This window comes from Mustela erminea, chromosome 4 (genome assembly GCF_009829155.1).
Source record: "Mustela erminea isolate mMusErm1 chromosome 4, mMusErm1.Pri, whole genome shotgun sequence".
Lineage (NCBI taxonomy): Eukaryota > Metazoa > Chordata > Mammalia > Carnivora > Mustelidae > Mustela > Mustela erminea.
This window is the reverse complement of record NC_045617.1, coordinates 90670990-90792885: the sequence shown is the minus strand read 5'-3', so window position 1 is coordinate 90792885 and position 121896 is coordinate 90670990. Positions and strand designations below refer to the sequence as shown.

At 51.6% G+C, this 121896-nt stretch overlaps 3 protein-coding genes and 1 long non-coding RNA gene across 14 annotated transcripts; 2 read left to right on the top strand and 2 right to left on the bottom strand.

Moving 5' to 3' along the window:
• Positions 1-232: 232 nt before the first annotated feature.
• Positions 233-17598, top strand: LOC116588685. 4 transcript variants are annotated; one of them, XR_004285047.1, is made up of 6 exons: positions 233-701; positions 6734-6835; positions 14906-14981; positions 15264-15432; positions 16464-16587; positions 17328-17598. It is a non-coding gene; the product is annotated as an uncharacterized LOC116588685 (long non-coding RNA). The 4 variants fall into 4 exon arrangements; XR_004285045.1 differs by lacking the exon at positions 17328-17598 and having other exon boundaries at positions 239-701; positions 15264-15389; positions 16464-16554; XR_004285046.1 differs by lacking the exon at positions 17328-17598 and having other exon boundaries at positions 246-701; positions 15264-15317; positions 16464-16554.
• Positions 17599-19265: 1667 nt separating this feature from the next.
• Positions 19266-37401, bottom strand: CAPN11 (calpain 11). 4 transcript variants are annotated; one of them, XM_032340106.1, is made up of 22 exons: positions 37328-37401; positions 30911-31161; positions 30485-30554; positions 28605-28723; positions 27541-27674; positions 27187-27355; positions 24804-24887; positions 24622-24707; positions 24341-24415; positions 24014-24174; positions 23714-23889; positions 22748-22759; positions 22231-22442; positions 21893-21932; positions 21726-21794; positions 21586-21643; positions 21384-21448; positions 21053-21121; positions 20350-20428; positions 20139-20255; positions 19634-19692; positions 19406-19532 (listed from the first exon to the last, which is right to left on the bottom strand). In XM_032340106.1, the coding sequence occupies exons 1-22, from the start codon at positions 37341-37343 to the stop codon at positions 19506-19508; spliced, it is 2148 nt and encodes a 715-aa protein (XP_032195997.1). In that variant the 5' UTR covers positions 37344-37401; the 3' UTR covers positions 19406-19505. The 4 variants fall into 4 exon arrangements, with proteins under 4 accessions (XP_032195994.1, XP_032195996.1, XP_032195995.1 ...); XM_032340103.1 differs by having other exon boundaries at positions 19266-19692; XM_032340105.1 differs by having other exon boundaries at positions 19266-19692; positions 21905-21932.
• A 5079-nt stretch (positions 37402-42480) lies between these two features.
• Positions 42481-65086, bottom strand: TMEM63B (transmembrane protein 63B). Of its 2 annotated transcripts, XM_032340101.1 has the most exons (25): positions 65065-65083; positions 64502-64624; positions 58212-58394; positions 57850-57929; positions 57576-57617; positions 56529-56619; positions 55045-55082; positions 53976-54118; positions 53818-53869; positions 53220-53328; positions 52546-52616; positions 50612-50692; positions 50115-50238; positions 49353-49486; positions 49102-49239; positions 48831-48984; positions 47726-47832; positions 47396-47482; positions 47122-47187; positions 45744-45906; positions 45037-45142; positions 43880-44047; positions 43490-43605; positions 43230-43310; positions 42481-43033 (listed from the first exon to the last, which is right to left on the bottom strand). In XM_032340101.1, the coding sequence occupies exons 3-25, from the start codon at positions 58368-58370 to the stop codon at positions 42842-42844; spliced, it is 2502 nt and encodes an 833-aa protein (XP_032195992.1). In that variant the 5' UTR covers positions 58371-58394; positions 64502-64624; positions 65065-65083; the 3' UTR covers positions 42481-42841. The 2 variants fall into 2 exon arrangements, with proteins under 2 accessions (XP_032195992.1, XP_032195993.1); XM_032340102.1 differs by lacking the exon at positions 57576-57617 and having other exon boundaries at positions 65065-65086.
• Positions 64717-78611, top strand: MRPL14 (mitochondrial ribosomal protein L14). 4 transcript variants are annotated; one of them, XM_032340107.1, is made up of 3 exons: positions 64717-64844; positions 75472-75550; positions 78131-78611. In XM_032340107.1, the coding sequence occupies exons 2-3, from the start codon at positions 75480-75482 to the stop codon at positions 78495-78497; spliced, it is 438 nt and encodes a 145-aa protein (XP_032195998.1). In that variant the 5' UTR covers positions 64717-64844; positions 75472-75479; the 3' UTR covers positions 78498-78611. The 4 variants fall into 4 exon arrangements, with proteins under 4 accessions (XP_032195998.1, XP_032196001.1, XP_032196000.1 ...); XM_032340109.1 differs by lacking the exon at positions 64717-64844 and adding an exon at positions 71458-71560; XM_032340108.1 differs by lacking the exon at positions 64717-64844 and adding an exon at positions 72606-73118.
• The last annotated feature ends 43285 nt before the right edge of the window (positions 78612-121896 follow it).

The following is a 121896-nucleotide window of genomic DNA, read 5'->3' as shown; positions in this document are numbered from 1 at the left end:
CTCAAAATGGAGAGTGATCATGTTGGCTGGGGAACCCATTCTTTCCTTAGTCAACAAACATAGTTAGTGTTCCTGCACTTGAAATACGTCAATGAAAGAGAGCCCTGCCCACCCCACCTCCAGGGTTTCAGTAGGGGAGACAAAGGATAAACAGGAAATCACAATAGGGATAGACAATTGTGTGCAAGGGAAAGTGCCTGGCACCTTAGGAGGCCAGGGCACCCAGCCAGCATGGGGCCTGGGGGTGGGGTGTGTGTGGAACTGCTCAGAGGCGGCCTCCTTCACATTCCACAGAACTTCAAGTTGAGGCCTGGAGGAGTGGCAGGTTTGGGGTAGGGTGTGGATTGGAGGTGGGGGTGGGGCTTCAGAGAGGGGTCAAGAGGAAGAGGAGGGGGGAACATTTGGTAAACTGGGCAGAGGACGGGCAGAGTGTGACACACAGTCATGGGAGGCCTGCAGGAGATAGCGGGAACAAAGTCCAGGTGAAGAAGAGCTTGAGCAGAGAGAGAGGCCAAAGAATGAGGTGACTTCAGCAAACGTTTGGTGTTTGCAGGGTGTGGGCTGGAAACAGTGCTTGGGCGAGTCTTGGCCCTCCTTACTGGAAAGTGGGATCTTTCTGGAGGATAGGCTGATGAGCCCAAGTTTCCAATAAGGTGAATGTGCTTCTGAAGACCCATGAGATGTAGAGTCTGACTTCTCTGGTAGGTGTGCCGGCAGCAGCCAAGCTTGGGCAGGGCAGGGCAATGTCGGGGAGGGAGGTCCAAGAGAGAGAGGTTTGCTGCAGTGAGCATGGGCAGGAGGGGCAGCCCTTACCCTATGGAGGTGGAATAAGCAGAAGAAACCCGAGAGGTGTGAAAGTGCAGGGATAATCAGTTCCCAGAGGGACTGGGTAGATTCTAGAAGTTTCTATCATGAATAAATACATACACAGAGGCCTTGAGAAGCAGGAAGTGGTTATCCTGGGAGGTAGACTCACAGGTGAATGTTGGTTTTCTTCTGTATGGTTTTCTCTATTTTCTGTGTTCTAGTGAGACTATATAAAAGTTATTAACACCCAAGAGGAGTCCTCTGTACGGAGCCAGACCTCACCAAGAGGTCAGATGTCACCAGAAAGAATGAGGAACTAGACGGGCTTTGGGATGTGGCTCTGAGAGGGAGCAGGTGGCCTGAGGAAAGCAGTTCCACTGGAGGGAAGGGGGAGGTGGGGTCCACGTGGCAGGCATGAAGAAATCCCAGGGAAAGACAAATGATAGGCAAAGGGGAATATTTGCAACCCCTATGGCAGGCAAAGGCAAATCTCCCTAAAATAGATATAGCTCCTAAACATTTTTTAAAAAGATTTTATTTATTTATTTGACAGACAGAGATCACTAGTAGGCAGAGAGGCAGGCAGAGAGAGGGGGAAGCAGGCTCCCTGCTGAGCAGAGAGCCCGATGTGGGGCTTGATCCCAGGACTCTGGGATCATGACCTGAGCTGAAGGAAGTCGCTTAACAGCAGAGCCACCCAGGCACCCCAAAATTAACTATTTTAGAATAATTTTAGATTTACAGAAAAATTATGGAGATAGTACAGAGAATTTCTGTATCCCCCACATCCAGCTTCCCCTATAAGTAACATCTTACCTGAGTAAGATGTTTATTACATCTTTACTTACAAATGTTTATTATAACTAAGGGCCAATATTGATACATTAGTATTGACTAAAACCCATACTTTGTTCAGATTTCCTTAGTTTTTACCAAATGTTCCTTTTCTGTGCCAGGATCCCGTCCAGGTTACCACATTACGCTTAGCTGTCTTTTTTCCTTAGACTTCCCTTGGCTGTGACTGTTTCTCAGACTTTCCTTGTTTTTGATGACCTTGATTGTTCTGAGGAATACTGGGCGGGTGTTTTGTAAAAAGTCCCTCAAGTGGGATTTGTCTGATGTTTTTCTCATAACTAGACTGGAGTTATTGGGTTTGGGGGAAAGAAAGCACGCAGTTAAAATGCCATTCTCATCACATCACATCAAGGGTACATGCTATCAACATGACTTATTATCGTTGATGTTGACCTTGATCAGCTGTCTGAAGCAGTGTTTGTCATGTTTCTTTTCTCTCACTTTTCATACTTCCCTTTTTTTTTTAAAGATTTTATTTATTTATTTGACACACAGAGACAGAAATCACAACTAGGCAGAAAGGCAGAAGAGAGGAGGGAGCAGGCTCCCTGCTGAGCAGAGAGCCCCCTGTGGGACTTGATCCCAGGACCCTGAGATCATGACCTAAGCCGAAGGCAGAGGCTTAACCCACTGAGCGACCCAGGCACCCCCATACTGTCTTTTTAAAGTAAATATTGTATTTATTTATTTGAGAGCAAGACACAGAGCATGGCTGTGGGGGAGGGGCAGAGGGAGAGGGTCTAGAGAGGGGATCCCAAGCAGGCTTCAACCCACCATGGAGCCTGGTGTGGGGTTCGATCTCATGATCTTGAGATCATGACCTGAGTCGAAATCAAGAGTCAGATGCTTAACTGACGGAGCCACTCAGGCGTCCCTAAAAATTGTATTTTTAAGTAATCTCTACATCCAACGTGGGGCTCAAACTCACAACCCCAAGACTGAGCATGTATGCTCTACAGACTGAGCCAGCCAGGCACCCCCATACTGTCCTCTTTGGAAGGAAGTCACCAGGTGCGACCCACTTGAGGTGTGGGGAATTATTTTTCACCTTTGACATATTTTCATCATTGTGGGTTTTTTGCTCTTGCTTTGAGGATTTCCTTACTTTCTGGCAAAAGATGCTCAGGGGTCATCTTACACCTCTCCTGCAGCAGCCCTAGAATCAGACATTTCTCCAACAAGCCCCAGTTCTGTTTATTGGAGCTTGGCATTACAGACCACGTGTTGGGTACTTGGTGTGTTCAGAGCTGCTGGAGAGTCATTGCTTTGGGTTTCCAGAGTGAGGAAATGCATTTATGTATACTGACCCTCATATGTACATATATCTATAAATACATTGTATGTAATCATCTGTACCTATATTAAGCTGAACATGAATTCATATTGCCAACTCCAAGTCTAGTTTATGGCCATATAGAAATATTTAGCTTCTTCTCCTGGGTTATCTGTAATATCCCAAAGATACCGATTTTTAAAAAAATATTTAATTTATTTGACAGACAGAGATCACAAGTAGGCAGAGAGGTAGGCAGAGAGAGAGAGGAGGAAGCAGGCTCCCCACTGAGCAGAGAGCCCGATGCCGGGTTCGATCCCAGGACCCTGGGATCAGGGCCTGAGCTGAAGGCAGAGGATTTAACCCACTGAGCCACCGAGGCACCCCAAAGATATAGATTTTTTAAGTGAAAAAAAAAGACAGTGCAGACTCATGAGTATAATTAGCTACCTTTGTGCAGAGGGTGGAGAAATAAGAATGTATTTGCATAGAGAAACTCCAAAAGGTTGTATAGAAATCTACTGAGAGAACAGAAAATGTACATTCACACGGGAGCTTGCACCCAAGTGTTCATAGCTGCATCGTTCATACTAGTGGGTTTGATGGTTTCACAACAATGTGAATGTATGTAATGTCAGTGGACTGAACGTAAAAACGGTTAAGATTGTCGGGGGGGGGGGTGGTTTTCCCTGGCTGGTGCAGTCCTTTAAACATCCAGCTGAGGTCATGACCTTAGGATTGTGGGATTAAACCCCTCATCAGGCTCCACACCAGGCAAGGAGCCTGCTTGGGATTCTCTCCCTTTCCCTCTGCCCCCTACCTGCCTCTCAAATAATAAACAAATAAAATCTTTAAAAAGATAGCTAAGATGGGAAATTTTACATTCTATTAAAACCATCATTTAAAAATGTACAAAAAAGCTATCGTGTTCATTTTGCTTTACTATTTTCCCCTCAGAATGTTTTCAGGATCTTCTAGCTGTTTCTGTGTGGCCTCCCATCCACTGCTTCTAACTGCTGCATATAATCCATGGTTTTTCTAGCACATTTTATTTTATTTCCTTTTAATTTTTAAAAAAATGTTAAAAGAGGGAGCCTGGGTGGCTCAGTGGTTTAAGCCTCTGCCTTCGGCTCAGGTCATGGTCTTGGGGTCCTGGGATTGAGCCCCGTGTCGGGCTCTATGCTCAGCGTGGGGGGAGCCTCCTTCTCCCTCTCTCTTCTGCCTGCCTCTCTGCCTACTTGTGATCTCTGTCAGGTAAATAAATAAAATCTTTAAAAAAAAATGTTAAAAGATTTTATTTATTTATTTATTTGACAGAGAGCGAGAGAGAGCGCGAGCACAAGCAGGGGGAGGGGTAGAGAGAGAAGCAGACTCTCTGACAAACAGGGAGTCTGATGCAGGGCTTATGTCCACGAATCCTGAGATCATGACCTGAGCAGAAGGCACAGGCTTAACCCACTGAGCCACCCAGTGCTCCACACATTTTATTTTTTTAATTGAGAAATCCTTGATATACATTATATTAGTTTTAGGTGTGCGACATAGTGATTTCATGTTTGTGTGTGTATGTGTATATATATATATATATAATGAAATGATCACCACAGTAAATCTACTTAGCATCCATCACCATACATAGTCACACAGTTTCCTTCTTGTGCTGAGAACTTTTAGGAACTGTTCTCCTTGCAGGGTGCCTGGCTGGCTCGGGCTATGGAGCATGCGACTCTTGATCTTGGGGTTGTGAGCTCGAGCCCCATGTTGGGTGTAGAGATTACTTAAAATCTTTTAGGGGTGCCTGGGTGGCTCAGTTGGTTGGGCAACTGCCTTCAGCTCGGGTCATGATCCTAGAGTCCCGGGATCGAGTCCCGAGTTGGGCTCCCTGCTCGGCGGGGAGTCTGCTTCTCCCGCTGACCTCTCTCTTCTAATGCTCTCTCTCTCTCTCAAATAAGTAAATTTTAAAAATCTTAAAAAATAAATAAATAAAATCTTTTAAAAAAAGAGCTATTCTCCTAGCAACTTTCAAACCTATGATACTCTATTAAAACTATGGTCATGATGTCGTACATAACAACCCCATGATGTATTCATTTTATAACTGGGCATTTGTACCTTTTAGACCCCCGTCACCAATTCTGCCCAACCCCCATCCCCACCTCTTATAACCACCAATTGGTTCTTTTTATCTTTGAGGTGAGGTTCGTTTTTTTTTTTTTTTTTTTTTTTGCCTTTTTGTTTTGTTTTTAGATTCTACATATTAGTGAGATCCCATAGTATTTGTCTGTTGTCGTCTGACTTGTCTCACTTAGCATCATGCCGTCAGAGTCCATCCACGTGGTTGCACATGGCACACTTGAGACCCCACTTTCTCAGAAACTGGAGGACGAAGCTATTGTGCTATTCTGAGGGACCTGAGAAGTTGGGCTAAGGGTTTGCCTCAGATGTGGCCTAATCTTTCCAGAAAAATGGGAGGCCGGGGAGGGAGTTCTGAAGGAAGTGGGGGCAGCAGCTGTGGAGAATGGCGGTTAGTCATCAAGGTGTGAGGTCTCGATTGTCGCACAGCCTCGGTTGAGACCACCCAGCATGAGCTGTGCGGGTTGCAGGCAGCAGGGGCCGGGGCTTCCCCAGCAGGACCCTAGTACCCTGTGCTCTGAAGAGAGGAAGCTACCCACACTGAAGGCCAGGAGAGAAGAGCAGGAAGTGTGGTGACATCCTCAAAAGACAGCGAGGACAGAGTGGGAACAGTGTTCTGGGGTGTTAGGCGGAGGGAGAAGGCAGATGAAGATGGAGTCTGAAGGGGCTGGAGAAAAGGTGAGAGCTGATGCTGATTTGGCAGGCAGGAGGAGGGAGCAGCTGGCCCCAGGTGTGGCTGCGGGGGGCACTTCTGTTTAGATTGTGGATGTGGAGGATGGTGACGTATGCAGGCTTGCATACGTGTTGGATGTGTATGTTCCTTAGATATATTTATTAAATGTTTTGTAATCCATCTCACTCCTTGCATACTGGGCAGCTGTCATATGGCAGAACTCTGGGTTTGGGGAGGGCTCACATGACAATCCAGGTGAGTGACACTCCCTTTCCAAATTACAATGGGGCTCCTTGGAATCTACATGTGGTGATGGTGAGTTTAGGCCTGGGGAGTGCTGACTGCATGCCAAGCACTGAGCACTCTTTCATCTCAGTTGTCTGCATGACATTCCCTGAGAGAGCCACTGTCGCCACTGTTAAAAAGAAAAACCACAGGGCACCTGGGTGGCTCAGTGGTTAAGCCTCTGCCTTCGGCTCAGGTCATGATCTCGGGGTCTTGGGATCGAGTCGTGCATCAGGCTCTCTGCTCAGTGGGGAACCTGCTTCCCCCCACTCTCTCTGCTTGCCTCTCTGCCTACTTGTGATCTCTGTCTGTCAAATAAATAAATAAAATCTTAAAAAAAAAAATGAAAAAGAAAAACCACAGGCCCAAAATGGAGTCACTTAGGTTAAGGCCCCACATCAGCAAATCCAGACCTGACACCTATCCTTACTGCAGTTTTGACCCCTCCCAGGAATGTGACCTCTAACTAGTCAACCTAGAATTTCCTGGGCAGCACTAGGAAATTTACAGATAGACCCATTCCATTTCCCTTGCCTAAAACAATACACTCTGGTAATTACTTCCTTTTCCGGCTTCCTCTCTGCCTTTTCAAACCTTTCATTTTCTATAGCTGGATGGAGCCTTTTTTTGTTTGTTAGGTGGGAAGCTGCCCGATTCATGAGTTGTTCAGTAAAGCCAATGTGATCACTTCAATTGCTGTTTAACAGATTTGGTGGCCGTTGCAGATTGAAGCAGACTGCTGATAGGCGTGGTACCTGCGAACCCTTTTTTGAGTTCACTGTCTTTCTCACCATTTCTGAAGGCCATGGGTAAGTCTCTCTCAGTTGGGAGCTGGGCTCTCTTGGCGATGAGCTCTGGATCTAATTGGTTTCCAGTCCAGGGCTTAGTGGGTCAGCTTGAGCTGACAGGCGGTTCCAACTGAAACCGGAGGCCCTAGCCCTTGGTTCGGTCTGCAGGTCCCTGGTTGTTTGGAACTTCTTGCCCCAGGTCCAATCTGAGATCCCCAAGTCTGCCTGTGGAGTTGCTGGTGGTGCACAGGGCCTTGCTACGGGCCTGTATGCAGTGTTGTCTAAACCCCAGCCCTTGCTTCTGTTCTCAGATGCCATGCTGGGAGCTGCTGGTGACCGCCATTGTCCATTTGTTTGGAAACCATCTGCATTCCCATTGTTTAAGGTCTGCAGGTCCAGTCCTCTGCCCAGTCCCTAGTTCTCTGGGTACTGCTGGTGTCCACAGTCTGTTTCTTCAGTTTCTCTTGGTTTCTGTTAATGGGCTCCTGGGGTCAAGGCTCATGCTTTGGGGGTCTTGGAGGCCAATAAGCCACAGAAATTGGTGGGCATGGGGTGAATGCTTCAGAGTTGTTAGAGCACATGCCACCTGATCCAAAGATCCCTTTGTCAGGACAAGTTGGTCACAGAATGGGTTAGATCGGCACTAACTGCCAACCTCAAGAGACTTCCTGTGCAATGAGGTGACACAGTGTGAACCACGACAGAACCCCAACTCCACGGGACATCTTTCTCAGGGACTAATCTGGCTTCGAGAAATCCAAAGGCTAAACTGAAAAACAAAACAAAACATCATAATAGAAAGAAGTAAATAAATAATGAAAGTGGACTCCTTTACTTCTTTCTTTCTTTTTTAAAAAGATTTTATTTATTTATTTGAAAGAGAGAAACACAGTGACAGAGAGAACACAAGCAGGGGGAGTGGGAGAGGGAGAAGCAGGCGGCCTAATGCAGGGCTGGATCCCAGGACCCTGGGATCCTGACCTGAGTCAAAGCAGACACTTAACGACTGCACCATCTGGGCGCCCTGGATCCTTCATTTCTAGAGAGTCCAGTGTACCACCTTCCAGGGAATCTGCTTACTTTTTGTCTAAGAACTACCGTTCCAGAAGCTATAAATATCTACAAAAATGGCAATCTTTCTAAGCATGATTTGTGTCCTGAAGAACTTGGCTTTGTAACTGCTGGGTAGGGGGCCCCCAAAATAAGGCTGGATGGAAATGCGAGTTGCACTTCATTTACCGCTTGGACATGGCTGGACAGAAACGTGGGCTAACCTCCATTTGTGGCTAGGGCCTTAGCAAACTGCTAGCAGCCCTCAGGGGAATTACGGCCGAGAATTACAGTGGCCATTATGAAGAACGTTCCAAACAGATAAGATCGTATGAGCACCGCACATAAAAACAAAGGCTTCAAAATTGCAAAAATAGATTAATTGAAAGTTTCGTTGCAAAAAAGCTGATAAAAAAATTAAAAAGACTCAGAAGTCATACAAGCAACTGGAAGACTGTCGTAATTCTATTTTTTTTTTTTTAAGGATTTTATTAATTTATTTGACAGAGATCACAAGTAGGCAGAGAGGCAGGCAGAGAGAGAAGAGGAAGCAGGGACCCTGAGATCATGACCTGAGCTGAAGGCAGAGGCTTTAACCAACTGAGCCACCCAGGCACCCCAGACTATCATAATTCTTATTTCTTCTGTCCTTTACTCGAATACTCATTCTAGTTATCCTCTGTCTGAACTGTCTTTACATGACTGTAGACAGAAGTCCACCAAGTTAATGACCTTACAGAGAGCCCCATATCTACCTTCAAGGAGCTCCCAACCCCCTACCCTGCCCCATGAGTCCCTTCCAGAACTGATGGGACTCAGGGATTTCCTGGTAAACTGCTACATTATTCTCTTAGGCAGCAAAGGGAAATCCAAAAAGCAAAACAAGACCAAACCTTGCCAAATTCTAGTAAATATTAAAATTACACTCCTTCCTCTTCAAACCCTAACTCATGCAACTGATGAATCCCTAAACTCTTCCTCTGAAACTAATAATACACTATATGTGAATTAATTGAATTAAAAAAGCAAAATAAAACTTGGGGCACCTGAGTGGCTCAGTGGTTTGGGCCTCTGCCTTCAGCTCAGGTCATGATCTCAGTGTCCTGGGATCGAGCCCTGCATCAGGCTTTCTGCTCCGCAGGGAGCCTGCTTTCCCCTCTCTCTGCCTGTCTCTCTGCCTACTTGTGATCTCTGTCAAGTAAATAAATAAAAAAAATTTTAAAAACAAACAAACAAAATAAAACCAATAAACCTGCTTAGAACCTTCAGGTGGGATCCTGGAAGAACTGATGGAAGGTGGCTAAAGACTTTTCTCTCAGCTAAATGTACCCAGAAACAAACAAATCTTCCAGTGTACGTGAATGGCTGTATCAGTCCTTCGCACCTAGCTACAACCCAATTCTTTAGAAGAGGGAGTAAAGGCGACTGTCCCTAATCTTACAAACCTTTACTAAACTGAACATGGAGTTCTATGGACAATTCAAAGTTCATCTATTTCTTTCTTTTCTTTTTTTTTTTTTTTTTTTAAGATTTTACTTTATTATTTATTTGACAGAGAGAGATCACAAGTAGGCAGAGAGTCAGGCAGAGGTGGGGGGGAAGCAGGCTCTCCTCTGAGCAGAGAGCTCGATGTGGGGCTTGATTCCAGTACCCTGAGATCATGACCTGAGCCGAAGGCAGAGGCTTTAACTGTGCCACCCAGGCGCCCCAAAGTTCATCTATTTCTTTACTGATCCCCAAACCTCCCCTATTTATCTCAAGAATCTTGTAAATTATTGATTTAGAAAAAAACCAAAGTCCTTCTTGGAGGGATTTGAACTCTCTCCCTGGGACCTGGGGATAAAAATATAAAGCATAGAAACCTCAGGGATGTCATTCTTTTTCTCTGCCCCCCCCTTTTTAAATTTATAACTGGAAGTCTGTAGTCTTAATTCCCCTTATCAGAAGTTCTTATCAGAAGTAGAACAAAAGGGAGAAAGGCCCTTTGAAATTTTGATGAATGAAGAGTCATGTGTTTTCTCCACAAATGTTAGTAGAAGCATCTTTAGCCATCCAAGCGGATGACCTTAACAGTCCATCTGCCAGAAAAACAGTTTGGATCCAACTGTTCTTTCATAAAGGAGGGCTTTGCATTTTTATACCGTATCATGGCTAAACAATTTAAAACAACAACGATAATGTCTGTTTATACGTCTATTATAGATGGGTGACATTTTCTGCCTCTGGATGGTATTACTAGAATTGATTTGTAAAGACTTCTATTTAACTGGCTTAAAAATAAACACTTATAAATTAAGTATTTCTAAATCTCAGAAATATAATAGAAATTAATCCAAATGTTTTTCAGGTTCATGCAGTCTGGGAAGATATTTGGTATTAAAGTTAAGTTGGCTTAATTAAAATAGACATATCTTTAAAGTTATTGGCATTAAATATAATACTTTTATCCTACCCGGGTTTACTAATCAAGTAAGATCATGCTATCTCTGTTCCAAAATTTGTCAACAAGAAGAATAGCTTGGGACAATGGTTGATTTTATCTGATGTTTCCTGAAGTTTCTGCGGATAATCTAAACATAATTGTTAAGAAAAAATAAATTGGATAGACGTAAATAAGATAAAAATTTTTTTAGATAAACTTTTAAAATAGTTTCCTCATGGGGCGCCAGGCTGGCTCGGTCGGAAGAGCATGTGACCCTTGATCTCAGGATTGTGAGTTCGAGCCTCACACTGGGAGGAGAGATTACTGAATTTAAAAAACAGTTTCCTCAAATCTTTTAAACATCTTCTTTGTCTTGTTTTTAAGTAGACTCACACCCAACATGGGCCTGGAACTCACGACCCTGAGAACAAGAGCCACATGCTCCACTGACTGAGCCAGCCAGGTGCCCCTTCCTCAGGTCTTCTTGGTAACCTGCTATCTTCAAGTTTTGCTCAGTGAAGTGATGAGTTAAGTTAAATTCACAGAATATCTAGATCATTTCCAAACAAGACAAAACACTGAAATGTTAATTATTGAATGCAGGCTTATCCTCTTTTGCTCCTTTTACAGAGGAACTAAAGATAATTGCATCTAGATTTGAGGAATTTGAGAAACAAAACAGAGCATCTTAGGGGAAGCGAGGGAAAAATGAAACAAGATGAAATCAGAGAGGGAGGCAAACCATACAAAACTCTTAATCTCAGGAAACAAACTGAGGGTTGCTGGAGGGGGCGGCTGGGTGATGGACATTGGGGAGGGTATGTGCTATGGTGAGCACTGCGAATTGGATAAGACTGATGCATCACAGACCTGTACCTGTACCTGTACCTGTACAGACCTGTACAGACCTGTACCTGTACCCCTGATAATACATTACCCCAAATAATACATTATATGTTAATTTAAAAAAAGATAACTGCATCTATTAGTAAACATTTTTTATGCCATGTTGAGAAATTTTCTATTTTAAAAAACCATGTTTCTAGGGGTGCCTAGGTGGCCCAGTTGGTCAGGCATCTGACCCTTGGTTTTGGCTCAGGTCATGATCTTGGGGCTGTGGGATCACGCCCCACCATGGGCTCCACGCTCAGCCCAGAGTCCGCTGGGGACTTTCTCTGCCCTTCCCCCTGCTCTCTCTCTCTCTAAAATAAATGAATACATCTTAAAAAAATTTTTTTAAAAGCATGTTTCTAGAAGTCATAATAAGTATTTATAAATCTGAAAATTCACAGCATTTTTTTAAAAGATTTTATTTTTATTTGTCAGAGAGAGAGAGGGAGAGCGAGCAAGCACAGGCAGACAGAATGGCAGGCAGAGACAAAGGGAGAAGCAGGCTCCCTGCCGAGCAAGGAGCCCGAGATGGGACTGGATCCCAGGATGCTGGGATCATGACCTGAGCCGAAGGCAGCTGCTTAACCAACTGAGCCACCCAGGCGTCCCATTCACAGCATTTTTTTTTTTTAAAGATTTTATTTATTTATTTGACAGAGAGAGATTACAAGTAGGCAGAGAGGCAGGCAGAGAGAGAGAGAGAGGAGGAAGCAGGCTCCCCGCTGAGCAGAGAGCCCGATGTGGGACTCGATCGCAGGACCCTGGGATCATGACCTGAGCCGAAGGCAGTGGCTTAACCCACTGAGCCACCCAGGCGCCCCTCATTCACAGCATTTTTAAAAAAGATTTTATTTACCTATTTGACAGATGGAGATCACAGGTAGGCAGAGAAGCAGGCTGAGAGAGAGGATGAAGCAGCCTCCCTGCTGAGCAGAGAGCCCGATATGGGGCTCGATCCCAGGACTCTGGGATCATGACCTGAGCCGAAGGCAGAGGCCTTAACCCACTGAGCCTCCCAGGCGCCCCTCACAGCATTTTTAAAAAGATTTTATTTATTTATTTGTCAGAGAGAGTGCACAAGCAGGAGGAGCAGCAGGCAGAAGGAGAAGCAGACTTCCTGCTGGGCAAGGAGCCCAAAGTGGGGCTCGATCGCCTGGACCATGACCTGAGCCAAAGGCAGATGCTTAACCGATGGAGCCACCAAAGCTCCAGACATTTCAGAGTATATGTTAATGTAAACAACAGTTCACAATCATTTACTTCTTAGTTAAGCTTCCTAGGGGTTAAGAATTCTAACCAATACATGTGATTATAGCTACAAGAAATAATAAGGAGCATCTCTGTATGCAAGAAAAGCAAGAAACAGGATGTGTGCTTTCAATAAAAGAAGTTATGAGGAATGGAAATGCATTTTTGTAGATGGAAATTATAGTAATTTTGTCCCAAAATGAGGGTATTTAAAGAGGGAAAATATAGGACAAAATCTGAATGTAAAACAGAAAGAAAAAGAAAGTTGTAGATCTGTGGAAAAGGAATTTTTGAAAAGGAATTTTAATGTGTGATCAAGCTGGCTAAGATGAAAATGAACTTATTTAAAGATAAGTTTAGGACTGGGTGGCTCAGTCAGTTGAGCGTCTGAATCTTGATTTCGGCTCAGGTCATGATCTCAGGGTTGTGAGATCAAAACCCACCTCTAGCTCCACGTTGAGCATGGAGCCTGCTTAAGATTCTCTCTCCCTCTCCCTCTGTCCCCCACCCCACCCCTGCACACGCTCTCTCTCTTTCTCTTAAAAAAAAAAAAAAATAGGGGCACCTGGGTGGCTCAGTGGGTTAAAGCCTCTGGCTTTGGCTCAGGTCATGATCCCAGGGTCATGGGATCGAGCCCCACATCGGGCTCTCTGCTCAGCAGGGAGCCTGCTTCCCTTCTTCTCTCTCTCTTCCTGCCTCTCTGTCTACTTGTGATCTCTGTCAAATAAATAAATAAAATCTTAAAAAAAATTATACGAATTCCTATTTGGATACTCTGGGCACATGTAAAAAAAATTAAAATGAGTTTTAATATCAAAAGTACACTGCTGCAAAATTAGCAGTTAGCTTTTCTCTCGGTTGAAAGTTTTCTCAGGGCACGGGGCAGGTTCAGTGGAAAGAGCATGTGATCCTTGATCTCAGGGTTGTGAGTTCAAGATCACAGGGTCATGGGCTTGAGCCCCACATTGGGTTTAGAGATTACTAAAACAAACAAACAAACAAAACAAAACAAAAAAAAAGTAAAAGAAAAGGATAGTTTTCAGGGTGCATGGCCCCTGGCTGGCTCAGTCATTAAGCATCTGCCTTCAGCTCAGGTCATGATCCCTGAGGTCCTGGGATGCAGACCCCACATCAGGCTCTCTGCTCAGTGGGAAGCCTGCTTCTCCCTCTCTCTCTCCCACTCCCTCTGCTTGTGTTCCCTCTCTTGCTGTGTCTCTCTCTGTCAAAGACATAAACAAAATCTTTTTTTTTTTTTAGATTATTTATTTATTTGATAGAGAGCACAAGTAGTCAGAGAGGCAGGCAGAGAGAGAGGAGGAGGCAGGCTCCCTGCTGAGCAGAGAGCCCCATGCAGGGGCTCAATCCCAGGACCCTGGGACAATGACCTGAGCTGAAGGCAGAGGCTTTAACCCACTGAGCCACCCAGGTGCCCGCATAAACAAAATCTAAAAAAAAAAAAAGGATAGGGGCTCCTGGGTGCCCCCATAAACAAAATCTTAAAAAAAAAAAAAAAAAAAAAAAAGGATAGGGGCTCAGGGTCCTGGGATTGAGCCCCGCGGGCTCTCTGCTCAGCAGGGAGCCTGCTTCCCTTCCTCTCTCTCTGCCTGCCTCTCTGCCTACTTGTGATCTCTGTCTGTCAAGTAAATAAATAAAATCTTTTAAAAAAAAAAGGATAGTTTTCTAGATTATTGATCTGCTCGCTCTTTCTTTTTAGATTACTGATCTGCTCTTGATAAGACATTGTAAATAGAGTTTTTTTCTTTACCTTTAATGTAATCTGCCTAGAAGCACAAAGGTTCTGTTTGCCTTTATTGGATCTTTGATTACAAAAAGAGAAAAAAACCTGAATCTTTTTAATGTTAAAAGAGCCAAAGTTTTTTTTTTTTAATAACTCTTTAACTTTCTGTATTTGCCTGCAGAGTCTTGTCACTTTGATAACTAGATAACTAAGTATTATGAAAGTGACCTATGATTCTGTTTGATCAAGTGCTTTAAACCTTTTGATATTTTTCGATGAACCTCCCCCAAATCAAATCCTAAATAGTTCTTTTGGCCTTGACCTAGCTTTGGGTTATTTCAGAAATTTTCCAGAACACCTCAAAGAATTTGTTCCCTCTCCTTTTAAAAAGGGAGATAGCAAATTAATTAGGTTTATTTGATATATTAAATTACATGGGGAGCATTGTCAAATAAGTAATACTAAGCCTTCTTTATATTATGTCTGCATACATGTTCCAGAAATTATGTAATATTCCTGGAAATCTGATGTGACCCAGTATAATGTCAGAGCTTGTAATTCTAATTACTATCTTAAAATGTATGTTCCAAAAATAACCACATGTCTTTGTCAATTGCATTATAATGAACTCTCATCAGTTCTTTACCCAGGTCATTTTTAAGTCTTTTATCATTTATCAGCAGTTATTGCTGTATTCAGACACTTCTACAAAATTTCCTGCAACTGTGCTTTATCTTCAGAGGAATTCGTGGAAGGGAATCTGACAAGCTCTCTCAAATACAGATTTCTGAAAATGTTCCAATCATACAACTGAACTGGTAAGAACAAAGACTGCCCTTGAATGTCTTTGGAAGGGTCTAAGGGCAGGTCCTCCTCACTAGCCAGATGACAGCCAAACTTCAAGGGCTTAAATCTTGGATGTGCATCTTGGAGCTGGAGAAGGCTCCACCTGACCTGGGTCCTACACAGCCCAGGAGACCGCCCATCCACGCGACAAGGAAGAGAAGTAGCCACATCGAGGTAGACTGCTTCCTCCAAGTGGCCTGATCGAGACCTCATGCTTTAACTGAATAGGAAACCTTTCTTTTTTTTCATTTCAGCACTGGCCTGGAAAGATGATATCATCAGTGTCTCTCCAGCCATTGCTGAGGGAGGTAACCTTGGCCTTTCAGACTGCTGGATTTGACATCCAAAACTCCTATCTGTCCATTCACCCCGTCACTTTGGTGAAAGTGGTTTGGGCCCTGTCGGGTTTGTCCTTTGTCTTTGGTAGTTATCACTGTCCGTGGGCCTATGAATGTTTAGACGGCTGGTACATAGCCAGGCAATGCCTCTCAGGGTTTCTCAACTCACTGGGCCCCCAGCTTTTTACAAGTGGAATTAGACATCTCATTGGTTGACTCCTCTGGATTTACATCTTCCAGTTAGAAAAGACCTACTAGGAGGCATTCACAACTCAGGACTTGCTCGCTTTGACAGAGCCATACTTTCCTGGTTAGGAGGAAACATAAATAAGAATATGATCAGGGTGTCTGGGGGGCTCAGTTGGTCAGGCGTCTGTCTTCGCCTTGGTCATGATCTCGGGGTCTTGGGATTGAGCTCCCCATTGGGCTCCTGGCTCAGTGGAGAGCCTGTTTCTCCAGCTCCCTCTGCTGCTCCCCTTGATTGTGCTCTCTCTCCCTTTCAAATAAATCAATAAAATCTGAAAAAAAAAAAAGAAAGAAAAAAGAATATGATCAGAAACCTCTCCTTAACTCTTAAAAGAAGAGTTAACTCTTTATTTATTTATTTATTTATTTATTTATTTATTTGACAGACAGAGAGCACAAGTAGGCAGAGAGGCAGGCAGAGAGAGAGGAGGAAGCAGGCTCCCCGCTGAGCAGAGAGCCCGATGCGGGGCTTGATCCCAGGGCGCTGGGATCATGACCTGAGCCGAAGGCAGAGGCTTTAACCCACTGAGCCACCCAGGCGCCCCAAAAGAGTTAACTCTTAACTCCTCAACTCTTACTCACTAAGACAATAGTGGCCTGACAAATCCTTCCAGCTCTCCAGATGAAACTATTCTTTACAATAGGATAGCCTCCGAGCAAAGAGGTGTCTGAGCTGTGGCCAACCCCACTTGCTGCACCGGGATTAACTCTTCTGGGGAAGTTGAAACTCAATGGCACAAGATCGCAGGGTGTCCTTTTGACTTATTTGATTCTCATTGGTTTGGGTCTGAAGTGCACTCCAGACCTTAGGGATTATCCTGTTTATAATAATCACAATAACCTCCCCGGTGCATTGTGCTCTCTCTAAAGCTTTAAATGGTGTTCCCAGCTGCTGACCACCCAGCATGTGATCTCCTGAAGACTGGACTGTCAGAAAAACAATGAAGAGGACAATGAGCTTTATGAACTTTGGGACACCTGTTGACTCGGTGGAGTATGCAACTTTTTTTTTTTTTTAAAGCATGAGATTCTTGGGGCGCCTGGGTGGCTCAGTGGGTTAAAGCCTCTGCCTTCAGCTCAGGTCATGATCCCAGGGTCTTGGGATCGAGCCCCACATCGGGCTCTCTGCTCCGTGGGGAGCCTTTTTCATCCTCTCTCTTTGCCTGCCTCTCTGCCTACTTGATCTCTGTCTGTCAAATAAATAAACAAAACCTTTCAAAAAAAAAAAAGAAAAAAAAGCATGAGATTCTTGATGTCTGGGTTCTGAGTTCAAGCCCCATGTTGGGTGTAGAGATTACTTAAAAACAACTGTGAAGAGAGCCTGGGTGGCTCAGTGGGCTAAAGCCTCTGCCTTTGGCTCAGGTCATGATCTCAGGGTCCTGGGATCGAGTCCCGCATTGGGCTCTCTGCTCAGCAGGGAACCTGCTTCCTCCTCTCTCTCTCTGCCTGCCTCTCTGCCTACTTGTGATCTCTCTCTGTCAAATAAATAAATAAAATCTTTAAAACAACAACAACAACAACAACTGTGAACCTGAAGTTGTAACCTATGACTAACCATAGTCATAGAATGCCTTACATTTTGATCACCTGTCTCAGTTAAGCTTAGAATCTAATCAAAAGGAGATGTTGCTAAAAAGAAAATCACAGGCCCCGCATGGAGTCACTTATGTTAAGTCCCCACATCAGCAAACCAAGACTTAATACCTAACCTCTTTGTCATTTCAATCCCCCCAGGAGTGACGTCTAACCAGCCAACCTGGAAGTCCCCTGGAAGTCCCGGGGGAGCACTAGGAAATTTACAGATAGGCGCCTCCTGTGCCCCTTAGAAGGGAGACCTTACCTAAAACAATACCCTCTTTGCTGGTATAATCCCCTCCTCTTCCCCTCCTCTCTACCTTAACAAACCTTTCTTTTCTACAGCTGCACAGAGCTTTTTTCTGTTTGCTAGGTGGGATGCTGTTGGATTCATGAACTGTTCATAAAGCCAATTTGATTTTTAAAATTACTCAGTGAAATTTTTATTAACTTCGCCAGTCCACAGTTGAGGAAAAGGAAACTGTCAGAGAAATAAAATAAGTTGCCGAAAATCACCTAGCCCAAAGTTGGCAGCATCTCGTGCTAGGGCAAGGAACAAGAGGTGGGGTCAGCATCTTGCCAGGCTTCCCAGAACCCGCTGGGACTCTCCAGAACCTCTCCAAACCTCAAAGGACCTGCTAGTTTCCAGGCCACCCCAAATGATCCCTGCCCTGCCCCCTTTCTTGGCTCCTTAGAGAGCAACTCTGGGGAGAAAAGGTGGGGCGCAGAAACCCAACTTTAAGAGGCTCCTTAAGAGAGCATGACCTCTCAGACAATATTTGTAGGGAGCAGAGGAAGGAAGACGGGGGTGGCCTGTGGAGATGATTTTTGGGAAGTGGTGGGAGCAGCAGGGGAGGGAGAGGGTGGCTGACTCGGTTTCATCTTTGAGGCCACAAAGGAGGCAGTGGGCAGGGCTGGTGCAGAGAAATCAATCACTGGATGGCTGGGGCCAAGGGTTGAGGGTGGGTGTTGGAATCCCAGCCCCCAGCTAAGCATAAGAGGGGTGGATGTCCATGCAAATGGTAAGAAGCCTCAGTGCAGGGCTGCAGGAGGGATTCGAAGCCAGCCCCTCACCCTCCCCCTGTCCAGGACAAAAGTGCACACAGACACAGGAAGGATCTAGTTGCATTTAAGGTCAACAGGTCCCCAAGCTAAGGGATCTGGGGGCAGTCTCTGTCCAAGAGACTAAAAAGCTTGCAAACACAGGACCGGGTGCCCAGGCCAGAGATACCAGAGGGGAAACCATGGAAAGATCTGGAAAGATAGGTGGGTGATGTGTAGTTGAGGGGGTGCTGTAGGTGGTCTGGGCTTCTCACTGCAGGGAGTGGCTGGAGGCTGGGGAAGGGGGGATCTGGGGTAGAGACTCCAAGGTCCTTGATCCTTCCTGCGAGGGCAGTAGTTTGGAAGGCAGCAAGTCTCTAAGCATAAAAATTATTTGAAACAGAACACCTTTCAGGCAGGAACGAACTCACATGTTGCCACAGTTCTCGACGCTATAGGCCTCACACCCAGGAGGGTTGGTTCATTTCTACCATCAGCTAGCTGGTGTGGGTGTTGGATTTTTGACCTTTGAGATGCCTACACTAACATCTTTGCAGGCCCCAAGAGAAGAGAAGAGGTTAGGGCCCTGTGGGTCCCTAACTTTGCCCAGTGCTATCTCCCCTGATGCTGCCCCTTGGTACCTTGCTCCATAGAGTCAGCTGGGAAGGCCTGCTGTGCTTTTAGCAACCCTGGGACCGCACATAAAGCCATCAACAGCGCCCTCTAGTTTTGTGACAGTCCTGCCTTCTTCCCTGGAAGTAGGGTGAAACCCTGAGAGCTCCTGGGGCCCCTCTTTGGGGCTGGGTAAGTGTTTTCCACCCCCGCCAGGAATTCTCTTGGCATAGATACACGGAGACATGGAAGCCAGTGGCATGGACTGTTTATTATAATAACGCCTTCCACGTGAAGCCGAGAAGAGGGGAGCTGTGCCAGGAGGGGTAGTCAGCGGGTAGGTGTGAGCAGGAAAGTGTGGAGAGCCTCCACAGCCACTAGAGAAGTGACAACCTTGGTAAAATATACTCAGAGAGAGAGAGAGAGAGAGGGAGAGAGGGAGATGGGGGAATCCAGCCACCAGAAGCAGGCTGGGGAGGAAGGGAAACACGATGGACTGGGAAGGTGGATGCTGGAGGGCTTGGAGCTGGAGAAAAGCTCGGCATCCGGGGCCACTAGCTGGAGCCCATTGCATCAGCAGAGACCGCAGAGCCCAGAGCAACAAGGAGGCCCCTGCTCTGGGGCCAGAAGCCCCACAGTGGTGGGGTGCTGGGGGTGGTGGGAGCCAGGCTCCTCGGGGATCCTCTATCCCCACATGGTGGTCTGCAGCCACTGTGGGGAGAAAAACAGATCCAAGGATGGGAGGGGGCATGGGCAGGATGGCTGGGGGAGCCGTGAGTGGGGGTGGGTGCCAGAAGATCCCTTCCATGTACCTGGTTCAGATTCAAGCGAATATAGCCAGTATTCTCGGGGTCCATGGATAGAAAGTATGCTGTTTTGGAAAGGAGGCAAGGGTAGGGGTTTGGGAGCTGAGTCTGTGGTTGGTAAGACCCATTTCCCAAGAGGCAGGATGAAAGGGAGGAAGAAGTTGTTCCTTGCTGCTTCCCAGGAAACCCTTTGCCAGGAAAGGGATTAAGGAGAACATCTCATGGCCTTGCCATGAGCCATATGCAAACCCTTATATTCAGGACCTCCACCCTAGGAGGGCAATACTATTGTTGCCCACATTTTATAGATGAGAACAGAGGACAGAAGCACAGAGACATAAATGATTTGCTCAAGGCACAGAGCCACCAAGAGGCAGAGCTGGGATTTGAATCCGTATCACCCATGCTCTTAAGATGGCGTGGTCTGGGAGCCCTGCTACTCGTGTGGGTGTGTAGGAGGCGGCCCCTGGTCCTTAGCCCAGGGTGGGGAGCGGGCAGAGGACTGACTCACTGAACATGGCCTTCAGCCTCAGGAAACAGCTGATGAAGCTGTCAAAATCCACGATCATGTCGTCGTTTGCGTACCTGGCCACCAGCACCTGCGTCACCTTGTTATTCAGCTTGATGCCTGGGAGGGAGGGGAGTGCGGAGGGGGAGTCCAGCCCTCTGGACACTGCTTCCTCCCTCCTTGCCCCCAAACCCTCTCCCGACTCCCTGCTAACCTGCCTTCTCGAGTGCCAAGCGCATCTCATAGGAGTTCAAGGTGCCCGAGTTGTCCTCGTCACACTCTCGGAAGATGTCCTGAAGGGACGCACAGGTGAGGTCGGTCGGGCCGTGTGCATGGAGGGGCGGTGGAAGTAATGAATTGCTTTAGAACAGGTAACCGACAAGGATTGCCCAAGACCCAAGGCTGCGTGCCTGGGCCCACTCCCTGAGTGCCCAATCTCGTGACTGTATGGGGACGTCTGGCAAGGAGAGGGGCTTGGAAACCAAGTCAGTGTTCTGAAAGACCCACTCCCAACTGGGCCCTGTGCATGTACCCTTTGAGCTAGCTGATTCCTGGGTTATACTGGTTGTTAAATATTCTGACTGGCCAGTACACCAACACTTCAACAGACCTTGTCCTGTTGCCCCACATCAGCTCCTTGCTCGATGGGGAGCCTCCTTTTCCCTCTCCCTCTGCCTGCCTGCCTGCCACTCCCCCTGCTTGTGCTCTCTCCCTCACTGTGGGCAGGATGGCTGGGGGAGCCGTGAGTGGGGCTTTTTTCTTTCTTAAAAAGAAAAAAGATCCTGTCCTGTCCTGTGTATGCGTGTGTCTAGTTGGGGGCTCCTGTTCTAGCATCATCCTTACTAATCCCATCGCTCTTGAGGACCTCCCTTTCTGCCCACCATAAACTGCCCTTGTAATTTTTTTTTTTTTTTTACCGTCCATTTCTTGATTTTTTTCCACAGGATCTGGAATTCGGGAAGCCCCAGCTTGCCAGAGCCATCTTTCTGGGGGGTGGTCAAGGATGCCAGCGGAGGGAGAAAAGAGGGAAACTTGGGGCTGGGGAAGCAGAGGGGCTCTCTGAGTGAAGGGCCGTGAGGCCAGGGGTTCCTGTGCAAGCACTAGCCAGAATGGGCTTCTTTTGCTACCTCAGAGCCAAATCCCCAGCAGGAAGGAGGGCATGGATGGCCAGAGAGGGGCCACCTCTGGGGGGTCAAGCTTGGGGGGGTCAGGGGGTCAGCGGTGGGAGACCCCTGGTTAAGAAGATACATCCATGAGGTTGACCATACAGCGGCACACGTCTAGGCCGAAGCCCTGGGTCCTGAAGTTTTTGACTGTGAGGGAGGAACGGGGCAGGAAGACAGAAGGAGTGAGCGGGGCATTGCAGGGGGATGCAGGGAGGGAGTGGTCGAGGTGAGGAGGAAGCTGCAGGGAAAAGTTGTGAGTGGGGTCTGGTGGTTGGAAGACTCACGTTTGGTGACCACCTTGTTGAGGAGCTTCTGTAGCTCATACATGCCTATCTCCTTGTCCTAGGGAGGGGGACAGTAAACCTCTACTCTGACACCTTCACCCTGGCCACCTCCTTTGGGCACCCAGCGCTCAGCCTCTCACCTCTCCTCCTGCCACTATCTCAAACAAACGTATGAAGTCCGGATCCATGTCCTTCTCAGAGAATTTCTCCTGCAGGGAAAGGAGTGGGAAAGGAACCCGTTCCAGAAAGTTCCTTCACACTCCCCAGGTGCTTCCTCTCCTCCCTCCACCCCACAGCATCCCCTCACCTCCTGGAGTACCTCAGCATAGTTGGTTTCATCCAGTTCCCTGAGCAAAAGTGAAAGAAGCCTTGGAAGTTATCCGGGATCAGGGAGACAGGGATTTTAGTGGGGGTGGTCATGAGGAGAGGTCATGTCATGTATCTGAAGCAATGTGGAACAGGCTGCATGGGATCCAGGTCCTGATTCTGGTTTGCTCCCAGCTGGGACTCCCCCATCGTTGTGCCTCAGTTTCCCTGACTTAAAATGGGGGTGGAGTTGGGCAGGACCTGATGGTTGCTCCCTAAGGGTGACATCCTGGAGCTCTTGGGCAGGTGGTCTTGGAGCACCAAGGTAGGGCTCCTCACCAGGACTCGCTGTGCTTCTCTGTGAAGACCCGAAGCAGGAAGTCAGCATCCTTGTGGGGCTCAAAGGTGGAGGGAATGATGACATATTCCCCTGGAGGCAGCCGAAGATGGCTGGTCACCTCCCGTGAGTTAGTGAAGATCTCTGAGAAGCCGTGGTCCTGATACTTGATGAAGAAGTCCTTCTTCAAGCGAAAATCCTGGATGTTCTGAAACTATATGAGCCTTGGAGGTGGGTACAGCGTTGGCATGGGAGGGTAAGGAGAGGCGGACCCCAAAAGTGAAGCTGCACTGGGCACAGTTTGTGGGAGGCGTCACCACAAACTGACCAGTCCTGGACACCACCCAACTGGCAAGCAATCCCAGGAAGATCTCCTGCCCCAACTCCCACCTGGGGCCCCAGGGCACTGGAATCCTAACCCAGAGGCCCCCAGCGGCCCTGAGAACCCTTGGCTGAATTCCACCCTTTGCCAGAGGTGGGGCAGCGCCTGCCCGGAATCAAGCCCCACGTCTTCTGTACCTCCTTTGGGACCTAGGAGAGGTCAGAAAGAGAGAGAGGTGAGAACCCCAGGATGGTGAAGGTGAAGGGGCTCAGGCCGTTAGAAGCCAGGAGGTGTGTGTGTGTGTGCGTGTGTGTGTGTTAGGGGAAGTTAAGGGCACTGGGACACTGGTGGTGGGGTGGGGCATGGGCTTGAATAGCTCAGAGTCCTAGTGTTGATACTGATAGTCCCTAAGTTTGGAAGAGCAAGGTACAGTTTATACAAAGGAAAAAGGAGAGCATTTTCCTGAACGCAGCATTTTCCACGGAACACTCCTACCCTGCAGGAAGCTCATAGGTGATTACTGAAATTGAGCATTGAACATACTTCTGTAAAGGTGGCTTAGATGAAAATAAATGGGTTGTTCTCCTATAGGGATGACCAGAGCCTTTAAGACGCTGATGCACTATAGATCTCTGGGTGGGAAGCAGAGAATATAGCTTTTCCCGAAGGACCACATCTAACCTTGGAAATATCTGGAGGAATGTCTGATGTCTGTTAACCTGGTGGGTTCACAGACTAGAAGGAGGGCAAGACTTGTGTCTACGTTTGTTCACTACTGCCCCAGTGGAGACTGGACTGGGGCCTGGCATATAGCGGGAGCTCCATAACTATTTGAACAAATGGTCATTTATAGGATTTTGTAAAGTATGATTTTGGAAACATTGTGAGGGATTTATCTTGGCTGCTGGAGTCAGTGCTCGGTGTGGGGTATCTGGGGGGAGACTCGAGGATGGTGCAGAAAAGGCTCAGAGGGTCTGGGAATTAGGACACAGGCTCTGGGGTGTCAGAACACAGCCTTGGGGGTGCAAACTTGGGCAAGTAGCCTCATCCCTGACGCTCCATCTCCTTCCTCATTCCTATTCGTAAGGGCTTTGGAAGGGTGTTGCAGGGGTGAGGCCAGGAGAAGGAGCAAGACTGGCTGGGAGAACCGCCGGAGTGCCCACCTCGTAGATGACAAAGCCAATGGTCTGGAGCTGGGCTCCCCGGGGCCGCGCCTGTCGCCAGTTCTTCTGCATAAGGGCCACCAGGCAGGTGCACACGGCTTGGTCGTCCTCTGGGTCATCCTCATCATCCTCCTCAGGGAGAGAGATCCTAAACTGGGGGTTGCTCCAGAATGTGTCTGTGAACGAAGCAGGTCAGCATGGCTCTGCCCTTCCCTGGGGTGGACGGGCTGCCCAATCCTGGGCCTGCCTCCTCGACAGGGCTGGGTGGGATCTGTGGGGCCCCTGTGTCCCCTCACACACCTGGGTGGTTCCTACAGCCCCCCGCGGTGCTGCCGCGCCGCCAGCTGCCCTCATAGAAGGTGGTGTGCCAACAGGTCTTGTAGTCCCCGGAGAGGGCATCGGGCGTCAGGTGACAGATCTCCAGCAGCGTGAAGTTGTCCAGGAAGTCTTTGTAGGACATCCTGTGGGGTGGGGGGACAGAGGGCAACGGCTGGAGCCTGCGGCATCCCCATACCCATAGCGCTTCCCCCCTGCCCCCCGCCCCCCGCCCAAGGAGCCTCTCCATCAAAGGCACAGGTGGGAGGGTGGCAGAGGAAAGGAAGGAAGCCCACCCCAAGCTGTACTGACCAGAACTCCCCGTCCTCCTTCCGGAGCAGGAGCTGGTTCTGGAGGTCCGGAGACACACTTTCCCACTCCCTGGCGCTGGAGCAGAGACAGGCAATGGAGGGACAGGGGCAGGGCTAAGGAGGCATTTGGTCCTCCCCAAGGGATTCCCCCACCCCGGAATGCCTGTCTTGTGGGGCTCCTGAGTTGAATGGAGAATCTCCTGGAGAGGGCTTGGCTAGTTTGTCAGTGGCACTGTCTCGCTTTGCCCCTCACCCCTGACAGTGCTGGTCAGGGACACTTACTTGTCACTCCAGGCTCCATTCCACTCGATCCGGCCCCAGGGATTCCGGACCCGAATCAGGGTTTCTGCCCGACCTTGGTACCAGACCTGGTGGGAGGATGTGGCCCAAGGTCAAGGACCTCAGGCAGGAGAGATTCTCTGCCTTCTCCTGGGTCTCCGGGAGGGTGTGGTTGGCAGACTCACATCCTGGATGCCGGTCACGGAATAAGCATGCCCTCTCACCAGCATCTTCTGGGTCAAGGTCTCCAACTCACTATTGCTGGTGACCTGCGGAACAGAGAAGGAGAGGAAGTCAGGATCCGGTCAGAGGCACTGGGGCCCGCAAAGAGATGTGAGCATTCTTGGGGTTCAGTTTTTTAAAAGATTTTATTTATTTGAGAGAGAGAGCATGAGCAGGGGGAGGAGCAGAGGGAGAGGGAGAAGCAGACTCACCACTGAGCAAGGAGCCTGATGCAGAACTTGATCCTAGGACCCCAGGATGATGACCTGAGCCGAAGGCAGATGCTTAACTGACTGAGCCATCCAGGTGCCCTGGGATTCAGTTTTTTTTTTTTTTTTTTAATTAAACCTGGTATTTGCAAAGAATTGTAGATTCCCAAGCAGTTGTAAGAAATAATCCAGGGAGGGGACCTGGCTGGCTCAGCCAGTACAGCAGGCGACTCTTGGTCTTGGGGTCATGAGTTCAAGCCCCGCACTGGGCAGGAAGCCTACCTTAAAAAAGAAACAATCCAGAGAGAGCCTGTGCATCCTGTATCCAGTCCCCCCTCCAAACCCCCATGGTAACATCTGGCAAACCTATAGTACAATATCAATACCGGGACGCTGAGGTTGATGTAATGTGTCAGTCTTCTACAAATGTCCCCACTCTCGCCAGTAGTCCTTTGTGTATGTTCTGTGTCATTGTACCACGTGGGTAGTACCCTGCCCCACAAGCAGGGTCCCACAGCAGGATCATCCCAGCACCGGACATGTCCTCTGTGCTGCCCTCTTATGACCATGCCAGCCTCTTCTGGCTACGCTCCTCCCTGCCCTCTCACAATGGCTCATCTGCTCTCCACTTCCAATTTATTTTTATTTTATTTTATATTTATTTATTTATTCAGTTCGAGATAGAGAGCGTGTAAGTGCGGGGGCAGGGAGGAGAGGAGCAGAGGGAGCGAATCTTCAAGTAGATCCCCAACCCCTGCTGAGCGTGAACCTGAGCCCGGCAGATCCTAGGATCTGAGATCTTGACCTGAGCCAAAATCCAGAGTCAGACACTTAAATGATGGAGCCACGAAGGCGCCTCTGTTCTCCATTTTAAAAACATTTTGTCATTTTGGGGCACCTGGCGGGCTCAGTTGGTGGAGTATGCCACTCTTGGCCTCTGGGTTGTGAGATTGAACTCCATGTTGGGTGCAGAGATTACTTAAAAATAATATCTTTTTAAAAAAATTTTATTTATTTATTTGACAGAGTGAGACACAGTGAGAAAGGGAACACAGGCAGGGAGAGTGAGAGAGGGAGAAGCAGGCTTGCCCCTGAGCAGGGAGCCTGACATAGGGCTCGATCCCAGGACACTGGGATCATGACCCAAGCTGAAGGCTTAATGACTGAGCCACCCAGGCACCCTAAAAAAAATCTTAAAAGGGGTGCCTGGGTGGTTCAGTTGGTTAAATGTCTGACTCTTGACTTCAGGTTCAGGTCATGATCTCAGGGTGGTGAGATCGAGCCCAAGTCGGGCTCTGTGATGAGTGTGGAGCCCACTTGGGATTCTCTCTCTCTCTCTTCTGTGTGTGTGTCTCTAAATAATAATAATAATAATAATAATAAATAAAATAAAATCTTTAAAAAATTTTGTCATTTCAAGACCATTAGGGAAATGGAATCATACAGCATGGAACTCTCTTGGCTTTTTTCATTCAGCATATTTCCCTTGGGATTCATCCACGTAGTTGCGTGTATCAATATTTCATTTCCTTTTATTGCTGAGTCATGGCCTATGGCATATGTGCACCACAGTTTAATGACTCACTCATCGAAGGACATCTAGACTGTTCCCAGTTTCTGACCACGATGAATAAAGTCACTGTGAGCATTTGTGTGCGGGATTTTGTGTGGACATAAGTCTTCATTTCTCTGGGATAAAAGCCCAAAAATGCCAACTGTGGAGTCATATGGCTGCAGTCTGGGTTCATTTATTTATTTGAATAAATATTTGCTGGGCGTGTATAGTATGCCAAGCAGCACCCTGAGTCCCGGCATACAGCAGTGAATGAGACAAGTCACTGCCCTCACTGACTGAAACAGCCAGGAGAAGATAGACTGTGAATAATGACATTGATAAGTAAGACCATGACAGAGCACCATAAATGTTAAGATGAAAATAAAAACAAAGTAGAGAGCATATGAGGTTAGGAGCAACTGATTTAAATTTGGAGGTGGAGAAGAGAAGCCAAAGTAGGGGCATTTGAACTGAAATGTAAATGAGAAGGAGCTAGTCATGCAGCTCTCTGGGGGAAAGACCCTTCTAGGTGAAAGCCACAGCAGGTGCAAAGGCCCTGAGGCAGGACCAGGAATGGCTTACTTCGATGGAGCAGCCCATGAGGGAGGATCGCTCGATGGCCTTCCTAAGCATCCTCAGCAGGTTCCGAGGGGGCTTCTGGAGTTGGAGGCTATAGGTCACACCCCCCGTGAAGTCCTCAAAGCCCTCCACGGTGTTGCCCCCTGACAGCGCTTCATAAGACCCGTTCAGCCTGTGGGCAAAGAGAGGGCACTTTTGTGCTCCAGGATAGAGAGGTCAGCTTGGGCATGGGAGGGTGAGGGGAGGGAAGGAAGGGATGCCCTGACCTCTGTTTGCTTTTTCCCCTGATTCCAGTTGCCCCCCTAGCTGCCAGCTCTCAGGGAAGGCTTGGAGGCATGCCCAGCTTGGGACACTCACTTGGCATATGCCTTCTCCAGCAGGGCGCTCCAGAACTCAGTGCGCTCGGCGGAATGCACGAACACCAACTTGCCATTCTTTGTGGGCAGCCGGTCGTCCACCACCACATCCACCCACTGCCCAAACTGCCAAATCTGTGGGCAGCAAGGTGGACCTCAGTGGGGCTTAGGGTATCTGTCTGCCCAGGCCTTCCTCCAAGCACAGGCGTGCACCCCTTCCCACACACCTCCACACCCCCACTCCCACTCCCCCCACGCACGCACCCACCCCCACATCCCCCACTTTTCCCCTGGGCGCGCGTGCGCGCGCGCGCACACACACACACACACACGCACACGCACACGCACACGCACACGCCTTGTATAAAAACTGTGTTACTCGAGCACCTCCTGGTGGCCAGGATCAGGGACACGCCTGAGGCGGACAGGCCACTCCCCAGAATGGCTGAGGGGTGTGGGAAAGGCAATGAAAAGCTTGAAGCTTGCCTCCAGCCTCATCTCCAGTTTCTGCCGGGCCTCCAGAGAGACACCAGCCGCATTTTGACCTTGGGCTTCAGGATTTCTGAGGTTTTAAAAAAACTCTTGTGATTCTCAGAAACATTTTTGTGATGTGAGGAATTTGTCCACATGTCACTAAACTGAAGGAGCAGATTACAAAAATTATGTGACCCTGAATGACTGTTGACTCCCAGTGTCATATACACAAAACACATAAACACACACACGCACATGCACACACACTTCTACCAAGAGGAAGAGACAGAGAGACAGAGAGGGAGAGAAAGAGAGAGAGACAGAGAAGCAGAAGGAGAGCCACAAACTGATAACAATTATTTTCTCTCTGGGCTTTAAAAAATCAGCTTACATGATTTCTTTAGTGAGCAGACATTTCTCTGATAATTAGACAAAAGCCCACCCTAATAAATGTCATTTTTCAAAAAGAAAAGAAAGGTAAATTCCAAGCACATGTCATTCTTCTTCTTCCTCCCTCCCCTTTTTTTTAATCTGTCTGTCTCTCTCATACACACACCGTAAAACAACTCCGGCTTTCAAATCATCCTTCACCTGAAAATGGAAAATGCCAGCATAGTTTTTCCTGAAGCTCTGCCCCCTGGGTACCACACGATACAGCAGTTTGGGGCATGTGGTAAGGGAGCCAATGGCAGCCAGCAGCCAGCAGTCCCCTGGAAAGACAGGAAGGGGGTTGGGTTGCCTCTCAAGCCCTCCCATAGGTGAGTGTGGGTCCCAGAATCCAAGCCCTAAAGGAGCAGGAACAGCCTCTGTGGCCCCTCCCCCACAGAGATGCGCCTCCTTTGACCCTCCCCCTGAGGAATGTTCAGGAAGGAATCTGTAGGGAGAAACTGGGCTGAAGCGAAAGGCTCTGGGGGCAGGGTGGGGGGTGTTGGGTGTGAGCCTCTTTACCTTTCCTATTAGGTAACAGATTCACAAATGAGAGCCACATACTTTGGTTTTTGGATTTGAGGAGGAGATATTTGGCCTTCGTCTTGCTCCTTACCCTGAGAACTGCTGTGGATATCTGCTTTGTGGAGACAGCCAGTATTCTCCCATCCCTTGAACAAATCCAGTCATCTTTCCCATACTGCCTGCCTTCTACTTCTACTCTATGATTACATTGGTGTAATAATCAAGAAACCACTCCCTGATGTCACCCACTTAATACTGGAGACCCAAGCAGCTTAGTCTGTACCCCAGCTGGGTCCCTGGGCCTAGGTGTTGATGGGGGCTAGCGGCAGTATCCCTAGGCCAAGGTCATCTATTGAACTCTCTCTCCTGGGTACCTCAGACTTTGCTGGGTGGGGCTGCGGGTGCGGTGGTACCCTGAGTGAGTATTCCAGGCCAGGCTGATGCCGCGGGTACTGGGAAAGCATCTGTGATTACCAATGCCCTCCTGGATGCCTTGGGGTACCCTTGCTGAGGGGAGGCAGAAGGTGGGGAGGGAAGGTTATGGATATTCCAATCCTCCATTGCCAAAAGGACACATAACCAGGAAGAAGCCGGTTCTCCTCCCACAGCCCAGTGAGCCACAGAGGCAGACATGGGGCCCAGGGTTTCCTTGGCTTCCTCCCTGCCCACAACCTGCCCTTTTCTCTGCCACAGATTCGACAGAACTCAGGCTCTAGTCTTATCCCTGGAGAAACAAGCAGGATTTGGAGGAACCCTTCCTGAGGGAGGAAGCTATCCCTTGGGGCTGTCATAGGAACCCGTGGGAGAGTGGGCTGAGGAAGCCAGTGCTCCTTTATTTGATACATCAGACTGAGGAACTCCTGGCACCTGCAGTGGCTTAGAAGTATGTCCACAAGCTCTTTGTCAATCCTCCCCTCAGGAAGCGGAGCCTAATTCCTTCCCCTCAGGTGAGGAGTGAGGGTCAGATTTCCAGCTTGCTTCGAACAAACAGGATATGGCGGAGGTGACCTGAGTGTTCTCCTGAAAGGAGGCTGCAAAAGGCATGATGGTTTCCTCTCTGTTCTCTCTCGGATCACTCTGTCTGGGGCAACAGCTATCAAGTCGTGCGGACACTCAGATGGTCCTAGGGGAAGCCTGATATCTTGACTGTAGCCTCATGAGAAACTCTGAGCCAGACCCTACCTGGTATGTTCCTCACAAATTATGAGGTGATAGATGTTTGTCATTGCTTTAAATCACTAAGTCTGGGGGCAACTGATTGTTTAGCAATGGGTAACTAACAGACCACCCAGCTTACTCCCAGACCCAGACAGCAACAGGAGGGACTGGAATCGCACCAGGCGGAACAGGAAAAATATTCCTGACAGTCTTGCTATCCTCTCCAGAGTGGAAGGGGAAGAGAGATCATCTGAATCTAGGGGTCCCAGCTCCTCAAAAGACACCCTGGCACACCTCCTACCTCAGCCATCTTCCTCATTTCACCCCCTCCTTCCACACTGGTTTTCTTGCTCCCCACTCACCAAGTACGCCTTGGCATACATCTGTTGGACTCAGCCCATTCACGATGAAGTGAGGAGTGCTTGTGATTTGCTGTGGTGAAGGAATAAAGATTTTAGGGGGTCCAAGACAAGCCCTCCCAACCTCCCTCTCACCATTCCTGGGGAACGACATTCACCTCCAAGTTCTAGGGGAAAACATGGCACCTGAGGGGGAAGGCCACAGGACTAGCTTGGCAGAGTTGTAGGACGTGATAGCAAAGGTTAGTGAGTGACTTTCCCAGGGGTTCTCTAAGAGGTTTGGCTTAAGCATAGCCAGAACGTCCCTAGGCCTGATCCAGGGTCGGGATAGAAGGTCGGGGGACCGGAAATATCAAAGTGATGGGGGGGTCGTGGCAAACAGTCTTCCCACTCTGCCGAGCGTTCCCTGCCTCCCCTCCCAGTACCCACACAAGGCCGCTGCCAGGAAATGTTCTGCACACTTTTGGAGCTGGGTCCCAGATCGTTGAAGCCCAGGGAACTGGGTTCGGCGGGGAAAAAGGAGTCCTCGAACAGTTCTCCCCTCCTCAGACAGGCTGCTTGCAGGTCCTCATAATTCTGGTTGTTGAAGTTCTCGGCATTGTGGTGTTGGCCTACGCCCTTGGCCCTGAGCCGGTTCTGGCTTATGTGGGCCGCCATTCCTTGATCCGTGAAAATGGACTCTGGTTCACAATGAAAAGACAGTTAGCTCAGTTCAAAAATGGACAAGGGGTCTGGATAGATAGTTTCTCTGAAGAAGATATAAAAAAATGCTCGACACCATTAGTCGCCAGGTGAAATACAAACGTATCACAATGTTCCTCCACTTTGCACCCTCTAGGATGCCTGTAATAAAAAGGACTGATAATAATGAGGGTCGGCGAGGGTGTGGAGAAACTGGAGCCTTCATCCATTGCTGGTGGGAATATAAAAGGGTGAAGCCATTTTGAAAAATAGCCTGGCCATCCCTCAAATAGTTAAACATAGGATCCTGACCCCAGGACCCAGCGATTCCTCCTCTAGGTATATACCCAAGAGAAAGGAGAATGTATGTCCCTATAAAACGCTTGTACACAGATGGTCGTGGCATTATTCGCAAGAGTCTTAAAAAGCGGGAAGGAGATTCCAAGCGTCCATCAGTTGATAAATGCCCCAGTAAGACAAGAAACACACATACAAAGGAATACCATTCATACAAGGATATAATTCAAAAAGAAATGAATTGCTGGGGTACCTGGGGGGCTCAGTCAGTTAGGGTCCGACTCTTGATTTTGGCTCAGGTCATGGTCTCAGGTCATGAGGGCTCTGCACTGAGCATGGAGCCTGCTTGAGCTTCTCTCTTTCCTTCTCCCTCAGGCCCTCACCCCACTTGCGCCTGAGTGTGTGTGTGCATGTGTGTGCGTGTGTGTGCCTGCGCATTCTCTCTCTCAAAAAGAAGAAAAGATCTGAAGTACTGATCCGCGCTACAACATACATGAATCTCAGAAACATGGTGCTAAGTGACAGAAGGCAGTGACAAAGAACCACATACTACATGATTCCATTTATGTAAACTGCTCCAAATAGGCCAGTCTATATAGAGGCAGAGAGTAGTGGAAGGATGGGGTCTAAGTTAAACAGAACCCAGTTGGTGCCGCAGTGTGGGAGGCATCCAGAGTGGGGAAAAGAAGGGGCAGCTCCAGGGAGGGGCGGGAGGGTTCTAGACTGTCTAGGGGGGAGACCCAGATTGAGCCCACAGAGGGCTGAGTTCCACAGAGGCAAGAGCAGGGGGTCTCCGTGATTTGCCATCCCTCGAGGTGGCAGACCAGGAGAAGAGTTACACTAGCAAAGCTAACAGCACTGGGCGCCTGCTCTGTGCAAGGCACACCTGCCTCCAGAAAGAGCCATGGAATATTCTCAGTGACCGGCAGAGGAAGCAGGGACCCGGAAGTCAAGAAGCATGCCCAAGCTCACGGGTGAGGGTTGCACATGGGACGCAGTCTTGAGTGCAGACCCCAGACCCCTGTGACCTTTCCCTGACAATCCCTCTGAAGGGAGGAGCCTCTCCTCAGCGGGAAGTCCCGTGGACTACCACCATCTTCCCGTCTTCATCAACTAAGGGGATTATGAGCCGGTGGCAAAACTTCTCTGATGCCCCTTGACTCTTCCCACGACCCCAAACAAGCACACCCTTTCTCCAGTCCCACAGCGGTGTCTCCTGGGGATTTGCCCCTGTGGTCTCCCATTGTGAGCCTGACAAACCCAAACCAGCCTGCCACCAAGAGGCCCAGCAACTTCAAGCTCAGGCAGCCGTTTCTCCACTGCCCTGAACCACTTCCGCCTCAGTGCCCTGCCTGGAATCATTTCTGCTTCCACGCACACACCTTGTCCACTGGGAAAGTTCTGCTGTGCCTTGCAGGCCCGGATCAATGCCACCTCCTCAGGGAATCCCTCCCCTAATCTGCCCACACAGAGTTTGGGGCTGCCCTCGCATCTAGCACTTTCCTTTCTTGGGACACCCATTGCTACCAGCTCTGAGTTGGCTTGTCTGTGACTCCCCAAGATGGAGGAGAGGGCTCCTCTGTCCACCACTGGGTTCCCTCTGTCTCATATAGTAGCTGGCCCCAGCAGGGGCGCAGACATACTTTCAGTGGATGGATGAATGAATGAGTGAATCAATGGGTGGATGCCTTGCATTGCCCTCTAGTGATTTTTCATCTGTGTTTGCAAGTCTGTTTTCTCTCTCCTGCCCTGCCCCCTACTCCCTGTTCCGCTCTGGTCCACGATGGAGTAGACGTTGGCAGACATATATTTATTATTATTTATTTATTTGTCTCCCTCTCTGGAATGAAAGCTTGTGAGGACAGGGATTTCTGTCTGTTTGCTGCTGCACCGAGCACATAGGAGGTGCTTAGTAGATGTTTTGAATGACGTGCCCCAGCACTCCTTGAAGGGAGGAGGGTCATGCATGTCAGTTTCTCCCTGTGAAGGGATAGATGGGTTCCTCCCTGGGACTCTCCGCTCCATTAGGGAGAGTCTCCTATCCCCCCAGATTCCCGGTAGATGGTGTGCTCTATAGACCTCAACTCAGCACTGCCCAGAGGCCATGACTGGGCTGGGGACCAAAAAGAGCTCACCTCAGCCCAGGGAAGCCGGAGCATTGGTGCAGGCCATGAGCAAAGGCCCTGGTCCCCACATAAGGGCTCCTTGGGGGTCCACTTGGGGTGGACTCCTGGTCCCCACTGAGAAAAGTTCACTGGCCTTCAGGATTAGGGTGAGTTTGCTGGACGGACTCGGGATCCTGTCCTTTGCTATGGTTTGTGACGAGACGGTAACAGGAGTCTCCCCCAGTTGTAGAAGGGACTAGCACTTACAGAGCTGTTATAAAAATACTAGGACTGCCTGCAAAACCTGGTTCTACATTATTTCCATGCATTAACTCTGGGAAGCCCCATGACAACAACCCCAAGGGCTGGGTTTGTTATTGTTCTGTCTCCATGCTAGTGGGGGAAGAACCAAGGCCCTGAGAAGTTGAACTTGTGCAGCAGTCAGGCAGGGGCAGACCTAGGCAGGCTGCTCCGAGCTCTTACCTGTCACTTGTGGCCTCGCCAGGAGGGAGCCACGGTGCAGGGGCCAAGGCTGGACTGGAAGGGATGGGGGGTCCCTCCCTTCCTCCTAGGTCTTTGTTCAGTCCCTTCCCCTCCCTCAGACTGGATAAGGTCTTGGAAAAGGGGTCTGGAAGGCACTGATTCCTCTTTAGCAGAGCTGGTGCCCTGGGCTGCCCTGAACTGGGGTGAGTAGCTGTGTGACCACGGGCGAGTTGCTTTATGTCTCGGAGCCTTGATTTCCTCATCTGCATACAGAGACTGCTGTGTTCTACCACGAAGGGTGTTTCCGGATGAAGTGATGCAAGCTACGTGAACGGGCCTTCAGCAGGTGCTCAGAAAAATGTTGGTTGCCTTTCCCCCAGGGACCTGGCTGGGGAACTAGTTATTTCTTGAGTTCCTACTGGGGTCATACAGCAGCCCCCCTCCCTCCTAGGCCTCAGTGATCGTAAGGAGGCAGGAACGTGTTGGGATCATCAGTGTGTGTCTGTCTCGGTGTGAGCTCCTTAGAGCAAACGGTAACTCATTGCAGCCACCTTTGAGGAGCATTTATTCTGTGCTGGGCCCTGAGGAGTCAGAAGTGAACACTCACTCGCGGGGAGTTCTGAGAGGACCCTTCCAGACTCTCCCCCTTCATGGTTATCTTCACAGCGGTCTGTAGAGGCAGGGAGGAGGGGCCGGGGAGAGAGGCCACTCAGATGGGTAGGATAACTGGGAGCTTCTTGGTGGTTAGTGATGGCCCCCTTTTTCCTGAAGGGCCCCTGAGGGTGGGGTGCACCAGAAATTCCTGGTTCTGGAAGAGTCAGGGTTGGGGGCAAGGAAGTGGTTGCGTACGGCTGGAATCCGGGCGTTCTTCCCCTTTCCTCTCCCGTTGTCCCACCCTCTCTCTCCCCACCCAGGCCCTCTGGTTTTCTTTCTTTCTTTTTTTTTTTTTTTTAAGATTTTATTTATTTATTTGACAGAGAGAGATCACAAGTAGGCAGAGAGGCAGGCAGAGAGAGAGAGAGAGGAGGAAGCAGGCTCCCTGCTGAGCAGAGAGCCCGATGCGGGACTCGATCCCAGGACCCTGAGATCACGACCTGAGCCAAAGGCAGCGGCTTAACCCACTGAGCTACCCAGGCGCCCTATTTCTTTTAAAAATAGTAGAGGAGCTACTTCCCCACTCCCTCAGGCCCGGGGGGGTGGGGAATGAATAAATGGGTGTGTTGGGGCAACAGGGGAATAAACGACTTATTTCTTTGCTCAAAGAACAGGGGGTACCTGGGTGGCTCAGGCGTTAAGCAGCTGCCTTGGGCTCAGGTCATGACCCCAGGGTCCTGGGATTGAGCTTCACATCCGGCTCCCTGCTCAGCGGGAAGCCTGCTTCTCCCTCTCCCATTCCCCCTGCTTGTGTTACCTCTCTTGCTGTGTCTCTCTCTGTCAAATTTAAAAAAAAAAAAAAAAAAAAAAAAAAGAACAGGGGAAGACTTGGAAGGAGGCCTGTGGGGGACAAAACTTGGAGCCCCCTTCAGGTGAAGCAGGTCTAGAGAGGCTCGCTGCAGAACATCTCAGAAGGGGGGTGAGGATCAGAACTGGTCTTGTTTCATCACCTGGTCCTTACCCCGTGTCGCCAGCAGGGCAGGGATGACTGTCCCACGTGACCTAGGCCTACCCCAGGACCTACCCAGAGGCATTAGGGCTAGAGATCCCCAACCTGGGAGATCACACCTCCATCGAAAGAACATTCGGCAGGGTCTAGAGACGCATTTGGTTGTCATAACCGGGGAAGAGGAGGTATTCCTGGCATCGGGTGGGTAGAGGCTGGCGAGGCCGCTACCCTGCTCAGGACAGCCCCATGACAGAGTTATACTGCCCCAAATGCCAGGTGCCCAGGTTGAGAGACCTGGGTTAAGTGAGGGGCCCAAGGGCACCCACGTAGTGAGATGAACCACTCTGTGCCCTTCCACCACCGGGGCCGCCTCAGGGAGGCCTCTGACTTGGCTGCCTCTGGGAGTGGCTGTGCTGGCCTCTGCTCAGGGTCTGGAAGGACCCCAGAGGGGCTGGTGTCCAAGAAAACTGGAGAACCTCAGAGGGCAGACCAAGGCTGTGAAGGTTAAATCTCAGCTTCCTCATCCCTCTGGAGCCCTCCGTCTCCTGTTCACCACTGACCCCGAGGAGTCATTTCTCACTGTCCTGCCTCCAAACTCTGCCTCTGCTGGCTGGGCCTGAATGCACTGCTCAGCTGGCTGATAGGGGGAGGGGAGGCACGTGTACCACACACACACACACACTCCACCACAGTCATCACCAACAATGTCTCCAGTGAGGGTCACAGACCTGAGCACTGTCAGGTGGTCTAGGGACGTGGGCAAGCTGAGACAGACAGACAAGGCTGGCTGTGGGAAGGACAGACAGATGGCCATGTGTGACAAGGAAGCTCTTTGTCCCAGTTGTGTATCATGTTTCCCCTGCAGGTGGGGAGTCGTCCCTGAGGGCAGGGGCTCTGCAGATTCCCTACCACTGGAGGCCAGCAGTTTTGGGGACAGCTGAGTTTCTAAAGCTGACTGGAAAGAAAGATATTGTCTAGACTTCTCAGGGGACTTCTGGAGAGCGAGGACTGCCTTTGGTCTTCTCTTTGGGCCAGGCCCACACTTCCAGGGCCTGGGAAAGATGGTCATGGCCCAAGAAGCCAGGACCTGAGTGCCCCTTAGCAGAGGCCAGCTGGCCCCACCACAGGCTGGGTGAGGTGCAGGGCTGGGCCCTTCTGTGGCTGGGACTGGCTGCCCCCCACCACTTAGCCCCCACCCCACAGAACAGTCCAACTCTGCCGAGGACCACATTCCCCAGTACTGTCTCCCTCAGGCCCTGAGGTCAGGTCCCCAGACCTGCCTCCAGAGTCCTGGTCCTGTGGCCTTCTTAGGGTCTGGTCTTTTTTGGACTAAGAGGCCCACTTTTCTGGGCCGGGGAGAGGTTCTTTCTGTTCTCTGAGTTTTAGTTTTTTCATGGCTGCTGGGGCTTCCCTCACACAAGCCTTTCTCCCAGGCCGCTATGAGAGTAGGGTGACTGGTCCCTCTCCTCTCCCTGACTCCAGCCTCTCAGTGGAGATAGGAGGAAGGGCTCCTGTGTGTCTGGCCACCAGCAGGGTGTCTGAGGAAGAGGCCCATCTGGTCCTAGGGAGCATCCAGTCCGATGGAGGAGTCACCCTCCAGGGAACACAGCCCCTTCCCCAGGGGGAGGCCCTTGTCTACAGAGGTACAGGAGGAGTACAAGGCCCATCAGCGCCTACCTGGGGAGTACAGCATGATGGTGGCTAGCGTAGGGCTTGACAGTTGAAGGTTCTAGAGGGAGGGGGAGGAGAACCCCTACCCCCACCCAGAACTCTCCAATTGCAGTGGGAGTCCTAGGGCAGTGGCATATTCTAATAGCTGCCTGCCTCTTCTGTCTTCCTTCTCCCTGTCCCCCACAGGCTGGCGAGGTCAGCAACCTAGCCTCTTTTGATCTGCCTGGTCCCCCCCCCACCAGTCCAAGGGCCCTCTTCCTGAGGGGACAGGAGTCCCAGCACCCCTATCCGGGGACACCTCTACCAGGCTGGCTGTCCTCACTGAACTCCATTCAGGACGAGTCTTAGGCCCCCTCTTTCAGTCCAAGGCTTCTAGGAAGGGATTGTCCCTGACATCCTAACTTGACCCTTTTATCCTAAGGGCTTGTTCATTTCCAAAAGGCACCTTCCCACTGACACGGCGCTCTCCCTGTGTGGCTCTATATCTTCACACGGCCTCCTCTGTGTCTTTCCTCTTCTCATACCGACACCAGCTGTATTCCAGCAGGACTTCATCTCAACTATTTACTTCTGCAGGGACCGCATTTCCAAATAAGGTCCCAAGCTGAGGTACTGGGAATTAGGATTTCAACGTATCTTTGTGTGTATGAGGGGCACAATTCAACCCGTAACACTCTTCTTGGTATGGCCAGGCCACTGGCTGGCTGTCACATCTGTCCAGGGGAAAGCGTGAACTGTCTGACCTGAGAAATCCGCCCTATAGTATAGTGTTTGGCCATTGAGGGTGGGGACCGTCAAGGTCATCCGGGTGACCTTCTGCCTTGGCGAAGCGATTGGCCACAGAGCAGATGCTCAGGCCACTGAATGGAGTCACCGAGTCTTGTCTCAAGCCAACTTTGGACAAGTCCTCTCCACCCCCCTTTCTGGGTCTCAACTTCCTCATCTCTAAGAACATTAATTACAGTTAATTAAGTTCTTATTATGTGCTGAACACTGGGCTAAGAACTTTCTGCTTATTTAATCCTTAAAACAGCTCCAGGACATGGTATCATTTATCCTCACATTACAGAGGAGAAAGATGAGGGCCAGAGGTGACATAATAAGAAATATGTCCTTGGTCTCTGCTCCTGGTTCCTGACACAGAGCTACTAAACCCTTGGAATTTCGTGAGAGATAACTGCATCTTTTGTTCTAATGAGGTTATTCCTGGAGGATTTCGGGCTAGCCTCGGGATGGGGCTGGTGGCCAGGGAGACCAAGCCATGATTAAAAGTCTAGAACTTTCAGCCTCACTCCTCTTTCTCCAGGGAGGGGAGAGGGGCTGGAGATGAAGTTAATAAGCAATCATGCCCATATAAGGAAGCCTCCAGAAGCATCCCTAAATATGGGGTCTAGAGAGCTTCTGGGTTGATGAACACATTTATGCACTGGGAGGGTGGTGTACCCCCACACCACAGGGACGAAAGTGACTGTGCTTGGGACCTTTCTGATCTTACTCTATGACTTTCCTCCTCTGGCTATTCATCGGTATCCTTTAACACATCCTTTTCCAAGAAACTCAGAGATGTGTTTCCCAGAGTTCTGTGTGTTGTCACAACCCGTTGCAAAACCTGACAGCGGGTCATGAGAGCCCTAATTTCGATCCAGGTGACAGTCTAGGACTCATGATGGGCATCTGCAGTGGGGGCAGTCTTGTGGGATGGAGCTCTTGTGGGATCTGATGCTGACTCCAGCTGGACAGTGTCAGAACTGATTGGAATCATCATACACCCAGCTGGTGCCTGGAGAGCTGGAGAACTGGTTGGTGTGGGAAAAGCCCCCTTTCCCTCATTTGGTGTTGGACTATTTTGTGTGTGAGGACAGTAGTTTTCCTGTTCAGAAGGTATGGTACAATTTGGCCAAAGTCACCCAGCTGGTAAGTGGCGGAGCTGGGATTTGAGCCTAAATCCTTAGCTCTTGTCCATTATCTTCTGTTGGCCTCAGCTGTAAAGGGAAGAAGAGAGATGGACTTTGGGGTTCCTTGCGGCCTCCCTCCTCCTTCCCCGATTCCACCGACACCCATTGAGATCCTTTTCAGCACTCAGCGTGGAACTGGACATTCAATCCTGGTTCAGGAAATGTGCATCAAATGAGCCTGCTGAAATTCCCCCTTCCCATTCTTTTTTTTTTTTTTTTTTTTAAGATTTTGTTTATTTATTTGACAGAGAGAGAAAGACACAGTGAGAGAGGGAACACCAGCAGGGGGAGTGGGAGAGGGAGTAGCAGGCTCCCCACTGAGCAGGGAGCCCGATGATGGGCTCCATCCCAGAACCCCGGCATCATGACCTGAGCCGAAGGCAGATGCTTAACGACCGAGCCACCCAGGTACCCCTAATTTCCCCTTTCTGACCTGGGTTCCGCCAGTGCCAGTTAGCCCTTACCTGGGCTCCCACCCTTCCCTGTCTGTTCGCTGCCCCTTAACCCAGTTCCCCAGGCTTATTTGCCCTTCTGAACTTTTCTATCTGACCTGGGGAAGGGTCACCTCACTGCGCACACCTTATTCCCTGCCTCAGAGCTGGTGATGGAATGTTTACGGTTTAATTCAAAGACCTTGGGGAAGGCCTTTGGTACCACGCTGGTCATTTTGGCCTTAATAATTGTGGGGTCTTGTCATTCCTCCCTCTTTGAATGTCAACTTCTGTGGCTGAACAGTTAGAAGTTTGAGTGGGTTTCATGGAGGGATCAAGGGCCAGATTGCTGTTTGCACCCTCTGGGACCTATTTGTTGTGTGTGCTCCCTGTTCCAAATTCACAGCCAGTTTCTGCCCACCCACCTGCTGGCACTCTGGGGACTCTGCCTGCAGGTCCATATCTCACAAGACTGTGGGTCTGTCCTGGGGGGCATGGGCGGCTCAGATGGTTAGGTATCTGCCTCTGGCTCAGGTCTTGTTCTTAGGGTCCTGGGATTGAGCCCTGTGTGGCCTCAGGGTTCCTGGCTCAGCCGGGGGTCTGCTCTCAACCGGAGAGGTCTTCTCTCTCCCTCTGCCCCTACTCCCTGCTCTTGCTCTCACTCTGTCTCAGATGAATAAATAAAATCTTAAATAAATAAATAAATAAAAGGTTGTGGCTCTGTCATACGTGTGAAAGCTGAGGCCTAGACCAAGCTGCCCACAGCTACCCACCAGGGAACACGGGCCTTCCAAGCCACGTGTGACGGGCAGAGGGCATCTCTCCGCAAGCTGGGGTGGGCGAACCCTGCACACCATGCACCTCCTGCCCCTTGTCGGTGCATGGGCGATCTTTGACAGGCTCTGTGCCATGTTTTGTTTTGTTTTTTTAAAGATTATTTATTTATTTATTTGACAGACAGAGATTACAAGTAGGCAGAGAGGCAGGCAAAGAGAGAGAGAAGCAGGCTCCCCGCCGAGCGGAGTGTCCAATTTGGGGCTTGATCCCAGGACCCTGAGATCATGATCTGAGCTGAAGGCAGAAGCTTTAACTCACTGAGCCACTCAGGCCCCCCCTGTGCCCGTGTTTGCTGTCCCTGCTGTTGGTCATTTCTGGTTGCCTGTCTGCAAATCTTTGTAATATCTGTTTTTTTCTCTTCCCCCTCCTATTCCTGCTCCTGGGGTCTCTCATTTTTCCTCCTCTAGGAGTTCCTTGACTCCCTTTCTTCTCTGGGTCCTGCTGATGGGTGGGCAGGGTGCTTCAGGGACTTTCGTGCCACTTGGTCTTCTTATTCCTTGGTTTTATTGATGAGCAGATGGGTGTGGACAGGAGGGGTGGCCTTTCCCGGGTTGCACAGTGCTGTAGTGGCAGAGCTGGGACTGGAGTTCCTGGCTCTCAGGAGACCCACTAGATATGCAGGAGACACTGTGTGTGGCCACGAGGCTGGGAGGGCCTTTGGGGGATGGGCTAGAATGGCCATAGAAAATTTCTTACAGAGGGTGGATTACATTTGGGTCTGGGACCGGGCAAGATTTGGCTGGGTAGGAGACTTGTCCAGCAGGAAGCTTCTCGAGGCCTCAGGCACTCCTGAGGGGGAAGGGACAGAAGGGTGGCGGGGCCTGGCTCACTGAGGTGCCCAGAAGGGCTTTTCCCGATACTCCTTCCAGGCCGGTAATCTTGGGCAAACCCCATAGCTGCCTGCCTGAGCCTCCATAAGAAGAGGGAAACCACACTCACTTTGTAGGTACTATTAATGATCATAGCATTAATTATAGTTGACATTTATTGGGTGTTTTCCATGGGCCAGGCACTGGGCCAAGTGGGCACTTGCATATCTTATCTCAAGTAATCCTCACAGCAAACCCACGCCTGACCCTAGAGCCAACTCCCTGAGGAGTAAATGCCTTAGAACACATAATACAGCCACTTAGCATAATTCCAGAAACATAACGCCTGCTCAAGAAGTCGTAGCAACAATGACAACGAATAATATTGTTTGGTGGATTACTGTTGCCCCATTTTCTTGCCTCTCCCCTTGGGAACCACCTGCCGAGTCTTCTAGAAGTAGCCCTCCTGGGATCTTTCTTCTCCAGGAAGCCATCTTCCTGGACCAGTGGAGAACCTGTGGTTTTGCCAGGCCTTTCTCCCTGAATGTCCATCCCATTTGTGTGGCTTTTGGGGATTCAGAAAGTGGGTTTATGTCCCTGTGAGCAGTCCTACCATTTCCTCAGGGAAGGGAGTAGCGATGGGGCTGAGGGCTGATACCGGATGGGGGTGCCAGTGTGACCGCAGCAGGCCCCTCCTGCCCAAGGCTCCCCTTAAGTCTCCTGGGCCTGTTCTCTCTTCTCCTTGGAGAAACTGAGGTCCCGCACCAGAAGTCTCTGCCCAGGCACTGGACAAGTCCTCCAGATATGGAGCGGGGTGCTCAGTCCCCAGCCCATGTGCCCAAGGCAGCAGCAAAATCAGACACCTGCCTCAGAGCTTTTCTTTTCATTTTTATTTTAAAGGAAAAAAAAAAAAAACAGTGCAAAAACCCATTTTCCAGTGTCAGCCATGCCCACCCCCCACCCCTAGGTCGCCTCCCTGACTGGGGTCCTGACTCTTCCTCCCACTCTGCAGCCCCTCCCCCTCATGCAACCCACACGGGGCTGGAGGCTCCACTTCCCTGGAGTGCCAGATCCCAGGGGGGGCTCAGGAGGGAGGAAAGAACTGGGAGGGGGCAGCCCCTGATATGCCTGGGCCACCCCCCAGGTCTCCAGCCACGGCACCAGGTACCCCTCTTGGCTCTCAATAACCCTTTCCTGACCACACTACTAGCGTGGGGGGCACCGATCTGGGGGAACCCTGTCTGCACCCCTCTTTGCCCCGGGTCCGGCTCGGGGCTCTTCTCACTGAGGTTGGGGGTTCCCTCCCTCCCTCCATGGTGGGGGAGAGTGGTGAGATCCCCATTTTAAATACCTTAATGAAAGCAGGGGATGGGGGGATGAAGGGGCTTTAGATCTAATAAATTATTAGCGGTTTTTGTTTTTTTTTAGTGTCCGTGGGGGGCGGGTGGGGTGGGGGCAGGGCGTGGCCTCCAGGGCCCCTCCCTCCCCTTACTGGTGAATCTCATTCTCTATGAGGCTGTCCTCATAAGACTGGAAGTCTGTGTCCGTGAGGCCATCAGGCGGCATCAGCAGCTCCTCATCTTGGGATGAGGACAATGGGGGCTCATCCCCTGAGCTCCCAGGACCCCCATCCCCATCCCCGTCCACCTCCGAGTCCTGCAGCACCTGAGCGATGTATTTCTGAAGGGGGAAACGAGTAGAGGGTGAGGTGGGCAGCCCCCTCAGTGAAGCCAGATCTCTCCCGACCCCGGGGGATGGAACAGGCTTCACTTCCTGGAGGACTAGTGGGACCCCTGGTCTTGGGCAGAGCCTCAGTCAGCAACTCCTCCCCCCACCCCCCTCACCCCCCTCAGCCACGATGAATCCCGGTACTCACCGCAGATTTGGGGACAGCAGCAGCAGTGGGGGGCCGTCCATTGCTTCTGGGGTCCACAGCATCTGTCTCCGTGTGCTCAATCTTGAGGGGTCCAGAATGAGTCAGGGAGTGGGGAGCTGTCCTTGCCCTCAGTCGCCATCATGACCTCATGCCTTCCTGAACCCTTGCTGCCCCACCCTCAGCTCCCACCCAGTCCCCTGCTCCCCTGTACCCCCTTGAGCTTCTGCCCTCAGCCATCCCCTGCCCCCCTCACCCCACACCTTGTAGTTGTGGGCACTGAGGTATTTGAAGTGTCCGAAGCAGACGTGGCAGAGACAGATGACGATGGTGATGACCAGGACCACGAATGTGAACATGGACGTGGGGGCTAGGAACCCTGGTGGGGGGTACGCAAAGGATGGGGCTGCTACCTCTCCTCTGGGCACCCCCTCCCAGGGGCCCACCACCCCACTTCGGCTACCTTCTGAATGCAGTCCTGTATTCCTACATGCCGTGCCATGGCCTGACCTGGCTTCTCCTGGGCTCCTTGTCTGCAGCCCTTGGCCACCACTGGCTCTCCCATGGCTTGCTCTGCCTCACTCTGGATGGCACCCTCCCCCACCGTGCCCTGCCGCCCCCCCGGGGCGGTGTGTGTGGGGGGCGGCCCTCACCGGTGCGCATGGTGGAGAAGAAGAGCAGCCAGAAGAGGCAGAGGATGGGTGCGGCCACCACCTGGTTCACAGCCCCTGAGTGGATCTTCTTGTCCAGCTTGGCCGGCAGGTAGGCGTAGTAGAGATTGTACCTGTCTACCAGGTGTTTCAGCAGCATGTACATGAGCCCTGGGGGAAGCCACATGGGCTCTGACCTCGGAACCAGTGCTGCGGGGCCTCTGTGTGTTCGTCCCAGCTCGTCCTAGTCCTTCCCAGACGGCTGACAGGCTGGCCTCCCTCCTCCTGTCCCAGCCCCAGTCTGGGAAGAGCCCCAAGCCCATCGCAGGAGCACACAGTGTCCCCTTCCTCAGGCTCCCCGCCTCCTTCCACGGCCCCTCACTGAAAATCCTACTGTTAGAAGTCTGTTCTTTTGGTCAATGAGCTTCTTCTTGAAACCCTTAATTTTTTTTTTTTTTCTTACCCTGTCCCTACACAGAGGAGTATAAATTAGGTGCTAAGTTCTGTTTTCCTGGGGCCTGAGGGAATGGGAGCTTTTGAAAGGATGAGGAGGTTAGTTTGGGAGTTTGGAGCCTTCGATAACCAGGGAGAGTGGTTAAGGGGTAGGGTATGATGAGGCAGACAGCGGAGGGAACTAGTAGGGTGACAGCTGCAGAGAAACTGCTAGATTTCAGAAGGAAGAGCTGCTTAGTCTGAGGTGCACAGCTCAGCTACCACGGGGTACCTCTGTGAGCAGCAAGAGCCCAGCCCCGCCCTGGACTCCAAAGGTCATTCCTGAGCTTATGGGACTGTTTCCAAGTGTAGCAGCGGACCCCGTGTGAGTGTGTGCATGTGTGGGAACACCACTGGGGACATGTAATATTTGTCTGAGTATGTCAGCTGAGTGAAGGCACTTGGTGTGGATGAGTGTGGCCATGTCAGGGTGACTCTGCCCAGGGGCCTGGCACACCAGCTGGGGCCAGCCTGAGCTGAGATGGCTTTCCCCCTCCACCCCCCCAGGCCGGGCCCCAGACTGAGGCAGGGACCAGGCGGGAGGCCCGAGGGGCCGGTCTCCCAGCCGGGGCCCTGTCTATTCGGGGTGGCCTGCCTTACTAGAGTGAAGCAGGTGAGGTCCTGGGTCCCCCCGAGCAGGGCCCAGGTCCCGGCGCGGCGGTGCCTACCGAAGGGCACGATGATGGGGCAGGTGATACTGTAGGTCATGACCACCGTGAAGACGCACATCATCCAGGCGTAGGCTGCGCCAAACTGGAACTCGTAGGCCTGATGCTGGGGGGGAGAGGGGCAGGAGGGTGGCTCAGGGAGGGAGGGACAGGCTAGAAGGGTGCAGGGAGGGAGGGAGGGACAGGCTAGAAGGGCGCAGGGCAGGTAGAAGGGGACAGGGGACTAGGAATGAAGCCATGGGGAAAAAGAACCCAATATCCAAGGTGCAGCAGGGTGAAGCGGATGGAAAGAGGGGCTGAGGCTGAGGGGGAGTTCAGGGCGGGTACAGTGATGGGCCATGGGTTGAGGGGCGGGAGACCTTTGAGAGATCAGGGGCTGGCAGGTAGCTAGGCCTGGGGGATGGGATGCCCAGGGCCCTTGTGTGGGGTTAGGGCGCAAAGACCCTAGGTCTAGGGACCCGGACCTCCCCCAACTCCCATCAGAACACTAGACTGTCAGGACTGGCTGGGTTATCTATGTTGATCCATCGCTGCACATATGGGAAAACTGAGGCTCCAGATAGGAAGGGGATATCCCAGGGCCACGGAACTGGATCCCCCAAGTTCCAGCACCCCTGTGCCCCCACACCCTAGCATGGCCGCCACTGTTTCAGACTGGGCCCACCAGGGGGCGCTGCGTGGGCCGCTTCGGCCCCAGGCGGCCGTACCCGCTTCACGTTGCGCCTCTCCGCAGCAGAGCGCGCCAGGCAGAGCCGGATCATGTACATGAGCAGGCCTGGGATGCGCAGCAGGTCCATGGCGTTGCCGATAAAGGCGGAGGCAATGACGTAGTTCACGAAGAAAGCGCCGTTGTCGGGCAGGAACACGCACCTGCGGGCACCAAGTGCTCCAGCGCTGCCCTCTCAGGCGACCCAGCGGCTGCCTGCCCACGGCCAGCATGCCAGCACGCCACACCTCCGCCCCCGATGCGCCTTCCTTCGTGGGGACACCCCAGCTGAGCCCGCAAGCACCCATGCCCTGGTGCCCCCTAGAGCATGAGCCCCAGGGCAGACGACAGACTGTCCACAGACAGGTCCAACACCCTCAGTGTGAGTGGATCCAACTCAAGGGTGTGAGCCCGGAGGTGCCCCAAGAACTTGTGCCCTATAAAGATCATGAAGAGCGCTCCGGACCCCTAAGACCATCAGTGATCAGGGTATGACTGCCTGAGATCCCCACAAAGGTCATGAGACCCTAAAAGACCCCAAGAGTGTGAGCCCTAAGAATACCCAGGATGTACCCCCTCAGACCTTAAATTAAGCCACAGTTACCCCCAGAGTATGAGCCTCAGATACCTCCAGAATGCAAGCTCCACAGACCCTTCCTCAGAGATCTCCAGGGTGGGGAGCCCCAGCACCTTTGTCAAAGCCTGTGACACCCCAAGTGTGAGCCCAAGATTTTTACAGATGGCTTATAGCAAGACCCCTAGACCTTGTGCCCATATATACAGTCATGGTACGTGGCCCTCCATCCCCTCACCCCCAAACAGCCTCCTAGGGCTTCCCAGAAAAGGTACCCCATAAGGAACTCCACAGTTCTGGATAAGAGCCTGAAACTACAGAGGTCTTCCCATGACTTGTGTCCCATAAACCCTGGAAGTATGAGCCCCATAGTTCCCCATAAATACTCTGGAGTTGTGAGCCCAAGATTTCCACAGATATTTATAGGTGTGGGCTCCAAGGACCTTCAGGGGTACCCCCAAGTCACTCCCAAATTATGACCAAGATCCCACTACAGATGTCTCCTGTGTGAAATTTGACTGCTAGAGTTAATCCGAGAATACAAGATCTTTAGGCTGTCACCGAAATCCCCCAGTGTGGGTTCCAGAGCCCCAAATATACCTTGAAGGTACCCTCTACATGGGTTCCCAGAGAATGAGCCCCAACACAGACCCCAGGGACATCTCCCATGTCTTATACCTGAACGCTGTGGTGTCATCTTGGGATGACTCTGCTCTGCCATTTGAGCTCCCTACCTCGCCCTCCGGTGTGTCTTAGGCATATACCCCACCCCCAGTCTTTTTCCCTGGGGGCCCAGGTCACTCACTCAAACCGAATAGCTGCCTCAGCCAAGAATTTCTTGTCAAAGAGCCAGCGGAAGAAGAGGTCCAGGCTGGAGAGGAAGAGCAGAGAGGTGTGGTGGGGGGCTGGAACAGCCCAGAACACCAGGGGAGATGGATTCTAGTCCATGAGCCTCTGGGGATGCCCCCTAGACATGGGTGCCCCAGCTCTGTGAGGGAAGTGGGAGCCTGAACTGCTCCCCTTGTTCATCCTGCCCCTCCCCATCATCCCCAGTTCCCATTCCGTCCTCTGCAACCCACCTGCTCAGTCCCAGCGAGGGCAGGAGCAGCACCATGAAGATGAGAAAGGTGTAGCACTTGTGCATGGTGGTCCTGTTCTCCCCAGAGCTGGGGCAGGGGGCACAAGGGCAGAGATCAAGTGAACCAGCACCCCCTGCCCCAGGCCTGCTCCCCCAGCCAGTATGGTATCTGCTGGGATGGGGGCCTCCCATTGTGAGATGCTAGCCAGCCTCTCTTCCCTGGCAGCTCTGGGACTGCCTGGGGCAGGGAGGCCACAGGGGAGAGGGCTTCCCAGCAGGGACAGCCAGATACCTAGGAGGCCCAGAGCACAGGGCATGTGCGGTGTCTCACCGTGTCCAGTGAGCTTCGAAGAAGGCTGAGTAGTAGACGATGGTGGGGAGCAGGGCCGAGAAGCACCACAGCAGCAGGGTGGGGAAGAACTGAGTGATGATGGGGTTCTGCGGTGGAGCACAGAGGGGCGTTTCAGATGGGGGCTGTCTAGCAGGCCCCTGTCTAGCGTGCTTGGCTTACCTGCCCCCTCCCCCTCGAAGCCCCAGGCCCCATGGCTCTTGGGGCCCTGTGGCAGAAATCCAGAACATTGCAGGGCCAGAGCAAGGGTGGGGGCTGGGCTCATGAATACCACTTCAGGGGGAGTTACTGTCATGGTTAGCATTGGCTGAGTACTTCCTAAGTGCTGGGCACTGATCACGGGCTTTATGTGTATGGATCTTCCCAACAATGCTATAGGCCCATTTTACAGATGAGCAAACTAAGGCAAAAAGAGATTCAGTAGGTTACCCAGCTAGGTGAGCAGTGGCGTGGGGATGGGAACCCAGGCCAACTGGGTCTGGTGTATTTTGCTCTTATCACTCAGGAATTTTCAAACTGTCTGACTTTGGACTTTGAGGCTCCAAGAAGGTATGCTGTGTGTGTGGCAGGAGGAGCAAGGGAGGAGCTGGTGGAAATAACCCCTCACTCTATGGCCATCTGAGCAGCCTTGCTTTCCACACTGGGGTTCACCCAAGAGACCTTTTGATAAAGGCATCAGAATCTAAGCTCGGAAGCCAGTGGAAGTCTGAACCTCTGTTTTTCTATTGGAGAGACGGGGTTGGCGGCAGGGGTTGGGGGGGATGAGGAGAAGGAGACTTGTCTGAGGTCACACTGTCTGTTAAAATTGGCCCGGGCTCACTCTCTTCTCTGGTATCTTTCTAGGGCTGTGCAAACCCAAGGGTGGTGTCTCTCGGAGGAAGGTGGCAAGGGCATTCTCAGAGGGCTCTGCAGCCTGTGGTCACAGGGAGCTCTTGATGGGGCTGGGCTGGCCAAGCAGAACCGGAGCTAGCCCGGGCCAGAGGGCATTCTGGCTTCCCCCTCCACCCCCCGCAAAGAAGGCTCCGAGGCCTGGTATCTGTGTCTCGGGACCTAGCACGGAGGGGGTGGTATGGGGCCTGGGTCTCACATTGAGGTACTCCACAGGCTTGGTGACATTGAACTTGTCCATCGTGGTAATGATGATGGCAGGGGTGGTGAGGAAGAAGAGGAGGATGAAGAGGACGACATTGATGACCAGGCAGCGCAGCCACCAGATGAAGCCTCGGATGGAGAGGTGCTCCCTGGAAGGCAGAGGTGAGGGTCATTCTAGGGATACCCCAGCCCTGCCTCCCTTCCCCATTCCCTGCTGCAACCACCAGGCCACATGAAGCCTGTCCCAGCCACCCCGCAGTGCTCACCAGTAGATGTTCTGGGGGTCGGGGGCGTAGGACACAGTCCAGTTGGAGATGTGCAGGGACTCACTGCAGGACGAGGCCCGCGGCTCCCCACGGCAGGTGCAGCCCTGGCACTTACACACGTTGAAGTCCTTGAGGATGCTGGGGGAGGGGTGCTGGTTACTGCCAAGGGCTGGCCATGAGCTCAGGGACCCAGGAGCCCTGCTACTCCCCAGGGCACCAGGATGGGGATGGGCCGCAGGACAGGGGCTCACATGGCGGTGATGGTCTCATTGTGGAAGGTGACGAAGGCCATGCCAAGAGGCTTCTCGTTCACCTTCTCCTTCTCCCGCTTGTAATCCTCCTTCAGCTTCTGCTCCAGCTTCGTGTAGTACTCGATGGCCTCCACCTGCCAAGGGCAAGTGAGGCGAGGTGGGTGGGGTGGGGGAGGCTCTGGTCAGAGAGCCAGGTCGCTCCCTGGCACGCTTGGTGGCACTGACCCGGGCCTTACTCCAGGCCAGGCGCTGCTCTAGCCTTTCTACACGTTAACTCATGTAACCTTCAGAGCAATCTGGAGGTGGGTAGCTCCATCTTACAGAGGAGGAGACTGAGGCACAGAGCAGTCGAGAAACTTTACGAAAGCCACAGAGTCAGTAAATATGCACAAGGCTGTTCTCTTGGCTGAGCCCTTCTGATTTGGGGTTTGTAAACCTGGGTCACTGCATGGATGGGGACGAACCCAATAGGGGAACCGGGGCTTCAAGGACTGTAGGGAAAGGTGGGGCCCTGAGGGCAGGGCTGCACTCTGCTCCCAGTCCCGGGCCCCCCAACCCTACCCCACCTCGGGGCCTAGCCTGCTCTGAGAGTCTGTTTACCTTTGGATGGTTATGTGCAAGGCCCGTTTGTGTGCGTGTTCCTGGGGTCAGGGGACCCAAGTCTGGAATGTGTCCATCTCTACTGTGGCTGGTTTTACTGGGATCTGTCCACCTCTTCCCCATACCCAGCTGGAACTCTGGGAGCCCAGGGTCACACTGTACCTGCTCACAGCCTCGTACCACGCAGCAGCAGAGGTGGCCGCAGGGTTTGGGGTTGATCATGGTGGGGACATTCTCCTTGCTCTGGAGGTTTGTGAAGTAGAGTTTCCCCCGCTCGGCCTTCTTCCTGTGAGACCCAGGTGCCCAGTCACCCACTGGTCCAACTGGGGCCATGAATGGCAGGGAGGGTGGGTAGGGAGCTCAGCTCAGGGGTCGTCTATGTCCACTCCCTAAGGACAGGGGTGAGCCTACAATTGGATCAGCTTAGAACACATGGTTCAGATGCGCCTCGATTCAAGGGTCTTCCTATCCATCCCTTAAGGGCCAGAAATTCTATGATTTGGTCTGAGTTTCTTATACTGCAGCTGAAGAAGGGTACGTCCTCAGATTAAAATCACATGCCCTGGGAAACACCTGGAAGGGAAGCTGGGTTCCTATGCTGCAGCCAGGATGCCCCCTGCAAAAGGCAGGGGCCCCTCCTGCGTCATCCCCCCCATTACCTCTCGGCATCGAGGAACATAAGACGAGCCACGTTGTAACATGGGCGAGCTTCAAGAACCGTGCAGTTGGGATAGGCCTCCCTGAAACACAGTCCACCATTATCGTCTGTAGGAACTCCGCCCACCTGCCTGCTGCCATACATCAGGCCTGGGCCAACGGCTTAGACCTAGTAGCTGCTCTGTAAACACGTGCTGAATGAATGGATCTATGAGACGGTCATTCCCGCATGCTCACCCCCTTAATCCCCCAAGCCCCAATCAGGATCACCATCTCCCCGACTCCTGCTTAAAGGCTGGCCACTAAATTTAATCAGAGTCTGTTTCTTAAACAAAACCACAAGCTGACCCCTGAAACAGACAAGCTGAACTCAGCTCTCCACGGACACCCATCAGGTCTGGGATGAAACACACAGTACGCGTACAGCACCCGTGTACTGAATGGATGCCTGGTTCTTGGGGTTTACTTCCTCACTGCAGGCAGGACCCTGTCAGAGTCCCCCCAGCCCAGCCCGCTGGAAACAGCACCCCTTCCTGACTCCTTCACTCTGTCCCTCTCCCTGCTTTGGTTTTCTTCTCGGTGCCTACCCCTGCTTGACGCCATGTCTGTCACTAATTCGTTTGTTTATTATGTGCCTCGTCCACTGGGATAGGAGGTGAGGGAAGAGGCTGTTCTTTTTTTTGTATACTGCTGAAACCCCAGCCTGACTCCAACGCAAGCACACCGCAGGTACTCAGTAAGTATGGGTTGTTAAAGGCTTACCAGTCCAAGCCGACAGCTGATTCCAACAGGACAGTAATATTCAGATGTCACCTAATTCGGAGCACATGCTGTCCTTAATCCTCACCCAGACTGCCCCCTAATGCTGATCATGGCTCGGACTCCAGATAAGATCCCAAGTCGCTCTTGTACTGACTGAGGAGGATCTAATTTTGACCGATGTTCTGTAACTTTTGGGAGGGCAGGGCCTGTTTCTAATTTGTTTACGTGTGGGGTATAGAAGATGACAAGACAGGTGTGTTGAATGAATGAGTATCCATCCACTATTGCTGATCACAAACTACTCATCGGTGGGCCACCAAAAAAGGGGTTTGCAATCTGACCCTGGCCAGACACTACCTCCCAGTCCGGTTCTGATCCAGAACAACTGACTTCCGATCCAGGCCACTTAATGGTGGATCTAGACCTCTTGAAGTCCTGATCCTGATCAAGGCCACTGGCCAACTCCTAATTCTGGCCACAGACCGACCTCAGACCAAACTCTCATCAGACCCTGTACCGGCTCCTAAGGCCCACCTTCCCCAGGGGAACCCCCGAGAGCTTAATGACCTTTCATTCATTTTTATGGCCCCAAGGCCCACCACAGTGCTTTGGCCTGGCATCATCTGAGAAAGTCTGCTGAGTGTACAGGTGAATGTATGACAGGATCCCTAACCCTGTCCACACACTGTCCCGGTCAGTGAGGAGGGTATTCCCCTCCCCATAAGGTAGAGCCCCAGAGCTGGAAAGAGCCTCAGCGAACATGCACACCTGGGCTCCCTCAGTATCCACGAAGGCCCAGGAGCTCCTTCCTCCTGGTCTGCACACAAACCTCAGAATGTCACATCAAAGTCTGAAGCCACACACCTCAAAGGGCCCATGGACCCCGAGTAAACAACCCATGACCCAGTTCAAGCTGGGTGGGGGTGGCAGGGGAGGGGATAGGACCCCACTTTTCTCCCTTTTCAAGTATTTTTTGTATTTCCCCTGTTCTGGCAGGTGCCTCTCACCCAGCCCAAGTGCTGGAATACCCTGGACTCATGTCATTTTCCCGTGGTCTCACCTCCATCCCTGCATCAGCCCCAGACCTCAGTGCGAGGGCAGGAGGAGTCTAAGGGGCTGAGCGGTGAAGAAGGGCCCTCAGGACCTGGGATTGGGGGTAGGAGTGGCCACTCACTCAAAATGCTTCTTGATCTTTTCTGACTCTGCATATTTGGAGATTCCGTTGATGAAAAGAGTCCGCTTCACCTGGGGTGAGAGGGGAGTGGGTCTGCCTTCCGGAGGAGGAGGTTCGAGAATGTGCCAGGAGGGTGTGGGGAACAAGGAGCTGAAGGGTGGGAGGAGGCCTTCGGGATAAGCCAGGTCCCAGGGCAAGCCAGGAGAGTGTATCTCATTGAAATCAGGCAGCAAGCTTAATGAAAGAGCCATCTGGCCTCTTGCTCCCAAGCGGTCATTGGGGGAGAGGAAAGGGGGACCGGCTCTCTTTACCCTCAGGCAGTAAGGACCCAGTGCCATGGCTGGCCTGGTGATGAATGCAGACAGTGTTTGTCACTACCACAGCATCCCCACAGCTGTTTCCTGGGGGCCAGGCACAGCACAGGTGCTTTCCATAGGTCCATCCACTTCCCCTTCCCTCCGACCTCAGGAAGGTTCTGTTGTCCCATTTTACAGACAGGGAAGCTGAGGCTTAGGGAGGTCACTTAATGTGGATAGGGGCTCTCGAGCTGCAGGGCCAGGACAGGAACCCAGGTGGCCTCCTCCCAGCACAGACACCCCTTAGGGCTGAGGCAAGCAAGGAGGACGGAAGGGAAGAGGCTGGGGCAGGGCAGGCTGGGGCTCTGCTCCACTCACCAGGTCGTCCTCCTTGTAGCGCATCTTGGAGGTGTGTCTCCGCATGCTGTAGACGGTGAGCAGCAGGTACAGGAAGGCGAAGGAGGTGTGTAGCCATAGCAGGTTGTTCCTGGGAAGGCAGAGGGGGACACGGAGCCACTGGGGATGGCAACACTCAGACAGCCCCCAAGCTCCCGCTGTGAATTCAGCCCTGGTTCGGGGCCCCCCACCTGCCCCGGTCTTTGGGCACGGACCCCCTCCCAGGGCAGGCCCCACACTCTACGTTGTCCAGGCCCCAAGATTATTCCACTACAACTGAAATGGTCCCAAGAGGTCATCTCTTGCTGCCCTGCCCACTGGCTACACTGCCTCCCACCCCAACTGCCTGCTGCCATCTTTCCTTGGCCTGCAGTCACACAGCTACTTCTGGGTCTGGTCATTCCTGGGGCTCCCCAACAGACCTCCACCTCCTCTGTCTCCAGTCCAAATCCTCGGGGTCCCACAGCCTCGTCGGCAGCCTCAGCCACCTCTCCCTACCATGTGGCCCCTTGCACCCCTCCCTGTCATGGCTAGACTTCGGTGCAGACCCTGACCTCCCTGACTGGCTTCCCCACCTTACCCTGATTTCAGGTTGGCAATGGTGGTTCTCCCAAAGCTGTAGGCATTGTTCTCTGGGGAGGGGGTAAGAAAAGGGAGAGGATGATGCTGGGGTCAGAACACGGGTCCTCTTGCCCCTGATCCTCTGCTCCCACCACCCCCATCCTGGCCCTCACTGACCCAGCAGGTCCCCTGAGAAGTTGACAGGCAGCACGATGCCCACAGAGAGGACACCCACGACGACCAGCAGCCCGATGATGTGCCGCTGGAAGGACAGGTAGTGTACGGCATCGCCCCCACATTTGTCCCGGATCTCATCATCCCTGCAGGTGAGGGGCGGCAGAGGACCTAGGTGAGGCCCGGAGCAGCCAAGGGGTCACAGCTTGCCTGCCTTGCCCACCCCCACCCCATGTCCCCCCAGCCCCTGCTGGTCTGGCACCACTGTGGGGGTGGGGTGGGGTCTCTGGGCCCCCTATCTTTTGGGAAGGGAGTGGGGAGAAAGGGAGAGGGAAGGGGAAGGAAGGGAGAAGACAGAGAGAAGAGAGGAATAGAGGGGCGACGGGGAAGGCCGCCGAGAGAGGAAGACAGGGTGAGAGATGTGAAGCATTAGGGTATGGAAAGGGCAGGTGAGGAGGGAGAGAGGCAGGTTGGTGGGAAAGGGAGAAACGGGAGGGAGGACCTGGGTTGGGGCCACAGTGGTGCCTTATGGGTGCTGGAGAAGCACAGGCATGGGGGCACTGGGGCAGGGGCCCTGGGGCCTGGGCCGGGGCGGTGGTGGTGCTGACCTGTCCGGGCCTCCTGCCTCTCTCAGCGCTCACTGCCTGCCTGCTGCACTCGGGCTCCATCTCCTGACTTCTGCCTGCTGGATACTGGCTCCTGCCTGTTGCTGGCTGCTCCCAGCCTGCCTGCTGCCCCCACCCGCTGGCTGCACGAGGCTTTGAGGTGCAGGGGCTCCAGCCTCTGCCCTCGGGGCGGGGGGTGGCAGGGCTGGGACAGCTGCGGGCAGAGTGGGCCCACCAGGCAGGGGGCACACAGGAGACGGGGTGGGGGTAAGGTGAGGCAAGCTCAGGGGACAACGGAGGCCGGGACCCCAGGGCCTGGCCTCCTGGAGTAGGGAGCAGGCGGCTGGGCTGGCTGGGAGCACTAAAGGCCCTCAAAGCTGCTGGCCGCTGGACTTTGTGGGGAAGTGACAGGTTCTCAAGTTTCTCTGTTTCTCTCTCTCCTTAGAGTCTGAAGACTGTTCACTTACTTTATCCTGAAGATGGCTGTCAGCCAGGAACAGAAACCCTAGGGGACAGAGGGCTATCAGCTGGAGTCCCTACCCCTCCAACCCGAACCCCCCTCCCACCTCAAATCCCAGCCACCCTATGTTCGTGATCACCTCTGGGCTGTGGCCCACCTTGGCACAACTTCCACAACCTCCCTCCCCTCCCCCCAAAAGCATCACATCCCAGAGGGCAAGAGGGAAGGTGCCAGCCCTCAAAGGAGAAAAGGACTAAGGGCAAACTGGGCTATCTGTGGATCTCGTGCCCAGAGCTGTACATCCCTGCAAAAAGCCAACGGGGCAGCGCCAACAGAGGAAGGCCTGAAGCTGTGTGGGTCAGGGGAGGGATGGGTGGGACTCAGGGTTCTAGCGAGGGCAGTGGGGACCTCCACCGTTTGCAACATGGCTGCCAACAGCAGAGGAGCGGGCCAAACTGCCTGAGTTCCTGCCGCCTTTCTTCCAGCACACCCCAGAGGGACTGGACCCCACATCCCTGTGAGCTGCAGTTCCTACCCTCAAGCTCCCAGACCTGCCTTCAGCCAGAAATTCACCCCCCTGACAGCAGGCTGGGGACATATGGGGGAGGGCCAGATGGAGAGACTCCTCCCCCACCTTCCTCCTAGTAGAAAGGCCGGACTTAACTCAGGATTGGGGAGAGAGGCGCCTTCCAGCTAAGAGGCAAGACTGCTCCCTGTAGCGGACATCACTTGAGTCTGGGGACCATCCAGACACCTCTCGGTGGGCAGGGGTAATACCTTTGCTTTGCCACTCACCAGCAGGAGTCCAACTCAGGAGGCTGACTGGCTTCTTCTACTGTGGCTGCTATAAGAGCTGCTGTCCCCAGGGCCCCCAGCCCAAGCTGGACTGACCAGGGCCATCCTGGGGCCTAAAGATTAGAGTTCTGTCTAGGACCCCCATGCCGGCTGAGTGACAGGGGCCAGGCAGGTAATGCCTAAGCGCTGGGCCTGACGTGAATGAAGGTCTGGGAACTGCTGAGAATCCCCAGGTACAAGCCTTGTCCACAGGGGCCTCTGTCACTCAGCTATGACCCACAACTGGCCCCACCCCACTGAGGGCCACCATGCCACTAGCCTGCCATCTCTGAGCAACATGAAGTCTATGTTTGCTCGATGGACCAGAAAGGCTATTGTTACTTCCAAAACCCTAAGGGAAAAGGGGTCCTTAGGATTAATCGGGGGCTCGGGGGACAGGCACAGAGTTCTATGTGGGACGAAGTTCAGGATGTGTGATGCTAGGCTGGTGCTAGCTTGGGGGTCACCATGGAGCACAGAGCCAGGAGTTCCAAGTCTGGGTGGGTTTCCTGCGGCTCTTAGACAAGCGTTACCCTTGCTGAGGAGAAGGTCACATTCCATAGGTCCTTGACCCTGCACCACTGGAGGCCAAGGCTTCTGAGCCTTGCACCCTGGAGGAGGAGCAGGAGGTGAACAGGTCTGGGGAAGGGCACTTACATTGTCTCTTTGGTCAAAGTCGACGGAGCTGGAGACAGACGTGAGACGCTCATACCGGTCATGACTGTCCCCGTGCATAGCTGAGGCCACACTGGGGGTTGGGGAGGTGAGAGATCAGAGAGCCTGGTGAGTCTGAGCTCCTGGGGAGCAGGGCTGAAGTGGGGGGCTCCCACTCCAGGTCTCCAGGGGCTAGACAAGGCACAGAAAGCGCAGAGGCTGAAGCGGGGAGGAATGACTGCCTTCTCCCTGCCTCCCTGAAATCCGCCTCTTTGCTTCAGGAGGCCTGGGGGGTACCAGTGAAGGGCAGTGGGCAGGGAGACATTGTCTTCATTGTTACCCCCGAAGTAACAATGTGAGCAGACCCTGCAGTTCTGGAGCTGACCAGCAGGGGACGGGATGGGGTGGCAAGAGAGCCACTATTATGCACCGAGCAATGGGGAGCTGAAGGAAAGGATGGACTAGGAGAGCCCCAGAAGGGCTAGGGGTATTGGGGGCTAGGGGATGTTCCCCAGGTGGGCCCCTACCCTCCCCCTTTCCTGACCCCAGCAGCTGCTGAAACTCCAACGCCAGTCCTATAGGCAGAGACAATGATGTGACCTGAAAGGCCAGACTTGGGGCTCCATGGAAAGCCCCCCTCCCAGGCCTCCAGAAGGGGTGAGCAGAGAACCCTGAAATACGAAGAACTAGTTGTTAGAGGATGGCAAGCCACTGGTGACGCCCCCTCTTGTCTCTGTGACCAACAGGTGAGTGTACTGTAAGTTCCCTGGAAGACCGCCCTTCCAGCCCAGTCACCAGGAGAGCAGGGCACACAGGAAGGGGCTTCTCTCAGGCTGAAAGCCAGACGGGAAGATGGGGGAGTGAGGCAGAGACAAGTTGGGGAGCCCCCTGCTCTGCAAAGCACACCGCCTGCGTTAACCTGAAACACGAGCCTGCAGAGGAGTAAACTGCAAAGAGAAACCAGTAACTTGGCAGGAAGAGAAGAGAAGCATGAGAGAAAAAGAGAGAAAGCTGGTTTAGTGGGGATGAGGGGGCAGGTGCCCCACATACTATTCCTGTTCCACTCGCTCCCTCTCCTGCCACCGCCGACGCCTGGGGACAGAGAACAGACAAGGTTAACAGGAGTGGTGGGGGAGGGTCCCCAGGGACTAGCAAAGGACAGAGGCCCATGCCCTCATGTCCCCCATGTCCATTCTGGGACTGGTCCCTCTTCATCCCCCCAACAAAGGGGGATGAGAGAGGGCTGGCTCTTATCCCTGAGAAGTGTGTGTGTGTGCATGTGTGTGTGTGTGTGTACAGGTAAGGGAGAGTATCAAAGCCTTACCTGTCTGCATCTGTCACCAAGGCCAGCCGCCCGTAGTCCCAAGCCACCTTCCGGAGGATGGAGAACAAGAACAGCAGTGCCTGAAGGCAGAAGGAATGGTTGGCAGGCAGACAGTCTACCCACTGGACTAGCCAGGAAAGCAAGGGCGGAGGGGCTGGGATTTTGTCTTAGAAAGGGATGACCCTGGCTTGGGTGGACGGTCAGGGGCTAGGCTCGGGCTGGGTGATGCGGACCCCTCCTGCAGGTAAGCCTGGGGAGTCAGAGTCAGGTGGAGTGGTTAGGGTAGCAGGTCTTAGTGAGCTATGTACAGGGTGTGGATGCCAAGTGTACGGTTGGCGAGGGGATAGTGTGTGGGCACTCACAAGGAAGCACATGAAGTCAAGAGCCAGCACGGTGGGGACACCCCCAAAGGGCAGGCCCTGCAGGACGGTGCTGCGGATTCGGGCACTGTAGCAGTAGTCCTTGGGGTTGCTGTTGTTGAGGGCCGTGGTGCCCAGAGTGGCCAGAAGGAAGGGCAGCATGGCTGCTACTGCCGCATGGTCCTCCTGGGCGGAGAGAACAGGGGTCAGCTGGGCTTGTCCCTGATCCCCATCATGGCTCCCTGCTGGAGCATGGGGACAGGGAGTGAGGGCAGATCCGCCCGGCAGCCTGGGTGGGTGGAAGCACTGGCTTCCAGAGATAAGGGCCTGGGGAGGGGAAAGTTGAGTCACATGGATTTACCTTCATTGGCTGTAAGGCTGTGACCCCACCCTGGGTCTGGGGAACTTGGCCCAGATTTGGACTGGGGAGACTGGTTTTTCTAAGCTGGAAGTTGTGAGTCTCTAATGTCTGCCTCCCACCACCTCCACACACACATACACACACGCACACACACACGCACACACACACGCTCACACTCACATGTTTGCTTTCTCTTTTCCTCTGTCCCTGGAAACTGAGTATGAGGGAAGATGGGGGAAGTCTTAGGCCTGAGGATTCAAGCCTAGGAGGATGGGTCAGGAGCAAGCTAGCTTCTCCTGATCTTTTCTTCCAACCTCTTAGAAAAATGGCATGGTTTAATCTGCTTAGAGTTTTCAACTCTGTTAATCACTTTCTCAATACAATTGTCTTAAAAAAAGAGAGAGAAAGAAAAAGAAAAAGATGTTTAGCTTCCAAGCTGGTCCACTGTGCTCAGAGTAGGGACCTAAAGATGGGGTCAGAGTGGGAAGTCAGTGAAAGAGTAGGGCTTCTGGATTTGTGTGATCTGCCTGGTCCCAGTCACTCCTGCTGACTCTTCCCCTGCCTTGGAAGCAGCTACACCCACCTTCCCGCCAGCTTCCTCACCTCTTCAATTACCTCAGCACAGGGGTCACCTGAGTGGTGTGAGGACTACAACTCCCAGAGTGCCCTGCTCCGGCCTCTGGAGTAGAGCAGGCTGGGAACGCCTGCCCTCCAGCGAGCTTTTCCATTGGCAAAGGGAGAGAGAGAGTGGGCGGGGCCTCTTCCCCCGCCCAAGCGCCCTGCAACCAGGGTACTACCCTCCATCCACGATCCCCACACCGCTGCGCGGCTGTCCAGCCTTCTGTGGTCTGGGTGGATGGGGCAGGGGAGAAGAAGGGAAGGGCCAGCCAGCCCGGATACCTGCGTTCTAGGAGTGCCTGGGGACGAAGCCTAGCAGGGCTCTGGGGAGGCTCCTAGGGTGGAGAAGTGTGGCCGAGGCACTGCTGCCCCACCCGCGTCCTATTGGGGGGCCCCTGGGGACCCCTTCTGCTGACAACACTGAAACTCTGCCTTGAGGGGGGCTCCCCAGGGAAGAGAGGAAACCAGACAAAGAGAGAGAACAACAAACCTAGAATCAGTGACAATAACTCTGGGAGCAAGCATCCTCCAGCCCCCTGGGGGGGGCGGGACTCAGAGGGTTTCTCCTGCCCACTGATCCCTGGTTTTCCCCAGCCTCTTCCTAACACTTCAATTACAGGGCAAGAGTCACCAGCTCTCGCATGGAGGGGGAAGCTGTGGTTGTTTATATGTTTCACTTGGTCCTAAGGAGTCTCTGGAAAGCCTATGTTAGGAAGGCTAAGGAAGTACCTGCCTGATGTGTTATGCCTCCCTCTTCCCTGCCAGCTCAAGTTGCCTTAAAAAACCCCAAACCAAAAAACCCCAAAACTCCATTAATTAAGTGATTGCAACAGGCACCAAGTGCCCACTGTTTCAAGAATAATACATACGTGTTTTATTTAATCCTCGACAATCCTGAGTTGGATATTATCACCATTTTAAGATAAGGGCACAGGGGCTTAGAGAGATTAAGTAACTTCCCCTAAGTCACACTGCTAATAAAACAACGGGGTTGGGGTGCCTGGGTGGCTCAGTTGGTTAATAGGCTGCTTTTGGCTCAGGTCATGATCCCGGGGTCCTGGGACCTAGCCCCACATGGGATTCCTTATTGACCAGGGAGGCTGCTTCTCTCCTGCCTGCCATTCCTCCTGCTTGTGCTTGCTCTCTGTCTCTCTCGCTTGCTCTCTCTGTGTCAGATAAATAAATAAATTCTTTAAAAAGAAAAAGATGGGGTTCAAACCTACATCAACCTCTTTTTATTTATTTATTTTTTTAAGATTTTATTTATTTGTCAGAGAGAAAGAGGGAGAGAGAGCAAGCACAGGCAGACAGAATGGCAGGCAGAGACAGAGGGAGAAGCAGGCTCCCTGCTGAGCAAGGAGCCCGATGTGGGACTCGATTCCAGGACGCTGCGGATCATGACCTGAGCCGAAGGCAGCTGTTTAACCAACTGAGCCACCCAGGCGTCCCAACATCAACCTCTTTTTAAAGCTAGAACAGTGTTCAGGGCACCATGCTCTTCTGATGTGCCTAGAACAGGGCTCTGCATAACATGCAAGCTTTGTACATGCCCATTAAATAGTCTCCAGCTAGAAAACACCAGAGCACTGAGGCAATGTGTACGTTCAGGTGTGTACACATGTGCAATGTGTGTGTGTGTGGGTGTGTGTGTAGGGGAGAGGTAGGTGACTGATCTCTAAGTTGGGATGTGGGTGGGGGTGTGTCTGGGAGCCTGGGTATGTAAACATAAGATGCATAGAACGCTGGGACACCATAGTTAAAGGTGAGGTTAAAGGTAAGTAGAGGTAGCTTGGGTCTGTGGTAGCTGGGGGCCCTCTGCAGAAGCGGCTCCCCTCCCTAACTCTGGCAATCAAGACAGATTCTACTGTTTCCCTAACTCCAAGGCTCCACCAGGCCAGAATGTAATGGGTACAGACCCCTTGCATCCCGCCCCCCCCCCGCCACCAACATTAGTCCTCTCCACACCAAAGGAAGGGAGAACACTCTGGGAGCTTTTAAGGGGACCCCACAGGGTGGGTGAAGGTCCAGGCAGATGCTTAGTAACTGAAATGACCATATCCATCTGCTGCCTCCTTCTTTACGTCACAAAACCCTCTCCCCTCCACAAACGCATTGATCTTACACCGCCCCCCAAACCTAAGGAAGGCAGGGCACACTTGCTGGATCAGATCACTATCACCCACTTTACAGGGGAGGAAGCAGGGACCCACAGAGCAGAAGCAACTCACAAGAGGTCACAGGGCAGGTAAAGGGTGGAGCCAGAGCTGGTGGCTCTTCAGGTGGACTGGGTTCCTCCTCTGAGTTCCAAACTGTAGGGGCTGTGGGGTGGGGTTGCTGGCCTGAAGTTCACCTAGAGCAGCTGCTCAAAACTTTTAGTGAGAGTAGCTGGTTGGAGGGAAGAGATTAAGGCCCAATATCGGGGTGGGGTGTGGGGGGGTGAGTTGGGGGCAGTTCATCCACTCAGCCAGCTGTATTCTGGAATTTCTCTAGTCTGACACTGAGGCTTTAGCTGGCAGTGTGTAGAGGGTGGTAGAAGATTTTATTTCCAGCTATTGAAAGGTTGTTATTTTACAACCTTTGCGCTGTGAGGGTGGGGGAGTTGTAATTTAAAAGCTTTTTCCTTCCAGATTTATTCGGGAAGATTTCACTTAGGGCCTGTGCTCCTAGGAAGGCGGTGTGGTCTGAAGGGAGGAAAGGACAATGGAGGCCCACTCTGCTACTAAGTAACCTGGGCATCAGTCTTCCAAAGTGTAGCAAAGATGTGTTAATATCCTTGCCTCATCCCCCACCCCCAACTTCACAGGGAAGGGCAAAAAGTATCACTGAGTGAGGATAAAAGCAGTAGGAAAAGGATGTATTCTCAAATGTTTATTTTACTCTGATTTTGTGCCAGGTACTGTTCTAAGTGCTTTACACGTGTTATCTCATTTCCTGGCCATCAGGACCCAGAGAAGACACTGAGGTACAGAGAAGATACACAACTTGCCCAATGTCACACAGCCAGTCTGTCACAGATCCAGATATGGACCCAGGTAGCCTGGCTTAAGTATATGCTCCTGGCCACTGCATTTTGCTGCCCTGGCCAACAGAGCAGCTTCTACCAGGGGCCTGGGAGTTGGGGGCCACAGAGTGCCTGCTACAGCTCTGGAGAAATGCCACATCCTATTTCTGTTTGACCTCCTTCTTGCCTGCCGTGAGACCCTCCACTAAGACCTTGCGTTTGTGATTCCAGATTCTGAGAGAAGTGCAGAAGACAGGTGGCAGAGCCTGGGGGCTAAGAGTTCAGGCTCTAGGATGAGACAGATCTGGCTGCTGACCTGGGAAAATACATTTCACCACCCTCGGCCTCAGTTTCTTCATCTGAAAATGGGAATAATAATTCAGTTGTGTGGTTTGTTTTGAGAACTAAACAAGATGACTTATGTAAAGCTCTTAATACAGTTCAAGACATGTGATAGATTCTAAAAAAAAAATCAGCTAATGTTATTGATAAAGAGAGGCATAAAAGGGTTGGTTTAGTGGAGGAAACTGGTAAAAATAAAAACAAAGGAAAAGAGACTTTAATGATAGAGCCCCTCAGTCAGGATGGGCTTCTTTTTTAGACCCAAGGGCTTATATGGCCATTCAGGACTCTGCCACTAAGTGGCAGGGAGTGGCCCTAAACTCTTCAAACATACTGAATCCATTTGCAGCAGGCCAGAAAGGTGGGGGGTATGGGAGAGTGATGTTATGCCAGGATGGGTCAGGAGTTCAGAGAAGAGAACCTGTTATTGATCAGCAGCCAGGCAGGGCGCCAGCTTCTTTACCTGTTATCTAGTTGATCCCTATGATAAATCATGTAGGGAGCTGGTAGTAAACACACTTTTAAATTAAAATTAATGTTCAGACAGGTTAAGTAACTTGTCAAGGTCACACAGCTAAATGGCAGAGCTGGAATTTGAACTGAGGTCTCTAAGAAGCCGTTATCATTGGAGAGAACTCGCAGGATGTCCGAAAGGGGATTAGCCAGCCTAGCTACCTTTAGCTACCCACCACCTGCCTTCTGCCTTGCCACATCCTCACCTACCCACCCATAGGCCAAGACTGAGTTGGATGAGCCAACAGCAGGTCCCAGCATGTGCCACCTGGAGCAAGCCAGGGCCTGGACCCTCTGGTGCCCTGGAGGACAGTCATGTTGCTAGCACACTAGGCTGGAAGCCTGGTAGACACTCCCACTCCTCTCCTCACATGCACCTGGGAGGCAAGACTGAGGGTCCATCCTCAAGAGGGATTGGGCACAGCCACATTTTTCCTGGACTGACCCAGGGAAAGGCTAGAGTAGTACTGGGTAGAGAAGCTGGGACTCTCCTGCCCCCCCCCCCCCCCAGGGAAGTGGAGGGCTGAGCGGCCAGACCTCCCCCCAGGGGACCCAGGCAGGTGGCAGCACAGAGCCCCAAGGACAGCCGGCCCCTCTGACCTCTCCTCTCCACTTCCCAAGCGACCTTCTCTTCAGAGGAATAAGGCGCCAAATCTTTGGGACTGTCCTCTCTAGACGGTCAAGAAGGCCAGGAGGGACAAAGCGCGCCCCCTCCCCCCAACGGGGCCTTTGCCCCACTCCTGGTTCCGTCTGAAACCTCTCCCCACCGCACCCTCCAACGCAGGCCTGGGCGGCTCATGAATGAACTGCACTGTGTGGGGCGCAAGGAGAGGACACGCTCCCGGGGCCAGTCGCCTTCCCAGCCCGCGACCAGTCCCCAGACGGGCCGGGGGCAGCTGCCGGCCTCACGCCAGCTCCCGCGAACCCTGACCCTGTCCGAGCCCAAACCCCTGCCCCGGGTCGGCTTCTGGGGTACTCAGCCCCGGAAACAGGAGAAAAGATAAAAGAGACCGAGGGCAATGGACTTGGCGACCCTGGAATCCAAAACTCGGGGGCGGGGGTGGCAGGTTCCCCACAGCGGCGGCAGGCTGATGGGGGCGCAGCTGGAACCCTGGAGGGGCGCGCGGGGGACGCGCACCTGGATCGGGCAGGTGGGAGAAGAGTGGCGCTAGGGGGCCGGGGGCGGGGGGTCCCACCCCTCGGGATCTCCCCAGGGGTGGGGACAAACGGCGGTGAACATCTGGACCTTCGGGCAGGGTTCGGAGGACTCGCATTTGGCTCAGGATGGTGCGGGGATGGGGGCAGCGCGCGGCACCGCTGGGTCCCGCGGGCCCGGGCACCTCTGGGTCCCGCAGGAGGCTGAAGGGAGGGGACACGCAGCTGAGTCCGGGGTTTTCTTTGGGTGGTGGTAGGATCCTCAAAGAAAGAGAAGGGGCTGGGGAAGGGTCGCGTACTCACCCCCAGGCGTAGACTCGGCTCCGGCTTGGAGCCCCGGGTTGGGGCGGGGCGGGGCTGGGGGAGGGGGAGGGGGAGTCGCTGGGCGGCTCGAGCTCCGGGCTCCTGCGGCGGCCGCGGCAGTGTCTGGGGGAGGGGGAACGGGAGGAGGGAGGGGGAATGAGGAGGGGCGGGGCCGCGCAGGTCCCACCCCCCACGCCAGCGCACGCAAGGTGCGCGCGCACTCTCAGATCGCTACTCGCCCGGCTGGGTCGGGCGCGCAGGCGCAGTGAGGAGGCCGCGTGGGGGGAGCAGGCGGCGCTGGGCCAAGGAGGCCCGCGGCGGGATATTCCCGGCGGCGAGCGCGGTATGGCTGGGTGGCCGGGGGGAATGGGCGTCACGCTCCTTTTTCTCCTCTCTCTTTCTTCCCTGCAGTAGGGAAGGCGCAGTCCCCGGGGTGGGTGGGGAGAAGCTGGAGTGGGAGGTTAGTGGGCCCCTTGGGGGCAGAGGGGCGGCCCCTGATCCCGACCCTCCCCTCCCAGCCCCCAGGGGCGGCGGGGAACCCCGAGACCCCCGCCTGCACTCACCTGCCTTCCCAGGGTACTGGGGCCGACCTGGGGTGGGGGGGGTGGACTGCGGTCCAGCCTTTGCGAGGTGGCCTCAGCCGGTCACCCTGCCGTGGCTCCTCGAGTTTGTCAACTTCTGTCGTCTTTTCTGTTTCCTAGCCTGGGTCTTCAGATGACTTTGTGACTTGTTTGCCAGGAGCTTCTGTGGTGTGGAGAATGAGTCCACTGCTTTCACTGTCATGCCAATAGTGGCTCTCTTGGCTCCAGGGGGTTCCCAGGTTTCTCATTTCACCAGAGGCTGCATCAGCCAGGGACCAAGACTGGAAAGATGAAGAGAGAGGGAAAGAGAGGGACAGACGTGTATGCATACTTCTGTGTAGCACCCACAGAGATCACAAAGGCACGCAGAGTACCAACTTGTTCATTGAATTTAGGGTTCCTGGAAGGCTCCCTTCTTCAGGTTTGAAGGGGGTTGGTCTGGGGACAAAAAGGAGGTATTGCTTTCCGTAGTGGGCCCTAAATGAACTTTGCCATCCTAAGAGATTGGATGGACCGAATTTATAAATAGGTTAACAAAAGAGCATGTGGATGGAGAACCTTTGGGTTACTTAGGAAAAGCTGGGATATTGGGAGCTACTTAAACCCTGGCTGCTGGACAGAGAAAGGGTACTGCCTACCTGGTTGTGTTTGGTTCTTGTGATTGGTCATTGTCTCTGCTGTCTGCTGGCTTTTTAAAGGGTTTATTAGTAGCTTGTGGAATGCAACTGTGAGGTTTGATTTATTGCAGTGCAAACTGAACTCCCATTCAAACTGAGTCCCATTGGATAGCTGGAATCCAGTTCAGTGGATCACGGCCATCATTAAAAAAAAAAAAAAAGATAACAGAGTGCGTTGTACTTAATAAGACCAAGTATTGTTTCTTGATGCTTGCTTCAGGTATACATATGTTTGTGAATGTGTTAGGTGTTATACCATGTGAGTTTTTGGTGTATCACAGAAAACTTAGAAATGCATTGGGTCTTCCATATCCTCCTGTTTGCCTTCTTGCTTTCCTCAGTCTAAATGTTCAGTCATTTAAAATTGTATAGAAGGACTCAGCGCACTAGGAACATACAGTAAAGAACAGGGGGTGTCTCTTTTTTTAGGGAGGTAGTGCCCAAGAAGAAAGATAGTTTACTCTTCACTCATGGAAGTACATGGAATTGAAGAACAAGTGTTTTGTTGGAGTGGGAAGTGGGTTGGCTTACTTAGAAAGGATAGAAAGGAGGATGGGGTGAAATTATTGTTGGTAGATTCCGTGGTGGGAAAAGTCGCCGTAGATTTGGATTCTGGGAGTTGTTTTGGGTTGAAACAAGCAGTTGAGGTGAACAGGGATCTGCCTTGTTTTTTTTTCGTTTTTACTTTTCTTAGATGGAATTGGCCATTCAACCCTTAGAGTTTCTTCGATGTATATTTCCTGTGGAACTTTTTATATATTGTTTTGATTTTATGGTTGTAAAGCTGGTGTGATCCAATGCCAGTAGCATTTATGATGGAAGTGGGTCACTAAGGATCACTACAAGGTATTTCTTATGTAATACTATTTTTTAATCTGAACATGTGGGGGATTCCTCGTATATTTCTGCCTGTGCCGGATTAAGATTACCACATATTAACAGACAGAAAGAAGAGAGAACTTTTCAAAAAGCCTGAAATAATAATTGAATCAAACACACTGTGAAATCCATGAAGAAACAGTGGGCAAAATATTTTATTATTGCTTCTGAATATCAGGGATAAAAACCTTGGCATGGAGGTCATTTTTCAGGTGGTACTCTGCCGGGCACTGAATGGGATTAGACTCACTTGAACAGTTAGAGTCTTAGATGATGTAATAGTCCTTTTAAGCCTGTCTTGCCCCATTTTGGGGTTGGACCCAACATAAAATGTCTGTGGGGGACTTGGAGCCCCCAAAAGTCTCTTTTTGAGGGTCTCAAAAATTAGGTTCCAAGTTAGCCTTTATTTTAGAGGCTGTTGGTTGGTTTTGGGTTGTAGCTCACCCTGGTGCGATTGTACATGTGTATTAGCAGTGACAGCAGGTTTGTAAGAGAGGACTGATACAGAGTCCAACAGTGTTGCTGTGGGTCAGATAATATGCTTTCTTGTTAAGAAAGGCACCAGGCAGCTTATTTATTAGTGAAACACAACTCAGAGTGGGAAAGTCCCCTTGTCAGAACTTTCTAAAAATCATTTGTGTCTTTAGAAGAGGGAAGGAGCACTTCGCCACATCTACTTTAACATGTGAAAACCCCTTTTAGGATTAAGGGATCTTTATTTTTATGTATTTATTTTTAAGGTGGGAGAGAGTGAGTGAGAGAGAGCACGAGCAAGGGAAGGGGCAGAGAGGGAGGGAGAAGCAGACACCCTGCCGAGCAGGGAGCCCAAGTGGATGTGGGGGGATTTGGGGGGGAACCTGGATCCTCCTGATCTTGACCTGAGCTGAAGGCAGAGCTTAAATGACCAAGCTACCAGGTTCCCCTGGAGTGAGGGATCTTTAAAGAGTGAGGGTATATCTTTAAAGATATACCCATGGGGCTACCCTGAGAATCAGGGAGTGAGGCTCTTCTTCCTGGTCAATATCTGGGAAACAAACTGCTTATGCTGCAGACCTAGTCCCTACTGGTTAGTTCAGGGAGGGATTTCCCACTTGAAGACAACCCCTTTCATGAGGGAAGCCAGAGCACTTTCATTTGCATGTCTCTTTGCTCTTCCCTTGGACCCCTGCTTGACAGAGAGTTGCTGAGGTCCTAAAGAATGGGGGTGGAAGAGATATGCTTTTCATCAGCAGAATCCAGGGGCTCTCCTAGGATTTTCCTTTTCTCTACTGCCCACCTGTCCAACTGCCATCTCCATAAACCTGGCTTCTTGCCAGTGGCCCAGTAGAGGTACTAATGGGAAGGAATTGTGTATGTGATTAAGTAGAAGTTAACTTTGCCTTATATAGTTTTTCTGAGTTTGACCATGCAAAGATTGCTACAGACTTATTTCTGGCACTGGGGTTGTTGGCACACATGTGAGGTAGGGATGGAGGGGGAGCAAAGCTAGAATAGATACAATCCACACATTGAAAAACCAATTTGAGTAATTGAAAATTGGCATTGTATATTAAAGAATTACTATTTAAAATATTTTGTAACAAGGTGGAGTATAAGGTAAATAAACAAGCATGGGACAAGAACCCTGGAAACATTTTATTTTTGTGAATCAAATTGAGAAATGGGGTCCTCACTGGTAACCTTGGTAGAAAGAGCCCACTGTATTGTGCTGGGATGCTTTGCTTATTGATACTGATGCTGTGAAAACTGACACTTTGGCAGATGAATCAGATCAGTTTCAGCTTTGGTCCTAGGCTGGCCTGGGTATAGTGCAGATATTTATTGGAAATACACAGGCACCTGGGTGGCTCTGTCATTTAACCGTTGGACTCTTGGTTTTGGCTCTCGGTCATGGTCTCAGGATCCTGGGTTTGAGCCCCATATGGGGCTCCCAGCTCAACGGGGGAGGGGGTCCTGGCTTGAGATTCTCTCCCTCTGCCCCTTCTCCTCCCTCGCACATGCACACTCTCAACATCTAAAAAAAAAAAATCTTAAAAAAAAAGAACAAAAACCTTTCTATGTGGGTGGGGGATTGGCTAGATGGGTATTAAAGAAGGCACTTGTGATCAGCACTGGGTGTTGTATGTAGGTGATGAATCACTGAATTCTACTCCAGAAACCTATATTGCCCTGTATGTTAACTAAGTAAAATTTAATTTGGAAGGAAAAAAAAAAAAAGCTTTTTAATTCCTGAGTTTTAAGATTCGACAGAGGAGAAAGAGAGCTTACCTTCCGTGTGGCATATTTGTTTCTGTGAAGTTTATTGTGGTTAAAGGTGCCCTCTTAGCTGTGTAGGGTGCAATAGAAACAGACTCTGACCTTGGACCGTCAACAGGTTGGTTAACGTTTTGGACTTCATTTCTTAATCTGCAAAATGGTGTTTTCTTGAGCCCCCAGAACTATTCAAAACCCTTAGCAGATTCAGCCCCTTGTAGACTTGTTGCTGTTTGTTATTTTTCTGGAGGTTTCTGTTGGGTGCTCATGAAAAGAGTCGTCCAGGGGTGCCTGGCGGGCTCAGTCAGTAGAGCATGCAACTCTTGATCTTGCGGTTGTGAGTTTGAGCCCTATTTTGGGTGTAGACATTACTTAAAAATAAAATCTTGGGGCGCCTGGGTGGCTTAGTCGGCTAAGGGTCTGCCTTCAGCTCAGGTCATGATCCCAGGGCTGTGGGATGGAGCCCTACCTTGGGCTCCCTGCTCAGCAGGAAGCCTGCTTCTCCCTCTCCCACTCCCCCGCTTGTATTTCCTCTCTCGCTGTGTCTCTTTGTCAAATAAATAAAGTCTTAAAAAATAAATGAATAAAATCTTAAAAAAGAAAAAAAAGGAAGGGAGTCATCCAACAAAATGATCTATGAAAGTACTTCAAGAATTGTAACATGTTCTATTTGTGTGAGGTTAAAAAAAAAATCCTAAAACTTCCTAAAAGAGACTAATTGTACAACAAAACAATAATGGGGTTTTTTTTAATGTTATTTATTTATTTTTTTTTTTTTTAAAGATTTTATTTATTTATTTGACAGAGAGAAATCACAATAGACGGAGAGGCAGGCAGAGAGAGAGGAAGGGAAGCAGGCTCCCTGCTGAGCAGAGAGCCCGATGCGGGACTCGATCCCAGGACCCTGAGATCATGACCTGAGCCGAAGGCAGCGGCTTAACCCACTGAGCCACCCAGGCGCCCTGTTATTTATTTTTTTGACTGAGAGACTGTGAGAGAGGGAATCAACCAGGGGGAGCGGGAGAGGGAGAAGCAGGCTTCCCACCGAGCAGGGAGCCCAATGCAGAGCTCAATCCGAGGACCCTGAGATCATGACCCGAGCTGAGGGCCAGTGCCCAAGGACTGAGCCACCCAGGTGCCCTCAGTAATGAGTTTTTAAGCAGCAAATAAGAGTACTTATTGGTACAGAAAGATTGGGGCAACACCTGCAGGGGATGGAAGGGGCTGTGTCTGCATGATAGGGCAGAGGGTCAGGGAGTGCCTTTTTTGATTCCTGGAAGTTGGTAGGCTTGTTTTTCCCTCCTTTGATTAAGAAGGACACTTGTATCCTTACCCTAGGTGTTTTTCCTTTTTGTGATTCGGCCCTGCATTTGTATGGCATTTCTTTTCAGTTATTGACAATGTCCTTTGAACATGCCTCTGTGATTGTACTGAACTTTTGATTTTTTGTTTTTGTTTTTGTTTCTTTGGAGCCCATCCTCTTGAGAGGCCTTTAAAAATGTACATGACAGATAAATAAGTAAAATCTAAAAAAAAGAAAAAAAAAGAAAAAAAAAGGGGCGCCTGGGTGGCTCAGTGGGTTAAGCCGCTGCCTTTGGCTCGGGTCATGATCTCAGGGTCCTGGGATCGAGCCCCGCGTCGGGCTCTCTGCTCAGCAGGGGGCCTGCTTCCTCCCCCCTCTCTCTCTCTCTCTGCCTACTTGTGATCTCTCTCTGTTGGATAAATAAAATCTTTAAAAATGTACATGACATGTCAGGCACTTAAAGATGGAGACAATGAATCCACAAACAATGAATCCACATAAGGTGGAAACAATGAATACATGCAGGAAGTATGCCATTTTGCTGATCCTTGCTCAAGTAGTACATTTCTGCTTTGTACAGAGCAGTAAAGATATAGACTCTGTCTGCTTTTCTCTGTGTATTAAAATTCATTAAACATGAATTCCCTGTATCTAGGAGGCTTCCCCAAGTTACTAAGAGCCTGAAAGACCACCAGCCCCCAGCATGGAGCCTCTCTGGAGCTGGGGCATGAATTGCAATTGCAGGTCGAATTGTATTCATTTAACAGATACTTAGTAAACTCCATTCGTGTGCATTGTGCTGAGTCCTCTGAGTGTGCAGCACTGAGCCGTGCAGGCCTGGTCCCTGCTGTCACCTAGTGTATTTCCCGTGGGACCTGTAAGGTGGGACCTTCCAGTGGGACCTGTTAAGTGTCAAGTAAAACATTCATCTGTGTGTCCCTGTAACTTAAAGCCCTCCCTGGCCAAAACGGAAGGGATATCTTAAATCTAAACCAGGTTGGAAAGTGAGCACAATTCTTGGATTGTGTTAAGTAATCTCTTTCATTCCCTCCCTCCCTCCTACTTCTCTTGCTTCCCCTTCCCCCTCTCCGGAGAGGTTGTGATTCATACTCTAAACCTGAAGGGCAGTACTTGGTGCCGACCGGGAAGTGGCATGAAAAGCCATCTCTGGCACTGGAGTCTCCAGAATACCTGGCCTCTGAGTGAGAGTGCTGTGGAGGAGGAAATATCATGGGGGTTAGTTTCCTGTGCAAACACAAGACTCAGAATGACATTGCTTGTGAAACCAAGCATTATATATAGACTGCTCTGAAGTGAATCAGGGCCTGTGTCTGCTGATGGATTTATGCTGGGAAATAACATCAAGGTCAGTCGGAGTTGCTTTGAAGTAAATTGCTGCCTCCATTCCTCTGGCCCAATCCAAACCAGTTATTTCGTGGTGGGATGAGGTGTTTTTCCACAGTGGGCATTGTAGGCACCAGGCGCAGGAGATCATTCTAGGGGCTTGTAAACATGGCAGGGGCTAATCCTCCTCGCATGACTGTTACCACGATTCTCCTAAAGTATGTTTGCATGTGATGTCCTGGTTCCTGATAACAGAGATAAGAGATCAGCAGGTTCCGGCTTTCCTTCTGTGTAGAGCCATGAGTGAGGGGAATCTTTTTCTGTTGACTGTCGCATTTATTTTATTCAACAAATTTTCTTTGCATTCCTACTCTGTCAGGAACTGCTGGGATGGGAATGGAGGGGACCACAGATTTTTTGTTGTTGTTGTTTTACGAAAGAGGGACATGGGGCACCTGGGTGGCTCAGTTGGTTAAGCATCTGTCTTCGGCTCAGGTCATGATCCCAGCATCTTGGGATCAACCCCTCCCCCTGCCCTCCACATTGAGCTCCTTGCTGTGTGGGAAGCCCGCTTCTCCCTCTGCCTGCTGCTCCCCCTGCTTGTGCTTGTTCACTCTCTCTGTCAAACAAATAAATAAAATCTTAAAAAAAAAAAAAGGCACATTTATACAGTAAGTGAATATATTTGGTTTTTCTGTGCTTTCATGTTCATGGGAATGCTTATTGCTGTCCATTTGATGTCTTAAGTCCTTTGGGTGTGGAGGTCACTATCAGATCCACTAAGGAGCTAGTGAAAAGTCTGGATTGGACCTTGTCTTGTGAAAATGGTAGTAGCCCTGGAGAAGTGAGTGTATTGCTCCTGTATCTGAAGGTAGTACACAGAATCCTCATGATCTGAGTCTCTATGATCCCTGAATCCCAGTGTGAGATCAGGTGCCAGGTTACCAAGACCTCTGGCTCCTGAGTTTTGGCAAATGAGTAGCAAGAATTAGGATGTTAAGGGTTATCAGCCTTATATGAAAAAAAGTATCCAAATGTATGCAGTTGACTGGGTTTGGATAGTGAACATTGGAGCTGTGAGAGTTCCTCTGGCCCGGATCTCCAGATGTCTTCAGTGTGCAGGTGGTGTAACTGTAGTTTTACACAAGGCTTCCTGGGGGAGATGGCGTTGGGCGTCGTTTAGATTTAGCTGGGTGGAGACGGGCATAGGTTGTGGGGGTGGATTGTGAACAAGGCACGGAGAAGAGGTCTGGGTTTGGGTTTGTGCCCAGGCTGCCCAGCAGATTTTAGAGAGGTGCCTTGAATTGTGGGTTTGTTGTACCCAAGTCGGGAAAGTTCTGGGAAGCACCCAGCACTTAAGCAGTCCTTGGCTAACGGAAGTGTTATTGAGGAAGAGGTGCAGCGTGGAGAGGCAGGGTGTTGCCGTTCTCGGAGAGAGAATGTGGGTGGGTGGTGCTGGGCTAATCTTGAGGGTTCTGTGGAGGAGCTGAGGAGCCTCTTTTCTCCCTGGGAATGAGAACAAGGGCCCACCAGCGTCAGATGGGAAAGCTTGGCTGAGATTGGAGGTCACTGTAGCCTGGGCGAGACAGACTGATTTTCACACGCCCCCCCCCCCTTTTTTTCTTTCTAAGGGCGATCTTTAGTTATTGCTCCAAGCGTGGAGCTCTTCTTGCCACCTACACTACACATTGTGCTCAAAACTTAAATCGGATTAAAGTGAGTAATTTTCACCTGGTGTTTATACATTTTGGTTGACTCAGCAAGTGTTGAGTTAGGCATGAGAAAAATGTGCCTGTGATTATCAGTGATGGAACAAGGATGATTTCACAGTTGGAAAAATATTAATATTTAAAGTTAAACTGTGTTAGCTGTTGAGTAAGCGCATGGGTTCAGGAAGCTGAGTACTGGGGTACAAATTTCAACTTTGTCACTCTTGGCTGGGTGAATTCTCTAACCTCACTGATTAGAAAGTTACTCCTCGTGTGTAAAATGAAGCTAATACTAATGCCTGGTTCCTAGAGGTTTTTGTGAGGCTTAAATGAGATGGTAATGTAAGGTACTTAGTCTAGTGCCAGATGTGTTACAACTCTTGAGCTAAATTTTCATAAAGAAAACAGAAGCAGACTAGGTGACCCATGAAGCTGCTTCTCACCCTCAGCCCCCTGTGTGACATGAGCTTTGAATGGCAGAGTGAACCTGTAAGGTGTGGGGGGAGACCTTTGGGCCGAAGCTGGGCCCAGTTTTGGTTCTGGGTCTGCCCCAGTTTTGGTTTTGTGGCTAGCCATAGGTCATACAAGTCACGTCATCTCTCTATATCTCTGTTTCCTCATCTGTGAGACAAGATGGGATGGAATGGGTGACAATGATGGCAACGGAGATAGCCAGTAGGTACTGTGTGCCACGCACTGTGCTCCGTGCTTTGCTCAGTTTATCCTGTGACCAGCTGTGAGTAGGTGTTGCAGATGGGGAAACCGAAGCTCAGAGTTCTTTGTCTGGGGTCACCTAGCTAGCTATAAAGGTAAAGCTGGCCTCATCTGATAGTCTTTGATTCAGTGTGTCAGGTGTTAATAGTTCTAGAAGTTCACTGCCTTCTTTTGCATTTAACTTTCTGATTAATTTTGGCCAGTGCTTTCTGGGTTGTCTTAAGAAAAAGACTGGAGAGGGGTGTCTGGGTGGCTCAGTGGGTTAAAGCCTCTGCCTTCAACTCAGGTCATGATCTTAGGGTCCTGGGATCAAGCCCTGCATCGGGCTCTCTGCTCAGCAGGGAGCTTGCTTCCTCCCCTCTCTCTCTGCCTGCCTCTCTGCCTACTTGTGATCTGTCAAATAAATAAATAGAATCTTAAAAAAAAAAAGAAAAAGACTGGAGACTAAGCTTGTGGTTTGACTCTAAATTGTAGTTAATAAGCATTTCTGGAGTGTCTGCATATTTCTTTGGAAGTAAATAATGGCTCCCCCTCCCACTCTTATTAAGTAAAATCTTATCTAAGGTGCTTTGAACTTAGGTGAAGGAAGACTGTGTGTGAATACTGCCGTGGTAGAGGCCTTTCTCAGCAGATTTCTCTATGAGGCCCTCTGCAGCCAAACATTTGGATAGAGCAGGTGTGTCTTGCCACTGGAATTGCCAGCTGGTTGTAGGGTTTTCTTCAACATGCCCCTAACTGATGCCTGGGAGTTGTAGGCCACTGGGCTTGCTGGATGTGTTGGTGCTTGGGAGACACAGGGTTGGGGTTCTGCAAGTTGGAGGCCCTGGTGTTGGGTCACTGTTTGCCGTTTTAGCTCCAACTTGCCCTCCTAAATTCCACTTTCAGCTGAAGTGTGGGGCACGTAGTTTTTCCATGTTCTATTGTTGTTTGGGAGACTGACCCAAGTGGAGGCTTTGGTCATTGACTTAGTGGGAGTATCTTTTGGCTCTACTTGGCTAGCCCTGAGGTACCCAGGCATTCTGGCTCTTACATTTGGGGAAAGGTGACACAGTGACACAACAATGCAGCCGATGCTCAAGTAGTCTACCTGCGGGGGGGCAGGGGTAAAAGCTCGGGTTTCAGGAGGCACATGAGTGTTAGCAGCAGCACTAGCTTGTAAGCTTTCCTCTGTGGAGGACTTGGGGAGGGGTCACTGTGTATACCCGAGGATTCCTGCTTTCTTCCTGCCTGTGGAAGTGATGTAACCAGGAAGGCATCCTCCCTGCTATTGTATTGTAGCAAGAACTGCTCTGGGCCGTTCCAGCTCTCTGACCCCAGGTAGAATATGGATCAGCAGAACTGTAACTGGAGTTCCATCTGATCATCTGCTTATCTTTTAACCACTAAGATTTATATTTAGTGACTAATGATCTGTGTTAGAAGTACCATCTCCCACACAAGTCCCCGGCAGGCTGGCTCTGAGTAAGGACACTGACTTAGAAATAAACCCATTCCCCCTCTTTTCCTGCAGGATTTGCCATGCCTTTCTGTGCTGGCCTCTGGGGCCCCTTCACCCATGCAAGCAGAACACTCAGCCAGCGCAGTTTCAGGTAATTTTCCCATTCAGTTCTTAAAGCTTTGTCTCTGAGTAAGCCTACCATCAGAGCTGGGTATTATGTGACTAGAAAGGGAGTGGGAACTCAGAGGAGTGGGAACTCAGAGGAGCGGGCTTGGCTTCTGGGAAAGCTAAACAGGCCAGAGCAGCTGGGGTTTGGTTGTGGTGGGTAAGAGGATTGGTAAGGATGTGACCTTGCTGTTGGAGGTAGGGTAGGGAATGCTCAAAGTAGAGGAAACTTCGGTTCTTGCCAGATTCTTGTAGTGACTCCAACATCTCTCGACGCTGTCATGCCCCCAGTGCATGAAAACCTCTTTTAAAAACGGAATCTTGTTTTAAAATGTTACATGCATATTACCAAAACTCAGGCATGATAGAAGTATGACAGCCTCCCCTCCTTTTAGATGCTAAGCCAGGACACAGAGTATGGGTGCCTTATTGTTGGCAAACATGCCTCCTGGCCCCATTCGTGCACTCCCTGGCGTTTACTGAGCACTGCGCCTAGGGTTGGTCATAGATGAATAAGAATTGCTTCCTGTCCTCAAAGAGTCTTCACAGTTGGCCACAGGAGCAAACTTGGAAACAAATAAATCTGAGGGAATGTGACCAGTATAATAATAGAGGTTTGTACGGTGCTTTGGATGGCCTGAGACAGGAGCTGCTGATGGAGGAGGAGGAAGGGAGAACAGAGGCAGCCTTCCCAGAAGGGAAGTGGGAGCAGGCCCCGTCCAGGCCTCCAGGGAGGGCTGAGAGGCGTGGTGTGCCTGAAGGGCACAGACCACTGACCGCTCTGTGGTCAGTGATAAGAGATTGTGACCCTCAGATGGCAGGTAAATGGAGGCGAGGTTGTCAACAGTGTAGACAGTGGAGACCACTGAACAGTTCTAAGGGGAGTGGTCTCAGTTTTATGTTCTTTTTTTTTTTTTTTTGACAGAGACAGGGAGAGAGAACACTAGCACAGGGAGTGGGAGAGGGAGAAGCAGGCTTCTGCTGAGCAGAGAGCCTGATGCAGGGCTCAATCCCAGGATTCTGGGATCATGACCTGAGCTGAAGACAGATGCTTAACGACTAAGCCACCCAGGTGCCCCTCAGTTTTACGTTCTAAAAGAGAGCTCTTGGCTGGCAACATGAGGCACACGGAACCAGTTTGGACACTAACAGTCTTGGTGTAAGAGAGAAAGCTGCCAAACTGCGGAAGTGTTGGTGGGGGCAGGGAGAGGACTGAGGGGCCTCACAGGTAGTATCAATAGGATTTGGCAGCCAGGACGTTGATGGAGAGAGAGGGTTATGGCTTAGGAGCTGGAGAAGCCATTAGCTAAATAAGAAATGCAGCAGCACGGGGTGGTTTGCAAGGGGAGATGATGAGGTCAGTGTGGGATCTAGTGAGTGTGCAGTATCAGTGGGACATGTTGTGGGAAGCTTAGAGTGGAAAGGCAGGGCTAGAATAAAGGAGAGAAATGAGGCCGGAGATGGAATTTACTAGTTGGAAGCAAAGGGAATCAATAAAACTGCTCCAGAGTAGGCCTGTGGAATGCGAGGGGAGAGCCCAGGGTTACCCTGCAGAATGCTAGCACTTAAGGTGCTCACATCAGGAAAACAGAAATCCCTGTTATCAGATGCTTAATAATAGCTTATCTGCCTTTAATAGGTACACTTTATTTTTTAATTTGTTTTTTAAAGGATTTTATTTATTTGAGAGAGAATGTGAGAGGGGGGAGTGTCAGAGTGAGAAGCAGACTCCCTGCTGAGCAAGGAGCCTGATGTGGGTCTCTGTCCTGGGACTCCAGGATCCTGACCTGAGCCAAAGGCAGCTGCTTAACCAACTGAGCCACCCAGGCTCCCTAATAGGTACACTTAAAAAAAAAAAAAAAAAGTCCATTCTAGTGGGGAAAAATGCATTGAGACAAATGATCGTTACCTCAACTTTTTTCTGGTTTCTTCTTTTATGTCAGGAGACTCCCTTAGCAAACCTATTCATTCATATTGTCTGGTTCCCAGCAACACATTGATGGGAAATTTGGGAATCAGTATATTCTGGGGGAGCAGGTTTTACAGGCTAGGCAATGGATGAAGCCTGGCCCATAAAATAGTCCCTTAATGCTCAGAGTTCTTTTGGATACCAAAGGCTTTCAGTTAGGCTGCCATGAAGTTCATTCTAACAGAAAATTGGGTTCCATTTAAAACCCCACCACGGGTGCCTTAGGGTCCTGGGATCAAGCCCCACATAGGGCTCTCTGCTCAGCGGGGAGCCTGCTTCTCCTTCTCTCTCTGCCTGCCTCTCTGCCTACTTGTGATCTCTCTGTCAAATAAATAATTAAAGTCTTTAAAACAAAAATAAAAACAAAACCCTTCAAATCGAGATGTTGACTCAGCAGCAGGAACTTTTGACTGGGAGGAAACTGTCTTGGGCACAGAGAAGTCTTCACAAGCACCCAACTTTCTGTCAGGGCCTTGGGTTTTGCTCTGTTCAGTGCTTTGTTGCTAACGTGTGATCTCTCCCAGGCCTTGCCCTCAGAAACCTCTGCACCCTGACCAGGAGAGATGCAGACCTCACACTTTTTTTCTCTTTCCTCAGCACCACCGGGAGCCTCAGTGCAATTCAGAAGATGACGCGGGTCCGTGTGGTGGACAACAGTGCCCTGGGGAATACACCATACCATCGCCCTCCTCGTTGCATCCATGTCTATAACAAGAACGGGGTGGGCAAGGTGGGCGACCGGATACTACTGGCCATCAAGGGACAGAAGAAAAAGGCCCTCATTGTGGGGCATCGCATGCCCGGTCCCCCGATGACCCCTAGGTTTGACTCCAATAATGTGGTCCTCATCGAGGATAATGGGAACCCTGTGGGGACCCGAATTAAGACACCCATCCCCAGCAGCCTACGCCAAAGGGAAGGTGAATATTCCAAGGTGCTGGCCATTGCTCAGACCTTTGTGTGAGCAGGGCTCAGGCCCTTGGCTGCGGTAGGAATCATGGGAGGGAACCTGTGGCCTGTGGCTGGGGAATAGTGTCCGATGAAAAAATAAACCCTTTCATGTATGTTTCCTCCTGAACTTTTTGGGATGTGGTCATGAGGTAGATGGCACTGAAGCAATTAAAAGGCAGCCGACTCTTGTCTGGTCACACCAATGGCATGAAGTAGCCTGTGAGCTCATCCAGGATTATCAAGCTCTGGAAAATGGAGGTACAAACCAAATGCCGGTTCATAAATGTGAAGTTGGACTCTGTCACTTTCTAACCATGCGAGATTTTTTATTTTTTATTTTAATTACTTGCCATTCAGAGTATCCTCTTTCTGTGTCAGAGGGCTTGAGATATTAAATGGGTATGAAGATTACAGGTTAGCATGAACAAGGGCAGAGGGACTCATTTCATTTGGCGGAACATTGCCTTCCGGCTTCTCTGGAGCCCAGGCAGTGATCCTTTCTCTGCTGTGAAGTACTCTCTGCTAGGGACCAGAACACTCCTATGTGTTCAGCAGTGGAAAGCTGCTTCCCTGGACTGCTGGGGGAATGGGTTAGCCTTTCTCTTTTGCAGATGACCTGATCTTGGGCCTGTGCAGGTGAGTCCATTTATTTGTCGATCTGGGGGAGACCTGGGGGCTCCCGTAGTTCCTTTAATGAGATCACATCAACTCATTTATAAATCCTTTATTCATTGGGGTGCCTGGGTGGCTCAGTGGGTTAAGCCTCTGTGTTTGGCTCAGGTCAGTTCTTAGGGTCCTAGGATCAAGCCCCACATCGGGCTCTCTGCTCAGCAGGGAGCCTGCTTCCCCCTCTCTCTCTGCCTGCCTCTCTGCCTACTTGTGATCTCTCTCTTTGTCAAATAAATAAATAAATAATCTTTTTAAAAAAATCTTTTATTCATTCAGAATATCCTGTGTATGTTCCAGTGGCCTCTGAGAGGCAGAGTAGCATAATGATTAAGAACACAGGCTCTGTAGTCAGACTGCCTGGGTTTGAATCCTGATTCCCACCACTTACCACTTACTGACTTTGGGCAAGTTTTTTAACTTCTCTGTCCCTCTGGTTCCTCCTCTGTAAAATGGGGATATAAAAATGACACTACTTGGTAGGAATGAAGCTTAGTATCTCTCAGCACCTGGCAGTAATAAGCACTCAGGAGGTATTAGCTAATTTCTGTTACTACCCTGCATGCGCCAGCCCCGAACAATAGTGGAGAATGCAAGTAGATAAGGTCCTTGCCCTCTTGGAGCTTATAGTGTTCCCAGGGAAAATCAACTCAGATTGCCCAAGTACTCAGATGCATGTCTTCAAGTGGGAAAGTGCCTGTGATAGCAGGATTAGACTTTTTTCCTGAGGGATTGGAGGCAGCTTCCCCCAGAAAGGGTTGCATTGGCTGCTTTCTGAGGAATGAATAGAAGTGACAGAAGCATACTGGTGACCTGGGGCTTGGGAGGAGTATAGACCAGAAAACAGAAGAGGGAAAATGTAAGGGTGTTGGAAATGTTCTCAATCTAGATCTAGGTGGGAGTTATGGGAGTATATAAATCTGTAAAGAATTATTGAGCTGTACACCTGAGTGCTCTCTGTGTACCTTATACCTTAGCAAAAATAAATGGATAGGCATTAGTTAGGCAAGAGAGGAGGGAAAAATATTCCAGGCAGAGGGAAGAGCATGTGCAAAAACCCTGTGGCAGCAGTGAATGGGATATATCCCAGGGACTTGAAGAAGCCAGTGTGGCTGGAGCAGGGTGAGTGAGCTGGAGCATGGTGTAGGATGAGGGGAGGAGAGAAGCAGGGCCAGGCTGTGCAGGCTCTTGTAAGCCCCAGGCAGCTTTCCTAGTCTTGAGGGCATTGGCATGCTATTGTCGGGTATTTGGCATGTGGGGTAGAGGTGGTGGGAGAGGACATCTGTTTAGATTTGCTCTGTGGACAGAGGCCAAGGGAGGCCAGAATGGGTAGCATAGGCTTTGCAGCAGACCCTGTGAAGATGATGACGAGTTGGATGGGGGTGGTGGTGAGGGAGGGGAGTAGAAGCCTTTAGGAGGCGCAGTTCCCTGGGCTTGGTGGTGCATTTAGATGGTGGGGAAGGCCAGGAATGGGTCCCAAGTTTCTGGCTTCTGTGCGTGGATGGTTGGTCCTACCAGGCATTGAGGGGGTAGGGCCCTAGGAGAGCTCTGGGTGGGGCAGGGAGCAGTTGAGAGCCTCTGGATGGGGGTGCCTTTGAGACTTCCAAGAGGTATCAAGTAGGTAGCTGGCTGCAAATGATCTCATAATTGGAGCAGCATTTAGTATCTGTTTTGAAAGTATTTATGTATCTGTCTCTTTTTGGGTCCCTCCTAGCCCTTAGATTTGGTAGGCACTGGTCCGTGTTTTAGATGAGGAGGTGAGTTTCCAAGGCAATAGAATTTCATGGGGTCTTAAAACTAATAGGTGGTAAAGCTGGCCTTGAAGTCAGATCCTGGGACTTAAAACCAAGGGTTCTTCCCACAACATTATGGGGTCTGTCTTTCGAGGTTGATGAGTCCTCTCCACCTTGAATTGATTGTCTAGCTGTGATTGTAGAAGAGAATTTGAGTTTCCTGAAGTCGGTGCGTACCCCCCCAGGGCCTGTTGCCTGCTAAGTCCTGGCTGCAAGGAAGCGAGGGCTAGTAGTTTTCTTTCTTCCCGGTTGAGGCGGGTGCTGCTCCCCCCACTCCAGGTTCATCTGCCTAAGCTTGAGTCAAGAGAACCTGGGTGCTTCAGGAGCTAACGTCCTTCTCCATCTGGCCCTCTGGAAAGGCTGCTAGAGTCTGTGGCTGGCCCACTCTGCTGCAGCAGCTGACTGTGGCTGAGGAGGAGGACTCCCATCCATACCAGGATCTCCTTTGTCAGTGGTGAGTTTCTCTCCGGCTGCAGTGGCTGGTACTTAGCAAGCTTCTCAGCTTTCCAGGCTGCTTCCCGAAGGTTCAGGGGGAAGAGACCCTTGTCCTGGAAAGGAAGGCACAATTGTGATTCTCAGCCATGCACCACCTGCTCAAGGGCTGGGCCTTTGCTCTTTCCTGAGCTGCCCCTTGCATCTTGGGTCACTTGCCTTCTGGGGTCAGGCTCACTCCTTCCTGTGCCTTGAGTTAGCATACAGCGTGCAGATCCTTTCAGGAGCGTGTGGGGTCATGCCTCTCTGCCGCATTTTCTGAGCCACCCATGCCACTGAGGCTTACCCACGTCTTCCAAATGACTGTCCTCACTGTCCCCCCTCTGCTTCCGTGGGGTTAAACACCCCTCCCAAGGTGTTCTCTGCTGACCACTGGAAGGCTGTGGTTTCCACAAAGCCGAGTGGCTGGAGCCTGCTCTCCATCTATGACGCAGGCCTTCCCAGCGCACAGCCCAGAATAGCCTCAGCTTTGCTGCTTTTCCAGCTGCCCTATCACTTTGCAAACTGGGATCTAATTTGCTGTCCACCCTCCCCACCCCAGTGTCACAACCAGTACCACTTTCTTTGCTCATGAAATATTTATAATCACAGATTATGTTTCCTTATGAGTCTAAGCTGGCTTTTGTTTTTTCCCTTCCGCACCCTTAAGAAGCTGCCCCTGACAGGTCAGAGTGCCATGTGTCTCTTAGTTTATAGGCTTCATCGCCATGTCTCCTGTGGTGTCCGGCTCTACCTGTAGCTTTGCTCTCTCTGCTTTGGCAGTGCCACAGAAATGTGGTGGAGGGGTTAGTAGGTCCGTGGTTGTAGCTGGGAGGCCTGAGTGCCCGGTGGGCATGTGCTGCTGCCTAGTTGTGTTGGGCAAGCCACAGCCTCAGTGGAGTTGCACGGGGGCTCGGTGCTCAGGGGACCCAGCTGGTGCTGGGGTGGGGGGGTTTGCTCTGGAGTAGTCCAGGCATGCTTCTGTCTGCAGCCCTTGCCCCAGCCGCTTTGAAGGACGTGCCCTTGGCTGCAGGTGGGGCTTGGCCAAAGAATGTGCAGAGATCATTCTGTTACTACCAACATTCTTGGAAGACAGGCTGAGCCCCTGTGCAGGGTGGCCTCTTCCTAGCTGAGAGGCAGGTCCCTCCTGAGACCCCAGCCCAGCCTGGCTTGAGCAAGGGCGGGCAGTGAGAGTCAGTACATCAGGAGGCAGAATTCATCTGAGGCCTGCCTCCTGTGTCTGAGGGGCAGGGAGGAGCCGGAGGGTGTACCTCCTGGTGGGGCCCATGGGCTCAGGCCTTGCCTGGGCACAGGCTCCTTGGCTCCCCTGCTCCGTCCCCTCATTGCCTTCCTTGGCCTCTTCTTGTGCTCTCACATTCTTTCTCAACAGCTGAGAGTTCTTGGTTTTGAAGAAAATTGCAGGATACTGGAATCAAATGATGAGCTTAAATTCCAATCTGTCCTGGCAGCTGTTGCGTCTTTCTTTCCTCTGATTTTGTAATTCAGTTTTTAACAGCAAGTTTTGGGACTCTGTTTTATTCTCTCCTACCTGGAGGATGGGTATAGATCACAGTTCAGTTCCCCTCAGCATTTTGGACACTCGCCCAAGTATCTTCCCAGATGTTAGTCATGTTCCAAATTATTTGGACTTTCCGGGTTCACAGTGGTCCTGAGTTTGCTTCTCAGTTTTCAGCATCAAGCGAATGTCTTTATGATGTTTTCTTTTTTTGTCTTTATGATTTTTTAAAGGCAGTCGTTTCCAGCCAGATTCAGGAATAGCGATACCTATTGTCGTTTGCTTGATACTACGACAGGCTGTCTCATAAGACAGACCACAAGCTTTTTTTTTTTTTTAAGATTTTATTTATTTGACAGAGAGAGAGAGAGAGCACAAGTAGGCAGAGAGGCAGGCAGAGAGAGAGGGGGAAAGCAGGCTCCCTGCTGAGCAGAGAACCTGATGCAGGGCTCGATCCCAGGACCCTGAGATGTGACCTGAGCCGAAGGCAGAGGCTTAACCCAGTGAACCACCTAGGTGCCCCCCGCCTTTTTTAAATGAAAGTGACCTTAAACATTTTGGGAATTTCACAAGAACTCTTAAATAATCGGGATACCCTTGGATATTATGAAACCGTGATTGGCAATTGGTTTTAGGACACATGTTTACCTGTCAAATAGAAGCAACTCTAGGCCAACTGGAACTGATGATCCAGTGTGGGATCAGAGCCATCCTCCCTGCTTCCCACTCCTGCTCTGGGCTCCCTGGAGATTTGTAGCACTCCCAAAGGCAGGAGGGCCTCAGTGCTAGCACAAGAACAGGAGAGACAGAGACCTCTCCCCCATGCTGGCCTTTTCCAGGGACACTGCTCCAGGCCTGTGCCAGCCCATATCCACAGGCCAGTGCAGTGCCCTTCCTGTCCCCCATTGGCCCCGTTCATAGCTTCGGTAATGCCCTGGTTTGCTGCCAGCTCTGCTTAAAGGTTTACTAGTGAAGGAGAATGAAAACCTTGCTTGAAATGAGGTTTTGGGGTTGTCTGGGGATTTCTGTGTCTCCAGGCTCGTCCCCAAAATATGAAAACAATTGAGAATTAGTTACTCAGTCCTCAGACTTTGCCACAGATGTTCTGTCCCACAGGCTTCCCTTTGTACTTAATTAAGTTGGTTTTTGGTAGGTAACTTGCAGAGACAGTCTTTATGTACATGTCTTTTCTCCCTTTTGTTCCATGTAAAAGTTAATTTTAGTCGGACTACTCCCTTTATTTATAAGATCGTGTGTTTATGTTTTTAAAAAGCCTGATGCCAAAGTATTTAGGACTGAAGTGTCTTGATATTTGCAAAAGATTAATTGATGAATCTAAATGAGTATACAGCAATCATACTATTTTTTTTTTTAAAGATCTTATTTATTTGAGAGAGACCGAGAGAGCACAGACAGAGGGAGAAGCAGACTCCCCGCTGAACAGAGAGCCTGATGCAGGACTTGATCCCAGGACCCCAAGATCATGACCTGAGCTGAAGGCAGAGGCTTAACCAACTGAGTCACCCATGTGCCCCTCTTTTAATTTATTTTAGGGTTGACGTTTTCGAAATAATGATAGGGATAGAAGAAATAAAAGGGAATTATTGCCTTTTTTTTCTTTTCTTTCTTTCTTTCTTTTTTTTTTTAAATTCTGATGATCAGACCTGTGTTGGAAACATGCTCCCATGCTCCCACTGGTCTGCACCCAGCCTGGGCCCCTGCGCCTGTGACTTGGTGCTGGCTGATGGGGACCAGACAGTTCAGACAGCAGGAGCTGGACCTGTTCGGTCCACTCGCTGTTGCCTACCCTCCGGCTTTTGGCTGGGCCTTTCTCACTGCACTTCCCCTGCCCCATGGCCTGGGCTTGGTTTGTTTTCTTTCCTTTCTCCAGGAATGTGGTGGTAGTGTTTCTAGCTCTATACTATCATTTGGTACATAATAGATATGCAGTGAGTATTCAATTAATTAATTTAATCTCGTGGTGAGTTGTTTTTTTTTTTTGAAGATTTTATTTATTTATTTGACAGAGAGAGGTCATAAGTAGGCAGAGAGGCAGCCAGAGAGAGAGAGGAAGGTAAGCAGGCTCCCTGCTGAGCAGAGAGCCCGATGCAGGGCTCGATCCCAGGACCCTGGGATCATGACCTGAGCCGAAGGCAGAGGCTTTAACCCACTGAGCCACCCAGGCACCCCATGAGTGTTTTTTTAAATTAATTTTTTTATTAACATATATTATTTGCTGCTATAATATATTATTTGCAGGGGTACAGGTCTGTGTCGTGGTGAGTGTTTAAAGGAAAGGAGAACTTTGTGCTTCCTAAGTAACTGCTGTTTGTTTGGTGGGTGCTTTGAGTTTTCCCTTCTGTGACATACAGCTGGGAGCATAGGGTGCCTTTCTCACAGGGCATGTCATATGTAACCCACCTATGGCCTGAGTTTATTTCAAAACAAAACTGATATGGTTGGACATGGGGGCTGAGGAGCTCTCCAGATTTTACAGATGAAAGAAGCAGATTCAGGATGAGAATCAGATTTGGTTCCCAGTCTAGTTCTCTTCCTTGTATCTCAGCATCACTGAGCACCTCCTTTTACCCCTGAACTTAGAAATAGTGTGAATTTTCTGAAAACCACTTTGGGAAGGGGCCACACCTACCCCGTCTGCCAGGGCAGAAAGTCACAGAATGTGACTACGCTGGGCCCGGTGGGGTTTGGGGTGCCCTGGGGCTGGTTGGGGAGGACGGGGTGCTTGTGCTGCTGTGGGCTGAAACCTCCCCTCTGGACCCTGCATCCCGTCCCCCTCCTCCCGCCCAGCCCCCAGGGCTTCAGAGCCCATCACGCTGCCTTCTCCTCTGTCTGAGCAGCAGGCCGCTTCCTCCCGGGGGCCCGCCTGAGTTGTGGACACCACCGCTGGCAGACCTCTGCCTCTGCGGAATACTTTGACTTTGCAGAGAGCTCTCACCTTTGTGGCCTTAGCCCTTGCCTACTGCTCAGGTGTCTTCCTGCCTTGGTGACAACATTGGGTAATAGCTCAGGCTGATGTCTTTATTTCATAGATAGTAAAACTGAGTGAGCACACAGTGGAATTGGGCCCAGTGTTCTTTTTCTGCTCCATGGGGCCCCTGCTGTGTTTTGTGTGCCCTTAGCATGGCAATTCTCACACCACTTTGTAAGCGGGCAGGCCCCTTGCCCTCAGGAGGGTCTTTCTGTTCCCTGTGGTCTCCCTGGTGCTCAGTAGGTACACAAAAAATATTGACAGCTCCAAGATAGAAGTTTGAATTTTTTTCTTAATTTTAAGATTGTATTTATTGAGAAGAGGGAGAGCGAGTGGGGCAGAAGGGGCAGAGGGAGAGAATCTAAAGGAGACTTGGTACTGAGCAGGGAGCCTGATGTGGGGCTCAGTCCCAAGACCCTGAGATCATGACCTGAACTGAAATCAAGAGTTGGACTCTTAGCTGACGGAGCCACCCAGGTGGCCCCAAATTTGGATTCTTTTTTTTTTTTTTAAAGATTATTTATTTATTTATTTGACAGAGAGAGATCACAAGTAGGCAGAGAGGCAGGCAGAGAGAGAGAGAGAGGAGGAAAGCAGGCTCCCTGCTGAGCAGAGAGCCTGATGCGGGACTCGATCCCAGGACCCTGAGATCATGACCTGAGCCGAAGGCAGCGGCTTAACCCACTGAGCCACCCAGGCGCCCCCAAATTTGGATTCTTAATTTAGGAGTCTGTGTTTAGATGTTTAGCATAGGAGTGGGCAAAATTAAGACATTTACAGAGTATTTCTAAGGACCAGTGCTAGACTGGGTTGCATATCTCTGTGCAGATCCTTACCCATGGACTTAACCCGCACAGGTCAGATGCCCAGTGTTCCTGCTCATGGGACGTCTGCCCGTGCTGAATCTAGACCCATAACCCTGTGAAACCAGAGTTCACGTTCGTGTCCAAAGTGTCAGTATGTGCTTTCTTGGAGAGAACCCATGATGAGTGTGGCTTTTGGCCATACCTTTAATATCTTTTGCCAGGATCAACCAGGATGAAAAAGGAGTCCTTAAAGAGAGAGAGAGAAAAAAAAAAAAGGGAGCCCTTTACTGGAACTAACTTGTTTTCTTTTCCAAATAATAAAATACTCTTCCTCTTCCTAAACTTGGTTTCATTCATACAAAAATTTTAGTCCCTTCAAATGTTTAGGCAACAACATAAAAGAGAGTTACAAGGTGGCTTATGAGGCAGTCGGGTGTACAGGGGCTCAGTGGGCAGCAATCCCTTCAGACTGGATGGATGGAAGGAGTGAGATGAAGGTAAATGGCTTAACCCTTGCCACAAGTCCATCGGGTTCAAATGATGTCCTTGGAAGCAGTCAGCAGTCACCAGGCTCAGGCAGGGCACAGAGAGTGGAAAAGAAAGAGGAAGAGACACATGTGACAGTGACGGTGTGCCACTCTAAGTTGGCTTCAGCATTAAGTGCCAGGGCTGTTCTTTGCTTCTTATCGACAGAGCTCTTCCCCCTTCCTCCATCTGATTCCTCCACTGTCCCACCCGGAAAGATGCTGAATAAACACACTTCTTACTAAAGGTGAATTTCTAAATTTTCACCGTGTTTAGGAGAAAAGAAAGTTGTGCAAGGGATAAGGCAGTGGTGCTTAGGGACATTTGTGGCTATCTGGAGGTTTTGGTGATTGTCACAGCTGGGGGTGGCATCAAGCGAGTAGAGCCCAGGGTCAGGGCTAGACCTGCCACGATGTACAGGGCAGCATGCACAACACAGAGCATCCGGCCCCTCATGTCCACAGTGCCCAGGATAGGAAGCCCAGAGGCAAGATGAACTGTGTGTGTAAGGGGACAGAGGACATCTGGGAGTCAGAGTCAATCATCGGTCCCTAAATAATGGTGTTGAAATAACCCTCTAACATAATAATAACTCTAACACTGAAATCCATGAAACTCTGTATTGACCACTGTTTATTTGCCCTTTTGCCCTGGCTTGAGCCCTAAAGGTAGAGTAGCAGCTAATGGGGAATTTAGGAAGGCTACAGCTTCCCAAAGGGTTGAAAAATAGCCAACAGAGTCAGGGCCATCAGAGGACTAGGTACCGGGCTTGCGGACTGTGGACAGAGGGTCATAGACCCCATGAGGGCTGTGGGATGGGTTTATGAGCAAGGCTGTGGGTTGGGCTCAGCCATTGCTCCTGGGTTGGGTCATGGAGGCCAGTCACTTTCCTCAGAGCTTTGGCTTCTGCCCCTGCCCCACCCCCCCATTCTCCACGACCATCTTAGTGGTGGTACTCACGGCCTTGTTAGCTTACATATCTCACAACCTTGGACTCCCTTTGGGTTTGCCCTGCATCCCATGTCCGTTCGTAGTTTTCACAGAGTGCTGTCCATTCTCCTGCTATAGAGTGGCACCCTTCCTCCAGCCCGGGGCCCAGCACAGTGCCACCACGCTGCTGCCTGCTGCCAGGTTTTCTGACAGTCCAGCTGCCCACCAGACCCAGCTCTCGGTATAGACATCACATCAGTATAGACATCAGCCTGGTGTCTGAAAGCTGATTTTGTGCCAGGTACTTTACACATTCTGTCCCAAGTAGTCATTGCAATGACACCATGTGGCCATTGTGCCTGATATGCAAGTGAGCAAACCCAGGCTGGTGGTGGGCCGGGATTGGAAGTCAGGTCTGCCTGACCTCATAGCTCCTCTTCCTGCTGCACTGACCCAGGGTGGAAATCTTTCTAGGTACCGTGTACCTCAGCTGTTAAAAGTATTGCGGAAGCATAGGCTGGATGGCCACTGTGGACACCCACGGTTGCTTCCAGTTTTCTCTGAGGTCAGTTCCTTCCAGCCAACCAAGGGCAGCGCTTCCTGCTGGAGGCCTGCTCCCTGCCTAATTTATCGGCACTGTTTCCTGTGCCTCGCAACTTGAGCTTCAATTCCAGCCAAGGAAGTGGGCCTCCCCCTGCACTCTGTGCCCAGCTGAGCGTGGGCTCCCTGAGAATGGCGTCTGGTCTTGCTCACCGTGCAGTTCTCAGCACCCAGTACCAAGTGGGTTCTCAGTGTTTGCCGAATGGTTTTCCAAACAAGGAATGCAGGTCTTTTCCTGCCCCCATGAAAGGCAGCTTCTGCCCCTCCTAACCCATTCCCACCTGGGAAAGCCAGGCCAAGGGAGTCTTGTAGAGGCCAGCTAAACAGCCCCGCTCAGCAGGTCCTGCTTCCCCAGCCCCTCCCGCCCATCTGCTGCCTGTATGCCCAGGGAAGCCGGGTGGGCCCACAGTTGTGCCTTTGCACATGTTCGGCTTCGAATGTCCTTTTCTCCTAGAGATGCGATCAGTCATCTTACGGAGCCCTGCTCAAACAGCTCATCCATTAAATTCTGATCACTGACATGATTGAGCCCTGGACCAGACATCTTAATTTGCCTCTCAGGGTCCCTCTTGTCCCTTTCTGCCTAATTCTGTCCCGGAGGCTAACGTATAGGGACTCTGTTGGGGGCTCCCATGTCCTCTGACTTCCAGATGGGTTTGGCCAGGGGGAAGCCCCAGCAGCAGTTCACAGGACAGGAGGAAAGAGAGCATACGGGAAACTATGCTGTCCCCATCCCCATCGCTCAGTGCCCTCTTGCTGCAGCTCTGCCACACTCCTTCCTAGAGCTGTCCCCTGGGGTGCTGTGGAGCCCACTGTGTTGCCTACACTTTTTAAAAGATTTTATTTATTTGAGATAGAGTAAGAGAGACAGCACAAGCAGGGGAAAGGGAGAAGAAGGCTCCCCACTGAGCAGGGAGCACTGACGCAGGGCTGGATCCCATGACCCTGAGATCATGACCTGAGCTGACGGCAGACACTTAACCGCCTAAGCCATCCGGGCATCCCTGCCTACACCTTTGTTAAACCCTCTTCAGATGAACTTGCTGGAGTGGTCCACCTGCGCTCTGCTAGGACCCTGCTGGAAACGGACATGGACCGTGTGAACCCAGATGGCAAACGAGATCTTCTGCCCTGGTGAAGCTCCTGGGAGGTGATGGGGTCAGTTCATTCTGTGGGAAGGTATCCGGAAGTGTCTGCCTCAGCAGCTGTCAGCCTGGGAGACCCAGAAACACTTGCCGAGGAGATTCCTGGAAGCTGGAAGATTAGTCAGTCAAGTGACATTCTGAAGTGGGCGTGCTTTTCATCCCAGCCAAAGGCACAGATGTGACACTTGAGTCAGATGGATCTCGACCTGCCAACAGTTTGGGGATCCTAGAGGCTGGCGGGGCTACACCCGACCTTCTCACTGCCTGGGTTTAAATACTTCAAGGCTCTTCATCCCAGATCGCATTTGTCAAGATGGGCAAGGCTGCCGTGCCGAGGACCACTCTAACGGCTGGTGGGAGGGCCAGGCAGGTGGCAGGGAAATCTCTAAGTTCAAGAGATGGTAAGAGCACTAGGGTAGGGCAAGGCAGGGATGAAGGATGGGAGTCAGGACATTCTTGGGGGGAAATGGGTCGTTAGCAGTTTGAGACAGTTTGGCATAGGGGAGTCATGTTGGGAGATAGGGCCGGCGTCCAGAAACTTAAGATAGCACAACCCGGCTGTATGGGGATAGGTTATCAAGGGCTGAGCTTTGCCTCCAGAGGAAGTGTGTGGTGGGAAAGAGTGAAGGAGGGTGGGGGCAGGGAGGGGAGGAGTCGAGCATGGGGCAGGCTTCAGGCTGTGCTTGTGGAGGGGAGCATAGCCAGCTCCGGGTGCCTGGCAGTGGCCTGAGCCAAGGCAGGGAGGGGAAGGTGCCTGCTTCATCCCTGATACGGCGGGGGCCTATGGGAGGCCAGGTCTAACTGCCTGTGGCTGGGGACGTGAGGCTAGAAGCTGCCCTCCAAGTCACTTTCCCAAAATAAAGTACATCCATGATCCTGAACCTTGTGTCTTAAACCTGCTGGGCCACGCGACTGTGGAACTAGCCCAAGGGTGGAATGGGCAGGATCTGGTGAACATTTGGAAGTGGAAGGAGGTGAGGGTGCCTTCTAGGTTTGCAAGCTTTGGAGGGGCTGATGGGACCCTTGGAGAGGAGAGGAGGGGGGGAAGGGAGCTCTTTTCTGGCTGGTAAGTTGCAAGTGTGTGGGGGACACTAAACACAAGGTCGGGGAGAGAACAGAGTGGAAGGTTGCAGAGGCATCAGGATGCACGTGGTCCCCCAGGGAGAGAGGAAGGGAAGAGAGGGGCTGGCCGCCAGGGCACAGCCCTGGAGAGCTCTAGTGTTTAAGAGGGGGCGGGGCAGGAGATCAAGAAGAAGTGGGAGGGAGGGAGGAGGGTGGGGGAGTGGAGTCCTGGCGGTGCAGAGGTGCGGTGTGAGGAGGAAGCTGTCACTCCCATCCCAGGGGGCAGGGGCCCCTAGAAGTGAGGTCGGCAGAGGGATGGGTGGCGTGGGTGCCTGGCTGTCCCTGGCGGAGAGTGAGCGCAGAAGCAGCCTGTGGTGGGGCGAGGATGGATGAGGGCAAGCGGACAGTTAGGAAGAGCGTGGAGGACTTCTTCAAGAAGCTTGTCTGATGGGAGAGGACCGAGAGAGGGCAGCAAGAGGAATGCTTTAAAAGGCTGGGAGAGATCAGAGCAGTTTGTACACCTGGGGGTTCTCCTTCTTGCTGGGAGTGGCTCTTTGGTAAGAAGATGCTAGCATATGTAAAAATCACCAGCAAGCGGAGGCCAACCTCAAAAATTCCCTGACAGACAAAACCAGGTTAGTCACATGAGCCAAGCTTAATTTAGCTTCTTTTGCATGACCAACTTGACCTGGGTCATATCTTGCCTATGCCTCTGGAAATCACAAGCAAAACTGAAACTTTCCCCAAGGTTGATATGAGGTAACACTGACTAATTCCCTGTCAATTAAGGAAACTCTGTTATAACCAATCACTGCGCAGAATAGACAGTCAGCTTCCTCACCATATAAACTGCTTTAAAACAATATACTGGAGCCCCATTCCATGTTTAGGTTTGAGTGCAGAATGTGGCTTTGCAGACTGGCTTTTTGGTGTGTGCACAATGAACTTGTATTACTTACTGCTTAGGTGATTCACTGGTTTTACTTCTGTGATTCTGGAACTTTTGCTACCTGGTAAGGACTAGGGAGTCCTGTCATAAGCACGGGAAGACCCATTCATTATTAGCACGGCATGCGTTTCACCCTGAAGGCCCTCTGATGGCACCCAGGCCTGAGGAAGTGGACCTCCCCGGAGGAAAGTTGAACAAAGCTGCCAGAGGGAGAGCCAGGGCCCTGGGCGGAGGGGCACTGAGGCCCCAGGAGGGGTGGATTTGGGGATCCATCCCTCTAACTTAGACCAGACGTTAACGTGATGGGGCAAGTGACCAGCTGTTGGTGCCTGAGCGCCTTGTGAATGTAGGAGGGTGCCTTTGTGGCCTTGGGTCATGTGGGTGTTGCCTGAGGCTTAAGGCCATTGCAGTCACATTGAGCAAACCCTCCCTGCCTGCCAGCCCTCTTCCAAGCATTTGGTATGCTGATACTATCTTGTCTTCCCAAAGCCTCAGGAGGTATATGATCGGTCAGTCTTCCTGGGCTGTGGCCCCTGCTGCACAGGTGAAGCCTGAAACTTGGATGTGGGAGAGTGACTGTCTCAGGTTCCAGGGCCAGGAACTGGTGGAGCTGGCGTGCTCTGCCACTGTGGTTGCTGCTGGTGAGGCCCCAACAAAGGGGAACAGGTGGCAGGCTGGGTCCTCGGGGAGGTCAGTCTGAGTGTAGGAGTGGGTCTGCAGCACCTTGCAGGGTTCACTCTTGAAGGCCTTGGGAGGGGGAGGCTGCCCCCAGAGAGCTGGGAGTGGGAAAGGTGGGGATCAGCTGTCCAGAAGGAGGGAGAGGCCTGAGGATGGAGAAAGGGTTGTCAGTGTACTAGGGCGCTGGGCCCCTGTGGTTTTCTGCTTATGCACTAGAGGGGTTGCCCAGCATGGCTCTGTAGGTATGTGACGGGGTCAGGGTCAGGGCAGGGGGAGAAGGTGGCCGTGGACATCCTGGGTCAGGGTCTGCAGGACCCCCTCTCTCCCACTGGGTTTGTGGCCCCAGGAAAGAGTTGACTTCCCCACTTCCACTCTGGGTCTCGAACACACTTCTGTTCCTGAGTACCATGCATGGGGCCGTGCCTATGGAATTATGAGTCTGACTGCAGGGGTAGGGACAGTGCTGCCACAGTTCAACACTGCTTGAACCCATCTGTCCTGCATTTGTCCCTTGCGAGCTCCTCAAAGAGGGAAGCAGTGTCTGGTGATGGTGTCTTTGTTCCTTCAGCCTGGAAGATCCTCCAGGGAAGGGGCTGGGGCTCCTGCCTCTGAGGAAACCCTGGCTCCCCACTGTGGTCTCCGCCTCTCCAGCACACGTGGACACACTAACACACATGCACTCACATTCCCATGCACGCACACACATGTACACTACTTCGGTCCGAGGGCAGGGTCTGTCCGGTGGCGTCGCTCTGCTGTGGCTCACAGAGGCAGGGCTGGGACTCTGCTCACAGTGTTTCTCATTTGTCCTCAGCAGATTTAGGATCCCAGCCCAAGGGGGTAGCAGGCTCTGGGTGGGCCTTGGTCCCTGCCCTTGAGAGGGTCCCAGTTGTCTAAGGATCTTGGCCAGAAGTAAGGAGGCCAAGGGCAGGGACACAGAGCAGCACCTACTGCTGCTTCATTCTCTCCACAGCAATCCTACGAGCAGGTGTGACTTCACTTTGTAAAGTGGAAACTGAGGCTCGTGTTAAGCAGGAGCCCATGGCGAGGGGAGGCGCCAGGATCTGGGCCAGGTCTGGCTGCAAAGGTTGTCTCAGCAGTAGGTGGGACCCTTGTTGGCAAAACCTCTGGGCGGAAGAGGCTTCATGCTGCCCACCTGGCCCTCTTGAGCACGTAACACGATGATCTGTAAAGGCGCACAGTTCACGCCTGTGGGTGTCTTTTGGCTTTTCTGAGGCCCTCTGAAAACCAGAAAACCTGTGAGGGTTGTGTCCCCTCTCCCTAGAATCGTCCATACACACAGGCACGCATAGGTAAATTAGGGTATGACTTCAGGGGTTCGAGGCCCTCAAGGCCTCCAGCCCCCTCCAGGCTGAGAACTCCCCTCAGGTGTGTTCGTGAGCTGGGTGACCGACAAGAAGATGGTGTGTCCCTGCCCCATACAGGTCTCCTGCCACAGTGAACAGGTGTGTTCCTTTCAGCCCCGGTTTTTTTTTTTTTTTTTTTAGATTTTATTTATTTATTTGACAGAGAACACAAGTAGGCAGAGAGGCAGGCAGAGAGAGAGGAGGAAGCAGGCTCCCTGCTGAGCAGAGAGCCCGATGCGGGACTCGATCCCAGGACCCTGAGATCATGACCCGAGCCGAAGGCAGCGGCTTAACCCACTGAGCCACCCAGGCGCCCATCGGCCCCGTTTTTGATAAGGAAACCTGGGAATAATTTGAACAGCCACGGGGTGGAGGTGGGGGGATTTGATCAGTAAAGCCCATCCAGGCACAATGGTTCCGAGGAAGGATGGCATAGGTGTGAAGAGGTGTAGCTCTCCAAGACCTATTGTTGAGTGGGAAAAAGCATGTTGAAGGTTGATATACGCATACATCATTTATGTAAAATAAAAGCATGCAAAATATCACTTATTTCTGCACATGTGGAAAATGTGTATTGAATACCCAGAAAAAGGACTGGGACCGTATCCCACAGGGAGCTGGGCACTTCCCAGTCTCCTGGCAGTCCTGGAGGTGGAGGCCTGGGGTCTTATCCCAGGAAGCATCCATGAATCGGATGAGAGCTGGCTGTGCGATTGCATCAGACTTGGTCACCCTGTAACGTGGCAGTTCTATTCCCTGAATCTTCAGGCAGGGCCAAAGGCTCATGTGCACGGGCACTCACAGCAGGATTGTGAAGGGGAGGAGTTGGAGGGAACCCGGATGCCTGGCACCCCGAGAACGGGGATGTAAATGGTACCCACCAGGGACTAGCCACACGGATGGGTTTTAAAAACATGGTGCTGAAGGAATAAAGTAAGAATTACATGAGGTACTAAGCACCAGTTTTGAAAAATATATGTGCCTGTTTTGCAAGAACACATTCAAGTGGGGCAGGTGGGGATGAGGAGTGGGCATAAGAGCGAGAGGAAGACAAAGAGTGAGCGGTGAATTCAGTTCCCCCGGGGGTAGGCGGGTAGGCGAGGAGGGAGGCAGGTCAAACCATTTCTATGCGCATCATGACATCTAGTGGGCACAAGGGCTCCCAGCTCTCTGATCCCAGAGCCTGCGCTGTGAATATTTCCCAGGACAGCCCAGCAGGGGGTGGGGTGGAGGGAGGGGTGGAGGTATAGGGGTAGAGGGGGGTGTGGGGTGGGGGCCTAGGGGGGTGGGGGGAGGTTGCGTGGAGGGACCCCTCAGCAGAGGGGCAGGGACAGGCTGGCTGAGGTTTGCTATGGGCAGGTCCAGGGGTGGGGGGCGGGCTCTCCACTGATGCAGGGGTGAGGGAAGCTTCAGACAGGCTGAGCTCCTCACCACCCACTGTGGCAGGCAGGGGCACCGGAAGGCCCAGAAGCCAAATCCCTGAATGCCTACCTCAGTCCTGGCAGGAATCATCTGGCGGGGTCTTCAAGAAAGTGAAGAGGGAAGAAGATGGGCCTGCAGTCTGTGGACATGGACAGAAAGCTCTGGGTGGATGGGGTCACTGGCAGCAGGGTCTGGGGCTGTTGGCTAGGAATGGACCAATGGACCCAGGCCAGACAGGGGGTGGGGAGGGGGTGAATGAAGTGGGGTATTGGGGTGAGGCCCTACAAAAATCCTTCTTTACCTACTGCTTGGGCTCCTCTGTTCTCCCAAATACCCAGCATATAGGTTGCAGAGGTCATGTGTGATCAGGTTAAGTCTGCCCCAGCCAGGGAAGTAGGGAGAGGGGTGGCTACCAGCAATGCCAGGGATCTCTAGGGTTTGAGGGGCCTACCCTGCTCTGCCTCCCTCTGCAATTCACTACTTACCACCCCTCCTTCTTCCATCAGACTCTGTCCCCTCCTCTATGTTAGCCACCCATTTCCCCCATCCCCAGGCTCTCCTGCCTCTGCACCAGAGCTCTCTTCCTAAGGCACAGAACAGCTTGGCTTCTCATGGCTTAGGAGTCAATTTGGACATCCTTGCTAGGCACTCCAGTCCCTCATAATCTGGCCCAACCTGCCTCCTCACACTTGTCTTCCATGCTCTGCAGCTGCATTACTTCTCAACCCCCAAATAGACCTGTGCTCCCAGCCTCCAGACTCCCACTTCTCTGCCTTGTGAAGTCCTCCTCATCCTTAAAGGCCCAGTCCATCTGTTGGCGCCTCCGCAGAGACTTTCCTGGTGAATTGGCCACCCTCCAGCCCCTGTCATTAAATCAGCTGTCATTAATTCCTTTCCAGTGACTGCATTTTGAAATAGTCAGCTCTGTTCCTGTCCGGCAGGTAGGGGAAAGAAGTGTGCATTCTGACCACAGACTGCATGGAGAAATCTCGCTTGGCCCCACTCACTAGCTGTGTGACCATGGGCAAGTTAATTCACCTCTCTGAACCTTAGTATTCTTTTTTTTTTTTTTAAGATTTTTAAAAATTTCTCAGAGAGAGAGAGCACAAGCAGGCAGAGTGGCAGGCAAAGAGAGAGAGAAGCAGGCTCCCTGCTGGATAGGGAGCCCAATGTGGGACTCCATCCCAGGACGCTGGGATCATGACCTGAGCTGAAGGCGGTGGCTTAACCGACTGAGCCATCCAGGTGTCCCTGAGCCTTAGTATTCTTATTGGCTAAAGGCAGGTGAAGCTCTCATTACACAGCCCAGATTCCTCACCTCAGTCTGCAAGGCCTTGCCCGACCTGTCTCCGACCCCTGTCTGGTGGCTCACCATGCTCCAGGCACACAGTCTCTCCCCCACTGCCCCACTCTTCATTCTCAAATGTACTAAGTCCTTTCTTGCCTCCTAGCCTCCATACTTGCTGTTCCCTACCTGGGATGCTTTTCCTTCTCCTCTACCTCATTTCCAATTTCACCTCAGCAACCACCCCTTAAACCACCGGCTCTATGCCATCCCACTTTCTGTGTATTTCCCCCAATTTAGAGCTTTCCTACCTTTTTGGGGCACCTGGGTGTCTTAGTCCCTTAAGCATTTGCCTTCTGCTCAGGTCATGATCCCAGAGTCATGCCGGGCTCCTGCTTCTTCCTCCCCACCCCCTACTCCCCTGTGCTGCTCTTATTCTCTCTTGCTATTTCTGTCTCTCTCTCTCTCTCAAATAAATAAAATCATTAAGAAATTGTTTAAAGAGGGACGCCTGGGTGGCTCAGTTGGTTGAGCAGCTGCCTTAGGCTCAGGTATTGATCCCAGCTTCCTGGGATCAAGTCCCGCATCGGGCTCCTTGCTCGGCGGGGAGCCTGCTTCTCCCTCTGCCTCTGCCTGCCACTCTATCTGCCTGTGCTCACTCTCTCTGACAAATAGATAAATAAAATCTTTTAAACAAACAAAAAAGAAATTGTTTAAAGAATTTTCCTACTTTTTGACTTGATTGTCAGCTCTTGAGCTCTTGAGGATGAAGATTTTGTCTCTGGGATTATGAACAATGACCAGACTTGAGCCATTAGCTCTGGCCGCACCTGTTCCACTGGCTCCCGGGGGAGCTCCTCAGGGCAGGGTGTGTGTTTCTGTCATGATTGTCTTCTTAGCACAGAGCACCAGGGATGGCCCAGAGTCAGCCCTTAGTCCACATTTGCTGTCTGTCTGCCCATCCTTGTTCTCCCTTCTTTTCTCTTCACAACTCCTCATGGTCTCCTGATGGCTTCTAGTGCATGCTGGGCTGAGCTTCCTGGAGCTTTGAGGCTTCCAGAGCAGGAATGTCTCCCAGGTGGCCTTCTTATGTTGCTTCCAAGCCCAAATCAAGATATGCAGTGAAGAGTTCGGAGTACACTCTGCCTGTAGCATTGGAGGCCTTGGCTATGCCCTTGGGATCACTCCAGGTGGTAGTGACCTAGAATGGTCTGGTCTAACCTGAGAGGCTTGAAGTGGGCTAAGAGGTCCCAGTGATGAGTCTGGGACCCTTCCAGGTGGAAGAACTTAGGCTGTGAATTGCTCAGGATGAGTGGGTTCCGTATAATCTAATGAAGCTTCACTTGGTTCACAGGAAAATTGGTTCCTGAATATGGCTTGTCCCTTCCTTTTTTTTTTTTTCCCCCAAAGTTTTTTTTTTTTTTTTTTTTAAAGATTTTATTTATTTATTTGACAGATGGAGATCACAAGCAGGCAGAGAGGCAGGCAGAGAGAGAGGAGGAAACAGGCTCCCTGCGGAGCACAGAGCCCGTTGCGGGGCTGGATCCCAGGACTCTGGGATCATGACCTGAGCCGAAGGCAGAGGCTTTAACCCACTGAACCACCCAGGCGCCCCCACGGGCTTGTCCCTTCTTAAGCCAAACTAAAGGTCTGGTGAATGGGAGGTGTCATGGCTCCCCCTTCACCATTGGAGGATAGGACTCTGGTGCCGGGATGCAGGGAGCGGTGTCTTGGTAAGCAGAGGCTGGTCCGTGAGGATGTGGCAATCATCCTGGGATCAGTCTGCCACTGTGGGGACCAGGGGCTGGAGAGAATCCCCCCTGGGCAGGGATGGACCCCAAGAGCCCCACTGTCCTCCCACCCACAGAGCAAGTGAGGCAGGATTCACTATCTGCCAAAAGAGGGAGACCTGAGGGACAGGTCAGGCAGGGCCGTCTCCTCAGATTTGAGGATTTACCAATAGAATTTCAAAAAAGTCATTTTGGGAACTGATGTAAGGGTTGTTAGCATCTTATTTTGTCAAATAAGGACATGGGATAATTTAAAATTTTAATTTCTTATGACTACATCCTAAAAAATGAGCACTGAGGCGCTTGGATGGCTCAGTATTGGAGTCTGCTTGTCCCTCTCCCTCTGCTCCTCCTTCTTTCTTTCACTCTTTCAAATGAATAAATACAAGTCTTTAAAAAAATGAAAATTTTAATACAAAGAAATAATTATCTTTCTGTGGAAAGGTTTATAGGCATTCTTACACTGACATTTTGGGCTGTGAACAGCTGAAACCATGGTTAGGGACCAGCTCTTGGGAATTGTTGTCTTAGGTATTTGTGTGTGTGTGTGTGTGTGTGTGTAGGAAAATGTTCTGGAAACAGGTGACTGCCCAAGTGGTGTGTTTGGAGGGAAAAGGGAGTCCTCCCGCATCCCAAATGTTTCTTGGATGAATCCAGAAATTCTTTACTTCCCCATATCCACTTTCTGTAGATTCACTAGTTTTCTATTTGGTATTTGTAAATATCCCTGGGGCAGGATTTGGCAGGGAACAAAGAAACCCTGGACAAGTGTGGCCATGAGTGTGTGTGTGCAACCTCTGGGAAGGTGCTTGTCCAGATGAAATCTGGCCGGGATCCACGTCGAGGGCTGTGTGGGTGAAAAGGGAGAGGGAGGAGAGGGAGCCACCTTTCCTGAGCTCTCGCTGTGTGTCACGTACGATATTTGGGGCTTTTCCCCCTGTGCAAACTCACTGAATTCTCCCAGCAACATGCAGAGCTGCTGCTGCTTTAAAAAAAAAAATTATTGTCATTATTTTTTTTTTTAAGATTTTATTTATTTATTTGTCAGAGAGAGAGAGGAGCGAGAGTGAGCACAAGCAGACAGAGTGGTAGGCAGAGGCAGAGGGAGAAGCAGGCTCCCGGCTGAGCAAGGAGCCCGATGCGGGACTTGATCCCAGGACGCTGGGATCATGACCTGAGCCAGAGGCAGCCGCTTAACCAGCTGAGCCACCCAGGCTTCCCCATTGTCATTATTTTTTAAGGTGTTTAAAAAAAAAAAAAAGATTTATGTATTTATTTTAGAGAAAGAGAGAGGGCGGGGGTAGGGAGCAGAGGGAGAGAGAATCCCAAGCAGACTCCATGCTCAGCGTGGAGCCTGATGTGGGGCTCGATCCCATGACCCTGAGATAGTGACCTGAGCTGAAACTAGAAGCTGGCCACTCCACCTCCTGAGCCACCTGGGTGCCCTGAGAACTGCTTGTTCGTATTTCCATTTTCCAGATGAGGAAACTGAGGCCTGGGAAGGCATCGTGGACATCCAAGATCACAGGCCATGGTGGAGTCAGTATTTATATCCAAGGCTGCTTGAAATCAAGACCAGAGCCTTTATTTCTCCAGAGGGTTGAGGGAAGAAATGTTTAAAATCAACTTGAGTCCCAAATTTGTCAACATAGCGTCTGACACGTGTGTGTTTTATTTGTTCTTTCTGTCCTGAGACACTGCGGCTAACTCGGGACCCCCCCCACACCCCAACGGACTTTGGAGGGAAGGGTCAATTACTGGTCTGGCCAGGCCCTGCCCTTAAACCTCCCTGTTCCTCCTGCCCCAACTGCCGACGAGTGCCCCTTTACTCTGTCTCTACGAATTTGCCTGTTGTGCACATTTCATGCAAAATGGCATTTACAGCATGTGGCCTTCCGTGCCTGGCTGCTTTGGCTCGGAGTGGTGTTTGCTAGGTTTGTCCGCACGCATCAGCACGTTGCTCCTGTTTATGGCTGAATAGTATTCTGCCGCGTGGATATACCACATTCTGTTCCTCTGTCGGTGGATGGACGTTGAGGTGGTTTGCACCTTTTAGCCATTGTGAATTGTGCCGCTATGCCGTTCTTGTGCAAGTGTCGTCTGAACACCTGTTCTCACAGCTTTTGGTATGCACGAGGAGTGGAACCGTGGGGATCGTATGGCGAGGCTATGTTTAGCTTACTGAGGGACCGCCAGACGGTTTCCACAGCAGCTGCATCGTTCTCTGCTCTCAGCAGTAGCGGGTGAGGGTTCCAATTTCCCCACCTCCTTGCCAACTCTGGTTATTTTCCTTTTTATAGTCATCCTAGTGGGTGTGAAATGGTATCTCATTGTGGTTTTTGATCGCGTTTTCTTAACGACGAATGACATGAATCATCTTTGCCCTTAATTCTTTGGGAGGCCTCCAGCAGGCCCCTTGCCCCTCTGCGTGCCTCAGTTTCTTCGTGTCTAAAGCAGGATACCACGTAGGTTTGCTGTAAGGGTGAAATGAGTGACTCATGCGAAGAACTTAGTACCTGTGCCAGACATGCGGCAGGGACTCTCCAGACAGCTGTCAGGCCGCCCCAGTCCCACCCTGGCTCAGGTGATGGAGGGGCTGCTGCCCCGGGAACCCTCCTGGCTGGGACTCTGCGGGGTGCTTTGAGCTGTTGCCCTCTGCCTGGCCATCTGCCCCTCTCTGCCTCCACCATTCTGCTCTCCTCAGGGGTCTGTGATCCTTCAGAGACTGGGCTGGGACTGGTTTCCAGTGAACCAAGAAGATATTTCTGGAGTGTAGCAGATCCCCTGAGGCCCTTTTTCCATTTCTGTGCCCTGTCCCTGGCCTGTATTTTCCCTTCTGTGGACTCTCTCTCCAGACTGCACTCAGCTGCTAGACCATACTGGAAATGTCTGGAAGTTTGCACCCTCCCCCACAAAGTGGCCCTTAGCCAACAATGGAGATGCAGGCAACAGAGGGCTCAGCTCCCTTGCCTGGCATGGGGAGAACCCTGAGGTGTAATGTGTACCCCAGAGTCTCCTGCAAGATAGGCTGAAGCCAACCTCTGCACCCTGGCTGGCCCACCCTGCTTCCCCCCAGTCCCTCTTCAGTGTCCCCTGGGAGCACGGCCTTAGGAAAACACTGAGCTGGGAATCCCCATCTCAGGAGCTGCTTCTGGGGACCTTGACCTAAAACCTGGAGCACCTACTGTGTTCCAAGCCCTGGAATGCTGAGGTAGACAGCATTCATCAAAATGCTGAGATAGACAGTGATAAATGAGATGTGGTTCCTTCCCCTGAGGAGTCATAATGCTAACGGCCCACATGGTGCACCTACTGTGTGCCAGACCCCAGGCTGACTGCTGCACATACCTTCCTTCATGCAAACCCTGTTGGGTGCCTGGGTGGCTTGGCTGGTTAAGCATCTGACTCTTTTTTTTTTTAAGATTTTTATTTATTTATTTGACAGAGATCACAAGAAGGCAGAGAGGCAGGCAGGGAGAGAGGAAGAGAAGCAGGCTCCCCGCTGAGCAGAGAGCCCGATGCGGGGCTTGATTCCCGGACCCTGAGATCATGACCTGAGCCAAAGGCAGAGGCTTTAACCCACTGAGCCACCCAGGCACCCCAAGCATCTGACTCTTGATTTCAGCTCGGGTCATGGTCTCAGGGTCATGGGATTGAGTCCTGCATTAGGCTCTGCGCTTAGCACGGAGTCTGCTTGGGCTTTTCTCTCTCCCTCTCCCTCTGCCCCTCCCCCTGCTCATGCTCTCTCTCTTTCCAAATACGTAAAATTAAAAACAAAAACCAAAAAACAAAAAAACCCTGTAACCCTCTGTGCAGGGGATGGTATTATCATCACCACTTCACAGATGAGCAAACTGAGGCCCAGAGGTTAGTAATCCGTGGTTTGGCATTGCACAGCTCGCAAGTGGCAGCACTCACCCGGAGCACCGGTGTGTGGGCCCCGAAAGCCATGCTCCTGACCCACCCCTGCACTGTGTGTTCTCCATAGAGGCCCAAGCCTCAGGGGGGTATTGGGGGGGGGGGTGCGCACCAGCTGCACTCATTCAGTAGAGGGCAGAGCTTCTGCTGGGCTGCACTGTGACTGGTGGTGAGGGTCCTTCAAAGTGATTTGTTACTGATCTTGGTTAACTTCCTGTGACTGGTTTGATTTTTTAAAAGATTTTATTTACTTATTTGAGAGAGAGTGCCCACGAGTGGAGGAGAGGCAGAGGAAGAGGGAGAAGCAGACTCCCTGGTGAGTAGGGAACCTGACACAGGGCTCCACATGGGGCTCGATCCTGGGACCTGGGGATCATGGCCTAAGCCGAAGGCAGATGCTTCACTAAAGGAGCCATTCAGGTGCCCCACTGTGACTGATTTTAATTAGGAAGAAAAACCAAGTAGATTCAAGCCCATCTCTCTGATACAGTCACTCCCTGTTCACTTTCCTTCTACTGTGCTTTCCAAAGCAAGAGATGGGGGAGGTCCTGCACCAGCAGTGCAGGCTGTACGAGGAGGAGACCCCATCCTATGGGTGGTGGTATCAACAGGTGTCCACGCCATCTGGTCTCCTGGGAGCTGGGGCCTCAGGCTCGCTTGGGTGAAAGAGGTGTGGCAGCCCCTTTGTGATAGAAGCCCCGCCTCTTCCGTCAGCAACCACTAGACCCTTGGAAAATCAGAAGTACTATCTCAGGAGAAGCCAGGCTGTGACTCTCAGGGAGTGGGCTGGGGTGGTTAAGAACACAGACTCAAGACAGATTGCCTGGGATCAAAGCCTAGCTCTGCTCTTTGTAAGCTGAGTGACTTTGGGAGAGTTACTTAATCACTGGATGCCTCAGTGTTCCCATCTGTGAAGTGGGGGCAATAATCACACTGGCCTCTTAGAATTGTTGTGAGAATCAGTTGAGATAATACATCTAAGGCAGACAGAACACTGCCTTGCACGCAGCGGGAACTGTGCTAGTGTTGGCTGTTCTTGCTACTGTCATAAGAGGGGCGTCCAGGCCTGCTTAAGACTCCCGATAGCCCAGAAGCCCCTGATAGAGCCCCTGAGTCTGGACATGCTCTCCTAGATGGATGTCCCTGGGCCCCTCTGTATTCCTGGGGATGCGAGGGCAGGAGGAGAAAGGCTTCCTCCTCCCTCTTTTCCCAGCCCTCCCCTCTCTGGTTTGCATCTTACCCATGCAGGGGTCCTGGTGATTCTGAGTCAGAGTCCTGAGCAATGGAACTAGGGGCTGAAAGCGATGGTCCCAGGACACCACCCCAACTCTGGACAAGGCCACTCTTTCTGTCAGCCTACAGGCCTCATAGTGAGCGAGGGAGCAGCTGGCTCAGCGTCCCGCCCCTGTGACTAAGTGAGCTGTGCCACTGCGTGACTGTGTGACCATAGCCTGCCCCTTCCTCTGGTCCTGGTGACAGAATAAGCATTTTTGAACCATTACCGCATTTAATCCCCAAACTCTGGTGATTCTGGTCCTCATCAGATAGGCCTGGAGGCAGAAGCAGCAAGAGGTAAGTAACCACAGTAAGGACAGGGAGACATGCTAAGGGGCTGGGCCAGCAGAGACACCCCTCCCCCCATGATAACTGGACTCACAGGGGGCATTTCCTCAATTCCAGGCAGGTGCTGCTAAGGGGAGGAACCTAGGCCACAAGCAGGTAGAGCCAGTTCCAGAACCAAGTCTGGTTACACGTGGTACCTGTACCCGATCCTTGGGCCTCAGGGATGAGGGCCAGTTCCGGGGGCTCAGCCCTCAGTGCCAGGACCATGCCCCTGTCTCACGCGTGACTCCTGGCCAGGCAGGCAGGATGAGAAGACGCAGGAAAGCCTTGGCTACCCAGAGGGCAGGGGGCTGTGTCTTTCCTATCAGACTGGGGGCTCCCTAAGTTCAGGGACTAGTCCCTGCAAATAAATGACAGACTCTCTTACTGGGACCATTGTCCGTTTCTAAGTTTCTTTTCTTTCTTTTTTTTTTTTTAAGATTTTATTTATTTATTTGACAGACAGAAATCACAAGTAGGCAGAGAGGCAGGCAGAGAGAGAGGAAGAAGCAGGCTCCCTGTGATGTGGGGCTCGATCCCAGGACCCTGGGATCATGACCTGAGCTGAAGGCAGAGGCTTTAACCCACTGAGCCACCTAGGCGCCCCCGTTTCCAAGTTTCTGTTAGAGAGACATGCAAACACACATAGAAGTAGAGAACAAAGCATAACGAACTAGCGTACCCTCATCCCCAGACTCAGCAGCAAACAGTTCGAGGCCAATCTGGTTTCACCAACCTCCTCCCCACTCCCCCTGCTCCCACCCGGAGATGATTTTGAAGCACGCCTCAGGCTGCATATCGTTTTACAGATTTTTCTGAATGTGTGTCCAAAGGTAAAGACTGCTTCAGGAAAAGGACAAAAATCCCTTAATTACAGAGATGTTTGTGAAGGCAAGGACTCATCTCTGGTTTCCTCCCTGTGGCCGGCTCAGGGGAGCCCCACGGCCCTGGGTTTGAGGTTCTTTCTGCTTCCAAATCACTTGCGTAGGACCCTCGCCACCAGTCACAGCGCAGCCCAGCAGAAGCTCTGCCCACGGGCATTGCTATTTCGAAAAACAACAACAACAACAAAACAACAACTTTGGTGAACGTTTGTATTCCTTGTGTTATCATTTTCACTCAACACTATTTTTAAAATCTAGCCTTGGTGCTCCAAACTGCTGTTCCATATCCCATGAGGTACAGTCCCACAAATTTCTGCTCCCCCCCGTGGGAACGAGCTGTGGAGCTCCCCGGGCCTGGCGCGTGGGGACCTGGCTGAGACTCCTGGCATGCAGTCATGAGTGGCGCTGCTGGGTCACAGGGGACCTCATGTTTCATCTGACGGAGCATGGCCAACCCGAGTCCATAGCGCGCTACCTAGCCTACACCCGCTTGTGTGATGGGCTCCGGGGTCCCCATGTCCCCGCCCTTGCTGGGCTTTCTCTAGCTCTCTCATTTTTGCCCATCCGTTGGAGGTAAGTGAAGCCTGGTGATTTTCAGCACCTCCCCTCACGCATGTTTGCTTTTGGGGGTCTTGTCTCCTTCCACTGCCCGTCCATATCTCTTGTCCATTTTGGGGGTCGGCTTGATGTCCTCTTGTTGCTCTGCAGAAGCCCCTTGTATTGTCTGGTCTAGAAACTAAGCCTTTGCGAGTTCTGACATGGCCAGCATCTGCCATCACTCTGTCATCTTTGGCCACTTTGAAACCTAACTCCTCTCCCTCCTGCTGGCCACCCAGCTCCTTGCTGAGTGGATGGCACAGGTGAGGCCCTTCTCACGTCTCTGCCCTTTTGGTAAATGCCAGGCATCTGGGACAGGGTACATCCTGCACCAGGAAGTTGCTCTTAGCATGGGGCTCAGGCACAGGGGTGGGAAGGACTGACCAGAACAGGACAGCTGCTGCCCCAGAGTCCTGTCCCTACTTCTTGGGTGCCCTTGCCCCTGATAGGTGTGGGTCCAACTGATTCCTTCATCCACACTTCCCAGCACCTGACTGGGATATGACGTTGGCCTTTGGTTCTTCAACTCGACTGAGACCCTGCCACTGGCCTCAGCCCAGTGGAGAGAAAAAAACACACCCACTGACCACAGAGGTGGCTCAGTGGAAGCCTCAGAGAGCAGGCACTCAGGAACACAACTTGGACCACTGCCATAGCTGGTCAGGGAGGGCTTCTCAGAAAGGTGCCTTTGGTCTGGTCTTTGGAGGAAGCATGAGCATTCTGCAGGCCTCAGTAAGGTCTTGGTTAAAGCCCTGGGTGGGAATGGGAATGGACCTTTTTGTCTTTATCTCCCGGGAGTTTGATTTCTAGGTCTTTCCCTTTCATGGAATTGGGGGGTCTTTGCCTCTGGCTTCTTATTCTGAACATGGGCCAGAGTGACCACAAGGGAAAGGAGGTTGGCTTGGGGGTTAGCAGATCTGCCTTCTCAGAGTGACCTTGGGTCAGTTCCTTCTCTCTGGACCTAGGCCCCCTCATGTGAATGAGGAGGGCCAGGGGTGGAGAGCACTCTCCCAGGACACTTCAGAATCCCCCATGGGCAAGGGCACTGAGGGTTGTCTGCCCCAGGTCTAAAGCCTCAGGACCTTCCTGGTCTCTCTGCTCTGTAATCTTCCTTTCTACCAGACCCAGCGCAGGCTTGATTTCTTTTTCAGGGTTTGCTCTCAGAGCCTTTTGGATTTTCCTTGCAACTGAGCCTGTGAGTTGGACAGATCCTGTGTGTTAGGCTGTAGGCTCGGTGTTTTACTTCATTTACTTCTCACAAGTCTGTCAGGTGGGTACTATGATACCGAGGGGCTCAGAGAGAGTAGGCTACCTGCCCAAGGGCATCCAGCTTATAAGCGTCAGGATAGAGGAGTCCATTTCCTCTGTCTATGCCCCCATGGGTCCTCTCTTCCCTAAATTCCAGCTGCCCTTGTTAGCATTCCCTGGCCAGGCACCTTCTATACTTCTCTTGGATTCCAAACCTTGATCTCACACAAACACCTCCACCTTTCCCACATTTACCCCTAATTTCCCCTCTGATAACCCAGCAGCCTCCACCGAGCCACGGGGATCCCCGAGGCTCCCCATTAGGCTCTAGCCCTGCAGTGCATGCTAGCCCCAGGGAGGGGTTTGGAGGGGGAGTGCTCTGGGCCTCACATCCTCCGGGTCACTCACTTCCCTGAGTTGAACAGGTTGAGCCATGGAGGAGGTCACGCTCAAGGGCCAAGCAGGGCTGGGGATCTGGGCCCTGGCAGCTGGCCTGGCATGTGCCCGAGGTGGCCAGCCTGAAGTTACGTGCTTGTCCTGCTGGAAGCTACTGGGTTATCAGAAGGGAGTGAATGGGCTGGGACACTCTGTCTCCTAGGACGTGCAGGGACTCATGCCACCTGGGTGTGTGTGTGTGTGCATGCGCGTGCCAGCTGCAGCTCTGGCTCCCTAGGAGGGGTGCTGGGAGTTCTAGGTCCAACACTTGACTCCCCTGCATCTAACAAATTCAGCAGAGTGTCTGGGACACAGCAGGCCTCGGACTCATCTGCTCTACCATTTTTGTTTTTTAAAGATTTTATTTATTTATTTGACAGACAGAGATCACACGTAGGCAGAGAGGCAGGCAGAGAGAGAGAGAGAGAGAGAGAGAGAGGAGGAAGAAGGCTCCCTGCGGAGCAGAGAACCTGATGCCGGACTCCATCCCAGGATCCTGAGATCATGACCTGAGCAGAAGGCAGAGGCTTAACCCACTGAGCCACCCAGGCACCCCTGCTCTACCATTTTTATATTTAGGAGCCCAAGTCACATTTACTTCTCTCCTGGGCAAAGCCCCTCTCCCACCTTTGAACCCTTGTAGGGGGAGGGCTGGGAGTGAGGGCATGAGGTGGATGCTGGGCTGGAAGCTCGGCTACCCAGGCTGTGTCCTGAAGCCCCTCCCCCCAGCTGCAAAGAGGTTTTGCCTCTAGGCCTCAGCTGCCTCCAATGAGCAGGACCAATGACCCCTATGGCGGCGGTTGCTCGGAGTCTGAAACAAACACCAGGGTGTGTCTGTGGTGTGTAAGTGCCACGGCATAAATGTGTGGTAGTGCTGCTGGCTGGGATCTTCACTTCCACTTAGCACTGTGCTAAGCCCAGGAAGGGTGATTGGCAGATACCCTGCCCCACCCAACAGTCCCACTTGATTTGTTAAGGCCTTAGCCCAGCTTGCTCCCCAGCCTCCCAGTGGCTGGTGCTGGGCTGGGCACAGTACCTTGTGCCTGCAAACTCCTGCTCTCAGGGGCTCTTAGGAGAGCCTACAGCTAGAACAGAGGCATATGTAGGTCCTCTGTGTTGGGCGGGGGGCAGGCAGGAGAGGGGAGGACATCCTTTGGGAGGTCACAGCTGGGTGTGTGTTGGCTAACACCACCAGCCCCTTGTGGAGCAGCCTGGAAGGCTTCCTGAAGGAATCAGTCTTGAATCTCAGTGTGGGAGCCAGCGGGCTGCCCCTGGTCCCAGCCATCACCGGCTTGTGGACTGGTATGCACCTGTCCCCTGTTTGCCCAGCCATGCCCAGCCCAGGACCCTGGAGAGCAGGAGGGAAGGGTGCCCAGCTGTGGGGGCAGAGCGTGGGAGCAGGTTTCTGTTCTTGCTGGCTCATGTGGGTAGACTCTGGGGAAGCTGGATCTTCTAGGTATGGTTCTGATGCTATCTATGCAACTTGGCCCATTCTAATCTCTTAGACCCCATTTCCTCCCCTGCAAATGTGTGGTTAGCAGAGGTGATCACCCAGACCCTCAGGAACTCTGGGTGGGGGTCTGTTGGTAGTGACCCGGCCAGCCCAACCCAAGACCTTGTGCCCTGGAATGAGCCGGGAGTAGGGGAGACTTCTTTTTGTAACAGCCACCTCCTGGAGGGCTGTTTAGGGGCTGGGAAATACCCCCAGCAAAATTCAATCCCTGGTGTCTGCCCCCTCCACCCCCCTATCCTCCTGCCACATTTTGTCCCCTCAGCGTTACATTCCACAGAGGAAAGTGATCCTGCACTCAAGGCCTGAGGATTATGGGCCAGAGAGCAGCCCGTGTTGTCCTGGGAACACTCACGTAGCCCTTTCCCACAGGTACCTTCCTCCCCCAACCAAAGGCTGGGTTTGGGGGTTGGCCCCCACACACCCCAGCCTGAAGAAGCACTGGGGCGACTGGGTTAGGGGGCCGGTCAGTCTTTTCCTCCCTCCCTGGGAGTCAGCGATCCAGGGTGGGGGTGAACTAGGTTGAGCTCCCAGGAGGTGGATGGGGGCTAGGTCCTGGGGTCTCCACATGCCTGTGCTTCCCTGCCCCCTCACTTCTGCCCCGACCCCCCCTTCCCAGGCTGAAGCCCCCCTATCCCTACTAAGCTGGGGATTTCCGCAGGCTGAGCCAACCGCCTGACCCTAATTATGGCGCCTTCATCCTGTTGGGGTTAAGCTCTCAGTGGCCTTCACTGCCCCCACCACAGAGGCGAGGCCTGGGGTCAGAGATTCAGGAGGCTCAAGCCTGGTGGGCCCCCTCTGGCATGAGCTGGTGGCCAATCTTCTCCCTGGGGGCCTCAGAGGGTGAGTTGATGCCTTGTCCTGGGGGTCTGGGTGGACAAGCTAAGATGTCCCGAGAATGCTGGGAAAGGAAGGAGCCAGTTCTCTGGAGAGCCCTCGGGATGGGGGTGGGGGGTGGGTAGTCCTGGGGAGCTGACCTCTGGAGAGCAGGGGAGTCTGAAGATGGGAAACTCCCAGAGGCCCCATTTGCAACCCTGGCTTCATTTAAAATCACCCAGAAAGATTTTTTAAAAAATACCCATACCTCAGCCCCACTCCTCCTGACATTGATTTCATCAGCCAGCCGGGGCAAGCACTGACATTTTACAAATTCTCCCCAGGTGATTCTCTTGTACAGCCAGTTTGAGAAGGCCCTTGAGGGAGGTCACTCCACTCGTTGGGCAAGGCTGGGTTGGAACTTGGCATTTCTAACCCTCTGGCAGGCCACTTCCTCTTGGCCTCCTCTGTTGCCTGGAGGCTTACCGCTGTCCCATTCATTTCATTATTCAGGTCCTTCTGAGCTGTGCTACCCTGGGCAAGTTGCTTAACTTTGCTGTGCCTGACTTCTCAGCTGCAGTCATAGGCCCTAGCGATAAGAATTGAGTGAGATGGTGGCTGTAAGGGCCGAGCAGCTCTTGAGGGAAGAGTAAACGTTATCCTTCTGCCTTCTGCCTTCTGCCCGCAGCCAGGGCAGGGTCTGGGCATAAGTTTCCTTGATCATCCCGCCCATCAGGCAGGTACAAGTGTCAGAGCTCTCTCAGGTGGAGTGGGGGAGTGGCTGTCTGGAAGTCCTCTGAGCCCTGAAAGGGAGGTGTGAGGTGGAGGGAAAGTGCTGGGAAGAACGGCTCCCTCATCCACCAGATCTCATGCTTTTCCTACTGGAGGGTGTCGCCAGTGAGGGGCCCGCAGCTACAGGAATGGCCGCCAGGTGTCACCCTCAGCTCATGCTTGAAGTGAAGGCAGTGCAGAAAGGAAAAGGAATTGGGTAGAGAACAGGAGGATACCCCTCCCGCCCCAGGAGTGGGTGAGTTTGGAGAGGGCCCTAGATGGTGGGATGGCTGTTAATTTCTGCAGAAAGGTGTTGTGTAAAGGCTCATTTGTCTGCCTTCAGACACGCTGACAGCAAATCCCAATTCAACAGGTTCTTTATGGGGCACCTGCTGCATACATAGAGTAAGAATTTTACTGAACACCTACTATGTGCGGACTCCGTACACAGTTGGCCTTTCAATATTCACAACAACCCTTGCAGTTAGTCCAATTATTAGTTATATATAAGGAAACAGGCTCATACTGGTTTTGTTATGTTACAGATAAGGAAACAGAGGCTCATACTGGTTTTGTGTTGGGCCCAAGGTCACCCAGTTGGACAAGGACTGAGGCCTGTCTGGAGCCTAAATTGTTTCTCCTACCTGGGTTAACTCACAGAGAGTTCTAGAACAGGAAACCCGTAGCAGGCTTCCCATCGGGTTGGGAGAGGATGTGGCAGATGGCCCTGCTGTCTGGCTCTGCCGACTGGTAGCCAGTGAGGAGCTCAGACAGACCAGGCTGCCAGCGGGCAGAGGAAGGAGCCACGCTCGCTGGGGTGGCTGAGCTGGGGTTGGGATTCGTTCTTGGTGCTGGGCACGGGCAGGTTGCCGACAAAGAAGCAACCTCACCCCAGAGTTATTTCAGTTTTCTTTTTCTTTCTTTCTTTCTTTTTTTTTTAAGATTTTATTTATTTATCAGAGAGAGAGAGGGAGAGAGCGAGCACAGGCAAACAGAATGGCAGGCAGAGGCAGAGGGAGAAGCAGGCTCCCTGCTGAGTAAGGAGCCCGATGCAGGACTCGATCCCAGGACGCTGGGATCATGACCTGAGCCGAAGGCAGCTGCTTAACCAACTGAGCCACCCAGGCATCCCTGCTTTTCCTTTTTTAAAAGGTTTGACTTATCTATTTTAGAGAGAGAAAGAGCAAGGGTGCATGGGGGGAGGGGCAGAGAGGGAGAGAGAATCTGAAGCTGACTCTGCTCTGAGCACAGAGCCTGATGAGGGGCGTGATCCCACAAACGTGAAATCGTGACTTGAGCCAAAACCAAGAGTCTGATGCTTAACTTACTGAGCCATCCAGGAGCCCCTATTTCAGTTCTCTTCCCTGTCAATTCCAGAAGCACACTTCATGCAACACCCTCTCCCTGCCTCCTGCCCTCTGCTGGGCTCTGTACTGACCACTTCTCAGGACAGATACTAAGAGGGACAAGACAAGTCATCCCCCACCTGCAGCCACTCCACCTGAAACCTAGAACAGTGGTATCCAAGGAGTTTGTGATCATGCCCTCTAACAATTAAAAAAATTATTGCATATGCATTAGTAATATAAGCACATTTTTATATTTACCTTATAAATCACACTCCCACTAAGTGAAAAGCTGAAATTAAAAAAACAAAAACAAAAACAGATGTCCTATTATTTTCCTCCTGTACCTCTGTACCTTTCCCCAACACACAGCACTTCAGACCCACCTGTTCCAGGAGATGAGAGGGTAGAGTTGGCCCAACCCTGCTCAGTGTGGATGTATGGTCAGTGTTCCAGAACATCCTTGCCCACCTCTTCATGCCCCAGAAAGGGACGGGTGGGAGTGTGGGCAGACAAGAAGCCACGTCTGGGAGGGATCAGGATAATTCAGGCAAGAAGCCCGTTTTTATTTTCAATCGTGATGCTGAGAATGTTATAATGCTTTTTAAACTGTCCCAGGACATACAGAGCCGGGACACTGAGTCCCAGGTGGTATCTGATTTCATGTACTTTAGGTAGTTCTGTTCCATTTCCAACAATTCAAACCCCCCCCCCCCCCCCCCCCACAGAGGGCCTGTGAAGGCATCTGTCCGCCCCTGAGGGTGGCTGCCAGGGAGGCAGCCATTATGGCAGGTCTGGGTGCTTTTGTGAGCAGCGGCTGGGTGTCTGCTTCTGCAGTCACTGGGCTCTTGTTCTGCGCGGCGAGGGGTGTGGGGGTGAGGGCACGTACGTGACGCAGGGCACGAACAGCCTCACCTACCAACCGTTCTCCTGCCAGGTACAACCAGCCACTGCGGCTGCCCGCCGTCCTCCTCCTCCCTTCCTTGGGCACGGCCAAGCCGGGGGGCAAATGACTTGGCGGGTACCTCCCCTCGCTTGGACCCACTGGTGCAGGGCGGGCTCACCTAGGGCACAGGCAGGACTCCCAGCTAGGTGGGTGCTCTGCCAACACCCCTCCCCGGCTCCCAGCCAGAACGACGGCGGGTGGGGGTGGGCAGGGGAGGGTTAGTGAGGCAAGGGAGGGGGCGCAGGGCAGAGATAGGCCCCCTCCCCTCTCCGAGACGGGATGGGTAGAGCAGGGCAGAGGGCTCTGAAAGAAGGGGGAGTTGCTCTGTTTAGGGCCCAGGAAATGATTTCCATGCAAATGAGATGCAAACTCCTTAATGAGTTTGCAATTAGGAGAGGAGGCTGCCAGGCCCGGGCAGTGCCTGCGGGTTTTATGAATGGGCCTGCGTGGGGTGGGGGTGGCGGCGCGCCGGCCCGCCCCCACATTTCCCTGCTGAAGCGGCCGCGACATGCCGCGCCGCACGTTGCTGCCTCCCGGCCCCGCCGAGACCTGGCCCGCCACCAGCGGGTCAGCTGCTTCAGACGGGGCGCGGGAGGCTGTGGGCCAGAGTCCCCGCCAAGCCGCCCGCCTGCCGGCGACGCGTCGGGCCCGACGACACGCCCCCTGGGGCCTGAGGCGCCGGGAGGGGGGGCTCTCAATGGCGCCCCTTTTCCCTGTTATTGGAATGGTTTCCTGAAGGAGGAGACAGTGAAATTAGCCTTCAGGCCCTGTTTCCCTCAGGATGGGCGGCACTGGGACGTCACTGGCCACAGGAGGGGGGTGTGCCCCTAACTTGGGAGGGCAACGACCTTGGGAGGGATAATAGTATATGAGAGAGGGCAGGAACGAGTTCCAATTCCTGAACCCCTTGCACCTCCCAGTCCTCATGTCTGTTCCCACCAGCCTCACCTCAAAAGGCCTGTTCCCACCACCCCAGGGCACCTGCTTTTTTTCTACAATGCCCCTCAGGTCTGATCTGGGCCTTGCTCAGACCTGGGGGCCAAAGAGTGTCTCCTGGGTGGGTGGTCAGCTCTATTCAGAAAGGGATTCAGCAGAGTTTGAGAGTTGAGCCCTATTAGGCCACATACCCATCCCCTCCCCCACGCTTTCCGAGTAAATTAACTAATTACCTCCAATTAAAGCACCATGCTCTCTGTTCCCTCCTGGGCTTCAGTCCCCGCCCCTGGGAGTCCTCTTCACCCTGGCTGGGTCTGGAAGGGGGCCTGGTCATTAAGGTGGAAGCAATCAGTGAGCTGAGCAGGGGAAGGGAGGGGAGGTGGGGGAAGCCCACAGAGCCATTTACTTTTTGGGAGTGGTCCAGGCAATCTGGTCCTCTGCCTTCCTTGAGGTCTTGGCACCTAGACCCATGTGGGGCCTGTGAAGGTTGAGAGCAGGGGCCACCTTTGGAGGGAAGACCTGGGCCTGTGCAGATGCTGAGGCTCTGAGGGTAACCCTCCTCAGAAAAAGCAACTTCGGGGGCAGGTTCTAGGAGCTGCCTGTTCTTGGTGGCACCTGTTGCCTCCCTCACCCAACACACCTGGAGGGACTCCAGATGCCCAGAGGTCCATCTGGTCTTTCCTCCCTCTAGCCTCAGCTCCTCTGGCTTACAGCAGTGAGAACACACCTTCATCCTTTTCCTCCTGTCCTCTGTGGCCCGGAAGCCCAGGCCCTAGTGCTAACTGGCCCACAACCCCCTTACACCCCCTTGTACCACGTGTGAGACGTGATGAGGAGGAGGCCTGGCAGCCAGAGGCAGAGAGAGGGATTGTTGACCTGGGCCTCACCTCCAGGGAAGCTGGTCTTTCCTGAGACAGACAGTACCACACCAGGCTGTGACTCAGGCCCCTACACCACCTTGAGTCCCACTATGCTTGGGCTTGGGCCATCCCTGTGTAGGGGAAGGGGGTGGGGCACCGGTGGAGGCAAGATTTGTCAATTGCAGACTTCTTTCTGGGGTCACCTCTCCCAGACCCGGCAGGACACTGAGGCCTTCAGAGTGAGTGGCTGTGTGAGCCATCCAGGGCAGGGGCAGGGCTCCACACACAGAAAAGGCTGCCCCTGGTGTCTCCTGAGCCCCCCTCTGCGGGCTTGGCTTCCCCTCCACTGTCTACTGAAAGCCGGCTCAAAACTCCCCAACTCCAGAAAGGCTTCAGCATGCCTTCCTTATATGTGGCCAGTATGCCACTCTCAGCTATCTCCTGGTTTTCACTTTTTTCTGTGACTCTTGTCCCCTTCTCCAAAACCTCCGCGAGGGGATCTGCAGGACTCTGTTCCTTCGTGCACTTCCAAGCGGCCAGCAGAGGGCGCCCCCCAAAGACGGAGGCACCCGGGAAGGAACAGACAATCTGCTTCCCTGGATCCAGGCACTGTGCAAAGTCCAGGCTTGGTTTGTGTAAAATGAAACTGACCCAGGATGCCTTCCTCGCTGGGATCTAGACTTAACCTGTCAGCAGAGTGCTAGAGGTTAGACTACAGGTTGAACCCAGTGGCTGCCTTGGAGATGAACCTAGGTGGCCTTGGGCAGGAAGGAGAGGATGAGAAGGCGGACCCCTCCCAGCAGTTTTAATGGGGAAGGGGCACGGGAGATCGTCAGCTTTTCTTCCCTGAGCCTTGGAGAAGGGTTGGGAGGGGCTGCAAAAAATAGCTGTTGTCCCAACCCATGGGAAGGGCAGCTGTAGATTTCAGGGCCACATTTGGATTCCTGGCAGGATGGGGAGCTGGTCAGTTTGGGATCTCCCTAGGATTTAAGATCCACTCCTTGGTGTCCTCCCACCATTACATTTCTGCAGAGTTCTTTACAAACAGGTGTAAAGGGCACAAACTGGTAATAAGGGTGAATTCATGCCAGTCTAGGAGGGGACCTCCTGACACTCATTCCTGTGGATGTGGCCCCAGGGCCCTGGGCAGCAAACTGCTCTTCTGGGCCATCAGACCTTTCTTCCAGCCTGTCCGAGTGTGCATGGTGAGATGCTGGCCTTCCTCTTTTGGAAATACTGGGAAATAGGCTCTGTGTCCATCCTGAACATTCCACTTCTTCCAGGGACATAACAGAAAGGAGAAGGGGAATGGGGCTCCAGTATCCTCTAGGTACCCCATGCCACGAAAGGTGGAGTGGGTAAGGGCTTATTTGGTCGTCTCACACAAAAGCCTGGAAATGGGACTGGAAAGGGGAAAAGGGAGACAGGATACCAGGAGCGGTTCTTTCTTGGGTTTGGGGTTTTGAGGACGGGACAACACAGAGAAAAACCCGGTGGGCTAGGTTCCAGGACACCCAGGCACGGAACAGGGGGATGGCCGTAATGGTCCTTCAGGAGCGAACGATGGCGAAGTAGGGAGGTGAAGGGGGCAGCGTTGCGCCCACCCGGGGTCCCCCCAAGCCCCTCTCTCCCAGCTCTCCCCAGCCCGGGCCGCCGCGGCCCCTCCTCCAGACCTGGGCGCCGCCTCCCCCTCCCCTCCTCCTCCCCCTCCCACCCGGCGCTGCAGCTGCTGCCGACGGACCATTCTGCACGTAGCGAATGGAGGAGACGCACAAGGGAGGCCTCAAGTGCGCGCGCGCGCGGGGGCCGGAGCGGCGCGGGCGGGGGAGCGGCTGCGAGCGCGCGTGCGCGTGCGGCGACGGTCCTGAGCGCGCGCGCTGAGCTCCGGAGCGCGCATCCTCTGCGCGCCGAGGTTAGGGATGCTCGGGGGATGGGACCCCCGCCGCTCCGGGTCCTCCCAGGACACTCTGTCCCCAGTCCAGGGAATCCCACCTTTACCCAGGCCCCTTTTCATCTTCCACCCCAGTGGTACGGTTCTTTGCGCGTAGTAGGCGCTTCATGATGACGGGGTGCTCAAATGAATTAATTTGTTCCCCCTCCTCATCTTCTGGGTCTCGGATCTACAGTCAGCTGGGTCCTGGGCTGGAAGGGGGTCTTGGGGCGGGTTCCTAGAGGGTCGAAAACTCTAGTTCCTTGGGGACTGGATTCATAAGCCTGTAGCCCTGCCTTTGTCCCAGTAGCTTTCAGCCTGGAGGCCCTCTCCCTCCCACTTGTCCGCACCTGAATCCAGGGCAGGCCTAGAAGGCATCTAGAGGGCCTTCAAAAACAGCTGTTAAGGAAAAACGAATGAATGCTTTGACCTCTCTTTTTCTAAGATGGGAAACTCCCAAGGGCATGCCTTTCCCTGTCACCTCCTCCCACTGTATGTCACCTGCACAAATCCCACTCCTGGGGTGTCCAGGATGGGACCGCTCTCAGCCCACACTGCTTGGCAAAGGTGTGGTGTGGTGAACACAGAGTCTGTGTCCTGACATCACCCAGGAGGGCAGGGAGGCCATGCCAGGCTGTGGCAGGCAGTGCTCATTCTTGAAGTGTCTGCTGAGTCCCAGGGGGCACCCTCCCCACTTCCTGAGCCCCTGATTTCAAGGGGCTGCTAAGTGGATAGCCTGGGGGCTGCCCTTTCCTTTCTCTGTATCCTCATTTCACCGTCCCTGCAGCTCAGAGGCATGGGATGAGGTCTCTTAGGGCTGTGCAGGCTTTGGGCCAGGCAGGTGCAAGGTCTTGTGGAGGGGTGTCTGAATAAGATTGGTTCCTTTTTGGACCTCCTGGGGATAAGTAGAGGGGGACTGTTGAGTGGCATGTGGGGGTGAAGGTGGCTGAGGGTTCTATGTCACACATGTTCACTTGAACTTGCCCAAGTTTGATCTCACTGAACCACAGTTTCCTGTCTAATGGGAATACAGCCTTCATCTAGTGGGGCTTAAGGATTAAAATGTTGAGGATTAAAATGTAGTCTGCATCCAAATGCCTCATGTGTTGGAGACAAATGCTCAGTAAGAACTAAATCTTTTTATTATTATTGTGTGTAAACTGACTGTAAGGCTGGGGACGGTTCCCTCAGCTGCATTTCCATGGATGGAGTGAATTCAAATCCTTGAGCTGGCAGCTCTTTGGAATTTAGAGGTGGGTTTTCAGAAAACTATAGCGGAACCCGTACTATGTCATCCTTTTGTCATCATCCAAGAATGAACAATTTCACATGAGTTTTCCAAACATTAATATCTGAGACCTTAAAAAGATATTTGGGATGGAAATCACTAGTGGGTATTACACACTTTCCTGCCTTCTTAATCAGAGGTTACAGAACATGTGAGTCTTTATGACTCAAAAGTTGTGGTTACAAGTGTCCATCACTATTCTGGCTATGATACAGTGAAAACCCAAGGTCCTGTTTGGCCCCACACTAAAGGCTCTTTCCATGGTGGCTACTTTTCATGGTTCTTGTGTCTGCTTTTTAGGATTCTTCATCACTTCATCAGCTTTCTTCCTATTAGCTGTCACTTCCACTCCCATCACTCTGCCTGCAGACCATCCCCCCACCTCATTTTTAACTTGTTTCTATTCTGCTCTGGGCTGAGAAATCAGAAAATCACATCTGTTAGAAGATGAGAAAAACAACACGATCTTTTGAACTCGACAAATTATATTAAAATTCATCTGGAAAAGTAAACATGCAAAAAGAGCTTGGAAAATTCTGAAAAAGAGACATTATAAGGGGCGACTAGTGTTACTAAAATGTTGTATAAAGCTCCAGTAATAAAACAGTTGGGTACTGGCACAAGAACAGACAGACAGATCAAAGGAACAGAATAGGGTCCAGACACACACCCGTGAACAAGTGGAAATTGAATATATGATAAAGGAACATTTTAGATCAGAGGAAAAAAAGATGAATTATAATCAAATTGGACAACTGGCTAGCTGTTTAGGAAAAAAAAAAAACCCAAACAGTTCTCTACTTTATTCATTATTCTGAAATAAGTCCCAGATGGACCAAATATTTAAATGTAAAATGGAAATCATAAAATTACTAGAAGAAAATGTTTAATACAACTTTTAAATAATATATTTTTGGATTGGGGAAGGTGTGACACAGAATATAGGAGTCATGAAGGGAAAGACTTTAAAAAAATGGCTCCATAAAAATATAAGATCTTAAAGTCTAAAGGCAAATACACCAGAAAAAAAGATTTTCAATATCTATGACTGGTGAGTTCATATAGTCAATACGGAAAAGGACAGTAAATAGAAAAATGGGAAAAGCCCATGAACAGAAAAGGGAAGACTAATGGCCAACAAACAGGTAAAAATGTCCACCCTCAGTCAAAGTAAAAAAAATCAAAATGAAGAAACAGTAAGATTCTCTTTTTCCCAATGCAACTGGCGACCCAGACATCCTCCGAGTTGGCAGGAAGGCAGTCGTACCTGAGGAGGGGGTTGGCCATGCACATGAAAAGAATTCATTCACCAACCATTGGCTTAGGGGTTCCATCACTAGTAATTTATTGGACACACTGTCACAGAAGTCACAAGTATTCCAAGTATACACACAACTGTATTCACTGCAATATTATTTCCAGATCTAAAAAATGGAAGAAATGTCAAGCCTATCATTAAGGCACTGATTAGCTATGTTATGGGGCACTCAAACACCAGAGTAAGAGGCAGGGGTTAGGGTGCCTGGGTGGCTTAGTGGATTAAAGCCTCTGCCTCCGGCTCAGGTCATGATCCCAGGGTGCTGAGATCAAGCCCTGCATCAGGCTCTCTGCTCAGCAGGGAGCCTGCTTCCCTTCCTCTCTCTCTGCCTGCCTCTCTGCCTACTTGTGACCTCTGTCTGTCAAATAAATTAACAAAATATTTAAAAAAAGAGGCAGGGGTTAAAATGAGGTTCAGGGGTGCCTGGCTGGCTCGGTTGGTAGGGCATGTGACTCTTGTTCTTGGGGTTGTAAATGCAAGCCCCTACATTGGGTGCAGAGATTACATAAAAAGAAAGTCTTAAAACTAAGGAATGAGGTAAGCTTTAAGTGTCAATACTCACTAAGTGTAAAAGCAAGGGGCAGGGGCACCTGGGTGGCTCAGTGGGTTAAGCCTCTGCCTTCAGCTCAGGTCATGATCTCAGGGTCCTGGGATGGAGCCCTGCGTCAGGCTCTCTGCTCAGCAGGGAGCCTGCTTCCCCATCTCTCTCTGCCTGCCTCTCTGCCAACTTGTGATCTCTGTCTGTCAAATAAATAAATAAAATCTTAAAAAAAAAAAAAAGCAAGGGGCAGCACTTTGCTTAAAGGTGTTAGTCAGCAAAGAGTACCCCGTTGGGCTGCATCAGCATCTTGCAAAAGCCAGTTAGAGACCCCAAATCTTGGGTGGCCTCTGAATGACTAGGTCAGGAACCCTGGGGCTGGGGCCCAGCAGTCTATTTTGCCATGTTCTCAAAGGCATTCTGATGCCTGTTCACATTTGAGAAGTACTGGAGGGGAGTATGTCGCTTTTGTGTAAAAATGGGATATAAATCTATCTGTCCTCTGCTTCAAAAATCTCAGGGATTCACTCAGAGCCAATGGAGATGAACTTGTCACTTTTCATTTTTTTGCTTGTTTCTGAACTCTTCAGACATTTTCTCCTGAGAATATATTGCCTTGATTTTCTAAAAGAGTAGTTAATAAACAAGCTATCCCAAAAGGAGATGTGAAATGTGTTCTAAACACACAGTGGAATATTATTCAGCCTTAAAAAGGAGAAAATTCTGCCCCCTGCTACAATGTGAGCGAACCTTGAGGACGTAAGGCTAAGTGAAATCAGCCAGCCACAAAAGGGCGAAAAACTGTATGACTCCACTTTAATGAGGTACTGAAATCACAGAAACAGAAAGTAGAATGGTGGTTGCAGGGGCTCTTGGCAGGGGGTGGAGGTGGCGGAAGGAAGAATGAGAAGTTTCTTGGGTAGAGTTTCGGTTGGGGAAGATAAAAAGACTTCTGGAGAAGGATGGCGGCAATAGTTGCACAACAGTGTGAATCACTTCATGCCACTGAACTGTGCACTTAAAAATGGTAAAAGTGGTGAATTTTATATTCTGTGTGTTTTACCACAATTGAAAAAAAGAAAAAGAAAAAAAGCTAACCGACCCCAAAGGTGTGTAAAGTAGGGATAGCAACTGAAGCCAGAAGGTTCTGTGAGAGCCTCCCTCTAGATTAAGTGTGAGTTTGAGGGTTGGGCTTGATGACAGCTCTTTCTGCTGCAGAGTGTGGGTTGTAGCAAGTCTTGGCATTTGATAAGAGAGAGACCATATCCTCACCCACACAATGGGGAGTAGACCTAACGATCTTGCTGCCTTGAGAGAAGGCACAGGCTGATGATAGGTACAGAGAGGAGAGTGGGTTGTACAGAAAACGGAGAGGCCTGCTAGGTATTGGGCCGTTGCCCTTGGCTTCTGTCTCTGCTGAGACCCTTCCATTGGCTGCCAGGTGGGGCATGGCTGGCTCTCCACTTGGGTCAGGGCTCTGCAGAGAGTGTGGTGAACCCAGTGGCCCTGAGGGAGATGGTTCGTAGGGGGTGAGGAGGGAAAGAGGGCAGGATGAGTAGAAACTGTCAGGGCAGGGCATGGGTTTTTTGGGGACAAGTCTGTGCTCAGATATCTGGCTGGAGCAAGGCCTGGACTTGAAATAGGGATGATGCTAGGGAAGGGGGTGAGAGAGGAGGGGGCACTGGCTAAACCAGACCTAGCACAGCCAACTGGCTGGGGCCCAGAGACAGAGGATGGCATGTGGGCTTCCTCTGGCCCTCCTGCCAGCTTGGGCGAGAAGGCTTCTGCATCACACTTTGGAAGGTCAGAGATGGTTCATACTGGCAGGTCTGCTGTATTTGCTAGACCCTCCCTTCCCAGGAACCAGGAATCTGGGGCTTCCAGGAACTGAGAAGGGGGAGCTTGTGGCCACGGAGGGGCCCAGAGATAAAGAGGCCTTTCAGGTTGAGAGTGCAGTGCAAAATGAAGGGAAAGGGGCTAGCTCTTATGAGCTTCTGTGTATTCTCTAGAACTAGGGCAAGAGACACCAATGAGGGGACCATGATATTGAGGTTGGAGGCTTTCTGCCCGAGTCCCCCACCCCTACCCCTGGGCCAGCGACATCTAACAAACTCCTTTCAGGAAGCTGGAGAGCAGTCCCTAACTTCAAGGAACTCAGCCCGACTGGAAGACAGGTCACCTTAACTCAGGCGAAGTGGGTGCTTACCACAGGCCTGGACTGCTCACTCCAGGGCTGAATCTACCTGGGTCTGCAACAGTTATAGCACATCTGAATAGTGGGGTTGGGACCTCAGGGCACTCTCAGCCATGGTGATGCACAATTCTCAATGCTATGTGGGGAGACACAGACTCTCTGATCCCACCAGCTTGGACATGGGGTTGTCGGTGGAACAGAGAAAGCCAGGAACCATTTCTTCCTCTGGGCCATGCCAACCCCAGCATTGCATAGCCTGTGGTTCACTCCCCTGAAAGAGG

Coding starts and splice junctions, on each gene's coding strand:
- MRPL14 (XM_032340107.1), top strand. CDS start 75,480: ATGCCTTTCTGTGCTGGCCTCTGGGGCCCCTTCACCCATGCAAGCAGA. Junction 75,551..78,130: donor CTCAGCCAGCGCAGTTTCAG/GTAATTTTCCCA, acceptor CTCTTTCCTCAG/CACCACCGGGAGCCTCAGTG.
- CAPN11 (XM_032340103.1), bottom strand. Junction 30,555..30,910: donor TTTCCTGGCAGCGGCCTTGT/GTGGGTACTGGG, acceptor CCTTCACCACAG/CAAATCACAAGCACTCCTCA. Junction 21,933..22,230: donor GAGAAGCACAGCGAGTCCTG/GTGAGGAGCCCT, acceptor ACTTTTGCTCAG/GGAACTGGATGAAACCAACT.
- TMEM63B (XM_032340101.1), bottom strand. CDS start 58,370: ATGCTGCCCTTCCTTCTGGCCACTCTGGGCACCACGGCCCTCAACAAC. Junction 53,870..53,975: donor CTTCTCAGGGGACCTGCTGG/GTCAGTGAGGGC, acceptor CCCCCTCCCCAG/AGAACAATGCCTACAGCTTT. Junction 43,606..43,879: donor CTTCTCCACCATGCGCACCG/GTGAGGGCCGCC, acceptor ACCCCCCACCAG/GGTTCCTAGCCCCCACGTCC.